The sequence below is a fragment of the Syzygium oleosum genome, unplaced genomic scaffold (assembly GCF_021117445.2).
Source record: "Syzygium oleosum isolate NSW1041296 unplaced genomic scaffold, Sole_v2.1 Sole_v2.02, whole genome shotgun sequence".
NCBI classification, from domain to species: domain Eukaryota; kingdom Viridiplantae; phylum Streptophyta; class Magnoliopsida; order Myrtales; family Myrtaceae; genus Syzygium; species Syzygium oleosum.
Genome location: NW_026607486.1, coordinates 17,664,330 through 17,786,628, shown reverse-complemented (window position 1 = coordinate 17,786,628; position 122,299 = coordinate 17,664,330). Strand labels below are relative to the sequence as shown.

General features: G+C 40.8%; 16 protein-coding genes and 1 pseudogene across 29 annotated transcripts; 8 read left to right on the top strand and 9 right to left on the bottom strand.

Annotated features, from left to right (window-relative positions):
• Positions 1-902: 902 nt before the first annotated feature.
• On the top strand, positions 903-2,842 carry LOC115668166 (uncharacterized; annotated as a pseudogene).
• Positions 2,843-6,990: 4,148 nt separating this feature from the next.
• On the top strand, positions 6,991-9,044 carry LOC115670862 (60S ribosomal protein L44). The gene is made up of 4 exons (XM_030592240.2): positions 6,991-7,154; positions 8,323-8,502; positions 8,670-8,744; positions 8,832-9,044. The coding sequence occupies exons 1-4, from the start codon at positions 7,152-7,154 to the stop codon at positions 8,889-8,891; spliced, it is 318 nt and encodes a 105-aa protein (XP_030448100.1). The 5' UTR covers positions 6,991-7,151; the 3' UTR covers positions 8,892-9,044.
• Positions 9,045-10,786: 1,742 nt separating this feature from the next.
• LOC115672179 (ATP-dependent Clp protease proteolytic subunit 2, mitochondrial) lies at positions 10,787-13,505 on the top strand. The gene is made up of 2 exons (XM_030593958.2): positions 10,787-11,201; positions 12,949-13,505. Exons 1-2 carry the CDS (start codon positions 10,850-10,852, stop codon positions 13,371-13,373), a joined length of 777 nt encoding a protein of 258 aa, XP_030449818.1. The 5' UTR covers positions 10,787-10,849; the 3' UTR covers positions 13,374-13,505.
• Positions 13,506-15,157: 1,652 nt separating this feature from the next.
• Positions 15,158-26,599, bottom strand: LOC115669999 (uncharacterized). 3 transcript variants are annotated; one of them, XM_056304564.1, is made up of 8 exons: positions 26,316-26,599; positions 17,689-17,815; positions 17,535-17,591; positions 17,282-17,374; positions 16,407-16,500; positions 16,102-16,226; positions 15,783-15,926; positions 15,158-15,715 (listed from the first exon to the last, which is right to left on the bottom strand). In XM_056304564.1, the coding sequence occupies exons 2-8, from the start codon at positions 17,812-17,814 to the stop codon at positions 15,479-15,481; spliced, it is 876 nt and encodes a 291-aa protein (XP_056160539.1). In that variant the 5' UTR covers position 17,815; positions 26,316-26,599; the 3' UTR covers positions 15,158-15,478. The 3 variants fall into 3 exon arrangements, with proteins under 3 accessions (XP_056160539.1, XP_030447040.2, XP_056160535.1); XM_030591180.2 differs by lacking the exon at positions 26,316-26,599 and adding an exon at positions 18,291-18,493 and having other exon boundaries at positions 16,407-16,485; XM_056304560.1 differs by lacking the exon at positions 26,316-26,599 and adding an exon at positions 18,050-18,272.
• On the bottom strand, positions 23,459-24,218 carry LOC130137324 (uncharacterized). Its single transcript, XM_056308109.1, has 2 exons — positions 23,727-24,218; positions 23,459-23,626 (listed from the first exon to the last, which is right to left on the bottom strand). Exons 1-2 carry the CDS (start codon positions 24,216-24,218, stop codon positions 23,459-23,461), a joined length of 660 nt encoding a protein of 219 aa, XP_056164084.1.
• A 143-nt stretch (positions 26,600-26,742) lies between the features above and the next one.
• On the bottom strand, positions 26,743-30,965 carry LOC115670006 (protein N-terminal asparagine amidohydrolase). Its single transcript, XM_030591192.2, has 9 exons — positions 30,736-30,965; positions 29,340-29,525; positions 29,161-29,225; positions 28,952-29,051; positions 28,807-28,845; positions 28,512-28,703; positions 27,828-28,006; positions 27,575-27,694; positions 26,743-27,144 (listed from the first exon to the last, which is right to left on the bottom strand). The coding sequence occupies exons 1-9, from the start codon at positions 30,799-30,801 to the stop codon at positions 27,033-27,035; spliced, it is 1,059 nt and encodes a 352-aa protein (XP_030447052.1). The 5' UTR covers positions 30,802-30,965; the 3' UTR covers positions 26,743-27,032.
• Positions 30,966-32,071: 1,106 nt separating this feature from the next.
• Positions 32,072-38,236, bottom strand: LOC115671966 (nucleolin 2-like). The gene is made up of 18 exons (XM_056304544.1): positions 37,982-38,236; positions 37,818-37,863; positions 37,100-37,356; positions 36,906-37,028; positions 36,729-36,821; positions 36,551-36,640; positions 36,351-36,458; positions 35,710-35,787; positions 35,280-35,360; positions 35,048-35,170; positions 34,527-34,589; positions 34,336-34,421; positions 34,151-34,268; positions 33,808-33,896; positions 33,641-33,731; positions 33,466-33,557; positions 32,710-33,035; positions 32,072-32,284 (listed from the first exon to the last, which is right to left on the bottom strand). The coding sequence occupies exons 1-18, from the start codon at positions 38,012-38,014 to the stop codon at positions 32,253-32,255; spliced, it is 1,929 nt and encodes a 642-aa protein (XP_056160519.1). The 5' UTR covers positions 38,015-38,236; the 3' UTR covers positions 32,072-32,252.
• Positions 38,237-41,634: 3,398 nt separating this feature from the next.
• On the top strand, positions 41,635-45,016 carry LOC115671972 (glutamine synthetase cytosolic isozyme-like). Its single transcript, XM_030593703.2, has 13 exons — positions 41,635-41,838; positions 41,969-42,008; positions 42,128-42,231; positions 42,424-42,472; positions 42,574-42,680; positions 43,218-43,305; positions 43,463-43,591; positions 43,692-43,766; positions 43,891-43,944; positions 44,030-44,067; positions 44,186-44,345; positions 44,489-44,549; positions 44,684-45,016. The coding sequence occupies exons 1-13, from the start codon at positions 41,765-41,767 to the stop codon at positions 44,773-44,775; spliced, it is 1,071 nt and encodes a 356-aa protein (XP_030449563.1). The 5' UTR covers positions 41,635-41,764; the 3' UTR covers positions 44,776-45,016.
• A 1,464-nt stretch (positions 45,017-46,480) lies between these two features.
• Positions 46,481-69,206, top strand: LOC115671950 (peroxisomal ATPase pex6). 5 transcript variants are annotated; one of them, XM_056307501.1, is made up of 25 exons: positions 46,481-46,878; positions 47,858-48,484; positions 48,620-48,744; positions 48,853-48,947; positions 49,032-49,262; positions 51,438-51,528; positions 51,655-51,706; positions 54,258-54,323; positions 57,265-57,416; positions 58,470-58,540; positions 59,826-60,020; positions 60,124-60,162; positions 61,365-61,472; positions 62,990-63,079; positions 63,213-63,288; positions 64,597-64,693; positions 64,764-64,833; positions 64,965-65,141; positions 65,242-65,364; positions 65,917-66,000; positions 67,143-67,327; positions 67,735-67,873; positions 67,943-68,002; positions 68,589-68,657; positions 68,814-69,206. In XM_056307501.1, the coding sequence occupies exons 2-25, from the start codon at positions 47,898-47,900 to the stop codon at positions 68,919-68,921; spliced, it is 3,090 nt and encodes a 1,029-aa protein (XP_056163476.1). In that variant the 5' UTR covers positions 46,481-46,878; positions 47,858-47,897; the 3' UTR covers positions 68,922-69,206. The 5 variants fall into 5 exon arrangements, with proteins under 5 accessions (XP_056163476.1, XP_030449529.1, XP_056163481.1 ...); XM_030593669.2 differs by having other exon boundaries at positions 46,481-46,896; positions 47,871-48,484; XM_056307506.1 differs by having other exon boundaries at positions 46,481-46,896; positions 47,862-48,484.
• A 3,155-nt stretch (positions 69,207-72,361) lies between these two features.
• Positions 72,362-76,212, top strand: LOC115668259 (probable metal-nicotianamine transporter YSL7). The gene is made up of 6 exons (XM_030589760.2): positions 72,362-72,978; positions 73,679-73,842; positions 74,037-74,134; positions 74,285-74,419; positions 74,534-74,723; positions 74,964-76,212. Exons 1-6 carry the CDS (start codon positions 72,579-72,581, stop codon positions 76,068-76,070), a joined length of 2,094 nt encoding a protein of 697 aa, XP_030445620.1. The 5' UTR covers positions 72,362-72,578; the 3' UTR covers positions 76,071-76,212.
• A 430-nt stretch (positions 76,213-76,642) lies between these two features.
• Positions 76,643-80,206, bottom strand: LOC115670504 (protein S-acyltransferase 11). The gene is made up of 4 exons (XM_030591824.2): positions 79,908-80,206; positions 78,688-78,910; positions 77,801-78,099; positions 76,643-77,306 (listed from the first exon to the last, which is right to left on the bottom strand). Exons 1-4 carry the CDS (start codon positions 79,923-79,925, stop codon positions 76,824-76,826), a joined length of 1,023 nt encoding a protein of 340 aa, XP_030447684.1. The 5' UTR covers positions 79,926-80,206; the 3' UTR covers positions 76,643-76,823.
• Positions 80,207-80,787: 581 nt separating this feature from the next.
• On the bottom strand, positions 80,788-84,021 carry LOC115670525 (large ribosomal RNA subunit accumulation protein YCED homolog 1, chloroplastic). Its single transcript, XM_030591837.2, has 3 exons — positions 83,844-84,021; positions 82,587-83,287; positions 80,788-81,428 (listed from the first exon to the last, which is right to left on the bottom strand). Exons 2-3 carry the CDS (start codon positions 83,138-83,140, stop codon positions 81,017-81,019), a joined length of 966 nt encoding a protein of 321 aa, XP_030447697.1. The 5' UTR covers positions 83,141-83,287; positions 83,844-84,021; the 3' UTR covers positions 80,788-81,016.
• Positions 84,022-86,222: 2,201 nt separating this feature from the next.
• On the top strand, positions 86,223-98,232 carry LOC115686366 (pre-mRNA-processing protein 40C). 2 transcript variants are annotated; one of them, XM_030611821.2, is made up of 16 exons: positions 86,223-86,391; positions 86,481-86,878; positions 86,958-87,104; positions 87,512-88,145; positions 88,259-88,413; positions 89,190-89,227; positions 89,876-89,954; positions 90,325-90,795; positions 91,734-91,817; positions 92,161-92,301; positions 92,393-92,499; positions 93,890-94,013; positions 94,650-94,793; positions 95,602-95,748; positions 96,682-96,804; positions 97,512-98,232. In XM_030611821.2, the coding sequence occupies exons 2-16, from the start codon at positions 86,645-86,647 to the stop codon at positions 97,827-97,829; spliced, it is 2,946 nt and encodes a 981-aa protein (XP_030467681.1). In that variant the 5' UTR covers positions 86,223-86,391; positions 86,481-86,644; the 3' UTR covers positions 97,830-98,232. The 2 variants fall into 2 exon arrangements, with proteins under 2 accessions (XP_030467681.1, XP_030467528.1); XM_030611668.2 differs by having other exon boundaries at positions 87,506-88,145.
• Positions 98,233-98,907: 675 nt separating this feature from the next.
• LOC115671744 (transcription initiation factor TFIID subunit 15) lies at positions 98,908-103,255 on the bottom strand. 2 transcript variants are annotated; one of them, XM_030593378.2, is made up of 8 exons: positions 103,092-103,255; positions 102,553-102,726; positions 102,026-102,354; positions 101,717-101,911; positions 100,819-100,902; positions 100,036-100,117; positions 99,830-99,956; positions 98,908-99,353 (listed from the first exon to the last, which is right to left on the bottom strand). In XM_030593378.2, the coding sequence occupies exons 2-8, from the start codon at positions 102,673-102,675 to the stop codon at positions 99,118-99,120; spliced, it is 1,176 nt and encodes a 391-aa protein (XP_030449238.1). In that variant the 5' UTR covers positions 102,676-102,726; positions 103,092-103,255; the 3' UTR covers positions 98,908-99,117. The 2 variants fall into 2 exon arrangements, with proteins under 2 accessions (XP_030449238.1, XP_056161894.1); XM_056305919.1 differs by lacking the exon at positions 103,092-103,255 and having other exon boundaries at positions 102,553-103,085.
• A 1,078-nt stretch (positions 103,256-104,333) lies between these two features.
• LOC115668542 (pentatricopeptide repeat-containing protein At5g55840) lies at positions 104,334-109,725 on the top strand. Of its 3 annotated transcripts, none has more exons than XM_056309000.1 (7): positions 104,334-104,480; positions 104,651-104,906; positions 104,990-108,324; positions 108,431-108,486; positions 108,675-108,975; positions 109,067-109,342; positions 109,434-109,725. In XM_056309000.1, exons 2-3 carry the CDS (start codon positions 104,735-104,737, stop codon positions 108,226-108,228), a joined length of 3,411 nt encoding a protein of 1,136 aa, XP_056164975.1. In that variant the 5' UTR covers positions 104,334-104,480; positions 104,651-104,734; the 3' UTR covers positions 108,229-108,324; positions 108,431-108,486; positions 108,675-108,975; positions 109,067-109,342; positions 109,434-109,725. The 3 variants fall into 3 exon arrangements, with proteins under 3 accessions (XP_056164975.1, XP_056164976.1, XP_056164977.1); XM_056309001.1 differs by having other exon boundaries at positions 104,338-104,480; positions 104,551-104,906; XM_056309002.1 differs by lacking the exon at positions 104,334-104,480 and having other exon boundaries at positions 104,709-104,906; positions 105,066-108,324.
• Positions 109,726-109,978: 253 nt separating this feature from the next.
• On the bottom strand, positions 109,979-113,557 carry LOC115668781 (uncharacterized). Of its 4 annotated transcripts, XM_056309003.1 has the most exons (4): positions 113,418-113,557; positions 112,488-112,554; positions 111,301-111,821; positions 109,979-110,639 (listed from the first exon to the last, which is right to left on the bottom strand). In XM_056309003.1, exons 3-4 carry the CDS (start codon positions 111,784-111,786, stop codon positions 110,223-110,225), a joined length of 903 nt encoding a protein of 300 aa, XP_056164978.1. In that variant the 5' UTR covers positions 111,787-111,821; positions 112,488-112,554; positions 113,418-113,557; the 3' UTR covers positions 109,979-110,222. The 4 variants fall into 4 exon arrangements, with proteins under 4 accessions (XP_056164978.1, XP_056164979.1, XP_030446057.1 ...); XM_056309004.1 differs by lacking the exon at positions 112,488-112,554 and having other exon boundaries at positions 113,418-113,549; XM_030590197.2 differs by lacking the exon at positions 113,418-113,557 and having other exon boundaries at positions 112,488-112,691.
• Positions 113,558-113,705: 148 nt separating this feature from the next.
• On the bottom strand, positions 113,706-119,927 carry LOC115670271 (NADPH-dependent aldo-keto reductase, chloroplastic-like). The gene is made up of 3 exons (XM_030591506.2): positions 118,749-119,927; positions 116,801-117,055; positions 113,706-114,119 (listed from the first exon to the last, which is right to left on the bottom strand). The coding sequence occupies exons 1-3, from the start codon at positions 119,316-119,318 to the stop codon at positions 113,859-113,861; spliced, it is 1,086 nt and encodes a 361-aa protein (XP_030447366.1). The 5' UTR covers positions 119,319-119,927; the 3' UTR covers positions 113,706-113,858.
• Positions 119,928-122,299: the final 2,372 nt, after the last annotated feature.

Here is a 122,299-nt window from a genome sequence, read left to right as displayed (position 1 = left end):
GGGAGGAGGTGAAGCGAGACGTGTAATGACGAGACCTCGGCCACGAAAGTCCCAAACGCATCACCATCATCATCATCCCTCCTCCAAGTCCCAACCAAAATCAATTAATTAATACGGATGAGTGAAAGTAACACCTAGTGTTGAAAACACAAAACGGAATTCAAAAAAGAAAAGAAAAGAAAATCCTATTTTTGCTCGCTAATCAGTTCATTTTTCTCATGTGTGAAATTGCACTGTGCTGGTCTTTGTGAACGCTTTAACATGCATGAAAACTGTTCACCCCCATAATTGAAAGCGCTAATGTGAATCCTCCACTTCACTTACTAAATTTTGAGCAATTTGCTTTTAGTGAGGTAAAGAAAAGGGTGAATTTTGCTTGGTCATGCTCTCATTTTTGGGATCGTGCTAAAATTGCTATGCTTTTCTCAATTTCGATACTTTGGTTGTGTATAATATTCGTTACGATTTTAAAACATATTCAATAAGAGAAGGTTTGACAATTTTTTCCATTGGCAAAATATCACGAGAAAGAACATGCGTTTCAAAATAAATTAATACAAAAAGCTCTTCAAAATCGGTTTCTTACCGACTATTTCCGAGAGATTGCTAGACATATATAGCTAAACGGTCCCGTGGAATTTGTCGAACATTCTTAGTAAGTTAACACTCGATTTTCTAAGACAATGATCATTTATATTGCGAGGACAGATGGTATATTGAAAAAATTGCTATATTTCCCCAGCGTGTGTGGGGACGCGGTTACTAACGTCAAACCATGGCCCGAATACTATAGTCATCGTATCAAATAGAAGCTGCTTAGCAAAATCCCTTTGGGTGGGGGTGTATGTATCGTCATGTGATCATACTTAGGAGCTAAACATTAGACTTTTCAATTTCCCAATTCCTAAATGCTAACGATTACATCATTTTCAACCAGCTACATAAATACCAATATTCATTTCCAAAGGGCCTCCCACCGAACCGCTCTCGGGTCTCGCACGAAGAAGAAGAAGATCGCCCCCTCCCCATATGCCGTCCTCTTCCTCTTCCTCTTCTTCGTCTTCCTCCTCTCTCCATCCCTCTCATGGCGCAGGCTCCCCCGAAGAAACCGAGACGGACGAGGACGAGGACCGCCTGCTGCTTCTCGGGCTGCTTCGGGCCGCGCCGCTCCGATGAAGCGACCCAGCTCAAGACCCGGTCCAACGGCGGCGACAAGCTGAGGATCAGCTGGTTCTACTGGTCCCGCATCAAGAACTCCGCCGCCAAGACCGTCCCCGTCGAGACCGGCGCCGCGCTCGTCAGTTCCACGGTCGAGGCCGAGAAGAAGCAGGCCAACGACAGGTTCAACAATCCCCCGTCCAAGCCGAAGCCGAAGCCGAAGCCGGATAGGATCAGCTCCAAGGGCAGGACGGCCAAGCAGGCGGCGGCGGCGACGGCGGACGACGCGGCGCCTCCGGCTCAGCCGCCGGAGGGCGAGGGAGATCGGGAGGTACGTGACGGTCGTGTTCTTGGCACGGGAAACCCCCCCACTTTTCTCACGCGAGTCAACCAAAGGGAATTCACGTGAAAAGGAAAAAGATAAGGCAAAAGATATCGAAAGAACAAGTCTTGATTTGATTCGAGTGCCGTCATGAAAATCTCGGAGCAAAGTGAAGTAATTTTTCGCGGACGTCGAATTCGATTGCGATCGGGCATGAACATGTAAGATCGCAGACGGAATCGTTCTCTTTCTAATTCGCTTTACATCTTGTTTTTCAGACATCCGAGCACGAAGCCGAAGCTCATCGAAACGACGCACGGGAAAACCGTACGGACTCCGCCCGGGGCAACACGTGGCAGAACCAGAAGCGCCTGTCCTTCTGCCGGAAGATCGACGCGATCCGGGCGGGGTCGAGCCGGCCCGGCTCGCCCCCCGACGTCAAGCCGGCGAAGCTCCCCCGCTCCTCCGCCGCCGCCGCGGCGATCCCGCACTCGGCCTCCTCCCGATCCTCGACCCGGAGCCCCGCCCGGCGCTTGCGGCTGCCGCGGCGCCTGCGCCGCCCCACCCGCCCGGCCCAGCCGCCGCAGAAGAACCGCAGGGCCCGACCGGCGGGCGGTGGGCCGTCCGGCGAGGGCGGACGGCTCGACTCGGTGGTGGGGATGTCGATAATCATGGTGACCCTGGTGATCATGATCCTCTGGGGGCGGCTCTGCGCGATCCTGTGCACGGCGGTGTGGTTCTACTTCGTCCCCCTGCTGCGGTCGGCGGCGGGGAGGCCGGTCAACGGCGACGGCCCGGACCCGAACGGGCCGGACCTGAGCTCGGAGGAGTACAAGAAGAGGGTGGTGCTGGAGGGGCTGCTCGAGAGAAACCGCCGGAGTTCACCGTGAGTATTTTTTTCCCTTTCCGCCCGCTCGATACGGGTTTCCATAAATACGCAGCAATAACAACTCGGGGACGCTAGGACCGCGGCGGCGGTGGCCCGTGGCGGCGGCGGCAGCAGCAGATGGCATTTTGTGTAAATTTAACTGTAGATGCAGGGTCATATTTGTGAAAAAAGAAAAGAACGGAAGGAAAGAAAGAAAAGTGGAGGTATCGGATCTTCTAGAAGCTTTTCTTCGCACCCGGCTTTTCTCCTTCTTCGCTTTCTGCTCTCTTTCGTTTTTAATTGGGCGGTTGGGTTGCGGGGGGAGTGACGTGTGACGCTGGTGGGGACGCACGTGCGAGGGGGGGAGGGGCGACGAGATTGAACGCTGGGCCAGTGGGCCTCCCCCTCTCGCTCGCGGTGGTGGCCCGTCGGGTGACGGTCAGTTTTGGCGGTCTACGGGTCGAGGAAGACAAAATTGTAGATTTGTTTCGAAATTTTTACCCCTTCCCTTTTTTTTTTTTAATTATTGGATTTGATTGAATCTTTTGATTTCGGTTTGTTGCTTCGTTTCGCGTCTCCTCTTTCTGTGGCCATCACTGTAACGTAGGCAAAAACATAACCACATCATAGATTGCAATCATCTAATCATCTGGGGATTCAATTTTTTCCCAACATGACCTAATAATGGCTCTCCCGCACGCACGTGTCGTGTGCGCCGCATCGGGATAAAAAGGTCGTGTTGAATTTGTCGTGGTGGTAAAAAGAAAATTTGGGCAGATCTCGTTAAATTTATCGCGGGGTGGAAAGGTGTAAGCACCTGCTTTTACATTAGGCCAAGAAATGCAATCGTGATCTTTAGATGTCATGGCTAAAGACAATCATTTCCTTGTTAATTTCGAATGTTGTGTTCCGAATTTCAATTGTTGAAGACATTTTGGAGGAACTAAGGTATCAAAATCGAAATTCAAGGTACTCGCTCGAGCCGGAGCTGAGGACTCGATGTATAGGGCACGAAGCATATGAGACCCCAGAGCAATAATTAACATGCCTAATAGATGCGTTGTCCAAGTGGAGGAGGCCAAGGGAGCTAACGCCCAATGCGTGTTGCCATGTATTTAGGGTAATTTAATTAGACCGATATATAAAAGCAGTATACTAAGTGATGCGATCAGCCTAGGGCGGTCAAATGAGTGGGTCGGGTCAGGTCGGGTCGAAAATGACCTGATCATTTTGACCTATTTCCATGCAATGTAAGTTTGATGACCCATGATCGACCCGACCCATATTACCAGAACATATTTATAATTAATCCCACCTATGAAAACTCGTACTCATTCATTTGGAGCACATTCAAACTCATATCTACAGTGCATATAGTTTTCAACTACTTCTTTTTTGTCCGATATTTGCTTTACTTTTTCTAACTATATTTTTATTGTCGAAATTAGAAAAAAAAATAAAGCTTAAATAGTCAAAGTAAATATAATTACTATCGTAGCTAACGAGATGATTATTTTTCAAATATATATATATCGTGAGTAATATACACACATTGACAATCTCACCGATGGATCCTCTTTTAGAGGATATGGCTATAATTTCATGAAGCAATATATCAAGGACATAGTTTGCAAGCTTAATTCTCACCGTCTCAACCATCTAATCCACCATTTCCATGAGAAAGCCCTAATTGGCAAATCATCAAACAACTCGCGAGCAAACCAAAAGAATTACAAGAATTTTAATCTCAATATCTCGAAAACGCTCAAAACCAGAGTGCACAGCAAAGAAAAAAAATTGCTTGACCATATACGAACCCGGAAATTGCCCAAAAACGACGCAAACACGCAAAGAAATCGCGCAGATTGTAGAGAAACATGAAAATCGCAAATCTTGAGTAGATTAGTAGAAGCAACCCCAACAAGGACGACAACATACTTAGCGAAATCGGCCAAAACAGTGAAAGCAAACGCCATTAAAATGAGCGAGACGACCTTTGAGCATCGAAAAAACCAGCATTGTATCAGCTTCCCAATGGGACGCAGCTCCCTCTCTGCAGGAACGCGCGGCAACCGGTGGAAGGGGTGGAAGCGGGAGGCGACGCAGCTCACACGCTAGCATAAGGATGCCACTTAGAACGACGATGAAGACGAGGACCCCAACAACCTCGACGACGACCTCCACCACGCTGAGGACAGCTGAGGAGGCCAACCCTAGCGCGAGCAACCTAACCACGCGGCCGCCGATCCCAGCCCAAAGGAGACCGATGTACTCTTAAAAGCCAAGGCCTAATAAGTGGGTTATTAAATGGGTTGAAAGTGGGTCCGTAATAGGCTTATATTGACCTATATTTCGAACTTGAGGCGATCCATATATAACCCCACTTCACTATATGTCGGTTAAGATATGAATTTGTGATCCATTTCGACAGCCCTAGATCAGTCGTCATTCATCATCAAATAGAAACTCCCTTGTTCAGCATCCCTTTACACGCACAGCATCAGTCAATGCACTAATTTTACAAATCATCACGGTCCATCCATAGTCTCTATAAAATAGATTCATGGAGTCGGTGGGCAACATACTGGATAAGACTGTTCAAAAAGGCATGTGGACAACGTTACTCACGGGAAACTCGAATACTTAAGAGTTAGGTGTTGGAGTTGTTAGAAGTCGTACCGCGACAAAAATTCGTGGCATACAATAAGTTGGCAACTAATGACGATCGACTTTTAAGTATTGGGAAGATGTCAGATGGTGACATACGCAAGGATCGTGCGATGTCACGATATTGGCTGAGGATGAATTGGGACGGGGTCTAATTAACAAATCCCACATGCTTTGATTTTGGATCTCGGTTTGCATCATGGCTAAGGGCGGGAGTGGGACCCAGCTCTCGAGCCCACCAAAACGCGGGCGGCGCGTTCTCAACTAATCAAGACGGAAGACAGCGACCCGTCGGGGATTCGTGCGTCTTGAAACGGCCCCCACACGTCGGACGATCTGTGCTGCGGAAACATAGGAAAGAATAGCGATATTGAACGGTGGATGTTTCAGCTGTTGGGTGACTCTTGGACCTATGTTTCTAGTAATAGATGCAATAATAAAAGATTCAATCCACATGATCCTAACCAGTAAACCATCGCCGCATCATCAATCCGATAAGAAAAAACGAAAAAGCACACTTGATCATGCAAGCCAAAAAGGACGAAGGGAAAAGGTGTCAGAAAAGTCATAAACCTTTTGTATTTGTGTCAATTTAGTCATAAATCTCCTTTTAGTACTAATTAAGTTCTGAACCTTTTTTTTTTGTGCCAATTCAGTTCTTCCGGTTAATTTTAGCCGGATATTACTGACGTGGACACCGGCCAACTTATGTGGCATCGCCGGCGTTAATTGTGGATAATTTTTAATAATATTTTAATATTTTTTCAATTTTTTTTCTTTTTTTCCTTCTTTTTTTTTTTTTCCTTTCTTCTACTTTTTTCTAGTCACTTGGGTGAGGCCGCCGTGACCCGCCATAGGTGAGACCCGGCTGACCCTCGCCTGGGCGAGGGTATGCCCCGACGAGGGCTCCCCTCACCAGATCTGGCAAGGCCGGCCCTCGCCTAGGCCATGGCGACCTCGCTGGGCGTCATCCGCGGCACGAAGTTCCCTTTTTATCATTCTTGTGATCCATGGTAGAAGGCTAACGTGTAGTCATTGAATCATATGTTTCATCTTAGTATAAGAGCAAGCAAGGCCGCTAATTGAATTCCTCTAATTAACATAAGATTATCAGGACAAGATCTTTTGAAAAAGGGTATCAGCATAAGATTACTATCTAATCTCCCTAATTACAAGTTTACATAATCTCCATTAATCGCTAACATCAAACAAAGCACGTGCGCGTCGAGTTTCTGAGGAGTGGGTGAAGGCTCTTGCGAAACAGAGCCCGTGGGAAACGAAAGGGCAAAAGGAGAAGAGCACTTTGGAAGATGATCAAGCTAATGGGGGGATAATATCTAATTAATGAGGCTTAATTTAATTTTAGTAATTAAGCGGCATAATCAATAGGGAGGATATTTAGATGGGTTTTTCTTCTTTGATATTAGTTAAATAAATGTTGATTGGATTAGATTTCCTTTCCTGGTATACGCCTAGCTCAGACTAAGGCCTAATAAGAAAAAAATTTATGGAGATAACTATTTCTGCCCTTAGTGTTTCTCTTGTCTAGGCTTTAGGGCTAGCTCGACCGCGACGAACCCGGAAAAGCGATATTTGGCTTTTCGGATTAGGAGGACTAAACTTTCCAATTCGATGTTCGGTCGAACATTGATTGACCGAGAGTGGGTGAAGACTTTCATCGATCTGCCGATTTCCGCCGATAACTTGGCGCCCGCCACCTATGACCGGGTTCCGGCCTAACTAGCCTAGGATTTGTTGGTTTTTTGCTAGCGCACGCTAGAGCCAGGCGTATGTTTCGATGCTTAACAGTCACAAATATTTTGTTCAAGTTGAAAAATAATGCATGCACAATACATTCTTTGTGTTCTCGAGGAAGAATTTGAATACCAAATGTACGAAAGATAGAATGTGGGCCGAATTTAACGTTATTGATCAATTGCGGGCCGAATGGAAATGTATGGCCCGGCCCAGTTTAAAATCTCTATGGTGGGCCGAGCTCAGCTCGTAAACTATAAAATGGCTGGAGAACCCTAACGCGCCGTCTTCTTCTTCTCCGCATAGCTAGGGTTTCTCTGCTCCGCAGCTTAAGCAAGACAGAGCGCGCGAGAGAGGAGAGGAGAGGAGAGATCAGTCATCATGGTAAGTGAATATCTGCTTCTAGCCGTTGTTTCGCAGCTCTGATGCTCGTTCAATCACGCGGTGTGTGTTCTGATCTCCCCGTTCTGGTCGAGAACTGTTATTTCGTCGGTTCAGAAATGGGGATGAAGATGACAGGGACTCGTGATTGTAGCGTTCGGAACTGTCGTGTCGTCGTTTCCATCGCTATGGGCTTGTGGCGATATCGCTGTTGTCCTGGTGCTCTTCGTAACTCCAGTGCTTCGCCTTCAGCGGATGAGTACTGGAAGAGCGAAGGGTGTTTGCATTCGAAGCTTTTACGGGAATTTTGAGGATTTGCGGTGTTAATAGTGCTAGCGAGTTTTGATTGAAGCTAGATGGAAGAGGGCATGATCCAAAATGAGCTATTTTCCAGCTGAACATGACTGCCTAGCGATGATAGCTTTGTTTTAGATATTTGTTGTTGGATTGGCTCTCTCCTATTGGTGTCTCTGCCTGTTTGAATGTCGGTTTTCAATTTTTATTAGATGATGGAATTGCAATGGGAATTTCTACATAGATGAGACTGTGGAAGTAGGGAATTCAAATGAAAAAATTGGACTATATCTGTTGTTTTACCTGCCATCTTCAGAACTGAAGTAAGATCTAGCCTCATGTATCTATCGAAGTGTTCCTTGGTGTTATGACGAGCTTTAATGTAATGCTGGTCCTCGTTAATCAATGAATTGGTAGATTTTTTGTAGCGCTAAAGATATGGTGGTATAGGGTGGAATTTGTTGGTCAGACTAGAAAGATTGAGAAAGTAAACAGTGATTCTGAATTGGTGGTTATCTAAATATTCTTGCGTTGGAAGGAACTTAATCTGCTGACAATTGCATGGGATTAATGCTTAAAGTAAACAACACTCGAGGAGCTATTTGATAGAAATGCTGGGGTCGTATTTATTTTGGCCTCTAGGGACTAGGGAGGATTTTGTATTGACTTAGATGGTATTGTGCAAAGCTCTGGGAGTGCTAATGACTTTGTTGATCACTGATGATCGAGACAAAGTCAGAATGCATATTCGATTGCTGCTTTGGCTTCTTTTTCCACTCGTGACTATGAGTATATATGTAACCCTGTTACACCGGAGTCTTATTTCTGCCATATGTTTAGATAAGTGATTGAGATTATCTTTGACTGGTGAACACAGGTGAACGTTCCTAAGACGAAGAAGACGTACTGCAAGAGCAAGGAGTGCAGGAAGCACACCTTGCATAAGGTTACCCAATACAAGAAAGGGAAGGACAGCCTTGCTGCCCAGGGCAAGCGGCGTTATGATCGCAAACAATCAGGATATGGTGGTCAGACCAAGCCCGTGTTCCACAAAAAGGTGAGGAGTATCATCTTCAGTCATCCTCATGAACGTAACAACCCAACTTTGAAATCGAGTTCGATGAAAAAGAGTTTTATGGGAAAGACCGAGTGATTTTCTTTTCGAAGTTTTTACTGGCATTTCAAGTTGTTGACACTATTATATTGATGCCCCGTTGTCCACAGGCAAAAACTACCAAGAAGATTGTGCTGAGGCTTCAATGCCAGGGTTGCAAACACGTCTCGCAGCACCCAATCAAGGTCGGTCAAGCGATGCTTCTCTATTTCCATGTTCGATTAATTCTTTGCCATATTCTGATTCGGTTTGTTTTATTGGTTTTCGTACAGAGGTGCAAGCATTTTGAGATTGGTGGAGACAAGAAAGGAAAGGGAACTTCTCTGTTTTAAGTCGTTAGAGCTTTTGAGCTGCTTAGCTTATCCTTTGTGTTGGATTATGTTGTCCCATCTTATTTTTGTTATGTATTTCATGGAAAAGACGCTTAAGTGTTACAAATTACCCATGATAATCCATCGGTGGTATGTCTTTTGAGTTTGATGAAATCTTCATTTTCTTTTATTTAGTGTGCTAAGTCATTCGACAATAGAGTATGTTACTCCGGTTAGTAGGAACATTACCTTAGCTTGAGCCAAAACTAGAACTAGGGGTGAGCATGGGAACTAGACTAAACTGATCGGTTCTGGGCCGTTTCTGCCGAAACTGGTTCGGCTCTTGGTTCCTAAAATGTGGAACCGTTGAGAATCGATTTGGTTCCGGATGCGGACTGAACCACACGAACCTCCCTGATGGGATGGATAGGTTTTTTTTTTTTTTATAATTCTTATTATTACAAAACATTCGGGGTTGTATTTGTAATTTCTCACTCTCAAAACCCTAATTGTTTATTCTCATCTTCCCGCTCAAGCCTCACGGTCTGTCTCGATGCGCTCGACGCCATCACAAGTTTACTCTTGCCGCACAACAGAAATAGAGAAAGGAGCATTTGAAGTGGTCCTTGGAGTCCATGTTGCCATGCCATAGTGGCCATACTTCTTGTTTTTCTTGTTCTTACTTTCTATATTGGGTCAATCAAGAAGACCTGGAGATGACTCTTTTTTCCTCTCTCAACTCTCTAAGCGGCAGTCTTGCAGGGAATAGAACAAAATAAAAAAAAGCAATTAAGCACTACCGGTTTCTGGACCCACTCGGGCATTAGGCCGGTTAGTTCGGTCCGGTTCCAAAACCAAGTAGGCCAATTCCTGGTTCCACAAATTGGGAGCTAACCTTACCGTTTCAGGGTGGGAATTAACTCGCATTGGAATCAATCACCCCTAGCCAAAACATGTGGAAGAGGAACTCGAACATTTAATTAAGGTGTATTTATCTGAGCGAAATAATTTTTTGCAAATCAGCTTTCTAGACTTTATGCATTTGGTTTACTGAAATTGATCAGCCAATAGAAAACTATTTACGGTCCAAGAAAATATGCATGTTTAAAGTTAGGAAAATGAATTTCCTAATCTGAAAAGGGGGAAACATTTTCCCAAAAAATGATTTATCGAAAAATATTTTTTTTTATGAATTTTTTCCTCGAAAAAAATGCACCCTCCGTTCTATTTCTTTATGTTTTTGGCACATTATAGTGCTTATCAAAATTTAGTTGTGGACCGGCGAAATGTGGCAGAATCCTGGTACAAATAAGAGTGCAATATTCTAATCTTTACCTTTTGGAATAAACTGCTCAAGAGATGGTAATTTTTCGAAATGGTTTTACCGGGACAGTTTCGTTTGAAATTTTTCCTTTCGCGAGTAATAACACGAGACGTGACCGAGCTCGGCTGTAAGTAGGAGCTCCGAGCAAATTCGAAATGCCCAGCGTCCTTGGTCAAGAGTAAAGTGTCTAATTAAGCAAAACATTTGAAACTTTTTTTTTTTTTGTTTTGGTCGGATGTAAAACATTTGAACTTGAAAGTGCTCAAACTCCGGCTGCCACTCATGAAATTATTTTTTAAAAGTAGATTTATTTAGGTGTCGTTCAATGCACACGACACTTGCTCTTAAAAGGTCGAGATCAAATTGAGTTGAGATCATAAAGTTGTTTACACGACAAATGATCCTACCTAGTCAAGTGTATACATTTACCATAAATTATTATCTAAGTATAGTATAGTATAGTATATTAAATTGAATTTGATTTTAGCCAATGTATTGAGGGACAATTTCTCAATATATGACGCAATAATGACCCATGCCGGGAACATAAAACCCCCCATAACCGAAAACCCCTAAATGCATTGCTCTCTCATTTCTTCTTCCCTTCCATCTTCTTCGCCTCGCGCTCTCGCTCTCGCATCTCCAGACGGAGATCATGGCAATGGCGATGCTGAAGCGGGGCTTGACCTCCACCTCCACCTCGAAGCAGCTACTCTCCGCCGCGAGGGGCGGCGCGGCGGCGTCGGCGTCGTCGGCGGCGGCAACCCTAGGAGCGGCTCGCAGGAGCTACAGCTTGATACCGATGGTGATCGAGCACTCGTCCCGGGGGGAGCGAGCCTACGACATCTTCTCCCGCCTCCTCAAGGAGCGCATCGTCTGCATCAACGGCCCCATCTCCGACGACACCGCCCACGTCGTCGTCGCCCAGCTCCTCTTCCTCGAGTCCGAGAACCCTTCCAAGCCCATCCACATGTACCTCAACTCCCCCGGCGGCGCCGTCACCGCAGGTCACCCTCTTCTTCTTCTTCTTCTTCCTTCTTTCTTTTTGTTTGCCATTTGCTTCGAACTTCTCGATCTCCGATTGGCGAATCCGCTGAAGTCTGCGGGCGAAGGGCCGTCGGGTAGGCCCGATTCGTTTCTCTTGTCGTGGTTGCTCGTTGCTTTGTTTGTGGCATGACGGGTTTTGCAATAGTTAAGAACTGACTCCCTATTGGGCCGACAAGTGAATGCTTGCGGATGCTAAATAGGTTTAACTTGATGCGGCGTGATGATACTTTGTTTAGTGATGTTTGAATCTGCGAATTGACGATGGATTGGCAAATGCATTTGGCACTTGGGGGCTGCTGTTGGATCTATAGGTAGTCAGGGGAAGAATCTTTTTTCTTTGGAGTAATCAGTAGAATGATCTTACTCGATGCTCCTGTGAATTGGAAGAAGAGGGAATTCTGTCATCGAAGGCAAGAGGTTGACATGAGGAGAAGCGAAAGTAATTAGTCATACTTATATTGTTGGACCCTAAAAAAAGAAGGCAAAACCTTAACTTTTATTAATTAATTGGCCAAAAGAAAAAACTTTATTAGTTAAGCGAGCCGTAACTGCAATTCCTGATCAGAGCCCTTAGATTTTGTCCTTGGTGTCTGTAGTCGATAGCCTCGCGAGCCGCCCCTGTTATCAACGTAGCTACAAATTCTAGATAGACCTAACCTATTGATGCACTTTTGGCGAAAGACTTGCGTCTTTCCAGTGTTCGACTTTTTGATGGAAATAATGCCGAATATGTGAACCGATGTAACTCAAGAGATGAGCTGAGTCTCAGAAAAATAGTTTTATGTACGGGTCATCTTGGGTTTCAAGTTCACTGAATCATTTGCTCTTACCTACCTATCTTGTTCTATTGAAGTTTTTTTCCGTAGACGTAGTAGATCACATGTCTGTACTTAGGTTAGCTTCCCCTTGTTGCTTTAAACAGATATCCGTTTTCTTTGAAATTTTTTCTTCCTGCAAAAGTGCATTTTGTGTTAGGATATTATATTGATTTTTCCAGTTGGATTGGATGTATCATCAGAAAGAGAAAGATTAGGGGTATATCTTAGATGTGGCTAAGGTGGACAGGACAAGAAAAAAGGGAAGTTATATGAAAGGATTGGACCATATTTGGTCATTTGTTGCTGTTGCCAGATCATAGACAATAGACACGACCGGATACTGAATATCCAACCAACCACTTATTCTGTTATTCCTCAACAACAGTGTCTACTTTGTACTTTACCCTCTTTGATTTAGGGTTCTAACAGCCAGATGTAATATGAATGAGTCCCTTTGTTCTGTCACAAGGTTCAAGATAAGGTCGTCATACATGCTTTCGGAAAATATTTATCCAAGCTAGAGTTTCTGAAGTTAAGTAGTCTGTACAACTGATCTGTCCGACCTCATTGGAATGTGGGGTTCTTTAAGCTTCTCTATGTGTAAGCGATCTGTTCTAACTTGCATTCACTGAGTCTGTTCGGATAATAAATAAAGTTTGCTTGGGTGAAGTTACTTCGAGTGTAACAGTCAAGATGTTTACACATGTATTTGTATGTGTATGGAACAGCATGTCGAGTGCAATGTAGGGCTGTGTGCTAAATTTTAGGGCAATTAGTGTGGCAGAATGCTTATACTCGTAAATCAACTTGGGAAGCTTGGGTTCTGTGAAACATTTCAATTCCCGTTCTAGATAAATATTTGAATTGTTGATTAGTTGCTTTGTTGCAGGTCTTGCAATTTATGATACCATGCAGTATATTAAATCTCCCATCAATACTATTTGTTTGGGTCAAGCTGCATCCATGGCTTCTCTCCTTCTAGCTGCCGGTGCCAAGGGCGAGAGACGGTCTCTGCCAAATGCGACTATTATGATTCATCAGCCTTCTGGTGGCTATAGTGGCCAGGCTAAGGATATGACAATTCACACTAAACAAATAATTCGGATTTGGGACTCGCTAAATGCGCTGTATGCTACACATACTGGACAATCAGTAGATATTATTCAGAAGAATATGGACAGAGATTATTTTATGACCCCAGAAGAGGCAAAGGAGTTCGGGATCATTGACGAAGTTATTGATCAGAGACCTTTGGCTTTGGTGACTGATGCTGTTGGCCATGAAGGCAAAGACAAAGATAAAGGCTCAAGCTAAGATTCTTGCTTAAGTTGACTCACTTTTTGAACGGTTTTATTATGTTCACAGTAGAATTCTTGTTTTTACTCTAGATGAAATGTATTGTTTTGTTTCTGAGATCTCTAGACAGTGAGTAGGTCAATTGATGCACGAACTCGATCTTTCTCCATACGTGCAAACATCTTTTTACGCCATCTTCCTTGAAGAGAATTTAATAGCCTGAATTGCTTCCCTGGAAGCTATTTCACTTTGAAGCAGTCACGATCGTAATTGAAAGGTATAGGACTTGGGTCGTAGAGATTTCAATGTAGCAGTATATGGTTTTAGGATCACTTGCATTAATAGCTAGCTTTTGAAGCGTGATTATTCCAAGTTTTATATTATGTTCTTTTTCGAGTACATCCTTCTAAACTGTAATATGCTCTGCTAAATATTGACAAGATGGTACCCATCCTAAACATGAAACCAAAGGTTTGGTTTTTGAAACAGGAAGATAAAATTGAACAGCTAGTGTTCATTGATTGATTGGAGGTGGTTTTGCTCAACTTACAATCCTAGTACTTATAGCTATTAACTATGGTTAACAACAGTTACAAAGAAACCAAATAACATTTTACGTGACTTGTAAAAGTTAGCAATATGTATTTATAAACGGTTATCAAAATACCCAAATTGAACTGCATTTTCGGTTCTGGTCGTATTCGGATTTCGGTTCTGTTCGAGTCAAAGCATGCAGACATTCCATATGGTTTAGTTAAGGTATCATGGAAATCCGAACCGAACTGAACCATTGATAGGCCTAGCGAATATAGTGAATGATTAACAACGAAAAGAGAGGGAGGCTTTTTGAAGAAATGTTAGAGTACGAAGTGAAGGCCGATATATTTACATACAACGCATTGATATTATGATCTGCAAGAATGGCAAGACCAAGAAAGCTGCATATCTGGTTAAAGATCTTGATAGCAAGGGTTTAGTTCCGAACAATTCGACCTCTTCCGCCCTCATTAGAGGGCAGTGTGTCAGGAATAACCCCGACGGTGGATTTCAGCTATATAGAAGCATGACAAGGAGCGTGTGCCATCCAAAGAGTGAAACTCTTCTTGCTATGTTGACGTGTACTTTTGTAAAGTGCGATGATCTCGATGGGGCAGTCCAGGTCCTCACGGAAATGGTCGATAGGTTGATGCTTCCCGATTCAGATAGGTTGTCCAAGGTTTGCCACGAACTTCGCCATTGTAGGACAGATCAGTTGGCAATGAAACTGTGCGGAGTGTTGGAAGCTAGAACTCTAATTCCAGCAGGTTTTGGTAAATCCTTTAGGACTGAGTGATGGAAACTTGATAACAGCAGTTGACTTTTGAAGACTCTTTTGATTTGTTCTTGAAATGCACATTCTTTTGATTCTTTTTTCTTGATGACAGCAGGCAAATCAGTCTTCCAGTTTACAAACAAATGATAAGTGTCTTATTTTTGGGGGGGCCAGAGAAAACTTAAGCCCCTTCGCCATGTAAACTTATAGACATGATTCAGCGTTTGTGTTGCATTCACTGCTTCCACTGAGAGCTCATCCTTCTCTGGTCTCCTATTGAAATTTTATTATAGATAATCTGACCCCGCTCATCGGGTTTTATCCACAGCTCTCAGGCTAAGCAATCTAAACGGAGATTAACTTAAGCCAGTTTAACTTAAGCCAGTCTGAGAAGAAATTGTGCATTTTTTATTTAAATATTTTAGTTTTTTTTATTTTTTGGCCGATTAGTTTGGTTGGCAACCTCAAAATTTAAACCAAAGAAAGAGGGTGCACCGAGAGCATTAACTGTTGAACTTAATGGCAAAGAAATAACTTACATGGACAACAATGGGAGAATAAAGTCCCAGAGCATTCCCCAACGGAAATTTTGAATCCTATTACTTGTACACTACCTCATTTTCCCTAAAATTGATAGAATCATATGCCTTCTTCAATCTGAGTAGCCAGTGAGGACAAACAGATTGAAGACATTTCCCATCCACATATGGGTAACTGTGGATTAAAAATTAGCAAAAGAAGAATGTGCAGCACAGCCCGGATATCTTGGAATCTAACCGATACCAAAAGAAGGTAAAGACTTAGACGAGTATCATTCTTCTTCAACAGCTTCAGCGGCAGATATCTCGGAATCTAACCGATCGATTAGCTGTTCACTTACATGCGTAGCCACAGATATCATATTGAGTATGAAACTTGGATCCAAACCAGTGACACCCCGCTTGGTAAGACCACAAATTAACCCTTGCCTGTTGATGGAAACAGAAACAGCAGAGCTCATCTCTGATTCTTCTTCCGAAGTCACATCTACAATATAATGCCTGCCCACCTGGACAAGGAAGAAGATGAGAATTTGAAACAATTCTGTAAGTGGAGATATACTTAAGTCTCTATACCTTCGTTAATGTAACAATGACAGGAACCCTAGACGTGTTGAATTGTAAGAATTCTTCGTCACTGATGTCAAGTTTTGGTTGATCCTCACCGGATGCTTCCGCTGCAACGTGAACTCTGGGGATGCCTGTGTTGCTCAGAGCAGCCTCCACCCCAGAAGGAACAATGCAAGGGATGTCAGAAGAAGTTTAAGAGCATACTAAACAAAGGACCTTGTGATCAGGACACAATTAATTACGGTGTTGAAGGTACCGAATTTATCGAGCAAAAAACCATTTTAAGAATACGTTTGACCAAACAAAATGCTCGAGAAAGGTATACCTTGATGGCAGCACCAAGAGCATCTAGGAGATTCCCATCTGAACTGACAATAAGACCATTGATATACAGATCCCAACAGACTTTTCCTTCAACAACTATCAGAGATGACAAATCAATTCCAGCACCTGTGAAATATAAACAATCACACCATGTGATTTAAATGAGAGGCACTAATACGTATTCGATAGCCTGTGGCCAAAAAAAAAAACAGAAGACTATGTTTTCACTAAGAAAATGCAGAGGGAGAATGTATAGAGGATATCTATGTAGAAACTTGTGGCATTTTAAACTCTGTACCACCAAACCTGCTCCACTTTTCCCACTCAAAAGACATCGCAGGAGAGCAACTGAGAGTTCTGATGACAACTCCTCGGCCCCTCTACCCTGCATAAAATTGCACTGCAGTGTTACATTGATGAAACTAACAGAAGTTAAAAACAATATGGCAAAGGACAGTGACAGTGAAACATCCAATTTGCAACTGATTGTATATAGAGGAAAGATTTAGGTTCTGATGATTTTGCTCAAGGGGGGAAAGTTGAGAATATCCAGAAAATAAATCAGAGACCAGATGCCATCTAGAACATTGAGCCACTCCATAATAACCGAGTCAAATTTCAGTTCGAAGGCAATCAGCTATCAGTCAATTTAAAACTGATGTGTTTATCTATTCTCTAACTGTGTATTGGAAGCATACTGTAGCAAACATAGTGCAATTTATACAGAGTTTCAGAATGTCAGTATTTTTTAGGTTTCTATTTATCTTGCTCAAGGGGAGAAAATTTAAAATATCAAGAAGCTACTTCAGAGACCAGATGCCATATAGAAGCATGAAGCAATCCCATACTAACCGAGTTAATGTTCAGTTTGAGGGCAGCAATCAGCCAGCTATAGGTTAATTTAAAACTGATATACATATCTATTCTCTAATTGTGTACCGGAAGCATACTGTACCAAACATGGTGCAGCTTATACGAACAAAGTTTCAAAATGTCAGTATTTGGCTTCAAACCAACCCTTTCAATCTCAACCAATATCAATCCACTTATTCTGCTTATTCCAAGTCAGGGATATTCAAAAGAAACATGGAAGGGGAGAAAAATTAGAACTAGCAGATCCATGCAAACTAAAATGACTAGAATAGATATGTTGGAAAGCAGCAGAATTAAAAGTATAGGACCTCAAACATTGGAGCGGCAGTTGGGCTGCAATCAACATATATGGAAACCTTCCCTTTGTTGGGTTGTAGTGGACTTGGTCTTCCAATTTCGGCCTGCACTGGAAAACATCAGCAGGGTGTAATGAGAACCACACTATTAACCACAAACACCAGGATCCATCTGCAGATTGAGTAGAAACAGAAAGAAACCACTGCAACAGCAAACTGCCAAGTCCTTCAAAAAGGAAAAAGAAAGAATCATGCTTTAAACTACCTTCACACTGGCAATGACATCAGTTCCACCCATTCTAACTCTGGCCGAGCCATTGGCCTGTCATATGTGCAAAACAAAATTTGCATCGGTCAAATCTCACCATGTAAACTATCAAGCATGGCATTTTTACGTGCTGCCAGCAATTATAGAGTACCTGAGGAATGACCCCATTTTCGACATATATGGGTCGGTAAGTTAGTCGTTTACGGCCATCGGAGCGAAGGTCTTGTGCAGTGCCCCCTTGTATGAATAGCTTTTCTCCAAAAGATAAACCATTCATCCTGCATAAGAAGAAGAAAACTCTGATTATTGTCCTAATACTGGAACAAGGAGCAAGACATACATGATGGTCAAAGAAAACAAGTTTCGCTTCCATGCAGATGATGAAGTCGCGGCAATCAATTCACATATCATGAAAAGAGTCCACAGAAGGTATCGACATCACCACAAGAAGAACAGAGTTGAAAACCGAGCACATCATGCATCAACATTGATGCCAATGAATCTATGCCCACCTCAAAAGCAATTCTCCTAAGGACACTCCTCTCTCGCAGTCGATAGAGAAGCAATTCCCAACAAGATCATGCCAACGTGTTTCCCCGAGCAGTGACCAGTCTTACATAGGTTCTACGCGCTCTCCCAAGTACCAAAATTTGATGGAAAAATTCAGACTTCTTGGAATTTCCAGCCTAATATAAAACCAATGACCGAACTTGAGTGCATGACCAAAAGCGGCCGTGGCGATCACGCGTTCACCTTGATTTCGCCGGCGAAACGGCGAGCCAGGCGTGGACACGGCGGAGACTGGCGGCGACTCGGAATCGGCGAGCTGAAAAAAGAAACGAAGGAGGCGGAGCTGGGTTGCTGTGGGCCGGGTGGCGCGGGCGCGAGCGGGAAGTGGAGACCGAAAAAGGTCCGGCGTCAGCGGCGGCGGCGGCGGCGAGCGTTACGGCGAGGTGGGGAGAGAAAAGAGAGTGAGAAACGGAGAGGGAGGGAGGTCGCGGTCAGAGAGAGATAAAATTATGTTAAGTAACGGCTGCCTTGTTTTTTTTTTTTAGTCCCTGGAAGTTTGTAAAGTTTCAATTAGATCCATCCCTTTTTGATTTGTGCAATCGAATCCTTAAATCATATACTTTTCTGTTCAAAATTGGTCCTTCCGTTGAAATATGTACGGAAATGCATATGTGATTGTTAAATGCTGACGTATTACCTTATGTTGCATCTTACGTGGCAATTACAATACAATTTAAAAAAAAAACATAAAGATCCGCAGAGAAGAAGAATGAGGTAATTAGGATAGATGAGAATAATGCAGAAGAAAGAAATGTGAAATTTCGATATATTTAAATGTATTTATTATGGAGAGTGTATGGGATTATTTATATGCTTTTATTGAATGACTATCTAAGTTAACAAGTTAGTCATATGGATATGTACATTTAATGGAGATATATGTGTAATCTTGAGAGATACGAAGAATTAAGAGATTGTTGTAAAATATTGCGTTGCAAGAATATAATAGAGAGAATAGAGAGAGATTAAGAAGAGAAAGTAGATAAACACCAAAGATGGTAGAGAAAGTCAGAGGAGAAATTTTATTTTCACTGTATAGTTTCCTCTTTCATTCTCTTCTTCTATTCTAATTTCTTGTACACAATGACCAAAACTAAGCTCCTATTTATAAGAAAACAAGGATGCACATATCATTAATGTCAATGTATTGAATATATACATTGAATAGGGAGATGGACATTCATTGGAGATGTATGTAGAATGTAGGTTACAAATGTACCATAATAGGTATATTGAATATTCATTCATGTATGTAGGTTACGAATGTACCATAATAGGTACATTGAATATAATGAATATTCATTCATGTATTTCATAACACTCCCCCTTGAATATTCATTGTATTCATGAATGTGCATTGAATGATACTGCCTCATTAAAAACCTTAAGCCGGAAAAACCCAGTGGGACAAAAACCGGACAAAAGGGAAAAAGAGTACAGAGCACAAATTTTATGATCTCTCCCTTTTATGGATGCATTAATTGCCTCATTAAAAACCTTAAGCCGGAAAAACCCAATGGGACAAAAACCGGACAAAAGGGAAAAAGAGTGCAATGCATAGTTCACAATATCTGACCCTTAATTTGAGCTATATAGCCACTGCCCGGGCTAGTTAATCTTGGATCTTATGAACTCGCCGCATACCAATGCCATATAATAATTTCTCAAAAGTTGACGTTGGCAATGATTTGGTAAAAGGATCTGCAAGATTATTTATGGATTGAATTTGCTTAACATCAATTTGTCGACTTTCTTGGAGTTCGTGAGTATAGAAAAATTTCGGCGAGATATGCTTGGTCCTATCACCTTTGATATATCCTCCCCTAACTTGTGCAACACAAGCAGCATTATCTTCATAAATTATAGTGGGAAAATTTGTAACCAGTGTTAAACAACAAGAATTGTGAATATGTGTTATAACGGATCTTAACCAAACACACTCTCTTCCAGCTTCATATAAAGCAATAATCTCAGAGTGGTTGGAAGATGTAGCTACTAGCGATTGCTTCATAGAACGCCATGAAATGGCGGTGCCATTATAACAAAATAAATAACCGGTTTGAGAGCGATCTTTATGCGGATCATATCTATATCCAGCATCAGAATATCCAACTAAACCAGAGGTAGTGGAATCCTTGGAATAATATAATCCCAAATCTATGGTTCCTTGGAGATAACGAAAAATATGTTTAATTCCATTCTAGTGTCTCCGAGTTGGCTCAGAACTAAAACGTGCCAATAAATTTATCGCAAAAGCGATGTCTGGTCTCGTACATTGTGCCAAGTACATCAAAGCCCCAATTGCATTGAGATATGGTACTTCAGGACCAAGTATCTCTTCATCAGATTCTCTAGGACGAAATTGATCCTTTTGGGGATCTAGAGACCTTACAACCATAGGGGTGCTCAATGGGTGAGCCTTGTCCATGTTGAAGCATTTAAGTAATCTTTCAATGTATGCTGATTGATGGACGATTATTCCATTTGCTTTATGCTCAAGCTCTAGACCAAGACAAAGTTTGGTTTTACCCAAATCTTTAACTTCAAATTCCTTTTTCAAATACTCAGCAGTTTTAGCTAATTCTTTTGGAGTTCCAATTAAATTTATATCGTCGACATAAACTGGTACAATAGCAAATCCGGTTTCTAATTTCTTAATAAACACGCATGGGCAGATAGGATCATTCTTGTACCTTTCCTTAATTAGGTACTCACTTAGGCGTTGATACCACATGCGATCGGATTGCTCTAACCTGTACAAAGATCTTTGCAATTTTATTGAGAATAAGTTGCGGGGAGTGCATGCATCAGGCATTTTGAATCCCTCGGGAATTTTCATATAAATATCCGAGTCTAATGAGCCATATAGATATGCCGTCACAACGTCCATAAGACGCATTTCCAATCTTTCAGAGAGTACCAGACTAATGAGAAAACGAAATGTAATCATATCCATCACAGGTGAATATGTCTCATCATAATCAATCCCAGGTCTCTGGGAGAATCCTTGGGCAACGAGTCGGGCTTTATACCTGATAACCTCGTTTTTCTCATTTCGTTTTCGGACAAATACCCATTTATATCCAACGGGCTTTACATTATCGGGGATGCGAGTTATGGATCCAAAAACCTCTCGTTTAGCTAAGGAAGCTAATTCAGCCTTAATTGCTTCCTCCCACTTAGACCAATCTTGCCTTTGACGGCATTCAATATTAGATTGCGGCTCACAATCATCATCCATAATTTTATGAGCAATTGAAAATGCAAAAACATCATCAATGATGATTTCATTCCAATCCCAAATCTTATTACAATATGTAATTGAATTCTCAGTATTTCTAGGGTTGGTGATCTTTTCATGGGTTTGTGCCTCTTCAGGGGCATTAAGCTCTTTAGGAGTAAGCACAACACCTGGCTCTTCTGGAGCGGATTCCTGATTCTTTCCCCTTCGTTTTCGAGGAACAGTGTCTTTTGATCCTATCGGTCTACCATGCTTCAAATGTGGGGGATTTTGATCCATTTTAGCCTGTACTTCGGGAACAATTATCCTAGCTGGAGCATTTGCAACTGGAATATGAGATTTCGTTACCTTAGAAGCATCATTAAATGCGTCAGGAAGTCTATTGGCGATAGCTTGTAGATGGCTTATGCGCTGCACCTCGTTTTCACACTCAGGAGTTCTTGGGTCTAATTGAGATAATTTTTTCTCATTCCAAGAGAAAACCTTAACTGATTTTTGCTTTGCAGCCATGTCAGTTTTAGGTGTCCCAATTGATGGAAACATAGTCTCATTGAAATGACAATCTGCAAATCTGGCAGTAAAAAGATCACCAGTAGTTGGTTCCAAGAACCTAATGATGGACAGTGGATTAAACCCAACATAAATGCCCAAACGGCGTTGGGGACCCATTTTCGTTCTTTTTGGCGGTGCTACAGGCACCTGTACTGCACAACCAAAGGTGCGTAAATGTGAAATATCAGGTTCATAACCAAGAACCATTTGAAGGGGAGATTGTAAGAGACTAGTAGTGGGGCGCAATCTTATTAGGGCTGCCGCATGCAAAACTGCATGACCCCATGCTGTATCGTTGAGATTCGTTCTCAATAATAGAGTGCAGGCAATGATTTGGATATGTTTAATCAAGGATTCTGCTAATCCATTTTGAGTATAAACATATGCGACCGGGTGCTCAATCTCGATTCCGAGTGAAGCACAATACGTATCAAAACTCTTTGACGTAAATTCACCAGCATTATCCATCCTTATGCTTTTAATTGGATAATCAGGGAATTGTGCCCGGAGCTTTATAATCTGCGCAAGTAAACGTGCAAATGTGACATTGCGCGTAGATAATAGACAAACATGGGACCATCTACAGGATGCGTCCACTAGTACCATAAAATATCGAAATGGTCCATTTGGTGGTTGTATTGGTCCACAAATATCACCCTGAATTCTTTGCAAGAGTAAATGGGATTCAAGATCAACCTTTGTTATAGAAGGTTTGATAATGAGTTTTCCTTGTGAACAAGCTTCACAATTATAATCTTTGGACAACAATACATTTGTATCCTTTAAAGGGTGCCCTTTTGTATTCTGGATTATTCTACGCATCATTGAAGCGCCAGGGTGACCAAGGCGATCATGCCATAATCCAAACTGATCAGGGTTTACCAATCTCCAGGATATGATGGCGCAGGTTTCAATGGCCTTAATCATGACACAATACAAACCCATAGAAGAAGCTTCTATCTTCTCATGGATGGTCTTCAGGCCCATCTTATAAGAGGTAATGCCAATATATTCTTTATTTTGCTCATAAATAGCCTCAATATGGTACCCATTACGGCGTACATCTTTGAAGCTAAGCAGATTCCTTTTTTATCTACTGCTTAGAAATGTATTCTCAATATGCAGGATGGTGCCTTTTGGCAAAACAATTGTGGCATTCCCGAAACCATCAATAATCGGAATAGGACTTGATATTGTATGGACATGTGCCTTACGCAATGTCATACTCGAGAAAAAGTGTCTACTACGAAATATGGTATGTGTTGATGCACTATCAAGCAAACAAACATCTTTCTTTTTCTCGGTATTTTCCATTTGCTTTTATGTTGACAACTTCAGGTGTCAAGTATCATAAAATTTTCATATTAATTATACGATCAAATAAAATTTCAAAATTATAAATATTATATCAAGTTCATAAGCATTTCATTGCATAACCATATTAAATAACAATAAAAGGTAATACATTTAAAGAAAAGCAACTAGAAAAGAACTTATTAGAATCATAAAATTCGAAGTCTAAGTTATCATCCACCAGTGTGATGCCTCATCAAAGTAATCAGAGGTCCTCAAAGAAATCAGAGACATCCAGGGATGCATTTGCTACTTCAGGAGCAAGAGGAGTCCCACCAACAGAGATATTGTTGGCCTCAACAGTGGTTAAGGCAGCAGGATTAATTTCAATGACGTGAGATTCACCACGCTTGCCCGTATTTTTTAAAGATGCCTGGTATAGATCAACAAAGTGCTTTGGTATACGACAAGTACATGACCAGTGACCAGTGCCCAGTCATGCCACAACGATGGCAAATACTTTTATTAGTCACATTCTTTGACTTCTTTTCTTTGTCATGATTCGGGCCAAAGTTAGATTTCCTAGGGCGGTTAAATTTCCTGCCACCCCTTCGAGGATTATATTCTTGTCTGCGCTTGTAGCCCTTAAAATGGCCAGTAATTTTCTCAGAGTTAGCATGTGCTTCAGGCAATGCTTTTGAGCCAGCAGGTCTAAGATCATGATTTTTGAGCAGAAATTCATTAGTTTGCTCAGCAGTGAGGAGCACAGAAATTAATTCAGAGTATGTGGCAAATTGACGCTGCCGGTATTGCTGTTGCAATACAATATTCGAAGCATGGAAGGTGGAGAAAGTTTTCTCTAACAGTTCCGCATCAGTGAGTTTGATACCGCATAACTCAAGCCGAGAAACAATATCAAATAAAGCGGAGTTATAGTCAGACACTGATTTAAAATCTTGTAGTCTGAGATTTTGCCAGTCATATATATTGTGCTTGAGGAAGGATAACAGTCTTGGTATGATCATACTTATCCTTCAACCTCTTCCACAGGGTCTGAGGGTCTCGAACGGATAAATATTGAGTCTGCAGGCTCTCATGCAAATGACGACGAATAAAAATCAGTGCATTTGCTTTATCTTTTGCATTTGAGGTTCCGTCTTATGTAATTGCATTAGCGAGATCTTGCCCTTGGAGGTGCATTTCCATGTCAAGGCACCAGGATAGATAATTATTTCCACTCACTTCCAGGATGTGGAATTTGGGCTTTTCAATATTTGCCATAATTCTTGCAAAAATTATTTACTCAATTGGTAGATCTTCATGCTGATAACGTGTTGTAAAATATTGCGTTGCAAGAATATAATAGAGAGAATAGAGAGAGATTAAGAAGAGAAAGTAGATAAACACCAAAGATGGTAGAGAAAGTCAGAGGAGAAATTTTATTTTCACTGTATAGTTTCCTCTTTCATTCTCTTCTTCTGTTCTAATTTCTTTTACACAATGACCAAAACTAAGCTTCTATTTATAAGAAAACAAGGATGCACATATCATTAATGTCAATGTATTGAATATATACATTGAATAGGGAGATGGGTATTCATTGGAAATGTATGTAGAATGTAGGTTACAAATGTACCATAATAGGTACATTGAATATTCATTCATGTATGTAGGTTACGAATGTGCCATAATAGGTACATTGAATATAATGAATATTCATTCATGTATTTCATAACAGAGATAATCCTACTTATCTCTAACATAGAGAAACTTCCTAATTATATCTAACATTCACTCAATTCAATTAGAAAAAAAAATTGCTTGGTTGGATCACTAAAGTGATATGTTGAAAAGAGAACCGATTGACATTGATGCGGCTGCTTACGTAGATATTATGTGTTGCCGTGGCTACTGCACGGTGTTGAGGATTGTCGTTGCGAGAGAGATATTAATAGTTATTGAAAAAGAAGACAAAACACACAAGATAAGAGGTGCACAATGTGCACCCGATGCACTCGGGATTGTCTAAATCTGATACCAATATAAGATTAATGCGGAAGAGAGAAATGCGATATTTCTTTATTAGATAACTATTTAATGTAACGAAATGTTAAATATGTCTTGAATTTTATGTATTCAGTCCAGTTCATCACCCGACCCGACATATTTTTTGTGCGACCCAAAAGTGAAAAAAAAAATTTGAGATTTAGTTTGTGATGCGGAGGGTTGGGCCGATAAGCCCAACCCGAAGCAAGCGAACAAATCTCTATGGTGGTCCGCCCAAGCTGGAGCAAGCGAACAAATGTCTCGGGGGGTTCAGGGGCGTAGCTCCCGAGGAAATTTTTTTGGGAGCCCTATTTATACTGCGGCTAGGTTTTTTCATTGATTAAGAGAGATTTTTCGTTTTGGGAGAGATTTGTGAGCCGTGATGTTTTGTTAAGTCGTTTTTTTTACTTCTGAAAACTGTACTCTCTTTGATTATAGTGGAATCTTGTTTTGCCTCGCCCGTGGACGTAGATCACCTTGTGATCGAACCACGTAAATCCTTCTATTCTGTATTTGTTTTTCCGCGTTTATTTCGAACACTAAATAATCATGATTTTAATTATAGTCTATCAGGGACATGCACAATCAATGAAGATATATTCGCAATTTTAAAAGATACAGAGAATTGAGAAAAATATCGTAATTATTTTTTACATTGGGAAATATCCTAATTATATGTTACAAGGATCTTGAAAGCCTACGAACGCCTTCTCTGACTATATCAATTACTCTCAACTACCATAGATGTCTAAAAAGAATTTACCCCCAGTCATTATGCTTTTGGCTGAGTTGATGGGTGTTAAAAAGGAACTTGGGTGATAAGATTTCTAACAAATAGTAAGTCCTGTTCCCTTTTGGATAATTGTATAGCATCGACTTCAATAGACCAAGGCTTCAGGAAATATTTTTGTTTATACTCAAGTTACACATGCCCAAGTATATAAGGGTGATATGATTCATTTTCATAGAACTTCTGATCACATAATACCGCGAGAAAGAGAAAGTTCGATTCGGCTTAAATTTGCCATACCTGCAGTTTATGAAACATTAGAAGAAACTACAAGAATGCGTGTTACCCCGCTTCAAAATGCCGACTTGAAATGGAAGTACCGGTATAGCGTCTTGAGAAGATAGATCTCTCGACTTATGCGGTCGATGCCGATCGTCATTTCTACTTATGCAATTCGAGTGCTTCCTTAGAGCTGCAGGGCACCGTGCTCTGAGTAACAAATCCCTCAGAGTGTAGTAAGAATTAAGCCAGGTCGGCCCTGCCCCCGTATACAAGAGGTGCTAGCATGATTCTAATGCATGTACGAGGGCTTAATTCGAGGCAATTGAAGATGCCAATTTTGCTCCAAAAATTCGGGAAACTTCATCTTACGACGTCACTTAAAACAAAATCCCGAACTACTAAATCTACATAGACCAAGTGCGCTCACCGTGCTTGTGGCAGATATATATGATGTGTACGACGCCACGCACTAACATGAGAGTCAGGTTACCTTGAGATCAAATGGGACTACATGAACAATCTAACCAAACATGTTTCTCAAACAGCTCAACGGACTGCTGGCAACTAGGACATTTTCAACGTAAACATCATCCTCATGGCCCAACCCCGTATTACGCTATTTGCTGAGAAAGTGGACACAATTGGGAGAGAGCTAAGCCCAGGTGAAAGTTTCTTGGGTAAACATTTGCAAGTACGTACTCCAAGGGGAACTTCAGGTAGGTAAGTAAATAGTTCCATAGATAGCTTGAGTTTCATTCACGGTTGTCCAGGGGACTTCATGTCAATCACCGCATCTTCTCCAACCTCCTTGACCATTCCTCTCAAATACACGCGGTTGCTCCTTGGGGAAAGTCTCCCTCCAATCTGGGTGTTTAATTATATAATCGAGCTGCCTGATCAATATAAAATGACATAAGCAATCTGTTTGCAAGAACCAAGCAATGTGCGAGTAGACCCTCTCTGAATTCTGGGTAAATTGCAAGAATGATATATGCAGCACATTGAGCACAACAGCAAGCAATCACCTACAACAATCACCCATTTACGCCACCGAGAATTCACCATAATATAAACCACAGGGATTTCAAAGAGTTATATCCCTCCAATGTGGAAGCAACTAGCAAAAAATCTTTACTTCGAATATTTTCTCTGACAATGGAAGTGGCACTTAAGCTAAAGAAGAAGGCTAATCAGCAGAACACCCGTCTAAGTCTGGTTGCAGTCGTATTTAGGCATGAAAAGCATACTGACTAACTCAGAAAGAAGAGGAGAGTCCAGCAGCTATTGCTGAGACAAAACTCAAACTCTTTAGTTTGAACTTACCTCCGTTCATTATCAACAAAATCTGGACCTTCGGCATAAGGTGAAGTCGAACACGTGAGAAGTATTTGGGAGTCAGAAAGGTGCTGCAGTGTCAAAGCAATGTGAAACTGATGCCAAGACCTACATCGTGTCAACAACATACACAAAGCATAACTATAACTTGAATAACTTAAAAGGCAAAAGCAGGACAATGTCTGCGTGTTATGTGCTTGGCAATGCATACTGACTATAAATTTGATAGCAATTTTCTTACCAATAGCAAGGTGCAATTATGAATTTATCATCTTGAGTATGATAGGTTTCCAGCAACTTGCCCCTCCAAGTCGAGTCATCATTGCATGCAGTTATACGAATTCGCCGGACAACTTCATCGGGACATCTGGAAGATCTATCGAAACAGGCAGGAAATACAGACCCATTGGATGTCTCCACCTGACGAACACTCGATGAACAAGAGTTTACATCAAACTTAGACAGACGAAATGCAAAATATTAAACATTTGATGCGCAGCCATAATAATACCATGTTTGTAAATTATTGGAACACAGAAAATTGACATATAAGGAAACTCCAATTGCTGAAATTCAGGAAAATGCGACACATCATGACCTTCAAGAGACAGTCAAGGAATTAATAGAATAGCTTCCTTTATTACAAGTTTGCTTAGATTACATTACCTAGGTCCTGTAATGAGAAGCCAGTGTTGGACTCGAAATAGGCCATCTTGTCACTAGATGTAGTACGTCTCTCAGGTGGTAATGCAGACTACTGCTATTTATCACGAGAGAAGATTCTATCACTTTGATTTACTCCCAGAATGACAAAGAAATTGTCCACATTTCCATTACTCTACTTTTATGTTTCCATTTCTATGTTAAAAAATGATTTAAAACAAGGTACCAATGTAATAAAAGTACATCTGAAACAGACACTAACCAGGAACCCAGTAATAATAGGGTATGCATGTCCATCAGCATCCCATCTGGTATTGTGGCCAAGCACAAAGAATGTCTGGATATGAAATTTCTCTTGTCTCCTCCACAATGTTTCGATCAATTTGATACACAGTGGTAAGGAATAACCATCCACTTTTCCATGGATTTCTGATCCATCACTACGGTTGATTCGCTGCATACAAAGTTCAACTATTAATACAACAAACTCATTTATTTGCCTCTAAGTGGATAGTACATCCGCTGATAATCACAAAGAAGGGGATCTCGGTTCAGACTTTAAGAGAAGCATCCTCAAAACCACCAATAAGATGAACCTGCATTTCAGCATTTAACAAGACTTTGCATAAGAACGTGAAAATAATCAAGAATTGTTAAACCTCACAGCTTTGCTTTTTTTGATAAAAGATACAAAACCAGTACATCCATCTCATCCTGCAAGTCGTGATCAAAAGTTTGTGATAACATCTGAGCAAGACCCATTTCCACAATATCTGGAGAATCCAAATGGGCAATAGAAATCCTGAGATTCAACAGGAAAAAGATGAGCATGCAGACTTAAGGATATATATCTGACGCAACAGGTTTATCATTTCCAAGCCTCTCTTAATTCTGCCACATTTGCTTCGTACTTTCCATTTGACCGATTCCGAATGATAAGCCCCACACATGTAGTTGCTTCATCAGTCCCGGCAACCTGTCATGTAGAATGGAAAACGGTCATTAGTAGTTTCACAAGTAATAAACAAAGTACTCCAAAGATAAGCAAACATTCCAATTATTCTGAAAGACAAAAGGGAAACAACCATACATCCACAAAAGCAGGGTCAACAATCGCATATTCTCTTTGGAATACATAAACACATTTAGGCTGTGTAATGCTCCCCAAACCAGACTCCTCTGAAATGGAAAACCTCCTCTCTGGGGTATTTTTGAATAAATGCAAGGCACATAATAAAGATGGGTGGTCCAGTAAAGCAGCTAAGATTTCCAGAACCTGTTGACAAGTAAGAAAGAAGAAGCCGTCACAAGATAGATATATATGCAGCAGATGAAACGAGCTTAAACTGCAAAAGAGATGAACATGAAGAAGTTTTCACCAGCAAGTTTCTTTACCTAATTCTTATACAACAGAAAGTGATGCCCATACCCACAGCTATCAATTCAATATGTTTAGTACTAATTCTAGTGAGAAGCACAAGTTGGACGCCCACATCATATAATTCTAAGTTCAGAAATGGTATGGTTCTGTCAATTCTAGCTGGGAGCTTCATATGCTTACTTTGTCTTCTGTTACGGAACGAAGTTTTCACTAGTTTGGGCTGCTTTTCAATCTAGTGTCTGCTTGCACGATTATGTCAAAGACCATTGCTAATCTTATGAGCGACGCACTGCTTGATGGATTCTTTTTCCATCGCAAGGTGTTTATCAACTGGACGAAGTATAGTGGAAGAACAAAAAATAAAGTAAAAGGATTCAGACTCGAGGTGTGTGCTCGAATCATGGGCCGCATCAAATGGACCATACCAATAACTATCTTGCACAACTGGGATTCAAACGAACTTTGGCCCAGCTGATCTTCCAACGCATGTCTTCTACAAATTAATCAGATAACAGGACCCCATCAAAGCAATAGGGCATAAGTCAAACCTTGTTCACTTAAAACTCGAAGCGAATCTCTTCGGCGATTGGTTTTGCGGGCCAAACACGAAATTTCTCATCTTATGTTCGCTATCGACTGACTGACGTTTCGTAGATCAAGCACAGGAGAAGTGCCCGAACACGGCAGCGCTTAAAACACTAACTTTTTCTTTTCAACATTCTTCTCTGTCAATCTTTATCCAATCACATTACGGCCAGACAGACTCTCGACGGAGGCCCGAGAGAGCTCCTCGAAACAAAAACCACGTCGCCATCCCATACGCAAAGCTTGAGGTCAAAAGATTCACAAGCACACAGAAAAAGAGAGGGCGAAGTACTCCGATCACTGTCATCGTCACGTCACGATTTTCCCCAACCATTTCTCCACTCCGATCGTCGAGCGAAGCCCGCGAAACCAAGAGGAAACATCGCCCCTGTTTCGCCATCCTCCGCGCACGAGAGGTCAACGACATCGACTTCACTTAGCTTCGTCCGACGACGGCGGCGATCGGACGAAGGCGAACGCCGGAGGGGGGTGGGGGGGGATTTACGGAAGGGAGAAGTACCTGAGACGGCGAAGGCGAGTCGGGATCGGAGACGGGAAGGATCGGGACGCCATCGACGAGGATCATGGCCGGGGATCGCTGATCGAGGGAAGGAGACGGAGAGGCGCTTTTCGCTCTCTCCGCACTGCCCGTTTTCGTTGGCAGTTCGCTTCCCAACAAATTGTACGGTTACGTAGGTGTGTCCCGGTATTTTATCCGAGTGTTGTTGCGGACACTTTTTTTGTTTACGCTTAAGAATACGATCCTTAAGCATTTAATTACGACAAATGCAGATAGAATTATACGGCGGATACGGACATATTATTGAAACTATCCGTTTGGCATCTACTCTTAGTCCATAAGACATGTGACAGAATCAGCGTGTGATGTCAATTATTGTGTTTTGTTAGAGATGGGGTGCGACATGATTTTGAAGTCAAAAGTGCTAGGAAGAATTTTTGTTTTCCCACCTAAGAAAATGTTGAATTAAAAATGGGGTGACATGGATTTTCTTTCTTACATGCTACAGGTTCTATGGTGCGCTCTTTTATCCGATGACTCTCGAATTGGAGCTATCGAGGTGAGCCCCGAGAATGTTCACCAGTTGTGTCATCGAGCTCGAAATTTTCTCCGTGAAATGCCGCTCAAACCGGAGACGATTGAATCAAAATAATTCTCTTCAAAGTTTGGACAATGTGTGGTCGATAGAGGAAAGTCCAAGCTCACATTGGTTATGGATTATTCGGAGACTTTCATCAAGGAAGTTGGTGAAAATGCCACTCAAATCGGACAAGATCGAATCAAAATAACTCCCTTTAGTATTTGTACAGTGTGCGGCTGATAAATAAGGATCTGACTCAGGAAGAAAAGTCCAAGCTCGTATTGGTTACGGACCATTCGAAACCGTGCAAGTGACTTTCATCAAGGAAAGTCGGTGAGGAAAGAGAGAAGCCGTCCAAGATGACTCTTTTGTTCATTTCTTTTCTTTGACAATGAAAAAGGTTGCATGGACTCCCCACAAATTGAATGTTAAGTTTAAGATCCGCGGCAACATCATCCGTTAAGTGAACTCGTCACGCTTAACCCCACTATAATACAAGCCAAGGCCGAGAGTCGAACGAGAATGGACTAGATTCAGAGAACTAAACGCCTTAAAACTACAAACTACAAAGGGCATCGAAGTGGTCAGATCAACCAGTGCGATAGTGATTCATCTTAGGCACAGAGATGCTACCGATATAACTATCTTATCCTTTTATCTTAGAAGCTCTGTCCACGGACCAATGCATGCGCTTAGTTGAGCACCTACCGTGTACCGGGCTATAGATAAAGCAGAACTAACTTTTCACTCGTAAAATATCAAAACATTCAAGATATCAAAATTGCAATCGAAATGGGTACGCTGTCTCCAAAATACAAAATTATGGGTCGGTCTGTGTCTTGCTGCTTCGTTCATAAATATAGCATATCACTAGAAAACCTGTCCAGTACCGCGTCTCACTCTAGTCACAGCGAGTGTCGATACTCCTCCGATGGCCTCACTCGTCGTCATTGAATGTCGTTTTCTTCCCTGCAATGTCCCCAGAAAACAACTCTTAGAAGAAGAAACCGTAAGAGACAACTCCAGGCTTATTACGAAATAACCAACAGAACACATATGTAACGTCGATATTTCTTGTGCTGGAACATTTTGAGTGAAGTTTACCCCGATGCTACAGTGTGGATAAATTAGCGAAAGCACTTCACTTAGGACCTGACATCATCAATGTCAGCAGACTTAAAAAACCCAAAGGGTAAAGGATGGGAGGAGTTGCTGATCAATTGAGCAGGGCACCGAGGAGTAAAACCCTCAAAAGAAAGTCCCGAGGTCACACCAATTACAAGCTCCATTACCAACATTCTTATTTCATGGATCATTTCCCTATGTACCAATGAAAACGGAATATTTTTGACCGGGAAAAACTGATAGTTCTACCAAATAATCATAAGACATACCGGATGCTGACATGCTTTGTCTATTAGGTGTCCCACGCCCTCTACCACCAAAGCGGCCACCTCCTCTGCCACCACCAAAGCGGCCACCTCCACTGCCACCATCAAAACGGCCACCCCCTCTGCCAGAAAAGCGACCTCCACCACCTCTTCCACCACTGCTCCTTCCACCACTCCTTCCACCTCCTCTGCCACCGTCAAAACCACCACCACTGTCACCTCTCGGTCTTGCCTCATCCACCGCGATTGGATAACCACCTAGTTCAGTCCCATTAAGCTCTAAAGCCTTGCTGAAACTGTTGCTATCTGTAAAGTCAATGTAAGCAAACCTGCAAAAGATTATGTAAAAATCAATATTCCCACATTAAAGACAAACCATTGGGTTTTTGAACTTTGATCAAACAAGAATTAAGTTTATAAACTATGGCCCGGTTTGTTTTGCTGAAAATGAATGATTTGAAAAATATATCCCTAAAAATGATCGCTTCTATCGCTTTAAATGATAAGTTAAAGAAAAACATTTTATTTATCGACAACAATTAATGTCTAAAGATTTTCGTGTATGATAAAAATATTTTCCGTTCATTCGTTTTGATAAGCAATACAAGCGATCATTTTTAAGAAAAAGTTTTTCGAATCATTCATTTTCAGGAAAAAGTTTTTCAAATCATTTATTTTCTGCGAAACAAACGCACCCTAAGAATATTTTCCTCTTCCTCATCAATTTAAGGATACAGCTGATGGAAAGAAAGAACATACCCTTTGGGTTCACCGGAGTCATAATCCTTAGGAATTGAGATTCTTGAAATGTCGCCACAGGCCCCAAAATGCTCTGTCAAGCTGCTTCTTAACTGACATTCAGAAGGGATAACATTTTTAGAACCCAGAATCAAACAGTCGCACAATTCACCAGAAGAGAGAACAATTTTAGTACCTGGTCCTCCCCAACAGACTTGTCAAGATTCTTCACAAAAACAGTTTGGGCCTGACCCCTTCCTCCCTTCTGCGATGAGAAGTTACCTTTGCTGCAAATTAAATTATCATTAGACCTAGTGATTTACTGCTACGGGATATTTATTCAAAGTTCAGTTAGAAACTTACCCGCTTTGTGGAGTATACGCTCCCCTTTCGTGCGCCAAACTGATTCTCATCTGGCGATCGTTAAGATACTCTCCATTGTATTCTACAGCCTGCAATGGAAGTCAATTATGCGAATCAATAAAACCCAGGAGTACCAAAATAACCTAGACACACTGGTACACCAATGAAATTCATCATTCATTTCGCCATCCGTGAGTAGCTACAATGATTACAGGAAAACCTTCAACATCTCCTAAGTATATGACAAATGAGTAAAGCACCACCAGATTCGACGAAATATTTAGTCGAAGCCGCAAGCTGGCTGATTTTAAAAGTAATTAGCCCTATCAAAATGACAGTTAACCTTTTGTGCTGCTTCAGCTGTGGTAAATTCAACGTGACAAAACCCCTTGAACCTATCATCAGCATCAACAGCTAAGCGTACATCCTGAACTTCACCAGCAGCTTGGAAAAACTTCTCTCTGCAAAACGAAATTTGTCAGGTGATAATACATGACCACGCTCCATAGTCAAAAAAGCAACACTTACACATCAGCTTTTTCAACTGAGTATGGCAGGTTACCAACGAAGACAGTTTTTGAGCCCGTGATTTGAGATGTAACAGGCGTTTTCGGCTGCATCGAGAATTAACATGAGTTCACAATATCAAAAAGATGATGATAGGTGGTTTGAGGAACAGGAGCTAAGGACAGGACAAGCAACGGCAAAAGGAGTCATACCGCTTTTTTCTCCGACATTTCTTTTGAGGCAGGAGAAGCATCTACCATATCTGCATCAGCATCCTGTAAAAATATATTTGAAGTCCAAAACAAACCACATATTAGAAGACTCCCATTTACACTGAAGTAAGAAAATTTAAATGATACTACTACATTCAAAAATATAACAAAAGGACTAGGTGATCTCTCTCTCTCTCTCTCTCTCTCTCTCTCTCTCTCTCTCTCTCTCTCTCTCTCTCTCTCTCACAGCACAAGGTTGACGTATCCACTTAAACAAACAAGTAATCATTACCCTATGGATGGTCTCAGTGTCCATGCATCCCAGGATGAAAACTCAGGAATAGAAAAACGACAAAAAATTACTGTTCTCAACACCATCCTTTCCTATATGCATTCATCCAGCAAACTGACCGCATATGGGGGGCAAGCAGAAAAGTGGGGGAGTGGCCATTAAAAATACACTTTCCACAGAATCCACAAAGAATCACTGACCATTAAACATGCATGTCCCGTACATTTACCTTCTTTGATGTCTTCTTGGGCTCATCATCTGAGCTGTCATCGGAGTCATCGGTGGTTTCTTCATCACTGCTGCTTTCTTTTTTACTAACTTTCCCGTTCGACTTGTTTACAGGAATCTTGGCCTGAAAAGAAAAGGCAAGAACAAATGGCATTGGGATCCTACCTATAAGATACTGAAAAGGACATTTAAGCAACATACACACAGGAGAAACGGAAATGTTATGTGCCAACCTTTTTCTTTTGTGGCTCTTCATCGCTCTCCTCTGAACTATCATCCTCCTCACTGTCGCTTTCATCAACATCCATCTTTACCTGCAGCACCAAGCACCAACCGCTCAGCCTCAGTGGTAGCGCAGTGACATCAATCAACTCTTCAACAAGACACAATCAGTTCGATGATTGTTTTTTTTTATTCTTGTTGATTCAAGTCATCACAACCCCATTGACAGTAACAATTTTAAACCAGTCCAACCCCCTTCCTTCCCAAACCCATTTATTTCCTTTCAAAAAAAAAAAAAGCAACCCCACAACCGAAACAAAAGAATAATAAACAAAGAAGCACAAATGAAAGACAGAAGAGGGGAAACGATAAAGCAAAACTTTAGGTCTGACTTGGTAACCCAATCGTACACCACGCAATGTAAAGACAAACAAGATAAACCTGCTGGGTCTGCTTTGCTTGAGCTGTCGCACGTGGCCTCTTAGCAGAAACATCCACAGCATTCTTCGTAGGTGGGCCCTGTAAAATACGAAAGAAGAACGAGGAATAAGGACAAAACGAACAAGTTCGAAGAAGGCATCCAATTGCAAAAGACCACACTACAATAGATAGAATTTTCACGATACAAAGTTTGCAAGCATCTACAGAAAACAAACTGATTCAGACTCCATGAGAGAAAAATAGTGGCAACCATTGCTAATCGAACTCAATAGTCTTTTAGTAGATATTTATCACAAGTTCATTATCAGCAAAAGGAAAGAATTAGAAGTAAAATCGTGTGTCCAAAAGGATATTAGAAAGGTGCCAAAAAATGAGCATGAGAAAATATCGACCACAAACTGATGGGATACACTAGGTACAATACAAACCAATACGAAGTCAAATCTGTAAAGCAATGCAATCTGTTGAACATCTACACGTATGCATGCAAAAACCAGTAGTGACAGATGCAGTATCGGTCAACATATATGAAATCTAAAATAGGAGACGTCAAAATGACATTCAAGGTCATTGCACAAACAAAATTTGGGAAAACAAATAAATTCGCAAATTATATGACCGAGTAAATACAAGCCTCTCACATCATCATCTGAACTGCTGTCTGACTCATCTTCAGAACTACTCTCGCTGGATTCCTTCTTTGCTACAGTGTTAGCTGGTTTTTTAACACTGTTCTGAACAATAACTTCCTGCATCAAGCTGCAGGAGTAAGACAATTGCACAAAAATGCCTCAAATACACAACATAAAAAGCAAGTTTGAGATAGGAAAAGAGAACAAACCTCTTCCTCTGATTCACTATCAGAGGAATCATCACTTGATTCGACTTTCTTTTCAGGAACTGCTGAAATTGGTTTCTTAGCACTTTCATCCTGTGTGCAAGGAGCTAATTGTTAAAGCGGGAGAAGAAAGAAAACCCATGTCTTCTGTTCTCAGGAATATAATTATTAGCATACAAACCTCATCAGAATCAGAGTCACTTTCTTCAGATTCGTCGCTAGATTCATCTTTCTTGGTAGCCGTCTTAGTAATCTTGGCTGGTGCCTTTTTGGTCTGCAAAGAGATGGCCCACATTTTTATAAATAGCTGGCTAAAATTCAATACAACAATAAAGTATCTACTATCTAGTATACTTACATTTTCCTCATCTGAATCGCTGCTTTCCTCATCGGAACTATCGGTAGATTCATCCTTCTTGGGAAGAGTGACAGAACCATTCTTTGCAGGCTGCTTCTGCTGGACTTTTCCTTTACTTTTATCCTGAAAAGCATAAACAAAACACATGACAATTTGTCCTATATCAGTAAAACTTAAATACTAGCTGTCCTCACAGCTTCCTCATCTGAAGAGCTATCAGATTCTGATTCATCACTCGATGATTCCTTTGAAACAACTTTCTTCTGTTGTGCAGGGATCTTAATTTCTTCCTCCGAATCCGAAGATGAATCCTCTGAACTACTGTCCACTTTCTTCTTTATAGCTGTTTTGGCTTCAGCTTTCTTCTTCTGAATCGCCTGCTCTATCCCTTCGCTCTTCTGCTTCTTTGCATTCTCCTGCTTCTCCGGTACTTCTTCAACTTCTCTTTTACCTACGCATCAACCGCAAAGTTTGCAAATTTACTCCAACGAGGAGGCACATAAAACCAATCTACTATTTCACGCATATACACAAACAGAGCACGCGAGAACCCCAGCTTGACGCGCGGTCGCACATAGACCAAATTACTACTTCACACATATACACAAACAGAGCACGCGAGAGCCCCAGCTTGACACGCGGACGCACATAAAACCAAGCTACTACTTCACGCATATACACAAACAGAGCACGCGAGAACCCCAGCACAGACGCATATAAAACCAAACTACTACTTCACGCTTATACACAAACAGAGCACGCAAGAACCCAGCTTGAAGCACGAAATCGCACAATCAATAAGCTCAAAACGGGGAAAAAAAAAAGGAAAAAAAGAAACGAAAAGCGACATCACCAAATGCATGTTCCCCAGAATAAACCTGCCAAAGAGGTCGTGGCTAATGAAGCTGTTACCTTTCTTTGCAGACTTCGACGCCGGCACGGCAGCAGGAGCGGCGACCTAGGAACAAACGGACGAAACGACAAAGATTCAGCCCATAAGAACGCCGAAGCGAACTCGACGGACAAAACTTACACCAAAATCAACAGAACGGGAGAGAGAGAGACAGAGAGCGTACCATGGCAGCTGATTTCTTGCTCGACTTGCCCATCGGAGAACGGAAGGACGGAGGACTTCGAGGTCGGAGACTGGCGGAGAGGGGCGGAGGCTAGAGGTTTCGGCAAAAACCCTAGGCGTGGTGGAGAGGAGGAGGAGGGGGGAGGAGGATATTTGGCTAGGGTTTTTGGGAATCACACGGGGGTTGGCTTCTCCTTTTAAACAGATTTCAGTGGCCAAGGCCGCGGTGGGAGGAGAGAGAGAGCTTGCTTAGGGTTTATGCGAGTGCTCGCGCGAGTGTGAGAGCAGCTGTGGCGGAAGCTCGGCGCTGTCCGTCTCCACCGTTCGTTCTTGGGCCTGTGAAAACCGTGTTTCCACGGCCCAAGCCCATTGCCGGGCCCATCCTTCGTTGTGTTGGGTTTTTTTTTTTTTTCCTGCCAATAACAAGTACAAGGGTAAGAAAAATTGGCATGAGATAAAAAAAGAATGGAGAAAAATGAGAAATATAGAGGAAAATGTCGACCAAGAGAAAATAATAGCAAACGGGTGAGAATGAAAAATAAAAATTTCGTGTGCGTAAATTCATTATCTCTTTTTCCTCCAACTTGGCGATCGCATTTGATATGCACGATTACTTTCCTCTTTTTTTGGCTGTACATAATTAATTTCCAAGAAAATTTCAAATGAGAGCATCAAGTTCTATCATTTTCTCGAATAAGGGTCTGAAGTGAACAATGTTTCGTATAAGGACCTGAAGTATCCTCATTTTCTCAAAAAAGGGTTTGTAGTGGATTTTGTTTCAAATAAGGATTCGACGTAGCTATGTCTATTTCAAAAAAGAGCCTGAAGTGATAATGTATATTTTAAATAAGGGCTTGACTTTTCCGCATAATAAAGGCATTTCCGTCCTTTGACTTTTTGTTATTTTTTTCCTTTTTCTGTTTTTTTTTCATTTTTCTTCGCAATGGCGAAGCCCGGAAAGGGTGGGGCAACAATCGCCCTCGCCCAATCTAGCGAGGCCGTCCCTCGCCTGTGGCTTTCGAGGGCAGCCTCGTCGGTAGTTAGCAAGGCGACCATTACCCACATCTAGCAAGGGCGGGCCTTACCCATGGCTAGCGAGGGTTGCCTTGTCCAAACAAGGCCGTCTCTCGCCTGCTGCCGGCTAGGGCCGAGCAAGGGTTGCCCTCGCCCAGCCCTTTCCAAGCTTCACCGATGGTCAATCACTAGCGAAGAACAAAGAGAAAACCAAAAAGAGGAAAAAAGAAAAAAATTAAAATTATCTTTAGACAAAAATGCTCTTGACTAGTTGGAATATTTCGTCAGCTAGCAACTAGGGAGGTCAAGCCCTTATTTGAAACTGTTATGGCCACTTTAAGTCCTTATTTGAAACGAACATGACATTTCAAACTCTTATTTGACACAAAGTCCATGTCGGGCATTTAATTGAAATTTTCCCTTAATTTCTTCCAACAATGTAAATTCATGAATCGAAATTATTCGGAGCAAACAGATGAATTGTACTATTTCGAGGCAATTAAACAATAATTTTTACTTTGCCGGTGAACTTATCTATATCGCATCCTAAACGAAAGTACGGACTTTACATTCTCTCTGTACCACTTTATTCTTTTGAAATATAAGTACAAAATAAGAATTTTCGATTTGACTGAGGTTGTGTTTCCTTCGAGGAAAATCAATTATACAAAAAATTTCAATTGTCTATATCACTTAGAAAAATGCGTTGCAAAAAATGTTTTCATTCTCGAAAAAGTATTTAGAAATATGTTATTGCTATTAATAAATATATTTTTCATTAATTTATTTTCTTATAAGATATAAAAGATTTGAAGCTAGGGAAAAAAAATAAAAAAATCTTGACTTTTTCAAAAACAAACGCAAACTGAATCTCACTGATATACACAAATAATCTCGTTCGTGTGATGGAGGCTAATAGTTTGTTGGACTCACAAGAGCAGCCATGCACGAAACTATTTTACCCAACATATGAAAAAAATGTACCCACTCAGTTAAAGCCCATTAAAATCGATATTTACAATGGATAAACGTACAACTATTTTTTTTTCCCTATATTTGCTTTACTCTTCCTAACTTTTATGCATTTCGATATTTTTTATATTTATACGAGGCAAAGGATGGTGAATCTTGCTTGATGACAAGTAAGGCCTTCAAATGGTAGGTCGGGTCAGGTCGAAAAGGTTCAACCCAAATTAATTCATTTATATGCGATACAAATTTAATGACCACACCTAACCCGACTCATTATTAAAACACACTACTAACTGCGTTTATACATTCTTTACATAAAAGACTTGAAAAAAAAGGGAGCATTTCAAGCGAGCTCGCACTACTGGTTACGTCATTATACTACAAGACTTATTTAAGAACTTGTTTTCACAGAGTTCAAGTGTTGATGACAAAACATGAGAACATGTGGGGTCTAACATATTATCCCAAAGGGCTTTGCTAGATAAGAGTCTTTGGCCACCGTGAGAGTAACAAAATACTATAAGCCACAAATTCGTAAAGGAATGGACCTCATAATAATTTATCATTAATTTTTTTAGTTCATAACGTATTGTTAATCTTGCGAGAGATTAAAGACTGTCATTTAATCATTTGACTATCCGCTGCAACAGAAGAGTGCAGAAAGCGCTCGGTAAATCATTCACTGAAAACAAACCAAGCTGTCCAATCAGATAATTGCAAAGCTAAGTCTATTCACCAACAAGAACAAGATGATTTCTTCTCAAAGCATTCAATGAACTACCACCGATGACGAACAACGATATAAATATACAAATGAAAAAGTTTTCCTAATTAGGAGAAAAGTCGGAATTGAGAACGATTACACATCTCGAGGATTCTTTGGGTGATACGACGGAGGACTTGGAGAGCGGTCGTGAGGTCGAGTTTGAACAGGAAGAGGGAGAACACAGCGAGAGCGGGTGGGATAGAGAGGGAGGCGAAGTTGGGGTGCCAATATGAAGCGAAATGGTCTTGGACGCCATGAAGGAGAAGGAGTGGTGCAAAGAGCAGAAGTTGCAGAAGATGGAAGCTGCAGCTGTCACAACGGCAAAGGTCGCTCTCCAGAAATTCTGTCGATGAGGAGAAGAGACTAGCAAGAATAAAGACAGGCTAGACCTATTTACTTTTCTAGTTATAAGGGCTGAAAGTTGGTTTCTGTTTTTTCTTTTTGGTCGTTGAAAGTTGGTTTCGGAATAGACTCGTTCAGATCCATTTATTTTCAATTTTTCTTTTCAAAGCCCATTATTGTTCGTATGACAAATTTGAACTGACTTGCACTCACTTTAATTAATGTGTGTTAAAACATAGATTGGTATTCCATTTTGACAGCTTTAATTTACACCGGTACGTAAATCCTACCAAATAATGGCAAAATCTTCGTTTTATATCATATATTATTTAGACCTAACCGTCTAAAAATCCATATGACCGCTCTGTTTATGGAAGCTCGCCGACTCTTGCCATAAAGTTTCAATTGTATATGCCGGGGGATACTCCTTCCTTTTTTTCTTTGGCTGGTAATTAGCTTACTAATCTCTTGGAATCGCTCCTATTTAAACTCAAAAGAAGAAACGATTCCCAAGCCTACCAACAAACGCTTCGCCTCTCTATAGCCAAAAAAACACAAACGCTTCGCCTCCCGACTCTCTCTCTCTCTCTCTCTCTCTCCCTGCGCCTCTCTCGGTACTCCTTCCTTTTCTCTCTGTTTTCTCCGTCAACCACGACCTTCGCAACCAATACCAGCTCGCCGTGAATCGCCATGTCTGCTCTCAACGATCTCATCAACCTCAACCTCTCCGACACCACCGACAAGATCATCGCCGAGTACATATGGTCGGTCCCCTCTCCCTCTTTCTCTCTCTCTCTCTCTCTCTCTCTCTCTCTCTCTCTCTCTCTCTCACTGTCTCTCTTTCCTCCGTGAAAAGTCATCCGCGCGATGATGCGTCCTCTCTTCTCTGCGCAGGATCGGCGGTTCGGGCATCGACCTGCGAAGCAAGGCCAGGGCAAGTCTTCTTCGCTCCTCCTCCTCCTCTTAGGCTTGCTCCGACGTCCCCCTGTTTTTCCATCTCCAAGGTCATTTCTTTCTCATTCGCCGGCGAACGTTCTGTGTTTTTTTTTGCAGACGCTGGCGGGTCCGGTGACCGACCCGGCCAAGCTGCCGAAGTGGAACTACGACGGCTCGAGCACGGACCAGGCCCCTGGCGACGACAGTGAAGTCATCCTGTAGTACGTATTTCTCTTTCGGTAACGGAGGATAGGATCTTTCGTTCTCGGCCAAAATCTCCGGCGTTGACCGTCGACTTTGATCCCCCGGATCCTCGGAGTTCCCGAGGATAACGGACGGTGGAGATTCGAGATTCCGGGCATCTCCGGGAATCTTTAATCACTTGTCTTATTTTTCTTTTCTTTTTTGGACAGCCCACAGGCGGTGTTCAAGGATCCCTTCAGAAGAGGAGACAATATCTTGGTAAATTAAAATTTCCGCGATTTTAGTGGAGGGATTAGATTTTTTATTTTTATTTCCGGATGTAAATAAATGGTAATGACGTCATTAATCGATTGTCCTAGGTCATGTGCGATGCCTACACGCCCGCCGGCGAGCCGATCCCGACCAACAAGAGGTTCGACGCCGCCAAGGTCTTCAGTCACCCCGACGTCGTCGCCGAAGAGCCCTGGTAATTCATAGTTTTCAGTTCTATTTTTTTGGAAAAAAGCATGATTAAGGCTGTTTTATCTTATATTTTCCACATTATATTTCGTTTGACGTCCTCATAATTGCAGAGGCCACACTCTACGAGTGGCTTCGTGTTGCAAGGTACCAATTGTATACGACATGAATGAGTGGATGAGGTGCAAGTGCGAGTTTGGCCAGCGAAAGTTACAAAGTAGTTTTATTTATTTCTTATTGTAGGCACATTGTCATCGTCCTCGGAACCATTCAAGTTAATAATTTATTCGACCTATAATATATTGGAAAAGCTAAAATGAAATTTGGGGGTAGGTGGAATCATGTGCCATTGCAGGGTAGTTGGTGTAAATATATATTTTGGAGATTGGTTTTTATTTTTTTTGGAAATTTGGGTACCTTTGAGAATGCAAATGTTAAACATTGGTACGATGAAAATGACTAGAGCGAAACTATAAAAACGTGTGCCTGGAATCAACACTAGAATGTTTACTAGAGACTGATGTTTTGTCGGTGTCGCGATCAGGTACGGCATCGAGCAGGAGTACACGCTCCTTCAGAAGGACGTCCACTGGCCTCTCGGGTGGCCGGTGGGCGGTTTCCCTGGACCTCAGGTAATCGACGCCTAAAATCGAACTTAAAATTCGATGAGCTCTAACTCTTAGGAGCCGTTCGATATTGTCCATTTGGCAAATTCTAGTTGACTCGACCGAACCTTCGAATATATATCATACCTACCTATAAGTGTTGATTCATTAAACATGTCCGCAGGGACCATACTATTGCGGAGTGGGAGCGGACAAGGCGTTTGGCCGGGACATAGTGGACTCTCACTACAAGGCCTGCTTGTATGCCGGAATCAACATCAGCGGGATCAACGGCGAAGTCATGCCGGGTCAAGTACGCCCCAAGTTTCTCAAATCGACTAATTGAATTGTGCACTCACGCGCTTTTATCAATGTTTCTGTCTTGTGCTAATTAATGATTGGGTCGTGAACAGTGGGAGTTCCAAGTGGGCCCTTCGGTCGGCATTTCCGCCGGAGACCAAATATGGGTCGCCCGTTACATTCTCGAGGTCGGACCTAACACTATTTGATCATACATTTTTCTTCTAATTTGTGTTTGCGTGCATGTTTTTCCTACCATGGTGTTTTATGGTCTGTCGTTTGACGATGTCTATTATTTGATCGACCCAACAGAGGATCACAGAAATTGCTGGGGTGGTCCTCACTTTCGACCCGAAACCGATCAAGGTCCGTTCGAAATGGATCGAATTGACTTTACCTTCTGTCTATCAAAATCACGTTTTCTTTCCCTCATCTTTGGTATGGTATGCAGGGTGACTGGAACGGTGCCGGAGCTCACACTAACTACAGGTGATTTTCTAGTTCCGTCTTCGAGAGTGAAAAAGGAGAAGACGATCATATAACATTGAAACTATGGAATGGAGGGTGTTTAGTTGCTTAAAGCACCGTGTCTGATTCTTTTGTTTAGCACCAAGTCGATGAGGGAGGATGGCGGCTTCGACGTGATCAAGAAGGCGATCGAGAAGCTGGGATTGCGCCACAAGCATCACATTGCCGCCTACGGAGAGGGCAACGAGAGGAGGCTGACGGGCCGTCACGAGACGGCGGACATCAACACCTTCTCTTGGGTAAGTTTGGGCCTGTCGGCGAAGGAAAAACCTCATTCTTTCCCTTTCCTTCTCGATTCATGTCATCCCCGTTGCCCCGATCTCTCTCTATGAACAAAGAAAGTAAACAAATTACTTATTTTATTGGCTTGGACGATACTCAGGGTGTTGCGAACCGAGGGGCATCCGTCCGCGTGGGCCGCGATACCGAGAAGGAAGGCAAAGGTGACCGGTTTTCGCGATAGAACCGCCTTTTGCCCTAAGCTCTGTGCTTATTTACTGTTCATTCCTCGAAACATCTACATCGCCATTGTGATTCACTCTTTCTTCCGTTTCTCCTCTCTTTTGGACATGGACAGGCTATTTTGAAGACAGAAGGCCTGCATCAAACATGGACCCGTACGTTGTCACCTCCATGATCGCCGAGACGACCATTCTATGGAAACCTTAGGGTTTCAAAAGCGGCATCGGGAGATCATATATTTTCTTGATTATGTCGTCGTAAATAAAGGAAGGAACTGTCTCTCGCTCTGTCTTTCTGTCTTTGTTTTATGTTGCAGTCAGGTCTGTTTTTATGGCGTCGATTCATGAGACTCCGATGTCTTCTTGGTAGTTGCTTTTTTCTGTTTGATTGAAATCAACTTTGTTGACTATATATTTATATATATAGCCAATGGTGCGTCCATTGTTCATATTTGTTTGTGCTTCTATGAGAAGGTTATTAATATGCATGATAAAATAAAAATGGTTATCCGAGAAAAATATCGACAATTTGTAGACGACAGCATAAAAACAGTTGGTAATTTTCATTTTTTATGTTCTTGCACAAACTATAGTCATTGCACGGTATATGGAAGCTCGCATTGAGAAAGCTTTATACAAGTACCGAATGCACGTCTCGATAATAACATTCTGGCCTCGAATTGAAAAAAAAAAAGTAGAAAGGAAGATTAAAAAGTTAAGATAAAAGAATAACATTTTAAAAAAATAAATCAAAATGACAAAAGAAAAACTATTGATAATCCGTGTAAATGCTTTGGCGTGGGAAATATCTATAGAAATTGAATGTGGAATTTGCTTCAGAATTAAGAAATTAACTGAATTTTGTCATTAAGTCCGCCGTCTTCTAATAGTGCTGCGAACTTGAACTAGAAATGAGCAAAAGGAACCATCTGGATCGAATCGAACCGGCCGATTTTGGGCGGTTCTGAGGGTCAACGGTCTGGTTCCCGGAGTGGAACCACCCACTTGGACCGAACCGATTCTTTTTTCAATTGCTTACAAATTTTAGAAAATCCTAAGTGCTTGAGGTTCAGTTTTTGGCAATTAATCGTGCAATGAATGGATGCCCTCGATTTCCTTCCAGGTGCGTCCACCAAAGTGGCCTAAAGATGGAAGCTTGACAATTTGCTAACCGAGCACGACTCTCACTTTGCATGGCCCGGAGAGTTAACGCATCATCTTATCTGTTGGCTTATATAATACCTCCACTGAACTCTTGCTTAGCGACAGCCAAATTTTTTCCTCATTGATTCGCACTCCTTCGTCTCCTTCTCACGTCTCCAAGGGCCGTAAGAAGAATGATAATCCTACTGGTCAGCTAGTAACTTATAAGATAGCGCCGACAATTGATATGGTGCAGTTTTCTTACAAAAAATAAAAATGCTACCGATTCCATTTACCCATCTAGAAATCGGACCACTCGAAAACTGATCACCCCTACTCCTTAAGAGATAATTACAAATAATGTGCATATGTCAGTTATTCGTGCACCTCCATTGGTCCACCTCCTCGGACAATCTTAACGGCATGTCTTTTCACATCCATCCGGTGCATTTAGAATTTTACTCCGAAGGCTTCGGACAAAAGTCGAGTCCAAAGACCACATGGAATGGAACAAACTCCTCGGCCGTCGAGGTTAACACCTTGTTCATTAGATTTGATAATCAATATTTAACTCAGCGATCAACTAAATAACTAGTTTTTTGCAGAGACGGTGCCGTTCTAGCAAAATATAAAACTGCCAAACCAGGAAAGCAATCGAAAATGGGCCGAAGCCGTTGTTGGGCCGCGACGCGCACCAGTCCCGTCCACCCACTTCTCGTGTTCTTCAGAGACCTCCGACCGGAACCAATGTTATCCTCGGAAGGACTTCCGATGTTAGGCCGATTAGATATTACATTCTTTCGCACGAAGACACGGCGGCAACACCCCCTTTCCCTACCTCAGGCGCAGCGCACGGAGGCGAAGAGCTTTCTTCTGCTCGGGAGACGCACGAGCTCGAGGCGTCAAACCAGCTTTGCCAAAAATAAGGAAACAAAACGAGGGAAGAAAGAGAGAGCAGTGACCCGGGACCAGATCTTGTCTCTCCGAACGTTCTTCTCGCAGCTTCTCCCACTTCCTCTTTTACCGCTCTCTTCCCCCCCGCCACCACCGTTCAGCTCCACCCTCGAAAGTTCCGTCATTTTTTGGAGCTGCCCATTGATTGAAGCGGCTGAGTTTCTCGCGCCTCTCGCCGCGGATCGTCTGTGAAACGGCCATGCGCCGCCCCTAGGTCTCGAGCACGCCGTAGGTACAATCTGATGCTCGTTTTTCTGTCTCTTTGCTGGGTTCTTGTTCATCGTCTCTTGCATTGGCGTGCGTTGTTGTGGTTGCTTGCTGGTGCATTTGGGAATGCAAGGGATGCAATTGCCTCGATTGTTTTCGTGGTGGGAAGATTCGAATTCGGTTCGCCATTTGGTGTTGGAAATGCGGGGAAGTAGCAGGATAAATGTTCAGTGCTTTTCAGTGTAGTGTTTAAGATTAGATAATTTATACGACGGGAAAACTGGGATTCCCTCTTGACACTTAAACAAGTGTATTGGATTGTGTAAGTCAGAGCCTTGTGTAGATTGATATATTGGTTAGAGCTTTCAAGCTTTCGCGTGTGAATAATCCTTTAGCTAGTTTCTAGAGGTTTGTTTGGACTATCTGCTCCCCCTCGTAGAATAGCGATGAGTTTCAACCTTTAATGATTTGTGGGGTGGTGAAATTGCCCCCTTTTCCTTTAAGTATGGTAGCCATTATCACTTATTTCTGTGTGATCAATGGCAGAACCCATTTTGGTTGGTGCAATCTCATTCTTTCTTCTGTGGTAGAACCGACTGCAATAACTTCGGACTCTGTGGAAAGTTTACTTAAAATTTTGTCACGTGAAAAGATGTAAAAGATGTATTGTTCCTTAAGTTCATTTGCACTGACTCTGCTATTGTCAGTTGAACGATATCAGTTGCTAGGCTAGGTTCATGACTTCTAAGTGTTGTGTACAAAAGAGCCCCAAAATCCTAGCCATAATTGAACAAAATCTTTCTGCTGTAGATAATTTGAAACTAAAGTAAGATTAAGTGATTAGAGCCTATGTTGTTTTCACCTTTGCGTTCTTCCTTTTTCCCTCTTAGTTTCAATTTTTCATTACTTCTCATGTGAGTGGAGTTTATATTATTGCTTGGGATGTCTCTGCATATGAACGAAAATTAAATGGTTAACTTATACAGGTAGAATTTGCAGTTGGAAGAAATTGAAAGATTAGTTGCCATGTATGCAAGTAGATTGAAGTGCAAAAAGCAAAGATGGAGTGTTATGGTTCAATCATCCAAATTACTTAGGTCTCACTTTCAAGAGCGTGCTCCTTCTCGGCCTTTGAGCTGCATAGCAGTCTCGGAAATCCACCATCTGCAGTTCAGTTCAATCAGAAGATACCTGTCAGAGTTGCCTTCATCTCGTGGTGCTGCAGCAGGAACTTACGTTAAAGGCTTGTACCCGTGGCATTATTCTAGTTTGAACAGTGGTCAGTTACGTGCGTACAGTTCTGAAGGTGATGGAAGAAATGCAAGTGAGGATAAACAAGAACCCACTAAAGATGGGTCTAGCATCGATAGAGGAAAATCCATGCGGGACAGAGAAACAGCCACTGAAGTTGTCACCGGTCGCGATGCGCATGCGAGACTGGGCGAACAGGATCAAAAGGAATGGCTTCACAATGAGAAACTGGCAATTGAAAGTAAAAAGAAAGACCCGCCTTTCCTTAGTAGGCGTGAAAAATTCAAGAACGAGTTTTTGCGAAGGATTGTTCCTTGGGAGAAAATAAGTGTTTCGTGGGAGACATTTCCTTATTACATTAAGTAATTACTACTCTTTGTATATTCAATACATAATTTCTGTATTTTACTGATAATACAGGTAGTACTCTATAGATCTCCCAGACGAACTGATCTTACTGTTACTAAAGTCGTAATTTTGCATCTTCTTTTATTCAGCGAACACACCAAAAATACTTTGGTAGAATGTGCAGCGTCTCATATGAAACATAAGAAGATCAATTCATCTTATGGTGCTCGTTTAAATTCTTCCAGCGGGAGAATACTGCTTCAGAGTGTTCCAGGTGGACTTTTGAGATTCATTTTTTTTGTTGTTTTTAATGAGGCAAAAATTTCTGTGAATAGATTTCTCTAGAAAAGGGAAGAAGCAACTGATACCCTGACTAATGCAGGTACCGAACTTTTTAGAGAGAGGCTAGTTAGAGCACTTGCTCGGGATCTACAAGTTCCTTTGCTGGTGCTTGACAGCAGCGTACTTGCTCCATATGTAAGATCGGAATGTCCTCAAAAGCTTGAAATGTTTTACCCTCTGTTAAATGATAATGTACATATTCTGGTGACCTCAATGCAGGACTTTGGTGAGGATTGCTCGTCAGAATCAGATGATGACCATGCCGAATCTGCAGAGGATTGTGCTTCCGAGTCAGAGACTGAGGATGAGAATGAAGCAAGTAACGAAGAAGAATGGAACAGCAGCGCTGAAGCAAGATCTGATTGTAGTGACGATGAAGTAGATGTGCAGGCAACTGCAGAAGCGGCCCTTAAGAAGATTGTCCCGTTCAACCTTGACGACTTTGCAAAGGTAATGTCCGTGGATAAGCATGATCATGAAAAGCATGCTTGATGTAATATACTGAATTTCACGTATTCTAACATGCGAGCATATTCAGGATACTATGGCAGTAGTCACCATGATGGATAATCCACGTAAAGTTTAAAGTTGAAAAATTACCAAATCGCTCCTCCAATGAAAATTGCATGGGTTACGTGGATCGTATTTGCGAGATATACCCACTTCATTTATTGTTACCTTGACCTCCCGATTTCCCCTTGTCGGTAGTCTCCGCTTTTGGTCACTTATAACGAGTCAATAGGGTGACCACAGGTTGTCACGTTCAGCTTTTTTTATTTGCCTGTGATTTTAAGAAATTATTTCGCAAGAGCTTGTCCTGGCTCTGATCTCAGAATTGATGAATGGTGATTAAGAAACTTTATTCCCTGTCTGTGAATGCCACATCAAATATGTCCATCCTCTCACGGGAATTGGACTTTGGTATTATATTTCGGCAATGTCTAGGATAGTACATATCTAAGGAATTTGTAGTTGATGGTGCACATGTATCATAGAAGAGATTACTTCACGTACTGCTAAAGCATAAAATGAAATTACCTCATATTTTTCATTTTTTGAGTCACTTAATTAATAAGGGCGTCTATGTAGGTTGCAGAAAAGAGTTTTTCCACTTTAATATATTCAAATTTTTAATTGAAAATCATATGGATAACTTTGAACCAACTGGACATACTTCCGCCCAGTGGCAATACAAAGTAAAAGGTAGATTGCATTTACGTTAACAGTAGAAGGTTCAAAGTCACCCGTGATTCGTCCTTTCTATTTTCTTTCTATTCTCCCTAACAGTGTTACATATAAATCATCATTAGCCCTGCATGAAACCCACATGCAGGCTACTGTTATTTGCCCAATAATCAACGTCCTTGACCTTCCAAAGGTTTTCTTAAACAAAACTATACATCTATAGATTTTCAAAGCAGACAGTATCTCACAGCTTGCCAGGGATTCAAGGAACCACAAAACTATTTATCACATCCTATATGTTAACTTCAGCTCAATCTTGACTCAAAAAATGTAAAATATGATGTGATTTTATTTCACTTTTGCCAAAAAGTAGGTCTCAAAATGTAATGTCCAGAAGAGTTGGCTCCTCGAGTTAGTGGAGAATCTTATAGACGAAGTGCAAGTGAATCGTCAACTTGACCATGTACAATAGTTCCAGTTACAAATTAGTTAATTAGCTGTGAATTCATTTATGCAATGTAAACATTCGATCCATTAAACCCCTTGATTTTGCTTGAGATGGCTGTAAAGTCTGTAATGGCAGCCTCCACCTACAGAACCAACAAAAGCAGCATGGATAAGCTGTGTTGGACATGTTCGTGTTTATGGACTTCACGCATTTGGTCTTAAGTTTGCTAAATATTACTCCCCCAGTCCATGCGTATAAAGTAATAATTGTTTTCTTTATTCTGTTCCGCTCCAATTAAGATTCTTCTACTTGTTATTTGATACCTTTTGTTTTGACATTAGCCGCTTCATGTCATGCTATGGCAATGGAAGTATTAGTGTTGCTAGTTGAACTCTCACTTTTTTTGACGACGAACGTCCCCGATTTTGAATTTGTGAGAGTATCTTTGTGTGAGGAAACAAGCTTCGTTGACCTCTTGAGACAAAATAATCGGTCGCATCTATATGGCCTTTGCTTCTAGGGTTTCGATTTGGAAAATCAATGTTCTTTCTAGAAACAGGAACGTAGGTAGATATACTCCTTTTGGGTCGATGAAATTTTCTGAAATGGTGGCACTAATGAATACTTCTAGGGGATGTTTCCTGCTAGTCCAATGCTTTGCTTTCCAACCTATATGTTTCGACATCATTAAACACATGAGCTCAATGTTGACCTATTTTCGTTGGACAAAGATCACAAAGTCATCATTGAAATTCTTGCCAGTCGAGGGCATGGGAGTTTTTTTTTTTGGACAAAGGGCATGGGAGTTTAAGGGGTAGAATGTCTGCTATCTGACATGGGTGGAATCTGTAATTTAGCAGGGAAAATAAAGTTGGCTACATTATGATTTTAGGTCGGAACTGGATATGTAATGACTATTTGCACAAGCTTGGAGGGTTTCGAGTCATTAATATGTGATTTATTGCCTGATTCTGGATTTGCTCTTCTCTCAGAGGGTTTCAGGAGAATCAGAGAGTTCATCTGAGTCATCAAAGCCTGAAGATGTTGCAAATTCAGAACAATCGAAGCAGCAACTTAAGAGAGGTGACAGATGCATTGATGTGTCGATTTTATTGAGTTAGAAATGGTCTTAAATTTACTATAACTTTTTCGATGTCAGTTTTATTTTTATTTGTTGTGTATTTCACCGTCCGTGCCTCTTCTTTCTAGGGGATCGAGTAAAATACGTTGGACCTTCTCGAAAGATTTCAGCTGCTAATAGGTCATCATCGTTCTTTGTTTTTTCTGCATTTATTGGCTTCGTTTTATTGCTGCCCGCTGACGTTGTAAAGCAGAGAGAAATTTTCAGGAGCTGAATAACTTTCCACAGTATGTTTTGTTGATTATGTTTTGATATGAGATTGGTGATTGGAAAACTTTGATGTCTTTTTTTTACTTAATTGGATGATGCTGCATCAAGGGGTGTTTTGCATTTGAGCTGGAAAGATATCAAAATCTATTTGATCAGGAGAGACAATTTGTAGGTGTAGTTTTTATTGATTTTGATGGTATTCAAGGAAAGAATGATACTTAGGCAGTGACTAACCCTGATGCTGGAACTATTTTCTTGAACTCTAGATGGAGTGTGTTACTACACCGTCAGTTTAGGAGCATTTTCTAATGTGATAGTTTTGCTTATGTGGCTTACGGTGAATTGCTAAATATAAATGCCATTCATCTTTATGGTAATTATTGATCTGCTCCGGCTGACTGTAGGCATGTGTGTGAAAGGAATCAGTACACCATGCTGGGCTCTCTTAGTGTCACTTTAACACGTTTGAATCTTGGACTGAAATTTGGTACTTTGCCCAAACGCTCAACTTCCTTTTTTCAACTTATTCCTTTTCTAAAAGCCATATTCCTGCTTAGGGCCCGTTTGGCAAGTTGCCAAACAGTGATAATTTTTGTTCTTTTGTTCCCAGAATCAGTTTTGGAATAGAAATCCGTTTGGTAAATTTTTTGTTCCCGGGCACAAATTTGCAAAAATTTGTTCCCAGAATCAGTTTTGGAACATAATCAAAAAGCAAAAAAAAGTAGCTTCTTGATTTTGGGAACAATTTTTTCATTTCTGATTCTTCTTTGTTTTCTTCTTCCTTCTTGGTTTGTTGTTGTTGTTGTTCTTCCTGGCCGGCCGCCGGCCACCGGCGATTGGCCATAGGCCAGGGCCGGTGAGGGCGAGGGCTGGACCCTCGCCGCCTGGGCGAGGGCGGCTCGCGGCCGCGACGGCGAGGCCTTGCCCAGCCATGGCAAGGCCGAACTCGCCGTCGCGACCCAGGCGAGGGTCCACCACTCGCCGGCGACCTGGCCATGGGCCAAGAAGGGGAAGAAGAAGAAAAAAAAGAAAAAAAAGGAAAAATAAAAAAATTGAAAATATTATTAATAAAAAGAAATTTTGGGCAGTTACCAAACGCATTTTTGTTCTTTTTCTATTCTAAGAATAGAAATTTTGAGCAGTTTCCAAACGCCTTCAAATGCTTAGAAATTATTCCCGGGCACGGAATAAAAGAGAATCATTTCTGAGCAAAATCAGTTCCCGGGCACAGAATGGTTGCCAAACGCACCCTTACTTGCCTCTTTATTATATTCAATGGCGTCTCTCTTCTCTATTATGATGTCGGATGCTTTTTTCTTTTGATCTTCATTATCTGATAACCTTTTTATGATAAGTTGCTGAGTTGACAGTGACGTTATAAGATTGATCATGGAGAACTTGTAGAGGTGAAAAGATTATAGTGGCTAGCATATGTTGACGAACTATGTTAATAGCTCCTTTTGTAGTTTTTCCATAACAAGAAAGATCTGCGATGGTTCTGGCTTAGCTCATATTCTTTTTAGGAAGACTAATACTTATTGTGGTACTCTTTGTTAGGGAGACAGGAGTTTAGTCTTGTGTAGTGCTGTATCGATTGTCTCATGTGCAATGCATTATTGACCTGCTGTATAGACCTGGAAGCTGGAATCTAGAATGACACAACTCTTATTCATTTCCCCATTTCAAAAGAGTCTTCACGTTGTAATGTCTAGGGGACCCTAATTTGAATTATGAACCTTACTTATTTACTTAACTTTTATGTCAATATTATGCAAAGAAACCTTTTTTTGTTTGGGTGTGGCCACATGATAAAGTTTGCACCCTGCTATAAGAAAGCGGGGCTGTTGGATAGTTATGGCCATGATTCAATACCTTTATCAAACTTATAGGATTGTTTGTGCTTGTGCATGACTTTTTCTCCCCCAAAAGTATCTGCATATTGGATAGCTGTCTCAAGTACTCTTCTTCTCTGAACGCTTGGTTCGGAATTTTCTTGTTTTTGTTAGATCTGGGCCATTTGATTAGAATTTTGTCTGTCTGTTGGGTATTTGTTGTCTAAGTTGTTGGATGAAAATGTCAAGTCTTATTAAGTATGAGAGAATGTAAGTGTTATGGTCATGGATTGATTATTTGTCTGATAATGAATTGAATGTTGATATATGAGAAGTCTCAGCAAGGTGCTTTGCTCTTATGATGCTTAGGCAACACATTCGATCTTGTTCCCTTAGGCTTTCCCTGTTTCCCACATGCATAGCTTTGAATGTGGAGTGTGGACCTGTAATCCATTTCTTGATGGGATGATCTAGTCGCAGGGGAGACTTTTTCCTTGTTCTTTCCCTTTCCGGTGATGTCTCGGGGTGTTTGAGATCTTGGCAAGTGCATTTTATTAGGAGGTTCATATGTTTAGCGTTGCTTCACCTTCTATTGAGCTTTGACTTCATCCTCACATAATGAATCACAGGATTGTATTGGGGAAGATACCGACTTCTGATGGCCCCATAAATGCTTATACAGTAATACGTGGCAGGTGGGTTGGTAAGTCGATTTTGTGATTTCAAATGGGGGAAAAGCAAATGAGTCTCTTCAAGGCCTCAGAAACTAAAGATCTTTAAGATTCACTAGTTTTGCTTTATTTCATTTAAAAGAGACCACTCCCTTCTTCCATCGATTGATCTCCAATCGTTTGCCCATATTTCTCCTCCTCTTCCTCTAGAGATCTGAGGTTTGATAGTATAGGCACTCCATGGCAGTGGCCCTCTCCAGCTACATTTCATATTCGAATAAAATCTGAGATTTGGTTAGGCATTTCGCATTGAACTATTAAATGGTCATCGTAGAGGTTCTAGACTCATAATTTCAGCCTCATTTTTTTTGTCCCCTTTGTGGGGATTGTCACTGATGAGTTAGCTACACAGGTGCCGCCCAGAGCCAAACTTTTCCATAAGATATAAGGCATTGGAATTTTGTTTATATTTATTTACCGTCCTTTCTTTTGATGGTTGCAACTTCCTCACTCATCTCTGGATCTTCATTGCTAATGGACCTTCAAAAGTGTCACTAGTCTCCCCGGTTCTTATTTGTCTGACTCTGAGGAAGTATCCCAACTTTATCATAGGCATATAATTTCGAATTTGTCCTTTAGGCCTTCGTATGATGGGTTATATGCCCCTTTGTTGTCCCTCTGTATAGTAATTTGTGTTATTGAAAACCATCTTCGGGTTGACAGTACCATCTTGATTTCTATCACTTGGAAGTTGGATTGTACCCATCTTCCTACAGCACAGTCAATTTAATTGAGGCGGAAATGGCATAGCACTTGATTGAATGCTTACTTTAGCGATAGAAAATTCCACTTTTTCTGATAGGTAAATGAAAAAATTACTATAAGGCAATAAAATATAAATTACAAGAACACTTTATGGTTCGAAGTAGAAGAATTTTCCCATATGGTGACAAGTTTGAGCATTTGTTGGTAACTTTGGTAGGAGGAGATGGAAAGTCGTAGGTCTATTTTCTAAAGAAGGATTAGCAGCTGGAATATGAGCATCCCAAGTTGTAGGGTCAGATGATAATTAGCACACTCATATCAAAAGAATAAGCAGTGAGATTATCTCTAACAATAGTTAAGAAGCTCTAATTGGTCCATCATGGAGCAGAACCCTTTGCATGGATTTAGAGCGGTTAGGTTAGATTTGGATCACTTTTCAAACTGATATGGAGATTCTCAGTGGCTAATGAGGAGCAGTAGTGTCGATCTTTTCTCTGGAAAATTGAGAAACTTTATCAGCCTCATGGTTAAATTGCTATAGCCGCTTTTGTTTTGTTAGTGAGATTAGTAGATTCATGTCTTATCATGTTTTACTACATTTGGCGTTGGGTTAGCAAATGATGCGACCTTGAGTTTAAGAGTTCTTCCAAAATCAGTTATGTAGACTTTTCCAGAATTAATTTGATGCAACCATGCATTATTCGTTTCCTATAGTAGTAATTATGCAATAATTTAAATTGCTTTAAAGTTTGTCCTTGAAGTTTTGAAATTCTAGTTAAGTGGCCTTTTTTTTTTCTGATAAATAAACAATTTAATTTGAATTAGTGTCCTCAGATTATGCAAGGAAGATGAGTCACTGTAATTAAGTAGATAAGCTAAACTAATCAGGACACCTTTGGAACTGGTCAAAGAGGTCGGCCATGAAATTGTTTCTCTCTGAAAAAGCTAGTTGTCTCCCTCAAACCTTCCCCATTTCTTTCAATCGTTGCCGTAACACAGTGGAAAAGTCCCACAGAATGTGCTGGTGTTGAAAATATTTAGAAGAAAAGCTAAAGTTGATCGTAGGTTGTAGCTTTTGCTTCTAATTTGCTTCAGTTAAAAAAATTAGATCCAGTATTACAAGTTTTGGTTATAAAACCTGGAAAGAATGGTGATACACATGTGTGAAATTGCTTCTGTTCTCTGCTTTTAGGATCTAAAGTGGTGGAGCCAGTGGGGCTGGAGGGTGCTGTCAGCCCCCGGCTGTTAGGTTTTTAGCATGGTGCTATGTAAGCATCAAAATCACTGAACTTTTGGCTTTTGTGCCTCATTTGTATAAGTGTATAGTGAGAAATTTTTTTTAACTTAAGTTTCAAGTTTACTTCCCTTCTCTAAATTGAACACGCATCTATATGCAAATTATTAACCCAAGAAAATGATTAGCCCTTTAGAAGTCCCCAAAATGGAGAGCCAGTTGCTTTATTCTTCTATCATTTTGGAAGCTAAGGGTTAAATTACGGAAAAGAAAATAAAGGATGAGGTGTAGCTGGTTGGTTTTGTCAATCAAAGTACTTTGGAGTAGATTGTTAGGCCTCTATACATAAATAATCTCACAGTACATTGCAACGTACTCCTTTCAGTCTCATGGGAAACAAAGCAAAAGATATACTGGATAAGAATGCTTTTCGTGAACATTGCTTGTCAGTGAAAAGTGAATGCAATTTATCCAACAACCGAGTGGCTTTGAGTGAGTAAAAGAGTTTGCCTAACTCGAAGAATATTTGTATAGTCTCATACTGTGCTTTGTATTTTGTCGTTTTATTGGGTGGGCTCAGCTTTTTAATTAACTCTATCAGTATGCAGTACTTACATGAATGTATCATCTCTTTATGGATGTCCTATATGCAAGTATGAGACCACCACCACTTTTTTAGTCTATTACTCTGTATTGTTGTTGTGCTGACTTGTGGCTGTCAGTAGCAAAATTTCTGCAATCTCCAGTTAATGGAGGAATTGCAATTTTAAAGTGTTTTGGTTATATGAGTAAATTGGAGAGGCCCTGAAAAAATTTGCATGTTGTTTGTGAATTATTGAATTCATTGTATTTTTTTGTTGCTTACATGCTTTTTACAGTATGTAATTCTTGCACAAGATTTTTCTTGCTCATTATTGCTGGCACCTATCTTGTTGCTTGACTTAACTTCGTTTGGGCATCTATCAGGCCTTTATCTAGGGGCCAGCGTGGGGTGGTGTATGAGGTGAATTTAGACAGGGTAGCTGTTATTTTGGATACAAATGAAAATAAAGCTAGTGGAGATGAGGCAGATGAGACATCCACTGAGCAATCTACTCCGCCGATCTGGTGGATAAGTGGTACATCCCTCAGCTGCAGAAGAATTTTTCTCCATTGTTTTTTGTTTTTGAATTAGTGTTAGATCTAAGAAATTAACTTTACAAACTGCCAGAGTGTGATCTGAGCATCTTGATATCTTTGCAGCAGCACCCTTTTTTTCATTAGTTGAGGCTCCGATCACCTTTCACTTGATTGTCCATGTTTGGTAGTCTTAATTCATTTTGCCCGATCCTTCAGAACAAGTTTTTTTGGCTGTAATTTTCCTCTGTCTCTGTGTGTTGGTTGAGCACAGATTTATGTCTCTGGTTGGCTAGGTGTGTTGTGATATGGCTTTTATGCATTTTTTTGCGGTATAGTTTCTAGATCCAAGTGACATGTTTGATACATATAGTTGATGTAACTGGAAAAAAAGTTTTTGCCAAAATACTAAAATAGTACATTTTTTCTTGTCTAGGCAGATCAGGGGTCTTTTTTTAAATTATGGGAAGAAACTAGAATTTTTTACCTATTAGATTAAGGGATATAATATTCAGAACCTAAACCCCAAATTCTGTCTTATCAAAGTAATAGCCTTTCAAAGTGGCTTTTCATCACCTTGGAGTTTTAGATTTTGAGCAAGAATATTTTGTCAGCATATTCATCTAGATCTGAATGGAAGGCTGCAGTTTGCTGCACATCTGCTGCAGCTTGCTGTCTGAGCTTTTACTCATTTTCGCCCTTAGTCCCTTAGCTGAGATAGGGAGATGCGCTAGTGCAGTAAGGTGACAATAGTTTAGGTATTTGGGGAACGCTACCTTTTAAATTGACAGGCACCATATGTCAGCTGCTCCTGTCATGTTGTAGCTTCACTTTTTTCCTGATTTTCACGTTTGCAAGCCAATTTGGACCATTATTTTTGTGTGTAAGGGGAACTGTGTACATTAATTTTTCTTTTTATGGGATTGGAGTTTGGAGTGGTAAAATTATATATCTAAGCATGTTATTTGGCTGTGAAAGTTCTAATTAGCTTCTATTTATAACTCAATCAACTCTGTTTGGTTAAGATAAGCTAATTGATTTTTCTTGAATCATAGTTAACGACATTGAGCCTGATTTGGACAGTCAAGCTGAAGATTGTTACATAGCAATGGAGGCACTTTGCGAGGTATAAGGGATCAAGATCAACAGATCATATCTCTTCTTGTCAAAGTTTTGAATAATAAGCACATGTTAATTTGTTGATTTATGACCAAGAGCATAATCCACCTATCTGGTTATTATTTAATGTCCGATAATAATTTGATGATGTTGATGTTAGATTAGAGCTATTTGCTGTAAGCTTGGGTGTTGTATTTATTGTTTGGCCATGTTGCAGCTAGAATTGTGCTTTCAGGCAATGTACTGTGGATATTGGAAAGTATTGTATGTAGTATTCGTCTGCTAGTGCTTCTTGATGTTATTAGTAGAGATTCTTTAGTTTAATAAATTTAATGGTATTTCTTCTGATGTTTGCGTTTGGTATGAGGGGATGATATTAATGGGGGAATGAAATCAGGGGATGAATGAAACAGAATGAGTAAATCATGAAGACTAACGTGAAAGTTATCTTGAATTAAATAGTTGGAAAGATATAAGTGAAAAAAAAAAAACTTGAAACTATGGAAGTAGAATGGCAAAGGAATGGCAGATGGGCACATGTCTCAAAAGGTATCCCCTAAATGCAAGAGCGGGAGTATCTTGTCAGGCCAAACAGACGATGTAGTAAATTACTCGGTGAAAATGGACTTTTTTTGATAAGGTTGTACATTAAAATTGCTGAGCTCGAAAGAAACCCTTGAATATACAAGCATTGAAGAAGCAGAAAAAGAACTCTTGATTTGCTTTTCATAAAACGGCTTTCAATTAATGCAACTTCCAGATGTTCTATTTAGGTTGGATCAACTATACTGATTCAATGTATAAATTGCTCACTAAAATCACTGCAAAACACCCAGTTAATTTTGCCTTTCTATTTTTGGGTTGTTTTATTGGTAAAATGTTTCTTTTATCTTTAAATTAAGGGCGTCCTCATCTGCATCTTATTCAATGAGCCATGACATGATCGCCATTTTTAACACTGGTTATTGCTATTCTTAGTTATTGCAAAATATAAAGATAACTATTATCGTTAGCATACTTGCCAGGAACAAGCAAGTAGTTATACGTTGTGTGAAAAATTAGTTATCATTATAGCTCTATAGCTCGGTTAGTCTTATCTTCTCTTACAAAGGAGGAAGTAGTACAGGGTATTTATGTGGCTTCCTCCGTTTTACCTCCTTACCGTAGGAAGAGCGCTAAAAACTTCCCTTCCGCTTATTCTGCTTCCTCACTTTTCTAAGTTGACGTAATTGTAACTGACTGAGGTGATTCTTCCTTGGACTTTCTATTTACCTTTTCTTTTCTGGCCTTAGGTCTTGCGCTCCCAGCAGCCTCTTGTTGTGTATTTTCCAGACTCTTCACAATGGTTGTCTAGGGCTGTTACCAAGGCAAACCGCTCAAAGTTTGTTGACAAAGTGCATGAAATGTTCGATCAATTACAAGGCCCTGTTGTTTTAATATGTGGTCAGAACAAAGTTGAAACAGGCTCGAAAGAGAGAGAAAAATTTGTAAGTTTCTGGTGTGCTCGAACTCAATAGTTGTTGATCCCAATACTACTTTGACTCCGTGTCTGGCTTTGGACTAATTTCTGTCTTTCAATTGTGTTGACAGACAATGATACTCCCAAACATTGGTCGCCTTGCCAAGCTGGTAATGTTTTCTCACCTTAGAACACTGATCTTAAGCACTTTCCAGAATTTTTTTTTTCAATTTCGATTTTGCCTTGGCAATTCACCTTAACAGATATTGTTTTAGAATCAGTTCTCGTTATGAAAGCAATAATGTATTTTGCTAAGCCAGGCCTTGGTACTAATAATCTAATAATGCCTGAGAAAATTATACTTTATCTCTGGTTTTGCCTGGTTTCAATCTTGACCAGTAATTAAAGAACATTGTGTTGGATTTTTTTTTTAATAAAAGTTATTTTATGTTGTTAAATGCTTGAGCAAGATAGTTTATATTGAATTGCAATTTGTGTATTAGGCATTATTGTTTGGTTATTACTCTGATACAGAAAAGTGTACTGCTATCAGTACTTTATTTTACCGCTGCACTTGTTGCATCTCTTAGCTGGAGATGCTTGTTATGGTGCTCATTTTGCGGATTTTTTACGAGTCTATTGAATGCTGCGATCTTCATTCTCCATGAGTCTCAATGTCGTTGGGCTCTTTTAAAGGAGATTTTGATTTTCTTGTGGAGAAACTTGTATCTCCATTTTGCCAACTTGTGGAGGTTCATAAGCTGAGAAGTGAGGCCTAGCAACTTCCCTTATTTCCTTTGCGGACATCGGGATATTTGTTTTCTTGCATCGATAGGTTATCATATTAACTGTGTTATGATAATATCATGTTAATTTGGCATGTGATCAGATGGATTGGTTTTCTCATGTAAGTTTGGTGTTGTTCCATGCGCCGTGTGCCATCTCATACCTGAAGCTTGTAGCAAACTTTAAACGATTTCAGTATTGCATGTCAAGTACCCCGGACCTGACAAGGAATTTTGCTACCTTGGACTGTTATGGTTATGGCCGCCAAAGAACCATCTCACAGAAAGGATGATGTAGTGTTCCATTGGGATGAGCAAGTCGTTTGAAATTGTTATATTTTTGATAACCGCTTTCATGTCAAATGTTTTAAGAACGGCCATGTGAAAGGTGGTCTTCATTTGGTCAAGGAATAGGAATAGTGAGCAATGAAAGTGACTGCCTTCCAAAATATTATGTTCTTCAAACTATTTTATTAGTTCTCTGTGATTGTAAGTTCAGTGCCAGTTCCTTAATGGCTTGTTTATGATGACTGCTTCCTTCTACATTGATATGATTCAGCTAACTGAGATTTGTATTGTGCTCACAGCCTCTTTCACTTAAGAGTCTCACAGAAGGTCTTAAGGCAAACCGGAGATCTGATGATGACTCTATATACAAGCTCTTCAATAACATCCTTCGTGTTTATCCTCCCCAGGTAAAAGCTTGTAGTGATGGTTCTACGTTTTTTAACATCTCTCCAGTTGTCAATTTTCACATCCCATTTTCTACCTTGTCTATTGCGTAGTTTCTTAAGATTTGTTGTGAGTTTTAAGAGTTACGATTCTATTCTTCTGGGTTGTGTCTGCAGTTGGATATGTGATGGTGCTTGTGTAGCTGTACTCTATTTGGGATTTTTTCCAGCAGTAACCTTATCTCTTGAATAACCTGCTTGAATTATTGAGCTTACTTTACTTGCGCAAAAGTCTAGTCAAGATGGTGGTTAATGTGCCAAAGAATTTTTTACGCCTGATAAGACTTGTGAATGTCCATGCATGTATGAGTGGCTTTATTATGCCGCAGTTTTCTGGTGCTGGGCTACAAACCATACATATGATGATAGTGCAGTGGGATTTTCTACTCCATCCAGCACTGCCAAGCAAGACAGAAAAATAAACTGCAATATAGAGTAAATATCAGCTAAGGATTAGCACCTAGCCACTGTATAAATTGCTATATCGATTGAAGTACGTACGCGAGCATTGTCTGGTGGTTTATGTTTGTTTCAGATTATGGTCTTAAAAGCGCTGGGCGCTTGGACCCCCTACCCTAATGCATGAAATTCGAGGTGCTTGCCTGAGCAAAGATATGCAGGATTATTTGATTAACAAACAAGTTATTAGGTCTTGAGATGATTTAGCCTAATTGGCTAACACTTACTGTCAACCTATTCATGCGGTTCTCATAAAAGTCCTAGGTATGCTTTTCAAATTTGTTTTTGTTGATGATCAAATAAAGAAATTTTGTCATTTCCATAACACTGATTTCTCGTGTGGTGCACAATCAATGCATTGTAAAAGCAAATTAAATCTTTGTTACGTATGGTTGGGGCACTCGTTAAAAAAAGACCCTTGTTATATCAGCAGTTGTAATAAAATTATTAATGCTTATCAACCTTAGGAAATGAAATAAAGAAAAATTATCCATGCTTATCATGCGAAATCCTGATTTCTGATATAACCTAATGTTCACCAATATCATCCACCTAATTAGAGAATCCAATTAAGCAAACATAAAGAACTAATGATAACTGATAAAAACTTTGAAGTTTAAACCTCGAATAGAGAATGAAAGATAAGTCAAATCCAGATTGATAGTTCAATACTTTTCTTTTGACTAAAGTTGTTGACAGCTAATCACTGTCAAAGTTTGCCTACTAGAGATCTATTTGACATTTGTGGAGAATGTAAACGCAGTATCTATTTTGATATTGCTTGAATGACTACTCTCTTGTAATGAGAATTTGTGTGTTTGACCGGGGATAGTTTTTTATGACACTGGTTATGGTTAATTTCTTTGGTTTGAACCAGGGAAACAATGTTGTGGATGTTGCTTTAGTTACACATTTTCGACGTAGTGGCAACATCTTATGTTGTTCAATGATTCTGTCTTTTTGCATGGATACAATCTTTAGTTTATTTCTCTCCCCCCTCTTGTGATTTGGACTCTTTGCAGGAGGAACATCTCCTCAGAACGTTTGATAAGCAGGTTGAAGAAGATAGGAAGATAATCATATCAAGGAGCAATATAAATGAACTGAGTCAGGTACAACATTTGCCCGGTTGGTTTCATCAAGTGTTAATAGTTCAGGGAGGGAGGAAGGAACTTTGATGGCTGGTTGAGGTCTTGGTGAAATTTTGTTCAGATATTCTTTTCTTATGAGGTAATCCTTTTCCAGGTTCTTGAGGAACATGAACTATCATGTATGGACCTCCTACATGTGAACACTGAAGGCGTGATACTGACAAGACGGAGTAAGCAACTAGAATCAACACTGTCAGCATAGATTTATGTTCTTATCAAGGACTTGTGCACATTTTTGAAACTGAAAAGATCTGGGATGAGTGTTTTGCCGTTGCATGATTCTAGATTTGGATGTGATCTAAAGGACAACGCGTGCATTCTGATTTTGAGAGGGTGTTCGTTTAAGGCATACTTCATTGATCACGGGCCTTGATAATTCAACTAAATAAAAAAAGAGAGTGCCTGATTTGGGGGGTCACAAAATTGATAGCAGCATAATTATTCAAGAGAATGACGGTAACAGACATTAAGTTCTGTTGGCTCAATTTCATGTTTATGCATACTAATAATTCTTCTCCTATTTGGTATTGATGTTGGATGTTATCCTATAATAGTTTGTACACATCAAACCATATTTCCTCTCTAATCTGGTCAAAAGCAGGCCATCCTGGCCGGGTATCTGGCCTGCTATAGGGAATATGCAAGGAAATACCTCATTGTGGTCTGAACTGAAGAGGATCCACACTGCATTGGAAACAAACCTGAAATCTCAAGCTTGTTAGGGTACAAAGTTCTAAATATCACATGGACGCTTGCCCCTCCATAAAACAGTGTACAATATGATTCATCAGCTGTGGAATTCTGTGTGATTATCCATTGTTGCTGTTATTATTACATTTGGCTAAATAAGCAGTGACGGTTCCCCTGTTCCGAATATGTGCTATCGCATAACATACACTCCAATCAGTGATAATGGTGCGACCATCACTCTTCCACTGATCCTTTCCTGGGACAGCTTTTCATGCGTTAATTCCCGAACTCTCTCCTGGAAACGTTTATAGATGAGCCCTGATTATGTGGAATGTATATGGCAGCAAGCGTTATATAGGAAACTGAATTTGTGATTCTTTTCTCTGTCCCCGTGCTTTGAATTTGAAACTGGGTTCTCTCAGTTCATCTACATTAATGTGGAATGCTTCATCTAGTTTTTGGGATCTTCTCGCTAGATGGGGAATAGGAAATTTAATATCAATTGCATTCTATTTTCAAAGTAATGGTCGTCCAGATTCCTCCTTCTACAATTATCACATGATAAAAAGGACCTCACTACCAAGTTATCCAGATTTTTCTCTTTCTAGCAATCTTTTTAGAGGCCTTCTTTGATCTTTTAATTCTAATCCTTTTCTAATTAGGACTTCAGATTGTCTGACGAAGCCTATAAGTAGAATCATTTTCTCTTACAATCTTATCATGACTTGTTTTTCCTGTCTTCAGTTCATCATTAAGTAATTGAACTGTCTCGTTGGTTACCTCTGCAGAAGCTGAGAAAGTTGTTGGCTGGGCTAAAAATCATTATTTATCATCTTGCTTGCATCCTGCCATTAAAGGAGACAGACTTTCCCTGCCACGTGAAAGGTAATTGATGTGTTATCGTGCTAAAGTCCCTCATCTTCTAGTTGATTGACATGCCTCTCTTTTCTTGTAGCCTTGAAGTCGCAATTGTCAGATTGAAAGAGCAGGAGGCTGTATCTCGGGAAACATCCCTAAATTTTAAGGCACGTACTCTCTTATATCTGTATTCTTATGAATATGCTGGAAAGTTTTTTTATTTGTTATTTCTGCCCAGTAGTCCTCAAACTGTTTGGTTGGATATGTCCTCTCTGACTTCTATCAGTTGCTATTGCAGAACCTTGCAAGGGATGACTATGAGAGAAACTTTGTCTCTGCAGTGGTGCCTCCTGGTGAAGTTGGTGTTAGGTTTGATGATGTAGGTGCTCTTGAAGATGTGAAAGATGCACTAAATGAACTTGTTATTCTCCCCATGAGGAGGCCAGAGCTTTTCTCTCGTGGAAATCTGTTGAGGGTAAGCATGTACTGGTGCTGTCATATTGTTGACAGCTTTGAAGTTTTGTCACTTCTTTTTCTTTCTGGGTTTTACTGCAAATGACTGTGATTATTGTCAGCCCTGCAAAGGAATTTTACTTTTTGGGCCTCCTGGAACTGGGAAGACACTTCTTGCCAAGGCACTGGCAACAGAAGCAGGGGCAAATTTTATAAGTATAACAGGTTCAACGATGACATCAAAGGTGTGGAAGCTACAAGTATTGATAAAAATTCTGTTCAGGCTAATTAGTTATTCTTTTTCTTACATTTGTAACTGGAGGTTCACTGTCGGTCTATTACATTGTTCATTTCACTGATGGTTGAGAGTAGAACATTGAGCAGTATTGTACTTTGCATGATTCTCATGTCTTTAGAAATTCTAATTTCCAGTTGAGGTTTATGGTGTTGCCTCATTATTTTCCTCTCTAATAGTTTTTTATAGTGTTCCAACATTTGTCCTATCTCAGATGATTTGCATGTCAATTCTAAATGCCAGTTGACGTTTTTGTTTTTGCCTCATCCAATTATTTCTAATAGTGCTCCCTGCGCAGATGAGGAAAATGTCTTCTGCCTTTCCTCTTATTTCCTTATTGTCTCTCTCCTCCCCCACCCCAATTTTTTCTCAGTCTTAGTAGAATTTGAAAGTTCACGATCCTGCAATTATATTTCTCGTCCTTTTTCAGATCTCCTCCTCCACTTGTAATGTCTTGTGGTCGGTGATTTTCTTTTGGTTAATTGACCTTTTGTTCTTACAGTGGTTCGGAGATGCTGAGAAGCTAACAAAGGCCCTTTTTTCATTTGCTGGTAGGCTTGCACCTGTCATTGTATTTGTTGATGAGGTGAGTCTCTTGTGATTATACTTCAGGCTTGCACCTGAAGTTGTCCTTACTAAACCAAAATTTTCTCTCGTGTTTATCCGGTAATACTTCCTTTCATTCTAATCATAGTTTCATAGCATGGGATTATTGTCCAGTCACAAGGAACCATTTGTTAGTCGTAGATAATCTTACATGCTTGCGACTACTGATGAACTCTAGGGTTTCCCCATAAGAAAATGAAACCATTCAATTTCCGATGCAAGAAGAAAATTACTGTCGATTGTAAGTTTTAGGAGTAAGCTTTCTGTAGCTTAGTAGGTGAGTTTTGGTACATCTCTGAGCTGTATTGTGAACTATGATATAGTCTATTAGTCGGATCTGTTTCTGCACAGCTCTTCATCTCCTTTTGAGGTCAAGTTAAACTGTCATAGTTTGATAGCTCTCTCTGAAGATCAACAAAGTTGTGTCCATTTGCTCTCTTTTGTGACTTGTTTGTATAATGCACATGGAATGATGATATCATTCTCTGAAGCCCTACCTTTGTTCTTTATACAAAGTGATGGATGAAATACAGGATTCAAATTAGCAACTTACATATAGAGTTATGTGGAGTTCGATCTATAATTGCAAAAGTACAAGAAATGAAGTTACTGCTAGTTTACTTTTAGATCATTATTGTTGTGGTCTTATGATATTTCACCATAAGTCAATTTCGATTTTGATACGCATTTTACAATTGAGGCTTTGATGTTCAAGTCAACTGAGTAAAGTTTTCTCACGTTGAAGAATCTTTAAATTATTGTTTTCAGTATTGTTTGCAACTCGCACCTTTTCATATGTGAAGTATAGTTAGCTAATCCTGATTTAAATCCTGTAAGATATAATATCGTGTCAGAAGGAGAAATGAGAGGGCAGTAGGATGTTTAACCTAAGGAAGGACATTATGAATATGGGTGTTATTTAGGATGGGACTAGATAGAATATAATGACATAAAAATGATCTGTCTAGCGAACCTCACTTCGTGGAGAAAAGGCTTAGTTAGTGTTTGCAGCACAATTGTCACCGTATTATGAAACTGATTTCTACTTATGCTTTCAGTAATATATCAATTTCCAATCTGTAGTGGTCTTTCTTCAATTGAATGTGTTATTCTGTCATATAGGTGGACAGCTTGCTTGGTGCTCGTGGTGGTGCTTATGAACACGAAGCTACTAGAAGAATGAGAAATGAATTCATGGCAGCTTGGGATGGATTGAGGTCTAAAGACAGCGAAAGAATCCTCATCCTTGGGGCAACAAATCGGCCATTTGACCTTGACGATGCTGTTATACGGCGTTTACCGAGAAGGTAGATTTACTCACAAAATAGTTGGGGACCATTTATTCAATAGCTTGGTTGTTTGCAAGTCCAATTAATTTCTCCTTTTCACTTCTGAGTTACACATGGCTTACGATTTCACATTTCAAGTTTCCTTCCAGCATAAGCGGAATCTAACCTTGCGCTTTTCTTTTTGCCACATCCTATCATATGCTTTTCATTGGTAAATTATGAAGTTTTCTCTTTGCCATATGTGAGAAGAAGTACCTATTCCATAAATAAGGCCAGAGTGATTATAACACAATGCCGGTTCATGCTCCAATCTTTTCACAGCTGATATTACCTATATCCAAGTATTTGGTGCTTGATGAACTCAGTTAATGCGGTGGAGAAAGTCAAAAGGACATATCTGACAAGTTTATGTTGGTTTCTCTCAGATTATACGTAGATCTACCTGATGCTGAAAACCGTAAGAAGATTTTGAAGATAATTCTTGGGCAAGAGAATCTAGAACCTGCTTTTGAGATTGACAAGCTTGCAAGCATGACTGAGGGTTACTCTGGGAGTGATTTAAAGGTAATGTTCTGTTCTCGCCTTCTAATAGGTTGTTGCATCTCTTACGCATCTAATACATCTACTTTGCAGAACCTTTGTATCGCTGCTGCCTATAGGCCCGTTCAAGAACTTCTAGAGGAAGAAAAGAAGGTAATACTGCTCTGTTGTTTTACAACCTACATTCTCTACCTTTGGATGGTTCATGTGCATTATGTTGTTTTTGCAACACTTTAAATGAGTGCATCATGTTTCTGCAACCTTGAACTCTGCCCGATGGCTGAGGTTGTGTGCAGATGCTCTAAGTTTGTCATTCTTGCAAGTATATCTCTTTCTTTCTTTCTCTCTCACACACACATGCAATATCATAGTGCCCGTGCCCTGATCTACAGAGGGAAGAGAAACTGGCCTTTTATTGGAGTGATTATATGATATACTCTTTTTTTGCATATGGCTTCATGGTAGATTGGAATTTACGAATAACACAACTTGTGAAAGAGTTATTGTAAAGCAGGAACTACATAATTATTAGTAATTCACCTGTATCAGTGTCTATTTAGTAATGGAGAGAATGGTGAGTTTTAATATTTGTTCATGATCAATGTGTCTACTTGTCATTTCTCTTGTTGGAGCACCTGAAACTTTATCATATGGTCCATATGCATACTTCATTGCTTTAGCACTCTGTAATTTCCATTTGTCTCTGCTTCTCTATTTAACCTCACATATTTTTCACCAGGGAAGCAAAAATTCATCTCCAACCCCAAGGCCACTTAATTTGGATGATTTCCTACAGTCAAAAAGCAAGGTAGCTAATCTTATCTCGCTATTTCCCATCCCATTTTTAGTTACACTCGGTAATCAAAGTACGCATGTATAGTATTTGCATGCCTTTTTTTTTCCTGCAGAATGAGCTTTTTCTTTATTCTGATCTAAAAAAGTTGAAATCTTGCTGGATATGCAGGTGGCTCCATCGGTTGCTTATGATGCTGCGAGCATGAACGAGCTCAGAAAGTGGAACGAACAGTATGGAGAAGGAGGAAGCCGGAGAAAATCACCATTTGGTTTCTAGGAAGAACAACATAACAGGTTACTAATGCAATTTTTCTGATTTTTTGCCCTTTTTCATTGGAAGTGTCCTCCCAGTTACAGTGTTGCTTCCAGTCTCAAGAGACCTCAGAATTAAATCCCTTCTGAGATGGTGAGCGGAGAAGCTTTTGTGTCATGTAGTTATAGCTGTTTTTCTTTGTTAGCACTGAAATTAGGGCATGTACATTAAATCATTTCTACTTTTTAGTTGTTAGCAATCTTAATTCTTCACCGATATAGATAATAAGAGGACAGATTTCGAAGAGTATTTTGATGCACGAATCGTTTCAGAAAGGAATTGTCGTCTAAAATGGTTTCCATTCTTCATCCTTTTCTTGCGGCCTCGATATGATATTGCCTTTTCCATGTGTTCATCTCTTTGGATCGATGCAGCTTGGCCGGGCCATTGAAACATATCTCTTGTCGTCCGTTGATGCATAAGATACCTTGGGTGTGGGTGTCATGTTGTGTATTCGGAGTCTTAGAAGGATCCAAGACAACAGTTGATTCGGACAGATGATGAACAGCATTGTATCTCGGTATCTCGGATTCAAATGGGCAACTCCAAAGATTGAAAAAAGCAATGGTTTCATCGAAGTCATCATCGCACTAAGAATTACGGCAGAGCAGTTGATGAATGTCTTCGTGGTGGACTTGTGCTGCTACTATTTGCTTACTTGCAATAACATATGTCGTCTACACCCTATCGGGCTAGAGCAATCGCACGATGAGCCAAGAAGTCTTTAGGACTAGTAGTTAAGAATAGTGAATTGCTATTCTCGTCAATAGCATTTAAGCAGCCGGGCCAACCATATGCTTTGACCTACATTAAATGCCATTGAAGTAGCCGGGCCAACCGTATGCTTCGACCTTACATTAATTGCCTATCAAACCACCGATCACTAGTGCCAAAATCTGTTTATACCGATAGGATGAACTAGAACGTGAAAGTTTGAAAAAAAAAATGAAATGGTGATGCAGAATTAGTGTCTCTATAAGAAGCAATAAACAAGGCACGGTTGGTAGTCCAAAAAAAAAGAAAACAATATCTTACATTACAAGTTTTTGAAACAATTTATAAGGCCCAAATCCAAAAAGATGCTCCAGCTTTGCTTTGAGTGATAATTCTAATCCGAAATTATTTTTCTCCCATAAAAAATTATCAACTTTTACTTAAATTCCAAATTTGACCCGAACAATTTGAAAATTTCACATCATGGGGGCTAGATTTGGGATTCGAATAAAAGTTCGTGCTTTTTATTGAGACAAAAAAAAGTTCGGGCCAAAATTATCGATTAAAGTAAAGTTGGTGCTTTTTTTTTTTTTGAATTAGCCTCAATTTATAAGGATCGGTGAAGGGAAAAACGTTTATGTGGTCAATGCAAAGCTGAACATAAATATTTGGTGAGACCATTAATTACTTTTAGGTCACTTCCCCTCTACTGTCTTAAGTTGTCACGAGTTTACGGGCGTTTAAAACGAACCGTGAGCTTGAAAATTGGACCGGCCTGATCGAACCCTCGGAAGGAACGGAAAAGACAAATCTTTATGAACCATTTTTTCGCGGGATAAAAAATTTTGCTTTTCGTAAATGCATATATTTTTATCCAAAATAACCTTAACCCAAACAAATTGATCGAAAAAGCATTGAGAAAAAGATGGCGAAGTATATTTAACAACCGTCGATGCTGGCATCCACTCCTCAATGAACTCCTTTGAGAATCGACTTACCAAAAATTGCAATTACATACAAAATCATGACCCTAATGAATTCCTTGCCTTGATTAGCAACCAATACCATCTTCAAAGGTCAGAGGCTTTCAATGCAATCGCATGCGTAGGGAAACACGAGCAGCATATCAAAGTGTGTATGCCCCTAATTAAAATGGGTAAAAATGGGGTGCTAGTTGTCAAAGCATACGACAAACAATCTTTGGCCATGTCTTGGAGACCATCCACGTATGACGAGATAATTACAAAAAAAAAACGTAGTATGGATACCAAATTAGTCCTAAACTTTTTAATTTGGCCAATTTAGTCATGAACCTTTTTGACTATTTGTTAATGTAGTCATTCTGTCCAATTTTGATTGGAAATTTGCAGACGTGGACGATTTTTGAAAAAAAATTTAAAATTTTCTGAGTTTTCTTGATTTTCCTTTTTTTTTATTTTGGATTTGCTGAACGAAAATCCACATTAAAAAAATAAAAGAAAGAAAGAAAGAAAAGGGAAAAATTCAGAAAATTTTCAAAAAAAATTTGCAAAAATCATTCACATTAGCATTGGGCATGTCACGTAAGACGGCCGACATCCAAGTCAGTAATTTTCAAATTAATTGGAAGTACTACGATGACAAATCGTCAAAAAGGTTTAAGACAAAATTGAAAAGTTTAGGACTGAATTGGCAGCTGCACAATAGACTTAGGACTTTTTTAGTAATTTTATGACCACACTTAGAATTGATATATGATCACCATGAAGTCTAGTAGGAATGATTTCCACCAATAATATTACTATATATTTGTTTCAGCCAAAATTACATGTGAAGCGCAGATCATGCTTCTCAGCGGCATTTTTTCCAAAGAAACAATGGCGACAAAGAAGGGTCATTTGACAACTCAGGCTCGACGCAGTTGATTCGAGGTGTCGGGAGATTTCTAGGGAATATTAGCAAAAAAGTCATAAACTTATTACACATGAACGCTGACTGTCCTACATGGTCTTACGTTACGCGAGCGTGGGCACAATTACAATAGATTTAGGACTATTTTGGTAATTTTTTTGAGATTTCTAATTCAAGAATTGGAGATCATCCATTGAATAACATCAACCATGTACGAACTGCTCTGCGTCGGAAGGGATTTACCCATGCAATCAAGAGAACTCTGAGTTAAATCCCTGGATTATCAAACAAAAGAAAGTTATTCGACATACATTGTGATCGCCTTAAATTACCCATGCAATCAAAGTTGTTGGTGTAAAAGGAAATAACTCTCCGGCACAACAAGAGGAACTATAATACTCGCTTCTCATCGTAAAATGACAATGTAAAGTAAAGAAAAATTATTATTAAATATTTTTTGGTTGAGCAATGCATATTTGTACAACCATAATGGACCGATCCTCGATTCTGTTAGATGCATGCGATGATACCGTACTTCCGAGCCAAGATGAAGCGTAGATTCTATCTCTCAGGCACGCCGGTCCGACCTAGCAGGATCTCCGACGTCGATTATGTGACGACGTGTTCGACATTGATTGGCGGATGGCCTCCTGGGCCATCGTTGCGGTTAGCCCTAGAAACACTCTCGTCCATGAATCCTCGTTGGCTCCGTCTCTCTTTCTCGTACCTGGTTTCATTGGCTGGCTAGGATTGAATCTCAACCTTGTTTCCAGCACCGATTCTCATTCGAATTCCAATGCCAACTCAATCTCGCTCACCTTCTAATTCTAGGGTTTCTCTCTCTCTCTCTCTGGGCAATGTCTGTTGTGCCATAGAAGTCTATAAAAACTAGACCACCCACTGCAACAAAGAGATTCTCACGCCCAGGTATATAGAAAGAGAGGGAGAGAGGGAGGGAGGAGGGGAGCTAGGGTTAGGGTTTTCTGGAGGAGCTTTGCTTGCTTTCTTTGGGTCATCATGGAGAGGAGGCCGGGGCGACATGCGGAGGAGAGCGGCGGCGAACAACGGGACTGGGAGGCGCTGGAGACGATGGCGGAGAGAGCCGACGAGAAGGTCGTGGTGGAGGAGGCTTTCAAGAACACGGAGGTGCCGCCGTGGAGGCAGCAGCTGACGGTGAGGGCCTTGGTCACGGGGCTCCTCCTCAGCCTCGTCTTCAACTTCATCGTGTGCAAGCTCAACCTCACCACCGGCGTCATCCCGTCGCTGAACGTCGCCGCGGGACTGCTCGGGTTCGCGATGGTCAAGTCCTGGACGAGCCTCCTCGAGCAGTGCGGGCTCCTGAAGCAGCCCTTCACGCGGCAGGAGAACACCGTGATCCAGACGTGCGTCGTGGCCTCCTCGGGGATCGCATTTAGCAGTACGTTTCGTTCATTCATTCCCTACGCTAGACGTGCATATTCGCAGATTCATGCCAACGCATGCGCATCTCGATCTTTGACTTGTTTTCTCATGCACTACGTCGTGGTCAGTATCGTCGTTTCAATGATCTTGCAAATAGTTTCTCAAATACTATATTTTCCTTTTATTGTATTAAAAAATTAGACTTTTTCAACTACAACCTTCACATTCAAATAGTTTCCATGTGGGTCCTTTTCGCATGCGATTTCAATTTACCTTTTACGTAATCGATTTTTGCTGATGATGTTAATTAGTCAACTACAGAATTGAATCTCCCATATTGTTTATAACTCTTTCCTTTGCGATTTTTCATCCAAGCGTTTCCTGTATTGAAGTTCTGATGCCCAAGTGAAAAAATAAACGTGTTTTGAGAGATCATCTGCGCACCAGATGAATTAAATATCGATAGTGTTCTAGAGTAATTTTGGAAGGGTAATTACGTTGTTCATTTATTGCTGATCTTATACAAGCAACGTTGTGAACCTAAAACCGATCTAGAAATTTGTTTTCCCAAGTGATCGTGTGGCGAACCGAATATTTACCAAACCCGATTTCGCAAACTTTGGTCTTCTTAACATCTGTAGCATTGCCCATCGCATATGATCTCGCAGGAGACGCTTTCTAACAAGACATATACATGCTAAAAATGCCAATAACAGGTGGGACGGCGAGCTATCTGTTGGGAATGAGCGCGCACATAGCGGCGCAAGCAGATGGAGGGAACACGCCAGCCAACGTGAAGAACCTCTCGCTCGGTTGGATGATAGGCTTCCTCTTCACTGTCAGCTTCGTCGGCTTGTTCTCCATCCTTGCCCTAAGAAAGGTATTGTTGTTGCCGTTGTCACATCGGGAGATTTGTCTATCATCATGTGTGATTATCTAAAAGGGAAATGCTAACGAGCGTCCCATGACACGCTTATAATCTCGAGTTGTCACTTTAACCCTTGTGGATGATGTAAATGGGTGTTCATTCGCTGTCTCTCTTTGAGATTCATGGATTCGTTTTGCCACAAACAGGTGATGATCATGAAGTACAGACTTACGTACCCCAGCGGAACTGCCACTGCTTTCCTCATAAACAGCTTTCACACCCCTAAAGGGGCCAAGTTGGCCAAGTACTTCTCTTTCAACTTGAACTTTTTCTATCAGCATGTTTAGCCAATGCACGAATATGCACAGCATTAGCAAAAAAAAAAAGAATTCACCCCTTCCTAATTCTAAGTGAAATTGTAATTTAATTTGGTTCATGCTGCTCTGAAACACAGGAAGCAAGTAGTTATGCTCTTCAAGACCTTCTGTCTGAGCTTTTTCTGGGCATTCTTCCAGTGGTTCTTCGCCGTTGCTGACGGATGCGGATTCAGCAGCTTTCCGACCTTCGGTCTCCAAGCTTATAAGCAAAGGTCTCTAACATCATAATTCATCCTAACGTCCTATTAATACGCAAAGAGACTAATTTTCCTTCAATGAATAATTTTCGTGAGACTCGGGCTTTACCCGTAACTTTCTCTCCGTAGGTTTTACTTTGATTTTTCGGCGACCTATGTCGGCGTGGGAATGATATGCCCGTACATGGTAAACATATCTTTGCTCATTGGCGCTGTCCTATCATGGGGAATCATGTGGCCTCTCATCGAGACAAAGAAAGGCGATTGGTACAGCGCCGATCTCTCCGCGAGCAGCCTCCATGGCATTCAGGGATATAGGGTAACTTTCACTACCCTCCATTACACATTTGAATTTCCTAAAAACATCTGAACCTCTAAATTAAGCTTGATTAGATGTTGTACAGACCACTCATGAAACTTCGTTTTTGATTTTGTCCACCTAAAATAAACCAAACAGCTAGGGATGGTTTCATATGAAATATATGAACTTTCACCATCACTGAGTTCTTAACCAAACTTACTGGAAATTCTCTTACTGTATATGGATTGATCTTCACAGGTTTTTCTCGCCATCGCGATGATGCTTGGGGATGGCCTCTTCCATGTGGTGCTCATGCTGATCAAAACCACAGGCAGTCTCATTGCAAAATCTAAGAAGGAATCATCCTCCATCACCCCTGATGACATCGACCTGTCAACTGCCGACTACAATGATGAACGGCGAACTCTATACTTCCTGAAGGACCAGATCCCGAGCTGGGTTGCCTTTGGCGGATACGTTGGCCTCGCGGTCATATCCACCATAGTCCTTCCCTTCATCTTCCCCCAGCTAAAGTTCTACCATCTTCTGGTTGCCTATGCCATTGCACCCGTCCTCGCCTTCTGCAACGCCTACGGTTGTGGCCTCACTGACTGGTCCCTTGCCTCGAACTATGGCAAGTTCGCAATCATCATCTTCAGCGCGTGGGTCGGCATGGATCACGGGGGCGTGATCGCAGGCCTCGCATCATGTGGCGTCATGATGAACATTGTTTCCACAGCTTCCGATCTCATGCAAGACTTCAAGACCGGGTACCTGACCCTGTCGTCGCCGCGCTCGATGTTCTTCAGTCAGGTGTATGGGACCGCAATCGGCTGCGTGATGACACCCCTGGTGTTCTGGTTCTTCTACAAGGCCTATCCGATTGGCGATCCCTCAGGCTCGTTCCCCGCGCCATATGCCCTAATGTACAGAGGCATTGCCCTCTTAGGCGTGCAGGGTGTATCTTCCCTCCCCAAAAACTGCCTCAACCTCGCCATACTCTGCTTCGTCGTCGCAATCGTCCTGAACCTGATTAAAGAGCTCTTGCAACATTTCGAGACGAAGCACCGGATCTACAGATTCATCCCGAGCGCCATGTGCATGGCGATTCCATTCTACCTTGGCAGTTACTTCGCGATCGACATGTGCGTGGGTAGCTTGATACTCTACCTCTGGGAGAGGAGCAACAAGCAGAAGGCCAAGGACTTTGGGCCTGCGGTTGCGTCTGGCTTGATTTGTGGTGATTCATTGTGGGGGGTTCCGGCCGCCATCCTCTCCCTTGCCGGAGTGCAAGCCCCTATCTGCATGAAGTTCCTGTCCGCGGCCGTCAACCAGAAAGTTGACAACTTCTTGGACGGGTCTTAATTATTCACTCTCGCTCAATTACAAGTCTGTAAATACCTTTGATCTTTCCGCCCATTTTAATTAGACTTGTATGCAAGAATCCTTTTAGATGCTTTGTGACAATTTAAACTACATTATCGACGGGCCTTGGTGGTTTTAGGAACGTGTTTGTGTCAATGGTGCTTTTGGGTTCTGCTTTTGCCTCCTGATTGTTCTCCATCCGGACGGATATCCTTACGTTCGTGTACTTTTGCGTATGTGGATATTGAATTTACGTGTGCCATTATTAGACATATAAATATCAATTCATTATTAAAAAAACTACCAGCTAAAAATGATTTACCACAAGTGCACCAGTGAGGAATGGGCTTTTGGAAAGTGTGAACTGATACCATTAACTTAGAAAAGGCCAATAGTTCGTTTCAGTGCAAAGCTAAGGAAACTCGTAGGAAAACAATTGCAAACCATTCGCCGAATCTTATAGTCGAATCGAACCATGGCCGCTTAGGATAGGTACTTGGGACAAATATAAGTCATTCAGTCTTCGTATGTTCCATTTCAGCTCTGAAGAACAATGAAATAGACATAGCAGCTGACAAACAGCATCACTGGTTATAAATCTAAAATTAATGGTAACTGAAAGGAGAGATAGGACGACAAAGGCATTCATTGCAAGATGATTCCTAAATAGACATCTTCAGCAGTGGAATATGGGAGAAAAACACTCTTCATCGAGAAACGAGAGAGTTTTTTTTTTTTTTTTCACATCCTATCTCATATTCTATGTCTCTTCCGAGAACTCCGGAAAATCGGCAAATATCTCGAGAAAGAGTAGGGACAACCGAAAAAACGCACGAGGTTTCGACAATCTCTCTCCCCAGACCCACCACCTGCCCCTGAACTTAGATGGCTTAAATACGTTTGCCCTTCATAGATATAACATAGTTGTTGCCATAAAAGGACAGTGAGGCCTATCTGAACAGAGACACTAGAAACAATTAAGTACACAAGAATAATGCCCCTGGTTGACAATAGCATAGCAGAACCTAACAAAGCAAGAGATAGTTCTCTGACCACTCTTGAAGCAGAACCGCTGCCAAATGTGTGTGGACGAGCAAGAGATGTAAACCTCGGTGGTGGCCAGATATGCCGCCCTGCATAAGAACACATAATCGCGACGTACATGGTGCTGATTAGAGTCAAGATGAGGAAGATAATAAAGTGCCGATGGTTTGTTGCTCCGACACAGTTCCCTATCTGCAAGACACGGTAAATAAAAGCATCAGCTACAAATACAATAAAAAAAAAGGAAAAAAGAAAAGGGAAGGAAAATCATACTATAACTAGTTTTTATCTACTTAAAGAAATAAGTGATTGACATCACAGACTCACAGGATATGCTACAGAAGAAATTCTTGCTGCAGGCAAGTCAAGGTCCCCCAATTAACAAAGAAAGCAACAACAATCAACAATTCGAAAGTGAGCTAATTTAATTTGGTATCAAGTCGATGGGGTTTTACAAGAAGGTATAATCACAAAGCGAAAATTACCAATTCTTCCCCCACCTGAAGTACAGAAAAGAAGAAAAGAAATAAAGAAAACCAATAGTTCTTTTTTGGTGAGGCTATAGGGGCTGCTTCAGGCTAGTTAAATTTATGTCACTGATCTGCAGTGCACTTTAATCAAATTAAAAGACAGATATGGGGTATTCAAAGGAGTAATTTCAAGAAAAGAAGATGCCGGAAACTTACAAACGGGCAGTGATGATCCATGTCCTCTATACACATTCCGCATGAACGACAATGATGAGTTCTTGGTGACTTTGGCTTACAACAATAAAGACAGAAGGTATAGTCCTGAAGGTGCCCCTTCCCCACCAGTGGATAGCTGCCCCACTGTATATTTGGAGGCCTGCCCGCACAGCGAAATGCAGCAAGGCCGAAGGTTGTAAAGGTACTTACTGCCAATACTGCAGTTACAAGGGAGTGGAAGATGCCACAGAAATTGCTGATGGAGAAAACAACAGGGTAAACTGCCCAAACTCCACCGCCTGAAAAACAAGTGACATAAAACAAGTACCAACACTTATCAGACTATGTATGGTCATGTTCAACAATAGAGCTAAAAATACCTAAATGTCTTTTACAAGAGTAACAAAGACAAAAAAATAAATACATTTCAATGAACACCATTTGAGATAACATGCTGGAAGCATATCTAATGTCATTCTATTATTATGGCCACAATGAAAAGCTCAGATACTGATTGTTCTGCTCTGTCTATCTATGCACTGCAAACAAAGCTGAACATGGTCCACTAAGCCTAACTAATTATAGTCTGTCAAGATACAGAATCCGCCTCTAAGAACAAATTTCTAGCAACAAGAATTCAATCACCATCTTGCTTTCTCTTCAAATTTCCGAGTCCTAAAAGGATCATTAGCTACTGATGAGGCATTCTTTGTATATCAAATAGAGTCTCAACACTTTTCATCCTTCTACCAGAAAAATAGTCCTAGGAGTTTAAGTGCATACTTGCATTTTGCAGACAAAAGTGAAGCATGACTACTAGTAGTATAAAGCAACACAAGAAGGAAAGACTACTCTACTAGAAAGAGAAAGCTGGTTCAGCAACTTACACAATATGAAGAGCATAAACAATGACACAACACTAACAAAGCACCGGTCACGCCAGCGTCTCCACCACAGGGACTTATCTTTTCGTTTCTGTGCGTGGTCATTTGTTATGGCTCCACACCAACCACACTTAAAAACAGGTGCGTTGGATGGTAAAAGAAGGCGAAGTCCACAACCCCAACATGTTCTCTCATTTTCCTCCCTGACTGTGGCTTCAACATGCTCCTTTACGAAAAAGCAGGACATGAATCCAATGTGTGCATATAACCACTTTAAGGTGAAGATCAAAACACAAGGGAACGTGATCATTGACAACACCAATGGATTTCTTGCTTCACAGACGAGAACAAAATCTTAAATGGCTCATGATATTCTTATTGTGTCATCCTAAAACATCAGAAAAACTACTTAAATGATTAAACTGACAAGTCTACTCGCTGAGTGATACATTGATTTTTGTATCAAATACAGGTCTCCTTTAAATCTTCCATTAAATGGGGAAAAAATGTCTGTGACTTGAATCTTGTCTGATCCCAATAAAACAATCTCATTTGTAGATTCACAAAAAAAAAAAAAAATAAGGCATCGATGTCCTGATTTCATGCAAATCGCATTCATCTGCAATCAACAAATGGCATTAGTAACTAGAGCAAGCTGAAAAACCATAAAGCTCTGAGTTGAGCCTCCAACTTCTTTCTGAGCCACTTCCTCAATGGCTTCTCTCTCCACCAAAACTTAAAGTCAATGCACCCGAAACATGATCATCCTACATAGTTCGATCCTAAAGCATCGCGACCAAGAATCTTTTGTCAAGCGCCGCTACGAAGTCTCCACGGAATTCACTACCGGAATCGATCTTCAAGAAACGCCTACCGACGGCACTCAAATCGCAGATCAACATCACAAAAAGAATTTCCTCTTCATGAACGCTCAAAAACAAACCCCGAACAAAACTACGGCAAGTAGATTACGGCTAAAATGAGCCTCATCAAGCTCGCTCCTCACCATCGCATAATCCTCGCACGAGCGATGAGCAACAATGAAGCAACGAAAACGAACGCGCAACCAAAGAATCCACGGCCAAACCTCCTATAAACCACGGGATCAAAAAAACTGAAAAAACCACAACCGGAGGAGCTATTGCAAGCGCGGAACAAAAACCGAGCGACGACGACGACGAAGAAGAAAGCGAAACAGGAGCCGAAGCGGAGGATGCACGCACCACAGCCAAGTCAATCATGCTGCGCAACCGCCTCGCGGAACGAAAGGACGGAGCAGGAGCCTCGCTCGCGTTTCCCGACGTCGCGGTCCGGATGGCGACGGCCGTCGGGGAATCAGCCTCGACGAGTCCGTCTTCCGCTTTCTCCTCCGCCGCAGCGCCTCCGCGAGCGAGGGAGAGAGAGAGAGAGAGGAAGTTGATGATGGTGCGACGGCGAGTCTGCGAAAGCCTGCGACGAATTTGGGTGGTGGTGCCCGGTCGAACCGGACTCGGGCCTCAGATATCCGGAAAATTCTCTCTCTTCAACGGCGCTATTTTCCAAGCTATTTCCACTAGACCCACGCTTTATTTTATTTTATTTTATTTTATTTGTCACGTCGACGGATCAAAATTACGCTTTAACCACAAAATTCGATTCCACATCGATTGTCAACAGTCAACGTTATACCTCTCTCTTTGATCAACTCTCACCGTATCTCCCCTTCCATTACCGTGTCTTTGTCAAGTTTCGTGAAGGAAAAGTCAACTTCGTGCAGGTCCGTCGACCTCTCGTTGCGATTACATCGGGCCTCGGGCAAACGCGGATTGACTCCCAGTTTCCTGCTTCGTTTTGCATCCTCTTTTCCCTTCCTACAGTGGCCCACGAGTGCTGCCGATATGTTTATGGCAGGCGCGCCGAAGCCAGTCAAAGGATGCGCGTCGCGCTGTTATCGACCCGAGTTCGTTGGCAGTGCGGTTCTCAATCTAATTGCCACAGTACATGCCCTTTCTAGTTCAGGTCGTTTTACGGTGCTGCTGCAGGGGATGGATCGAAGAATGCTCGTGACGATTCGGTTTTTTTCGTCCGCGAATGATATGAAGTGACGAGTGAAATGCTGACAAGTTTTAAGCTTGTCGAGAGTAATGCCGTCGCATTGCAATGGTCAATTTGGTGCAATGAGCTTGATGACTTACACTGGTGTCACCAATTGGCACTTCATATTCTTTAACCTTAAGCCAGCTTGGACAGTCTTAATGCTTCATTTTGTAGCACTTGCATAAACGACAGCAAAAATGTCAATCAATTGACAAAAATGTATCGAACAAAAAGTTACGATTACACCGGTTCAATATCAATTTGGCTGCATTTGCTTTCTAAGGTTTCCGAGAGGGCCCCGAACTTTCTTTTCCGCCTGCTCTTCCCCGCAACTGCAACTGCCGGTGTTCAGATTCGTACCGCATTGGAGGCACAGGCCCTTGCAATTAGGATCGCACACGGCACTTATGGTGATCTCCAGGTGCACCAAGTCCCTCACGTGCTTCGAGATGTCGATTTCCTTCTCTTCGGGAGGAAAATACAGCCGATCCTCCAGGTCGATAGAAGCCTCGTCCTCGTCGTCTCCTTCCTCACCAGTTGGGAATGGTTTGGACTTGTCTTCTCCAAAGATGACCCCCATGTCGATAAGTTCAGGCTCTTCAATGGGATCTTTAGTCAACAAAAGTGAGAAATTGGTGTATATGCAGTCAGCGGCAGGCTCGCCGCACCTATAGAGCCCAATGAAAAAAACATAATTAGGCTCTGCAGTAACCAACACAAGTGAAAGCACACCATTCATCGTTTTTTTTCTTTTTGACTAAAATCACTTTACAGAATCTGCAATATTACATGGAACACAATGTCGATTACATTTCACATGGTCTTCTCTATAGCCAATATGACACTAAAATATACAAAGAAAAGAAAAATTGCAAGGTGAAACTGCTTCAAGAGCATCTGTACACGAACTCATGAACAGCTGTGATATTTTTGCATTCTCCTATCCATTTTTTTCACATTGATTGTATGTACTCAATGACCCAGGTTATTTGGTTTATAAAATGCTCCCACTGAGCACTAAAGTTATTCATGTCATCAATAGGATTATTATCTTCTATAAAGCTAGTTGAATATGAGTGTCAGCAGCTAAGGACAACAGGCACATCTTCAAATGAACATGACTCTTCAACAGTTCCATATAACCTCAAAAGTTCCCAAGCAAACTGAGAAATGCTTAACAAGACTGACTAATATTTCTTCCCGGCAAATAAAATCTATGTACTTATCCAGTCCCAGGAAGTCAGCCAAATCTGGGATGTATTTCCAAAATTTTAATCCCAAGATTACCACAGACACACAAAATAAGGAAATTGAAAGGAGAATCAAGCAAAACTTGATTTAAATCTAATGTTACTGGCAATGGAGGAAATCACTTTTCTGGACTAAGGATGCTCAAGAAAAGAGATTCAAGAGCCTCATTGAAGCTTCCTCCATCCACAAGACAGAAGCTCAGAGCAAGTGGCAAAGGGTCATGTTTGAAGAAAAATAATAAACAAAGGCCGTATGCAAGGCCACAAAGCTTCCAGTATGGAATGAAAATAGGAAGAGCACGGTACAGATAGACTTACTTAACTTGATAAAAGATCAAGTGTTTATTTAGCTATTTTCTCCACCAAATACATCTTAAGATAATGGACTGACTGGGATAGGATTATGACAAATGCTAGATTGTACTGTCTCAATCCTTGGATTTACTCCCAAAAAAACAATCATTCCAATGAATAATTGGACTCAGGATGTGAATTGCTTGAAGAAATGATGATATTGCATAGGAAATGCAAGAGAGGACTTAGAATGGTCAAGTAAGAAAATAAAAACAAAAGTACCTGTTACAACCAAGAGTGATGACAGTTCTTATTATCCCGTCGAGCCTCAACTTTTGCTTCTTCCTACTGACATCAATTGATATCTGTACCGGTGTTCCGTGAGGATAATCCTTCACGGCCTTGGTCACACGAATTCCCATCGCTGAGGCCCTAGATTTGGATAACTCTGTCGAAAGCTTCTCTAACCCAAGCCTCTCTAGGGTGGTACAGTATTCTACATGTGAAACTGAAGAATTTCTCTTATAAACAACAGCACCTTCCCATGGAGAGTCCACATCCTCATTGCCATCCAGGTCTTGATCCCCCCAATCAAAAAATAAAGTATCATCACTAGTGAAGGACTGAGAACTGCAATCTCTCGGAGCACCCTTTGAACTGTCTGAAGGTGGGCGTATGAAAACTGTGTGCATACGCCCGGTAACACCGGATGAAGCTTTGCGACAAGCAGGAACTCTTATGACGGAAGAAGCATTCTTATGTGGTTTCAAACTATATGATTTATATACGCAAGAACAGGACGGAGCTGTTACCGATGATGAGGTCAAAGGAGACATTTTAGAAGTCCCAAAATTGGCGAAGACAGAGAAGAACTAGTTCAGAATTGGACGAAAAGCCTAGAATTATGAACTCGCAGCAGACAACATTCCAGACCGCCAAATTAGATTGCACGCGTGCAACTAACTATATCATGAGGGGTGGTTCTGCAAAGAGAAAAAACGAGCCTTCAGACGGCAGTAAATGACATACGCAAACGAAGTAAAGGCAAGTAACTGCAAGAAACGAAATTTCAAAGTCCCAGATAATGCCACCTCATTTTATTGACACGCGCTCCTGATATCGACTGCACATGATGCCGATTTACGCCTAATTACACGAATACAAGGTCCAACGCTGTCTGATTTGAACATCTTCACAAACACTTGGCATGGTAAACTCGGCTTCACCCAAAACGCTTTTTTCGCAATGAAATCCGATTCAACTAGGAAGGCAATAACGAAGAACATCCGAGTCGATTTCACATTCCAGCTGAGAGAACATCATCACGCAAAGAACAGAGTATTTTCCATCGAAACTTTCAGTGACTATCAATACAAGAGAAACTGGACCTACACGGTACCAATGAAGCCCATAGGCATCTTTCGGTAGAGTGAACCACGCGAAAGAGTGACGAGCTCTTGATTTCCAGGTCAGTGGGGTACAAGAGAAGCTAATGAAGCTGCGCGAAAAGGATTGTATGATTTGGCAGCAGCAGAGTACCTGAAATACTTTGGAAGAGGCCAGGCTGCGTTAGGAACCTAGACGCGGCGGCGCACGCTCGGCGGCGGCGGCGGAAATGGCCGCCCGGAGCGGAGGCGACGGACGGCGGGAGGGTCGAGCAGACAGCAAGGCGGAAAACCGTGAGCCTCGGACCTTAGCCACTCCTGTTGGAAGAAAATCACAAATGTACGAAATGAAGTTTAGTAAATTGCCCTCATGCCCCCGGGTTTTGAGACAATTATGATAAGAGCTCTAAAACTTATCATCATAAATACATAAATTCTACTAATTTTCATTTTGTGCATTTAAATCTTAATTTCTTTCGCGATAGTCCACCTAGAAAAGCTCTGTGGTATTTTCCATACACTTAAAATCGATGAGGAAAGGAATTATATGCATTGGAGTTATAAGTTTTAAGATTTCAATATATGATAGGATCGCGCTTTTTCCACTTCTCGTTTGGCTTAGACACTCATTTTCTTTGTGTTTTGACCATACTATCTCTTGTGTCGCTCACCACTTCTCTTATAACTCTACAAAACTAATTCCTTTTTATTTTGTTTCTTCTTTTTTTTTTTCTTGCGGATCCCACTTTCCTTCTTTTTTCTTTTCATGCCTAAATTGTCTTTTCGTTTTTTCTCCCATTCTCTTTTTTCTACGCCTCCATGTGGTGCAAACCACGATGTTTTCCACACTTTCCCAGGCACCGGCATTGGGATCATCATACAATTTTAATCTCACAAATGCAATGGGGATTGGAGAGGCCACGGTAATGCTTCCTCCGCATCTTGTGAGAACACACAAAACCCCTATCCACACTAAAGCGAATGGACGCTCCCTTTGCCGATTATGCCTGTTCATGTAACTTCTCAGCTGCATTTTGCCGAGAGTATTTTCAGGTCTTTTCTTGAAAACTCACATGTAAATGATTTCCATGTTGTGCTTAACCAAAAAAGTATTGAACGACGAGTTTGATTTCTCAAAGCTGGACACACCGTTATGGTCCTGAACTATTTTGGACTTTGATTTTTCATTCAAAATAGGCCTAAAGTAGAAACTAAAGAAAAACCGGGCGCTCCACGTACTATCAAGGCGCTTGTTATTCTTATGCCCCACTTTTAGGATATTAACATTCATCTCTATTTGGTAAAGTTGGGGTCCTAACAACATTTTAAATATCACAAGGGTCGTAAGTAGAGAGGGTGGACTAGGCCTTGATGACAAAGGGAGATTGATATCAAGTGGTCCTCCATGGATGATCGAGCCATCTATCTCTCTCTCCAATTCATCATGAGACAAAAAACCAGAGTCCATGGACAACAATGACGATGGATGATGACTCTCCATTGACAGTACTGCCAAAAGAGCTTCTCAGACAATTTTCGCTTTATATTTTCCTTCCAGCTTGTGCTTCTAAATCAATAATTAGAGCAAAGATCTCCCTAACATGCTCATGAAACAAATCAAAAGCAAATAAGGAATTATTTAAGCAGCAATCCGTTAGTCCACAAAACTTCAAAGACCCCTCACAAGTACGGAATTATTCAGGCTACGTGTGGTGGAGAAAAGGGCCTCCTTGGGTTGAGCCCGGTTCAACAAAAGTGTGGTGCGAGCGAAAGTGTGGAGGAGGGGCTGGCATGATAGATATTTGAGTAGGGATGCATAGAAAGAAGAGAATGGGAGAGAAAACAGAGTGACGATTTAGACTTGATAAGAAAAAGAGAGAAGGAAAGTGGGATCCACAAGGACAAAAAAGAAGAAACAAAATAAAAAGGGACAACTTTTGTAGAGTTATAAGAGAAGTAGTTGGTCATACAAGGGATAATATGACCAAAATACACAAAAAAGGAGTGTTTAAGCCAAATGAGGAGTGGAAAAAACGCGATCTTATACAAAATTAACAAATGGGAAATTGTCCTTGGATTTTCTATATACAAAAGAAGGTACACACTTCTCGAGATAAATTATTTCTACCGATAGTATTAAGTTTTATTTAATACAGAAAGGGTGTGTTCGATTGTCTAGATAGAAGGTCCGATATGATAAAAGTTACCTTATCTAACGTATAGAAACGCACCTGAAAGTTATCAATGGTAGAGCTCCAAGCTCATAGACATGCGTGCGGATCTAAGAGCTGGGGAGGGGGGTAAGAGCATCAACGACGGGGGTTGCCTAGCGAGCAGCTGACGCCGGACAGGTTGGCCGGTAGATAAACTTAGGCCCGTTTGGTAGAAAATCAGTAATCAAATCACGAACGCAGGCAGAACCGGGCTGATTTTTTCTGTCCGGTCAATTTAACGCGGAGCAAGACAAAACGTGTGCATGGCCCGTTTTATGTCGGGTCGGGTCATAGCTGCAAAAGAGCAAGTAGCCATTCCCCCTCCGACCAAAACGGGCTGCGCCCTCGTTTCATCGTCTTCCTGGTTCCTGGGTTTATCGTTCTTGTCCGGGCGTTAGGGTTCTGTCGCTCGAGACCACACGTCGGACCGACAAGAGGCGAACAGCGGCTTCTTCAACCCGATTGCCGTCGCCATTGACGGAAAACCAGGTACGTCGAAGCTTTCGGCCGTCGCTTTCTCTCTGTCTAGCTCCCCCGACTTCTCTCCGGAATCACGGACGATCGATGTTGAATCGCAGCGGAAGGACCTGAGATGGTGGATGCTCGGCCGGGCATTCCTCCGATTGCTGGACTGTGCTTTTGGGGAATAGTGGAATTTCCGCATTGAAGCTCCGAAGTACGCGCGAATCGGTCTCTTTTCATTGAGCAGCTCGGAGATTGTGTTGTTTGGGTTCGGTCTTCAATGGCCACCCCGGCGTGGTTGCAGCAGGAGGTGCAACCCGCCGCGCCTCCTGCCGCAGTGTCCCCGGGCGCTCCTCCGCCAGCAGCCATGGATGTGAGTGCTTGCGCGAACGATTCGAAGCCCGAACCCGCCCAGGCAAAATTTGCCAACGCGCCGGGCTTTGTGGTTCCGGCACCTTCGTTCTCCTATACGGTGCTGTCCAACGCGAGCGCGGCACCTGCTGCACCTAATCAGGCATGGACGACGTCTCTTTATGGAGTGTTTCTCTCCTCTGTGTTTTCAGTGCGTATTTATTGTCGTTTATTCGCTGCAGGTTATGAACCTGAATCCACCAAACTTTTCCTCTGTCGTCCAACCTCCGGTTCCTGGGATATCGCCTCCTGCCGGCCCCTCCTTTTCATACAATGTTTCCCAAAATGCTGCCAGCATTCATGGCAAACATGTGCAGCAAACTAGCACAGTAAGGGTCCTTTTTTAATCTCCAGTATCAACAAGTTTTCCTTGCATTTTAGACTGCTTAGAAAGGCACGGTTGGCTTTTATCAACTTTAATTATTAATCGACTCTGAGGGAAAAGACAGAAAGCATAGAGCACACAACCTATAGACACTGTGCAAATGCCGAGGAAGCCCTGTGTTTATGATGATACACAAAAGGATTTACTTTTTGAAGGAGGGTTGGTAGTCCAGAAATTTTAAATGATCTCGAGATAAGATGATATCTCTTTGGGGCAAAGATTAGATTCAACTTCAGAATATGCCAAGTTGTGTGCTTCTTGAGTCTTGTGTAATTGGTCTGTGCTCTATTTTCCAATTAGGATAAATTAGTGTGCCTCTGACCTGAGTACATAACCTTAAACTAGATGCAGAATACGTCAGGAAATGTTGCACCGCATGCAGGTGTCTCGTCATCCGCTTCTACTACTTCTCAGCTAGATCGATTGCCTGGTCAGCCACCTCAAAAGGATGTGGTGTCTAACATCAGTCCTGCAACTGCATGGGCATCATCTCCGAGGCCATTTTCTCTTTCTACTGGAGTACCAGGAACACCTGGTTTACCTGGTCCGCCGGGATTAACCCCGCCTGCACCGGTATCCTCCAATTCCATGATTCCATCCCTCACATCTGATCCTTCCCCCTCTTCCCTGAGACCGAATATTGTCGGTGGCCCTGTAGCCACCAATCCAGGAGTTCAGCCGCAAGTATACTCTGCCTATCCATCTATGCCTCCTATGGCTGCAAATCCTCAGGCACTCTGGTTACAACCTCCACAGATGAGTGGCATGGCTCGACCCCCGTTTGTGCCATATCCTGCTGTACTGCCTGGCCCCTTTCCTTTTCCAGCAACTGGTGGTCCTATTTCATCTATGCCATCACCAGACCCTCAACCTCCTGGTGTTACTCCTTCAGGATCTGCAGGGGGGATGTCGTCGTCCTCTGTGCCTGGCCAGCAGATGGCTGGCAATTCAGCTACACAAACAGAAGTACAGCCTCTTGCAGACGGTGAGTCCTAGAATCTACTCCTTGTTGCAAAGATTGTTGACAAAAGCATAATGCTAGAGATGGTTTTTGCAATAAGGACAGCTGCATCAACATTGCACATTTACTTTCTGCAGATACTAGTAAACATGTTAATGGGATGAATGAAGCTGCAGCAAATGAACAATTGGATACTTGGACTGCCCACAAAGCGGACTCTGGAGTGGTTTACTACTATAATGCTTTGACTGGAGAATCTACTTATGAAAAACCTGCTTGCTTTAAGGGGGAGGTAGTCACCATTTGCATATTTTTATTTCTCTATAAGTTTAATATGTTATTGCACTTCAGAGATCATGCATTTACAGATTTTCAAGGTAACTGCAATATGTCCTTTAGACGCACGTACGTCTGCCTTTATGTGAACCGCTACCATATCAAGTAAATTTGGAAGCTCGAATATGAAACTTTCGAACTTTATATTTCAAATCATACTTTGTTGTCTGGTTAAGTCTTCTCCTTCATAACAAAGTTTTGTTTTTGGGAAAAATCAATAGAACATCAAGCCTACCGACTTGGATAGTATCTAAACTATATATTGCATTGCACATTGATGCACATAAATTGTATCGGACTTGTTATATCTTTTTCACCACGAAGATCATGATAACAAATCGGAGATGGTGGAGGTGTTATTTTATGCTGACAAGTGTACAGTAAATGCTAAATAGTATAATTCTAATTGAACTGATACAAGATGTGTCGATAGAGAATATTGATCTTTTTTCTTTCCACTTTTCTTGAGACAACACCTTTCAACTTGACATTTTTACTAGTGGTCATATGCAGGTTTCTTCGTCCATTTGCATGTCCCATTTTGCTTGCTTTACCCATTTTCTCACTATTTGGTTTGGTCTGATCTTGATTTTACTCGGTTTAAGCCACTTTACCGGATCTTTCATCTAATCTGGGTTTCAATTTGTGATCTAGTTTTGATTTCACCATTGCTTACCTTTAAACCTTTTCACTTGTTGTTATTTAACTTTCTTTCTTGTATTGTCAATGCAGCTTGATAATGTCGCCTCGAAAGCCGCTCCAATATCAATGTAAGTCTTATGTGCTAGAGAGGCTTTTGTTTCACTGATATCATCTTTTCTATGGAAACCATGAATTTTCTTTTAGAAAAAAAAATGTTAGTTTAGCCTTTTTTACAATGTGTTAATAGTTTCTTAAGTTGTAACTTATATCTTGCTGTCATTTGATGTTGTCTGGTAATGGAAATTAAGTATAATCTGCTCTTCAGAAGGTATTTCTTCTTAACGAAGATTTACTGCCAAATGCCTCGTGGAGGTATTATATGTTGAATATTTTCCTGTCATTTGAGCTGTCAAAAACTCAAAATTGTTTAGAGTCGAGAATGCACTCCAGATTGAGTTTCTTGGCTGCTTTAAGGACGTCAGACTCATCAACATAAATGGCATGTATATTGTTTCAAACAACGTGGAGCAATAGTTGTGTACTGTCAATAATTGACAGAAGGTAATTAATGTTGCCTGAGATTTTGGCGTTATCTGGATATCTTTCCTATCGTTATCCAGCCATCATTGCCTATAATTTGGTTGAGTAGGGCTATAGTTGTGGACATCAGACGCACTAATAAAAGAGTAGGAATATAGTTTAGTTGAGTAAGGGGAGCAACTCTCTCTGCTTTGGCTCTTTCAATGACTTTGCTATTATGTTTTAATTGCATTTAGGGAGAAATTGGCTGGCACAGATTGGGAGATTGTTACCATGAATGATGGAAGGAAATATTATTACAATCACCAAACCAAGGTAATTATATCTAAGTGGTCTTCTATTTCTTCCTAATGCATTTTGGAATTTGCTGTAAGTTTGTCCTGTCAATGATACGACTAAATAGGCTTGGTCTTTATACCGTCTATTGTGTTTGGTATAAGAGGCTGTTGCTTGTTTCCTAAAGGGTTTCTTGAATTAGAATGTTTGCTGGTGCACATAATTGTAGCAAAGATATTCTGCATCTTGAGAGATATGGTTAGTCATCTCTGGATGTGTATTGAAATGGATTATCGTGATTGTAGAAGTTTATAGTCGCTTCTCATCTTGATGTCCTTGTTAGCATTGGTTGTTGAATTTGTGAATTTTTTTTTTAACTTTTTAATTAGTTTTATGTTTGCTTTATCAGTTGAGCAGCTGGCAAATCCCGATCGAGGTTAGCGAATTAAGGAAGAAGCAGGATGATAACTCATCAAAAGAAAATCTGATATCAATGGCAAGTGCTAATCCAAATGAAAAAGGATCTGCTCCTATTAGTTTGAGTGCTCCTTCTATTAACACAGGTGGCCGTGACGCCACAGCCCTTAGGACCTCTGGTGTACTGGGGTCCTCCTCGTCATCAGCGCTGGATTTGATTAAGAAAAAGTTGCAAGAATCTGGAACTCCTAGTAATTCTTTGCCAGTTCCAGCTGCATCTGGAGCAGCAATATCAGAACTCAATGGGTCAAAATCAGCAGAGGGAACAAGCAAGGTCCTCCAAAGTGATGGCAGCAAAGACAAAGTAAAAGATAATGGAGATGGTAATATGTCTGATTCTTCTTCTGATTCAGAGGATGCAGACAGTGGACCAACGAAGGAGGAGCGTATTCGGCAATTTAAGGTATATTCACTGCTGGTCCTTTAGATTAACGAGTTGGACTTTGCAATACTTTTGGTTTTCATATTCACAACAGGAACTCAAATTCGCGTCTCTAGAAAGCCCATTTCATGAATTCTCTGAGATATCAAAATTAAAAAATAAAATGCACAGATGCTTTATTTATCACCAAGTAGAGATGAATACTATATGGTAGCGGCAGGAAATTCTTTAGCGCTGAATCAGGGTATTCAAGAAGAGCAGGGTGTTCCAGCCTGATTCTGTCAAGTTTTCCTAACTACTGCTTGTCTTCTATATAAGTTGGTAAAGCCTTTGAAATGTTTATATGAAGTCTAGTTAGTTTTTCATTAATGATGACACAAGGTAGCATCTTGAGTGTTAGGAAACTGCTTTCCAAATCTTTGTATTGTAGAAGAATAAGGGCTGCATAATTTGGACTTTTTTTGTGCTTTCATTGTTTGATTTAGATGAGCATTCTTTGGTTTGATCTGGAAGGAGGATAGACCAACTTTAATGTACATGTTCTTCAAGATGATGTACTGTAATCTTGTATGTCATGTATAATACCTATTTATGGGAAGATGGTGAGGGGGTGCTATCCCAAACAAGATCATGTACAACTGACATCTATCAGATCTTTGGCAAATTGTCACAATTACGTTTCTCAATGGAACAAAGAGTCTTCATTACTGCATTTTATATTCTAAGGGTGATTTGGAATTTTATTATGAAGCATAGATGATGGAAAGGCAGCTGGCTTCAGGCTTTTGCTTGGCTTGAGCTTTTAATGGCCAATGTTGATTCCAATTAAAGGCAGAAGCCACATATAATTCTTGCAGTTTCGCTGCTTGCTTGCTTGCATGAAGTGCACAATTTCATTATTTATGAAGTAATCTAAACATATCTATAAGAGATATTAATTTGGGCTTGGTAATTTGCAGGAGATGCTTAAGGAACGAGGTGTAGCTCCATTCTCAAAGTGGGAGAAGGAACTTCCAAAGATCGTATTTGATCAACGTTTCAAGGTTTGTTGTCGTGATTATGATTAATTTCCAAGTAAAATCGAGGGGTTTTTTACAACCTCATCAATGCAATTATATTTATCTAGAAAAGTAAGTATCCTAGTGGGGCTTTTATCATTTCACATGATTATTAGCCATCTTGTTATGTTAAATAATCTGACGCATCAACTGGCTGATTGTTAGCCATCATGTTTTGTTTATGCTTAAAGAATCTGACGCATCAACTGGTAATATGGCATGCTCAATATTTATTGGCATATCCACCTCTTTATCTTTTCGAAAAGGCTCATTATTGTACTCCCTCATTCACTTCTCACTTTAATTGTTGAGGGAATTCACGTTGCAGGCTATACCAAGTTACTCTGCTAGAAGATCATTATTCGAACACTATGTTAAGACACGTGCTGAGGAGGAGCGCAAGGAAAAGCGAGCAGCACAGAAGGCTGCTATAGAAGGATTTAAACAGTTACTGGAGGAGGCATCGCAGGTTCCATATATACCCTCTATAAGTGGGTTATTCATCATTTAGGTTCTGTGGGTTGTGTTAACTGCTTATCAAATACCTTTTTGTCGTGCAGGATATTGATCACACAACTGATTATTACACTTTTAGAAAGAAATGGGGCAACGATCCACGGTTTGAGGCCTTGGAACGGAAGGATCGAGAGAATTTATTGAATGAAAGGTACCTCTTGTGCAGAGAAATTGCTTGAGGTTCTCATCAATGCGACCATATTCTTTTTTTTTGCAAGTCTCTATTTTTTTGGACGCTGGTCACTCAATCTCTATTTTATCTTGTTATGAACCATCTACTTATGTCATGGTCATCGATTCAGTTAAAAGTTGGCCTTGTCTCGTTGATGATACTGCAAAATTAACTTGGCCTTGCTGCAGGTAGAAGTTGCTTAGTGATGAATATTCTGATTAGTGTTCAAAATGTTCTTGCAGTTGATGTGTTGTCTGGTCTGCATGATTATCTATGCTCTTGCTTGAATAACTTCAAACCCTTTATAGTTCAGTTGGTAACTGTATTCTGCGGGAGGTGCCAATTCAGTCTGTCACATGGCACAAGTCAGTGTGATATTTCATCTTCAACACACTGAACATGTAGAGAATGTAGGGCCAACCAGAAGCAGTTATCATTCTTAATCTTTTATGCTCATGTAGAGAAATTTAACATGGTTACTGATAATTTGTCCAAGCTATAGTTTCTTGTTCTAGATGTTTCACTCTGGAAGATGCCTCTTCCAAGAGTAAGTAACTACATTAGGGGTCCCATGTTAATCAATTTTAGAAGTCAATTTATTGGCAAAGCCAAATGAATGGAGAATAGAATGAGCCTGGAAGTAGAAAACCATTTTCTTTTAGTGAACTGTAGTCTTTGTTTGGGTCTTTTCCTTCTCTGAACTATTTTATTAACTTGATATTTTGTTCAACGGTTGTTGTTTTCGTTTTTTTGGTCTCTTCTCGATAAGTTGGGTGGGAGGGCACTAGTAATCTAAGATTGATTGCTTGTGTCCCTGGGTCATGAGAAAGTAGCTTGTTGGTATCAGTCAGTCGTCAAATACACCTGGTTGAGGTCATTACAGACACTTTTGGGCTATGGATACTCATAAGAGGAAAGATTATTACGGTTCTTCTTTTGTCTTCTTTGCAATTTTGTCCTTCGTTGTAGTCAAAGAATATGCTTTATCCCTCTCATAACAAAACTAAGGTAATGGTGGCTACCGATGCATTCGTGCGAATGTTGTCTGTTTTGTCTGTCCGGATGTTTGAGAGATTAAGTTGTAGTTTTTAACATTGACTCTGTGAGATATTGGATTAACATATAATTTCCTTTGACGATTATTCTTATGCAAATTCATGTTGTACTGTTTTTTAGAGAGCAAGTCAATTTTATGATAAGCATTGAAAGCCAAATGAGTCAGCAAGTAGTAGGCTAGTGACCAGATTCTCAGATTCCTTTGGTGTGTTCTTTAGCTCTCCAAGCTTTCTGGTTTGCAAAATAAATGTTCCTTATTTCTTGTCTCATATATATGATATCTGATTGCAAAAAGTTTCTGTTTGACTTGTAGGGTCCTCCCTTTAAAAAAGGCTGCTGAAGAAAAGGCTCAGGCAATGCGTGCTGCTGCCACTTCTAGTTTTAAATCCTTGCTTCGAGATAAAGGAGATATAACTGTCAATTCCCGTTGGTCCAGGGTAGAGGCAACACTAAACTTTACATCTTTCCAGTTGAAGATTCTTCCTGAACTAACTTAGACTTGCAGTCTCGAGATAAATGAGTTCTAATCATTCTGTGGAGTTATCAGTGGCTACATGCCTGTTATTTTTCCTTTATGTTTTATATAGGGATGGAACAAACATATAAAGATGCCCATCCTGCGTAAATGATGTATCTTACTACTAACAGTAATCCACATCACATGATTTCTGTCTCTTCTGGGTGGCCCTTGACTAAGCTCTGTCAGATTTCTGAAAATGCTTTTGCACCTTGCATTATATTTATTTCTTCACTATTCTGAAGAAAAAGTTGAAAAGGAAATTATTCAGCGGGCTATTTGAATGTATTTTAATCTTTAATTTTCTTTTCATTTTTTCTTTTACTTCTTTTTTTATTCTTAGCTGAAGTTAGAACTGGACAATATCTGAGGTAATACTGTAGCTGCATAATCAATGAGCTTCTCTTCATGGTTTGAAAAATGTCAAGAACGTTACAGTAGTTGGTGTAATGATGTGACTGCATCATTCATAATCTTGCAGCTTCTTTAATAATTTGTCATAATTCTATTTTATGCATAAGCTTAAAATTTGTATGTACTTTTCTTCTTGTTGAAGGTAAAGGATAGTCTCAGGGATGACCCAAGATACAAGTCAGTGAAGCATGAGGACAGGGAGGCCTTGTTCAATGAGTATATAACTGAATTGAAGGCTGTGGAAGACAGAGAAGAAAACGAGGCAAAAGCCAAGAGGGAAGAGCAGGTATATATTCTAATGTTATTTTAGAAGGACCTCTCTCTCTCTCTCTCTCTCTCTCTCTCTCTCTCTCTCTCTCTCTCTCTCTCTCTCTCTCTCTCTCTCTCTCTCCGAATGCAAATTTTTTTTTTTTTTCAGGATATACACTCAAAATCCTGCATTGCTAGATGTTCACTTTTCTTTTTTAAGAATTCAGGGGATTTCCGATTGATTTCCCAGGTGTAGATAACATTTAGCATTATGGACTACCTGTTTCGCTTATATCATCGACTGTTGTGAATTCTTAACTGAGGCGAAAATCCTGGAAAATAGACTTTGCTAAAATAGGAATGGCAGTTGATATCATAAATGCTCAGAGTATGTCATATTTGTAAAGTAGAAAAATTGATGAAATCCTATTTCAGCAGATTGTAACTAAAACAAAAAAGAAACCATTATGCTATTCTCCCGGGTGGTTGATCTGCAAATGATCAATAATCACTGTAGTTGCTTCTTCTTCTTCTTCTTCTTAGAAATGCTTGTTAACATAATAGAATTAATATCATGTATTTGGGCTTATGTTTTTAGCTTGTTTTATACACAGGGTGGCAACTCCTTGGTGCCGCTCTTATTTAATTGATTTAATTTGTAAAAAAGAGAGATTGCAATTTCAGAGTTCTTGTAGGGAGAAAATTTAGATGCTAGTAATCTTTTAACAGTTCCCCGCCACCCCCCCGAATTGCGTGCATGCTTCTACTCATGTTTGCTCGAGACATTGGTGCCTCAAATATTTGTACATCAAGGTTTAAGCTTTTCCGTTTATACTTCTTTGCAGGAGAGACTGAAGGAAAGGGAAAGAGAATTGCGAAAACGGAAGGAAAGAGAAGAACAAGAAATGGAGAGGGTACGGTTAAAAATACGCAGGAAAGAGGCAATTGCTTCTTTTCAAGCATTGCTTGTTGAAACAATCAAGGACTCTCAGGTTGGTAATTACTATCAGTTCCCTTCAATAGTGTTGACTGGATGTCTTGACAATCTACACATCTAAGCGTTGAGAAAAGTCAACTTGAAATAGGATAAGGCCTTTCTTTTTCTTAAGAGAAATTGATGACACCTTTTCATGGGTATACTGGAGTTCGACAGATGTAGGGCCTGAACCCGTGGTTGTGAACACTTTGGAGCATCAGTCGTTCCCTTTAGTTATTAAGTAGAAATTTTGTTAGACCTTCATATGTGCTTGGTGGGTTAACTTTAACCATGAATGGAGGAAAGCTCTGTTAATATCGGATGTTCACATAATTTTTGTTGTATTATCCTAAGACTTGATGCATCTTGCTGAGAAAGTCTTAGTTATTTGATCTGCCATATTTGTTTGCATGACCTCACACTTAACATTTAATAATATGATTAATGATTATTTACAATGGCAAACTTTATAAATAACTGATTTATGAGCGAAATAGTATTTCTTCCTTTGAGGAATTGCAAAAGTACAATTCGGTCCTAGACTTATTTGCCTAGTCTGTGGATGTAATTCTACTTAATGCAGTGAACTTCAACTCTTCAATCGAATTCCTTAGCCTTTATATATTTATAAATGGCAATCTCGCATAGTGCATGGTGGCAGCTACCTAAAACAACTGCATGCATAGTTATGGAGGGGGGGGCGGGTGGGGGAGGGGAGGGAGAGAGTCGACGGCAGGTTTCCATGCTTGCCCAACTCAAGCTAGCAGTTAGGCAGCTATGCTTGTTACTTGCATCTGGAATTCGTGCCTCTTTCTTCCTGTTTGATTGTTATTAACAAGGGGTATTACACATCTCCCTCTTCCTGTTAAAATTAAGACGTAGCTGTGTCTAGGAAAACTACATAATTTTGTGATTTGTTATTGACTTCATGTATTGATAATGTAAATAGGCTTCCTGGACGGAGTCAAAAGTTAAAATTGAAAAAGATCCTCAAGGACGTGCCAGTAATCCTGATTTGGATCCAGCTGACACAGAGAAACTCTTCAGGGAGCACATCAAGCTTCTGCACGAGGTAATTTTGCAATCCTCTTGGGTATAATTTTTAGGAACAATTGAGTTTGACTCTCCATCCTATATCTTTCGATGGCTAACAACATGATGCATCTTTTCTCCTACCCTACATCATGACCCTATAGGTAGCCACCATACCCCAAGTCCAACTTCCTGTTCCAGGGGCAGGGTTCTGAACTTGAAGAGTCAGACTTGATGCAGACATGATACATTTGAGAACCTTGATAGCTACTAACTGGAAATATGTTGGCTAGTGTCTGTCAATGATCGTTCAGAAATCTTATGTGCATTGTTGGAGTTTGCTAGAAGTATTTTCAGTACTTATCAAGAGGCGACAAAAACTAATGTCCGAAGGGGCAGAAATATTACCTCCACGAAACAATACTGGAACGAACTTACGAAGAAAGGCAGGTGCAATTAGATGGTTAGTTATGGAGATTTTTGACAATTGGTAGGAGGAAAAACTTCTTGATATTCTAGCTTGTTTACACACTAAAATCAAATTGCTGAACTCCCTTGGGACCTGCATTGATGAGATTAGTCACCAATTACGATTTGGCGTTGGTCGATATCAAGGCTGCTATTGGTAGGTCTGGCCACTAGAAATGTTTCTTGGTCATACTGCAGTTATTCGACCAGGAAGTCCTTTGATACTTGATATGCATGAACTGATTTTCATTTCCTTCGGCAATTTTGATTTTTTCGCAGCGATGTTCCAACGAGTTCAGAGCTCTCCTCTCGGAATTTATTACTTTGGAGGCAGCTTCACGGGAAATGGAAGATGGGAAAACATTGCTTAACTCGTGGTCAACAGCTAAGCGGCTTCTAAAGCCCGACCCAAGGTACAACAAGATGCCAAGAAAAGAGAGAGAAACATTGTGGCGACGGTATGTGGAGGAGATGCAGCGAAAGCAGAAGTCAGGCGACGATGACAGAGAAGAGAAAAACGTGGATGCAAAAGGTCGAAGTGCTGCTAATTCTGGAAGGTTACCAACTGGATCGAGGAGAGCTCATGATCAGAGATAGCTTATCGGAGAGAGCTTCTCTATGGTGAGAGATCAACTGTGCTTTAACGAAATTTTCCGTTTCCATTGGAGAGTGAACCTCCTAATTTTTGTACACATTGGAGTTCCCCCTCCCCTTAGTTTATAGCTTATAATCTAACTACTCCTGGGATTAGTCAACACCCCGCTTTTAGGTGTTTTGACCCCTAATGTTTATTAGTAGGCTATGTGGGTTAAAAAAAAGTTTAGCGAGTCAAGAACCAGAGCTTTATATTGTTCTTTCTCTAGCATCACATATCATCGAATTATAGAAACGTGCTCTGGGGGACAGAGTAGGCATTGTAGATCTACAGTGGTATGACCTGACAAATCTTCTTCATCTGTGTATGAATAAGCAATTGTGCAATTTCAAAGAGAATTTTTTCTGCTTTGGATTCCAATTGGTTCCTTCTCGGTAAATGCATGCGTGACTCGAGTGAGGCCACAAGAAAGATCCCTACATTAAACTAAACTTTCAAGAGACTTGCTAAACTTTCAGATAAAAATTTCAGCATTTATGCATGATAGAAACTTTTTTCACAATGGAAAGTCAATATCGATATATCTGTGGTTAGTCATTTCATTTCCCAAATGTGCGGTAACGTTCTTCTTTAGCTAGTGACGCCAGCTATAACTTAGTAGTTCAACCCTCAAACTGCAGATCATACTGAACTTATTTTCCTTCATTATCATTTCCGTTCTATGAATGTTCATTGCATAACCAAACAAATGACAGAAATTGCAATTTCCTTTCATTTACTCTTCCCTCCATAAGTTGCCAAAACATGAAGCCCAAGTTTCTTGGATGGGTCAGGTGATTGTACACATGATTCACAAACATCAAAGTGCCGAGGCAACACGACGTGGATTACAAAGCTGCGCATTGCGAGATGAATGGAGATTAAGGGATTGACAGAGGAATGACAAACATACTAGGAGTTAAACAAAGAATTGACATAAAGAAGGCAAACCAAGGCGCCCTGGTTTGCCGTTAAAAACAAAGCGACCAAAGTTTCATGAGATCACCGAACAAGTGAATATCTGACTTGGAGAAGAACGAATTGTAGAATAGTTTACGAACTGAATTCCTCCCTGGTGGTGGAGCAGTAAGAGTCGCATCTTCCTATAAAAAGACCCTTTCGAAATTAAATGAAGAGGAAAGGAAAAGGAACGATCCAACTAATAGTAGGTTTTAAGTTTGAAATAAGCCCCCAGTCAAGACAATTAATTCTCTAGCAAAAAAAAAATGCCCAGAAACTTCGCTTCCGCACTCAGTGGCGGTATCTGCTTCGATCCCTGTCACGATCCCGGTCACGATCCCTGTCTCGCCCATATTCTCTCTCTCTATCGTAGGGATCATAGTCTCTATCTCTTGCACGATCCCTCTCTCTACTACGGCTACGCGGTCTGTCCCTATGATCACGTGTTCTGTTCTTGCCACTGTCCCGGTCATCCCGTTCCCTTCCTCTATCTCTGCTCCTCTCTCTTCCATCTCTATCAGCCACAACTGCAACATAACATTTCACATTTAACTTTAAAGAAGAGAGAGAATACGCCCAAATAACAAATAAACAAGGGACTCAGATGTTTTAATGATTTGATCCTCATAAATTAACCTAGCATCTCAACATTTCAGGGAGCTATGTGGTGATTACAAAAGACAAATGGGCTGCTAAAGCTCCTCTGCAAACGATTAAAAACACCCAAATCACAATTTATATATATAGCCCGAACCAGGAAAGGAAAGAGTAAGGGGAGGATAAGAAGGAACTGGTTCCACGATGGGGACCATACAAATCAGTCACAAGAAAAGACGAAAATGACCGGTGAACAATTAAAAGAAGGGTAGTTCATTTGGTTACAGGGAGTCTTGATCTACCTGTAACATGCGTATATAAGGTACTCTATTACAGAAAACAGCAGAACAGATGCACATTAGGCATTCCTAAAGTTAAAGACCTTTCAAGTTAAGAATCACAATACCTAGCTCTTCGACCTCCCATCCTGCACGCCCAGCACCAGGAATCCCTCGTGCAGCTTCAGCTTGTTGTGTTTTAGCACGAAACTTCTTCTTGAGATTGCCAAACTCATCATACATCTCACCATCATCCTGACATTATTTTAAACAGAGACCTTTTTCAGCACTGTTCTATGCAATTTCTACTAAAGAGACTTGAAATGAGCATCACCTCTTCGGCCTCCTTTCGCCTTCGCTTTGTTTCCTCGAGTTCCTCTTCATCAAGTTCCTTGTAACCTCCCCCACGTCCACCTCTATATAAAATACCAGAAAACAACAGAATTGTAAAAGCAATACTAAGAGAAAAACCAAGAATGACTTTCCAAGTTTCAAATTCTACAAACGATTCAATGCACTTGCATCACCCTGAGAGAAAGAGGGAGGGAGGGACGGAAGGGAGAGTTGACAACAAAAGCTAACATTAAAAGAATGGTTTCTCTATCCAATGGTGTTCATAGGCCTAATATTAGAAGTACGGTTTCTCTATATAATGCTGTTCATAGGCCTTTTTCCCCAATCAAAAGCCATCTGGATAATTAATTTTCCGAGAATATTTGTTAAAAATACAAGCGTTTTGACATTTTTATTGCAAAACATATAATTGAGACAAAATTTGAAATATCCTCTCCGTTGTGCTCTCTCATATTCTGCGAGAGTTCATCATCATGCTTATTAGTCCTGGTTCATGTAATGGATACACATGGTAAGCACTCCAGTATAAATGTACACATCCAGCCAAATGGCAACACAAGAAAACTCCTCCTTCATAAAAGCTCTCAAACATTTATTTAAACAAAGGGGCATCTGTCATTGCACAAGCAGCTCTCTAGAATGCACAAAGGATCACTCAGGAAAAATTATAGCCCTTATATGAATCCTCTGGCGTCAAAAAACCTAATCTATCAGTAGAGTTATAGATAGTTTTGCAAATCCAAAAAGATCAATTCTCAGGTACCTTACACCGCCCTCGTTATGACCAGGTTTATTGGTGTTGCAAATGTTGCATTTTGTACGCTTTGCCCAGTTTATATTGCCACACCTGGAAAGAGAAAAAGAAGGGAGAAATATAAAACAGTGAGGGACATGCCCCTGCATATTGTATCCAACCAGTTATCTTAATATTCCAGAAGTGAAATAAAATGCAGCAGCAACCTTATCGGCTCATTAGATCTGAAAACAGAAATCAGTATGCATCAAATTAAGTTGTTTTACATATTACTGCAGGACTCTAAGAGCACATTTTGGCAAAGGCATAATGTGACAAATGAACTAATGAAGAAGCTGGATGTGAGCTTTGCCACATATTATTACAATTATTTACAGGTGAAATAAAGAGAAATATCATCCATGTTTATTATAGCATAGCATTATTTCGATAAAAAAAATTTCAACTGTCAAATCCACAACTGATAAAAATTACAGACATCCAGTACCAGTAAAAGCCATGTTATACTCCAATGTTACGCATGATCGACTGCCATTAGAAATCCAGCCAATGCCTATTGATCTAGCTGACCTTAGAGAATCACACCTGTTTTTTAGATGTGCTGGTGACTAATAGTAAACTCTAGATAGCTCCGAGGGACCAATCTATACTAACATGGCTGGGCCAAACCAAAAACTTTTCCAGCTTCCTTCCTATCAACCCAAAAGTACTACTAACCACCAGGTTCATTCTCTTTCCACCTAGTCTGTCACTCAGAGAACTTTTCTGGTTAGAATGAGAAAAGAATTCAAGGATAGTACTAAGATGCGAGACAAAGCTTATGTCCTCTGGCAGATTTAAAAAAAGCTCACTGAATATAAGAACTGAAATTAAGTGGAAACTTACGCATATGATGTTATGATCTTACATTGGACAGGGCCAATCATTTGGACCAAAAAGTCCAGTGGGACCACCAGCTGGACGGCCAGTGCCCGCAGAGTCATTGCCACCACGACCTTTTCCACGACCTGCACCCCGTGAAGCACCACCTGAGGCACCAGCAGGCCGAGCACTTCCGCATCGGTTGCAGACACCACGAAATGCAAAATTTACATTGGAACAGCTGCTAGCAGAACTAAATATTAGGAGCTTTTCCATTCCAACCTGATCATACCAGCAAAAGAACAGCAAAACGGTCCAAAAAGCAAGGGTTGCTCACCAATGTCACATCACAGACCTTGTATTCGGGCACAACCAATCTCCCTCTTGTTTCCATGCCTTCCCCGGAACATCTTCCCGACCTCTACCTGCTCCCACACCGCCATTTGCATCCGTGGGGATCTCCTCCGCGTCAACAAAATTACCAGCATCATTACTATCTTTGCTTTTACTATCCGCTATATGAACTCCGATAATACTTCCATGGAACTCCTTGTTGTTGAACCATTCAACAGCAGCGGACGCGGCATGAGGATCCTCGTATGTAACAGTAGCATCTCCCTTTGGCTCATTCGTCTCCTTGTCTCTGTAGAGCCAAATCTTCGGACGACCTGTGCGCTTGTCTTTCTACGAAGCACCGGGGGGGGGGGGGGGGGCGGACAAAGGCAAACAGGAATATGAGCAACAGCGATAAATATAAGCCATCTGGTCTGCTAAATAATGCGATGGGTACAAACCCTAAAATTCACAGTATATTCTAGCCACCGAACGAGAGACGCATCGCATTTATATTCAGATGATACAGCAGCCCATAAGCCTCCATACCTTGAGCAACCCAATGGTTCCAAAGTGTTCAGCCAGCATGTTCTCATCGGTTCCCTCCGGCAAATTACACACGTACACAGTCCCGTTCAAAGGAGCACCTTTCCCTAGATAGGTACCCGTCATCGTGCTCCACTTCCCCCGGGCAGATTCAACAGCCGCAAGACGACCCAAGACCTGAAAAAAAAAAAACATCGAGAGAAACACCCCACGATCAAATCAGCACGCGTTCACCCGGCCCTCCGGCGTTCACCCGGAAGCGGCCGAAATTATCTCTCGCTCAAGCACACAATTTGGAACCGCGTTCGAGAAAACAAGACAAGCCCATCTAGAATCGATCTCGGCCGATCTCAAACAACGACAGCAAGCACGAAAATGGAGGCGACGACGCGAATTGGAACGAGAAACTTCTCGCCCGGTGGAACTTAGATCAGCCGCAAACCCTAACATCGACGCGCAGGCGAGTTCTGGACCGCCGAAGACCCACCCCGCGATCAGGAGGAGGAAGAAGAAGAAGGGGGGGGGAGGAGAGAGATGCGTACCGAATGTAAGCCTGCACAGTGCGATTCGAGATTCGAGATTCGAGGCTGAAGCAACGAGAGCTCCAGAAAATATCTCTGTCTGAGCTCTGAGCTATTGAGCTCTCGTCTCTGGCTTATGTTCTTGTAAGACACGCACCCGTTTTCACCATTTTGGCGAAGTACCACGAATTTGGCCAAACTTTACTCCCTCTTATTTTTCATCTTGCCTGCCCTTTGTTTCCCTATTTTGTGACTTTGTAAATCTATATCACTCCCCCTTTTTAGAGTATTTGGATCGTTTTTGGAAATCCTAAGGTACTTTAGTGTATCGATTGGTTACCCGATTTTGTACCGATGTGATAAGTAGATTGTACGGCATATTGCGATTACGGCAAGTGATGTTACTGCACGTTTCACTAGAAGTACTACAGAAGTGTCCATTCTTCACCACTCCCTATCAGGAGGAAAAGAGAGAAAAGAAGGAACGGGGACAATAGATTTGAACATAGCTAATAGTGACAGAATCGAGAATGAGGTCACGAATGTATCTTTGGTGTTCTTGTTGGATTTCAAGTTGAGCCTGAATTAAAACAAATGAACGAGGTTATTAAGTTTGAATGGATTGGAGAAATGATGCATCGGACATTGGTTGATGGGTCCAAGTACCCCGAATCTCACAATGATTCTTGTGCTCAGGAAATATCAAATCGATCAGGCTTAGATATAAGTTTGTCGTTTATCGAATGTGTAGTCTTCATCTATCGAACTAAACGATTAAGTCATCTTCTAATTCATGATGCAATTCGAAATTCATGTAGAGGTCAATTCATTTCATTGTGAGTCTAGATTTCAAATATACAATCTTTATAATTATCGTCAATAGGCATGCAACCCAGCTGATAAAAGGATTCAGAAGTGTGGACGCTAGTATCACAGATGTGGAGCTTGACTCTCGTCCTCTACAATATACAGAGTAAAAGTTAGAGAGTGGATTAAAACAATTCAGTTCTTGTTATTATTTATTCTACTACTTGGATTTCGTTTGTTTTGTAGAAAATGAATAATTTATAAAATATTTTTCCTAAAAATTATTATTTATATCTCTTAAAAAATTAAAAAAAAAATTTCATGATTCATGAAAATGGTTAGATATAAATTATTATCAATAATAATTTTTTTTATTGATTAATTATTTTGAGCTATATAAGTAATATTTTAAAAAATATTTTTTTAAACCATTCATTATTTAATCAGAGAGCTGAATGGAAAAATTTTGGTGACTTCGACAAAGTTCTTCGCTGTTACGAACTCGCTCGCTCGCTACTGCGACCAAAATCGATTCATCAATCCTGACGAAACAGCAAGACCAAGCTTTCACCTCCTACGCTGCATCATGATCCATGGCACACAGTGAGCTAGCTCTCTCTCTCTCTCTCTCTCTCTCTCTCTCTACCTGTGCTGTAGTTGGTGCATCGCGCAGGTCTGGAGTGCCGACCGCGTGTTTGACGAAATGCCTCTGCAAGGTTTTCACGCATCAGCCTCCCGGGTGCTTCCGGGTTGTTGTCTTTTGTGTGTTGCAGGGTTCCTGTGCTAGTCTGTTGTGGGGACAGTATAGAATCTTGTCCCGAAAATGGTAGTGTTTGTGCTCCAGTCTTAGCTTACTGATGCCATCATTGCCTCCGAGCCTGCGCTGTTCGACTGCCAAAAGGTTCTCTGGGTCACTCACTAACGGAGCGACGTCCAGAGCATATTCTTTTCAGGATGTCTCCGGGTGTGTCCCAAAGAGATGGGCTCACTATGGCAAGAACGGGGACCTGAGCAAAAGATCGGCTTTCGGTGAGTGCACTGGTTTGCTGTCATTTTGTGCATGGACTCATGGTGCATGACTAATTGTTTTCTTACTGAAAATGAAAAATCAGGAAGAGATATGGAGAAGAGTATATACACTTTCCTAACTATAGATCGTTGGGAATCGTTGAACTACATGGGATATAGGTTGGCCGCGCTAAGACCGGTTCATGGAAGGCTGGCTCTGAGGTTCCTCGACTGGGTCATCAGACAACCTGGCCTGGAGTTAGGCCATCTCACCCATATTTTGTCTGTTACGGCTCATATACTTGTCAGGGCTAGGATGCATGACTCTGCAAAATCGATTTTGAGACAGTTAACGCGGATGGGTGAGGGTCCAAGCTCGGTATTTATTACCTTAATGGACACATATCCTCTTTGTAATTCTAATCCTTCAGTTTTTGACATTCTCATGAGGGTTTATCTTGGAGAAGGAATGATTGGAGATGCTCTGCAGGTCTTCTATTTGATTATTTATAGGGGATTTAAACCTTCAGTCGGTACTTGTAATAAGGTCTTGGCTGCAATGGCAAAGGACAAAGCCGCTGGGTCAATATGGTCATTCTTCAGTGATATTCTTGAGAATGAAATTCGTCCTGATGTTGCAACTTTTAATGTCTTGATCAATGAGCTGTGTGCAGAGGGCAAGCTAAAGAAAGCTGGTTTTCTATTGAGAAAGATGGAAGAAAGTGGTTGTCACCCTACCATTGTTACTTACAACACTCTACTCAATTGGTATTGCAAAAAGGGAATGTATAGGTTGGCTCTTCAGCTTATTGAAAATATGGATGGCAAGGGTATTAAAGCAGATGTCTTCACATTCAACATACTTATCGATGGTTTGTGTAGGAAAAATATGAGTTCAAAGGGCTATTTACTATTGAAAAAGATGAGGAAGATGTTGATAGACCCTAATGCAGTCACTTACAATACTCTTATCCGTGGGTTTATCAGGGAGGGGAAGACTGCAATTGCTACTCGTGTTCTGGATGAAATGTCTAGTTCTAAACTTTCTCCTAATTGTATTACTTACACTGCTTTGATTGATGGGCTTTGCCAAGAAGAAAAGTTTCACGAAGCAATGAATGTTTTGATGAAGATGGAAAAAGAAGGGTTGACACCTAATGAAACTTGTTATGGGGCTCTTTTGAATGGTTTATGCAAGCACGCACAATTCAGTATGGCAAGAAGTTGTCTTGATCAGATGAGGAGGAATGGTATTACTGTTGGTCAGATTCCATATACCATGTTGATTGATGGATTTTGCAGGAAAGCGTTGCTTGCTGAAGCTATTGAATTGTTTGAGGAGATGCTAAAAGATGGTTTAACCCCTGATTTACTTACATATTCAGTGCTCGTGAGTGGATTATGTCGGGTTGGGAAGATAAAGGTTACGAAGGAGGTCATCTCTAAGATGTATAGATCAAAGGTTCTACCGAATAGTGTCATTTTACAAACACTTATCCACTATTTTTGCAAACAAGGAAATGTCATGGAGGCATTGAGACTGTATGCAGTAATGAACTGTTGTGGCTACGAAGCAGACCATTTAACATGTACTGCCTTAATTGCTTCTCTTTGCAGAAGTGGAAAAATGGAAGAGGCAGAGTGCTTCACGCAGCATATGTGTCGCATCGGTCTAGATCCTGATTCCGTGTCGTTCGATTGTCTGATCAATGGACATGCAAATAAGGGACATTGGATGAAAGCGTTTTCACTTTGTGATGAAATGATCAAATCAGGATATCCTCCAAGCCCCTTTACTTATGCGAGTCTCCTCAAAGGACTGTGCAAAGCAGGACATGCGGAAGAAGCGAAGAAACTCCTTATTAAAGTCGGACTTATACTATCTTCTGCGGATACTCTAGTCTACAACTCATTGATACAAGAGTTGAGTGAACGTGGAAATCTTCAGGAAGCATTAGCTCTTTATCATGGAATGGTGAAGAATGGTGTGCTGCCTGACAATCACACATATTCAAGTCTTATTGCTGGTTTTTGCAGGAAGCGCAGGATAGTTGCTGCCATTATTCTACTTCAGTCAGCTGTTAGACTGGGAATTCCTATCCCAAACATGGTCTTGTATACGTGCCTGATTGATGCTCTTTTCAAGGAAGGGCAAGGAAAAACGGCTTCCTATTACTATGAAGAGATAGTAAAAAGTGGTTTCCACCCTGACACAATTGTTTTCAATGTGATGTTAGATGGATATTCAAGGATGGGAAAAATGGGGAGGGCAATTGCTTGTGTTTCAATGATGAGGAGAAACAATCTGTATCCAAATTTGGCCACGTACAATATTCTCTTGCATGGGTACTCAAAGAAAAGGGAACTGGGGATGTGCTTTAGAATACACAAATTAATCACCAATAAAGGTTTTAAGCCTGACAAATGGACATGGCATTCTCTGATTCTTGGTCTTTGCAAGTCAGGTCTGCTGGAAATTGGAATTAAAGTTTTGAAAAAGATGTTTGTCGAGGGCATCATACCTGATCGACTTACGTTCAATATGCTTATAAGCAAGTGCTGTGAACGTGGTCGGATGGGAATGGCACTTGATATGGTTGATGTGATGATTATTCTTGGGTATGATGACCTTGATACTTACCAATCCATTATCGATGGTCTGCACAAGAAGTCAGATTTTAATACTTCCTACACTATTATGCATGAAATGCTGAAAAAAGGGTATGCTCCTTCTTACAAGCAATATATACGTTTAGTTAGTTGCATGTGTAAAGCAGGGAATGTACGAGCAGCATTCAAGTTAAAGGATGAGATGAAGGAACTTGGTGTTGTTCCTCCTGTTGTTGCCGAAAGTGCAATAGTTAGAGGACTTGCACACTGTGGGAAGATTGAGGAAGCAAAGTTAGTCCTTCATCACATGATTAGGATGCGTCTCATCCCTACTCCTGCTACCTTCACTACTCTGATGCATATGTCGTGTGCAAATTTTGATATTGAAGGGGCCTTGGAGTTAAGGAGTATCATGGAACACTCTGGCATAAGGCTTGATGTTGTCACCTACAATGTTCTTATTAAAGGCCTCTGTGCTGGTGGTCATGTGATTTCTGCAGTTGAGTTATACAAGGAGATGAAAAATCAGGGTCTCCTTCCAAACTGTACAACATACACAAGTCTAATAAATGCCATTTCTACCAAGGGTAGTGCAATTAATGCTGAAACACTTTTGGCTGATCTAAAAACGAGGGGTTTTTCATCTTGGGATGGAAATGCAAACCATTGGCGAGAGGATTTGGTGATTGCCATGAGAAAGATAAAATATACGAGTTGTCGGAGCAGGAAATGATACCTAATTGAAGATAATTTGACCTTGATGTTGTCAACATGGGGCGAATTTATTTAACCTGTTCTTGTGGAAGCATGGCTTCATTGTAGAGTACAAGTAAGTTTCTCTTCCAGTTATGTAAGACATGTCCCATGTTTACTTCCTGCAGATGATGGCTTGAATCTCCCTTGTTTGTTAACGCTTACTACCTCACTACTTTCAGAGAGAAGATTGTGCTCCAGCGGCTATCACAAAATGCTATCCAACTTGGCATGACAGGTAGCTAATTTCATTTTTATATCTCGATATATGTTTTCCTACCACACCAGGTCTCGACCACATTTTTCTCGAATTCCGATGACCTATATTTAGTATCATGTATCCCTGTTTTGTTTTTGACTAGACAATGTATTGACCAGTGTTGATGGGATTACTATTCTTGTGAATTGCATGTATATTGAATGCAGATCTTGTTACTCTGATGCCAATGATGCTAGGTATTTTCAGTTTCAGCTACTGTCGTCTTGCCATGACTGACGCCGACTTTGATGAAGGAACTACATCAGATACATCTCTCTCTCCAATTTCTCTCTCCGGGAATTGCGGAACCCCTAGAACACATGGACTGAGGATTCTACATCTGCATCCTATTCAATGATCAAATCGCTCATTCACACCGATTCTTTCTCTTCCCCTACTCTAGACAAATATAGACGGAACAGCCTTGGAATAGTTGGCGACTTCGGTACGACATTCTTCGTTTCCAAGGTTGGTTGATATACAAGTCGTTCAAGTATTTTTTAACATATTGTTGGTACAAGGACAGGAATCCAACAGGATGTTGCTTTTGCAATTGCAGACCGAGCAAGCATGCGTCACATGCCAATGATGCTAGCACAAAGAATCAAGCTTCTACTTTGGGCAGTTGGAGTTAGGGAGATGCCGAGGCAGAATTTGAAGTGGATTATTGTTGCGATGCCTTGACCAGAGAAATAGCCTATGAGCATGTGGGACAGTGATTATGCATCCATGTGTCAGTCACATCGATTCTCTCTCTTATCCTACTTTAGACAAATATAAAAGGAACAGCCTCGGAGTAGCTGGCGACTTCAGTACGACATTCTTCTTATCCAAGGTTGGTTGATAAACAAGTCGTTCAAGTAGTTTTTGACATGTTGTTGATACATGGACAGGATTCTAACACGATATTGCTTTTGCATCTGCAGACCGACCAAACATGCGTCGCATGCCAATGATGTTAGGACAAAGAATGAAGCTTCTACTTTGGGCAGTTGGATTTAGGGCGCCCAAGACAGACTTTGAAGTTGATTATTGTTATTATGCTTTGGCTGGAGATATAGCCTATGAGCACGTGGGACAGCAATTATGCATGCATGTGTGCAATTTTGTTTATCTGCGCACGTTCCATTGTCTTCTTCACTACGTGTGCAGGACTTGGGGAACGCTTGTGCAGTCAAATTTTGTCGTGAATAATGAGATCGCAGTGGTTAAGCATTACTTGATTTTTTTGAAGTGACATAACACGATCACCCCCTCGCTCCTTGATAAAGGTTCAAGTGTTTGCCTACTTTAGTGTCGGTCTTGTTGTAATCTTCCTCAATTGCCGACACATACAAGTAAACAAGCTGTATGGTTCCATAAATTGTTCTTCCAGCTATCATATTTTATAACTCAAATGGGTCAATCCATCATCCATTGCAAGTCTTTGTTTTACTCAAAGTGATGCTTCTGGCGAAAAGTCTACCGTGTATGCTCTTTAAACATGTCTCGTAACAATAAATTAAGTCAATTACATTCTTGTGTGATGCTTTCATTCCATTTACGGAGCTCACAATGCTAGTACATACACATTTTCTGCAAAAGCAGTATATGCTTGAACATGGGATACACATTACTGTACAAATAACATGAGATCTTTGCAATTGCAACCCAAGAGCTGAGGGGTTGGATTTACAAAACCCAGTCCTTCAGTATAGCCTCAGAGCTCGTCTTCATTAAAAGAACATTGCCACTTTGTCCTTGAGACTGCTCTTCTTTTTCAATGGGGATACAGCTTCTACGATAACAACGCTGTGGCTTTGCTTCTCTTGATCCTGCATCGGAATCACTTCATCCGCAACAAATTGACTCATTTTCTCTTCCTCTACGGGCTTCCTCAGCCAGGGACCCAGAAAGAGATCTAACATATCCTGAGCAGGATCACCTGTTCTCTTGATACCGACAACAATGTCTTCACCGGTCGGAACTCCAGCTGAATTGTTCTTAGTGTGCTTTGCATCATCAAGAATTTCATTAGGATCAGCAACGGCATCAACAGAATATTGTTGAACATTGCCTGAGGCTCTCATTGGTGTCTCTGATCTTCCAAGGTGTTGTTTTTGCTGCTCAACATCCTTATTAGATGCAATGATCTGCAAAAAGGCATTCATTCATTAACCTTCCAAATTTCATTCATTCAATTACGTGACATTTTTTGACCAAAAAAAAATACGCATTGTTTAAAATTCTTCTGTTTCATGATGTATTGCAGTTAATGCTGTTGGAATGCAGTGAGAGAGGCTGTGATTCATTGGTCCTGCGAAGGTGATCAAGATGTTTTAGCGAACCCTGAAGATGAGGAGAACTACAGCGAATTTAAATTTGAGTTTGTGCCCTCACTCGTCAAGGAGACATCACTCGAAAAGCCAACGTTGAAAGGATTGCGAGAGGCCCAGGACCCACGGATAAAGACCCTAAAGAAGAACACTGGCATTATTGAACTACCCAAGTATACAGAGCTAATTAGGCACAACACTAAAGAAGGGTCTCATCTTCTGATGGTAATAGCTTGGATGCTCTCAATTATTTTTTATGCATTAAGACACACAAAAAAGTATTGAGCCTTGAATGACTCCTTTGCAAGAAAATATGCTTGATTCTGCAGCCTGTATTCTGCATGTATGACAGTCTGGAATGCAATTCCTTGCAATAATAGCATGGAAAGAAAAAGCATGAGCAACTTCCTACAAAGTAAAAAATCCTAGACCATGGGAAAAGAGAGTTTTTCTCAGGGGAAGGAACAAAGAAAATTACCTCTTCAGCAATGCTCATAAGATCTTCAACAGTAAGTTCAACATCATCATCACTAGCAAAGGTAGCATGTTCCTCAACACCTTCAGCAACAAGACTTTTTGTTTTCCTTCTTTTTTCAAAAACTGAATCTTGAGCTTTCCTCCTTCCCCTTCTGCGCTCCTTTTTATCCTCAACAATTTCATGCGTACTGACATCAGAACCGTCTTCTTGTTCGCTCGCCCTTCTTTTCCTTCTCTTCCTTCCGCATTCCACGAGACCAAATCCACCGACTTTTGACAAATTCTTTTCCTGAAGCGAGGATGCCCTTTTAGGCTGTTTTGTCAAACTCTTTGAATTAGTCCGTTGAGGTGAAACTACCCCTTCGTTTATTTTATCAGTGTTACCGTCCTTACAACTAGACTCCCTTGCTTGGTCATTCGCAGGTGGCGCCACCATCCACCTCGGCAACCGCCTCCTAGTTCCCTCATTTGGAGCAGCTCCAGCCATCTTCACTCTTCACCGGGATAATTCTCGCAAGACTCCTATCAAGAATAAAAGGACCTCTCAATCTTATGCTTAACCCAATGGTGAACTAACTTCGCGCAAGAAAGACGCATTTCAGTTTAAAATGCCACGGCACAGCGACTAAAACCCTATGGAAAACCAATAGTTGCGACACAAAGTTGCAGGGAAGCGACATTTCTAAAAACCCGACAAACTTATAAATCATAGCAGCAAAATGGGCAGAATTGATTTCCTGAGCTGCATAAATTCTGGTCAGGAAAGACAGAGTGCCACACCCTCTATAAGAGAAGAGGAAGTGAGTTGGACTTGGTTGTCTCAAGTTACTAAAAACATCTCGAACAGGTTGGCCTCTGGGGGATATCTACAAAGCAAATCTCAAACATTTTCTTCAAGAAAATCAAAGGATTTCATGGCATCGCGGAAAATGCTTTAGATGCTCTACCGCCATCCTGCATGTATATCGGCCTCACCACGGCCAGTGAAGCTCACCGAACGATGCAGCTGGTTGCCTTCATTGAAACTCAAAGAGGGAAAAACAAGAAACGAAGAAAGGAGACGTTTTTTCCTTCCGCGGCTATCCGAAACACTGATCCCAACAGCCCAAAAGTTTAAAGAAATCAAAGAATGAAAAGCACATGGAATCGACACTATTTGAAGCCCCGGAAGGAGAAATTCAAACTCACCCAGCAACCAATCATCCGAAACCGCAAGACGATGATGAATCATCGAATCGCCTGCCAATCCAAAAACCTGAGGAGAGATCCAAACAGAGATCGACGAGCGTTGTCGGAGACGAAGAGAGGGAAATCAGTAAACATGGGATTGTTCGAAAACAATCGTCGTCATATCTCGAAGTTGCCAAGTTATGATGATGATACGAGGAAGAAGAAGGTGACTTTTTTTTTTTTTAAAGAAGAAGTATTAGAATATATATATAAGATAATCTATTTTACTCCATTCTTTTTTTTTTACTTTCTCAAAATATTGGCTATTTTACAAAGATTTTGTCAATGGCAAATTCTTAAAATAATAACTCTATTTTCTCTCATATATTTTAATTATAAAAAATTAATCATTTCTATTTTATAAACAACATGATGGATGAAATTCGATCTCTGAAATATTTTTCTCTTACCATGCACATACATATAAACAATCAAATTGCAAATTTTTCAAATGTCGATTTTTCACTTTCAAGAAACCCTCTCCGCATTTGCTAGTAGTGCATAATATAAGCATATGAATCACGAGTTGCTTTTGAAAATACTGAACTGGTCCATGAATTGAAGCGAAAAAATTTAATTTGATAGTTGGTCGAGAAAAAGTTTTTATATTCAAGACGATGGAATATAATCTCACAAAATCATGTAGGATCATTCTATCTCCAAATTTCATTGCAAAACTTTAGGTGTGAGATTGCTCATATGAATGTTGTCATATCATCTTAAGCAATAAAAAATATCAAACTTTTGCTTGTATGATCTCCTTGCATTATTAGTATTCAAAATTTCTTAAGTCAAATATCATAACACTGTCATTTTACCCTCCTTCCTATATTTTATCAATTTATAATTTGCAAAAATACATTTCCGGAACTTGTTTGCTTATATCACCTTCATTTGATGATTATCTTTCTGAATGTCGCAAGCCTGAATTTCCGCTTGTGTTTTCAACAGTTTTCCAGTTTGGATTTGCCACACCCCACTCATTAAATGGCATCACAACTGTTCCGTTCTTCAGCCATGCTACAAATCCTGACTCACTGCAGATTCTGGTATTTGCACCATACAAGCAAATCCCCCAACCATAAATTGCAGAGATTTCAGAAGGTTAAAAAATAAGAGTTCATAGATTGTCCTACCATCACATGCTTCCATCATGTCTCCCAGATGCTCCATGAGTAGATGAAGATTCTTCCTGTATTACACCATTTTCGGAAAAATCTCAGTCTGTAACATTTGTCCACCAGCATCTAATTCAGCAGAATAAGAAAACAACATTCTTTCGCTTTTACATGACATAAACAAGTTGAATGGTGAGAACCACCGATTACATCAAACATTCGATTCCACGTCATCTTCCATCTCCCGCACCGACTGAAGAGGAACACTCCCAGGAAGAAAGCTGCTGTCTAAGAGGTGGTTCGTGAGTCCGTTCCCGAATAAGCACACCTGCGGTTGGATTTGATTCAGGCGATTCCACTCGCTATCGGAAAGTGACCAATTGAAGATGTCGATGTTCTTCCTTATCCGGTCGGCATTCAAGCTACATGGCAGGACACTAGTTCCTCTTTGCAGTCCCCATCGCAAAATTACCTGAATCAGTGATTGGACGAAAGAATCGAGGTTAGATAGCGATTCAGATGAAAGTAAATGGATTAAAACCTTTCACTTCATTTGTTGAGGTGCAGTCAACACGTGTCAGTCACTCTATAGTGACAAGTCGAAAATTTAAACAATTATCTGCGAAGAACTCGAAGCAAGTGTTCATAAGCATACTGTGCACTGTTTTGACAAAATTTCTAAGTCTTGTGCAACAATAGAGATTATGACTAGCTAGTTACTTCAAATATCTGAATATCGCAATGACCTGTTAACTAAGTCATTTTTTGCTATCGATTCCATATTATCGAAAAGCAACAAGAAGCTACTAAACGTTAGACAGAAAAAACTTCGAGAACTCCTTGAGGATTAATATAACCAATATCACAAGTTTAGCATCTAACTCAGGCCAAGTCCATGTGAACGTTTTCCACACAAGAATAACTGAGCCGGGTCACGTCACTCTTAATTTAGAGAGGGACTTCTCATAAAAGTAAGGGCGACCATATATTGCAATTGGCCAGTTCCGCAAAATGTCGACAAGAAAATTTATGCAAGTCAGTAACCAAGGGAATGATGAAAGACATTGCCTAACTCTAGCACAAGTCTTTAAAACCCTTTTAGAGAAGCAAATCAATATCAGAATGCACCAAAACTTCTCAGTGAGGAATAATAACATAGGTAGTACTCATTCGATGGACAATGTCTTGGCAACAATAATAGTATTCAACCAACTTAAACATCCCCCATATAAATATGTTTCGTATTGGCTTCTGAACTACAAGCCTTGGGCTACAGGTATAAGGTTGTAGGATGTTCCACTAGTAAAAGGTAGTGGAAAACGTCTCTAGGGAGGCAGCACACAACATTCTTCTGTTTCTTATTGATTCTGCTTAATCAAAGATCACAATGTCATTATGTCTAAGTAAGGAGTAAACTGATACAGCAACAACCTTAGCTTCCAATTAATCATCCACTTCAGCACTCAGGACTTGATAGAAGATGGGAATAAAGCGAGCAAAACATTTCCTCGATGGTCAAAGGAGATTCCTTTCACAACATCAAAAATGAAGCTTATTTTCCAATCTATTAGCAAGAGAACACCAACGAAATTGCAGAAACCTAACACTAATCACACACCCAGATTCCATCTTCTACGTGGTCTGCCCTCCATTTTTCAGTTAAGAGCCTCAAGGGGTGCTCGGGCTTTTTTTTCTTACAAAGTGCTTCGTCACAAAACCATGACAATTATCTTTACTTCAGTCCATCCTGTCTCCCAAAAAACATTTAACTTTCCGCACTAAATGAAATGTTAGAATCTCAAACTGCATATGATACAATGCCCCACTTAATGTCCACAGGATTAAAAGTTTTAGTTAAATAAACAACGGGGGAAGAACAGCATAAGTGCCAAAAGTTATGTACGGAGCTCACTTTGGTGCCAAAAGTTCCATTTGGATCACTTAAGTGCCAAATCGGAGGAAAAATGATCACTTTGGTGCCAAAAGTTCCATTTGGATCACTTAAGTGCCAAATCGGAGAAAAAATGATCACTTTGGTGCTAACGGCGAGAGATTCCGACCAAATTAATACATGGCATTTATAATTAAATTTTTAATCTTAGTTGGATTTTTTTAAAAAAAAATTAGTCTACGTGGCATTTCCACGTATATATTTCGATTTTTTAAATACTTTTCTTTTTTTTTCTTTTTTTTTTTCTTTTCTTTTTTTCTTTTCTTTCTTCTCCCTTTGGTCACCGCCGGTGACCGGAGGCCGGCCACCGGCCGCCTGGCCTCGTCCGGACAAGGCCCGGCCGACCCTCGCCCGGGCGAGGCGGGCAAGCCCCGACGAGGTCGGCCTCGCCTCGCATGGGTGAGGGCGAGCCCCGACGAGGGCTCCCCTCGCCAGATCCGGCGAGGCCGGCCTTCGCCCAGGCCATAGCGGCCCCGCCGGCGCGTCGCCTGGGGGCTTGCCCGCCGTCGCCCAGGTGAGGGGTCGGCCGGGCCTCGCCTGTGGCGGGCGGCGGCAGCCTCGTCCGGGCGAGGCCAGGCGGCCGGTGGCTGGCCTCCGGTCACCGGCGGTGACCAAAGGGAGAAGAAAAAAAAGAAAAAAAGAAAAGAAGGAAAAAAGAAAGAAAAGAAAAAAAAAGGAAAAAAGAAAAAAATTATTTAAAATAAAAAATGCTGACTGTACGTGCTGACTGTATCTCCGGCGAGCCACATCGGCTTCAGAAATTAATAAAAAAATGCCACGTCGGATTTCCAGCCAAACTGACCGGAGTTGGCACTTAAGTGATCGTTTTTCAAAAATTTTGGCACTTAAATGATCCAAATGAAACTTTTGGTACCAAAATGAGCTCCGTACACAACTTTTGGCACTTCTGCTGTTCTTCCTCCAATAAACAACTAAGGAGGAGATAGTAGCCAAAATCTTTTCAGGTTAGATCTGGGTAAAAAGGTTTGACCAAAATGACGAGGTTAGAGTAAGAAATAGTTGATGGGTATCAGAAGTAAATTGAAGGCCACAGAAAGCTGCCCACCGTGAAAAGGTAAGTTGACCCAAATTATGCATTGAGCAAATGGTTTAACTACAGTGCAGCCAAGCAAACAGGATGATTTACATGATCTAATCATAGAATAAAAATAAAGAACAAAGAAAGAGTACATAAGAAAAACCTGCTCGGGAGTCTTTTTGTGTCTATTTGCTATTTCTGCTACAACAGACAGCTTGAGCATAGGCCCATGTACCGATCTTGACCTCCTAAAACATATGCGGGGAGTTCCAGGTTCATCTTCCCCGCCTGATCCGCTATCTGATGGTGCAGGACTTGAACTAGGTACACCAAGAGGTGTGTGAGCAGACACATGGATGCCTTTTAACTGACAAAATTTTACAAGTTCATCTTGCCTCCAGAATGGATGCAGCTCCATCTAACAAAACGCAATCTTACATCAGAACAAACTTCATTATCATGGCTACTATGACTGATGCATAGCCAAATAACATTCAATGTTTCAAATGAATACAGAAAATACATATCATATTTATGTGTTAGACATGAGTGAAAACGTAAAACAAGGCACAGGTGGATAAATAACCACATCTTAGATACAGAATTTTGTTCAACCCATATTTCTGTCTTTTAAATTATTTCCAAGAAATTATTCATAAAACTTCAGATTTGTCGGCAATGGTTTCTGGAATTAATTTTCAGTTTTGAAAAGCATGAAGGGAGAACTTATTTTTGTTAGATTGAGAAATGATTCACCAAATTCAACTCTGGAATTATTCTCCTGGGAAACATCAATTTAAACTTTTAGCTTTTGTGAACTCATTCATGCATTAAAGTCGGTAAAGCCCGCGGTAGAGTGGTGTATGGAATAGAATAACCATTCTAACTCGTGAAGGGACTAAACAATTTTTCACTTAAAATCCATTTTGAGACCACGATTTGAAACCACAAGTCAGTCAGGTTTTTGCCTCAAATCAAGCCGCAAGAGATCTCTTAGAACAATCTTGAGAGAACGATGCCAATCGACCACACTGTTTTTGTTCATAGCCATAAATACCCGCTAAATCAGCTCTTTAAAAGATATACAGTTCTAAGTCCATGCCAAGGGGCCTCCCAAATTCCACTTTAAAAGATATACAGTTCTAAGTCCATGCCAAGGGGCCTTAGAACTGTATATTTTGTTCATGGCCTCAAAGTGGAATTTGGGAGGCTTGAGGATACAGAAAGCTGCGTCCTCTGTCCAGGCCCAGTTATTAAACTCAAAGATAAGTACACTTTAGTGCCCTATGGCAGTGATTAGATGTAAACTTGGCAGTTAATGCGCTAGAGGAAATAAAAAATTGAAGAAGACTTTTGAGGACATTGAATCTAAAAGAAATGAGGCCAGCCATCAGTAAGAGCAGAAATCAGAGATCGCAGCAATCTTGCCAACATTCTGAGGCTTCTATGGGACAAGGACTGCCAGGATGCCTACCATCAAACAGGCTACCAAACAGAAAGTTGCCACCTTGTTGTCTGTAGTCTCATTTTAACTCATACAGAGCACCACTTGAAATAAAGAAAATTCACCAAACTTGACACCAAACATGTCCTTAGATGCTAAATACATCTACGACTCTAGATCATTCGACTTGGCGCAGAATATGTACCCCCTATACAAGTGCGGTTTTTGTACAAAACCATGATGTATTTCCCAACATTCAAAACTTTGCAGAAGACTAAATGAGTACTTAAAGTGACAAGAGCTTGAAACAGTATATATCATGCAAATGGACAACTTATAGCATGATGTGAAGAATAGAAATGAATTTGACATATTCTTTCATCCTACGACTGCCAAATAATGCCGTATGTCTATGTAGTTTCAATGGCTTTTAAGCCCATGCTATCATAAACCATCCCAATTGGTAGTATATTGTCCGTGACACCTTGACAATGATCATGGACCTTCTATGCATCATAGTTCTGTTTTTGCGCATCATCAGATAAATTTGCGGATAACATGAAATCTTAGCGGACTGCATCACACCACAAAGAATTATTTTGTGAAGCAAGATCACTACAAGTTATGCACAATAAGTCTTCAAAGATATGAGATCAAGGAGGCCAACCTGATTGACTGCAGGAACTATTTTGGCAAACTTGAGCAGTTCTTTGATCTGTTGAACGTTAAAGTTGCTGATACCGATGGCCCTAACAAGACCTAACTCAACCAGACCTTCCATGGCTTTCCACGATTTCTTCAACCTACTGAGAAACTGCTTATACTCACTTCCCAACTTCTGAGGCGGATCGGTTGCATCACCGAATGCTGAGATTTCTGGCCAGTGCATAAGATATAGATCTAAGTACGAAACTCCTAAATTCTTGAGAGACACTCTAACATAATTCTCAATCTTATTGATGGAATTCATGCTACAGTAGAGCTTGGAGGTCAAGAAAAGATCCTCTCTCTTCAGTGATGAGCTTTTAAAAGCTTCAGCCAACGCATCTCCAACTTCAATCTCATTACCATAAAGATGAGCGCAATCGATGTGCCGGTACCCCACCGACAATGCCGTCTTTACGGCCTCGATGCAAAGATCACCGCCACTCTGCCATGTACCCAATCCAATCGCCGGAATTTTCGCTCCGGTGTTCAACACGAACGAGCGCGCCATCAAATCGCTTTTCCCTTTCATACCTCAAAGCTTTCAGATAGAAACACAAAAAAAAAAAAAAGACAGATTCCGAAACTCCGAATATCCCCCAGAACCAGATATATCACATCGACCGACAAAATCAAAACACGCAAACTAAGATCGCGTATGAAACCAAAGGGCGATACGATAGAAGACGAGATCTTTCCGGCAGTAACTCGCAACCAGGAAGAGGGAAATGACCCCCCCAATTCAAGAGAAGATAAAGATGCGCCGGTCAGCGACAGGAAAGACGCCGCAGTGAAATGAATTTCACCAACGAAAGCGAACCAACCCACCACCTGTTTGACTTTTTAACCGAAACAAGAACGAATGAGGGGCAGCCGCTTCGACAGAGGGAAGAGAACAACCCACGATGCAGATTTTATATTGAGCACCGAACAGCAAGACGAATCGGGTTTCCCTTGAAACTACCAAAAAAAAACACCAAGAACTTGCCAAGTTGCTTCCGTTTACGTTTGCACACGTACGTAAATGGGAAGACCGTAACATGAAAGGAGACTCTGGGTCAACACAACACAACAACGAAGAGGGGAAGGAAATAGGAATCAACCCCAGACCTTAAAAACGGGTGCGTAGCTGTAAAAAGAAGCCCCCTCGCCCCTCGTTTCTTTCCTTCCCTTCCTTTCCTTTCTATCTTCGCGAACAGAGAGGATCGACGAAGAAGAGGACAGAGATCTCTTTTTTAATATGTTTTTAACGTTTCAAGTGGGGATCAAAATCATGGGCGAGACGATGGAACAAGAAGGACAAGACCCCCCAAAAAAATTAATGATTTTTTCCCTCTCTTTTGTCAATCTCATACACCTAACAGGTGAGGAAAGACTGCGAAAAATCCACAACCACCACCTACCCAACTTGCAACTACGTCCATTGACGATCTCTCCCTCCCCGTTGGATGGTTCCGCTGACAATTTGAGATTGGAACAGTGGGACTTAGCTGCCTCCTCTCCGGAGGAGGAGATGGACAAGGAAGACACGCAGTTGAAAAACGAGGATGTCAGATGGGCCAAAGAACACAAACGGAGAAACGACGGACGAGAAAAAAGAGGGACGGAGGACTGCAAAAAAAGACAGGACTCTGCTTTCGTAACGTGTGTTGATGCTTTTAATTTATTTTTTTAGTCAAGTCCTTTTTTTATTTTTTTATGACCTTTTTTTTTAAAAGTAGATCCTTCCGATATCAAGTCCGGCTAAATCCAAGTAACGTGGCCTTCGACCGTGACATCGTGGGTGAATTTTGACATCCACGGGGGCGGGGCGTCCATATTGGCTTCATTACATGCATATCAGATTCCGATGCATTATTTATATTTACTAAACTTTTTGACGATGGCGTTTGCGTCGGCATCCACATTTGCTACATATTATGCGCATCACGTTTCAAACCTATCTATGCCCGCTTTAGTTGGATCTACTGCCAGAGGGACTTGATTAGAAAAATTGAAAAAAATTATTTAGAGAAATTAAAAATACAAGGGCTTGATTAATAAAAAAGGTGAAAGTAAATAGATGAAAAGTAGTATTTTTCCATTATAAAAAGAAAAGCGTGTTTCTAATAAAAACACACGGCACCAAAAATTTGCATAAATATATATGGTGTTGGAAACAGATTCCTAAACAAAATGCGGAAAAACGGAAACAAATTCCTAAACGACGAAATTCTCAAACTAACGAGTAACACTATAAACATATGCGGAAACATACCCAGTTGAAACTTGAATCACCGATCGTTTAAAAGTACATCATCAAGAAGGACGTACCTTGTTTTCCACGGATTAAATGCTCCGATTGCAATCCAAGAGAGTACAATTCTTCAATCGTCGAGTGAGAGCCCTATTTCTTTTTGAGTGAGAGGTTTTTTTTCTTTGTTGTGAGAATGAATGTCAAATTTTCAGAACGTACTTCACCTTCTACCTCATTCTTTTGTTCTTGTTGCAGTTTTCACAAATAACTGCCTCGACGGTTATCTCTCTCCCATGGGCTCTTTCATGTCTAATGGACTGGGTTAGCCCAACATGGGCGGCCCAAAATTATAAAACCCATCATATGGAAAGGGAGAAATATTTCAAGATTTCAAATCTTTTTATGGAGAAAATGTTTGTAAAATATATATTGAAGGATGTTTTGAGGCTAAATAAAATGATTGGGGTGCCTTAAAAGTATTAGGTTCTATTTACTTAACATAATAGTATAGATTAAGATCCATTCAAGTGGCAGTTTTAATGATCCATCATCATTTTATAAAATTGATCGAACTAGTGGTATATCATATTATAGATGAAAAGATGGATATTAGATCTTTGCAATTCCATTGCACTAGATCGAACTTATTTTACTCAAAATAAGCGGCGTCTAGGGTTGGGAGATTTTCTTTTTCTTTTTTGATATTAATGGCATGTTCGAAGCTATTTGAACACCCGAATAATCCCAGCGGGTGTGAAAGTTCTCCTCCTTAATTGAAGATACTTTCTTTTCCAAGTGTAGTTGTATTCTCATGAAATTATTTGTCGAAAATCACTTCATTTGCTTCATCATGTATTAATATAATCATATCTGAACTTGACATTTCGAGAAGGGGGTAAAGCACCATGAATCAATCTCCACACTACATAGTAAACATTTGGATGACAATTTTAGGCAAACACCAGTTAGGTATAAGTACCTCCAATATGAATATAAGGAAGTGACTCCACAAATACTTTGACAAAAAGAAAAGATGGACTCTTAATTGTAGTGTTAGTCAACAATATCCGCAGGAGAAATTTTCAGAATGGTAGCATTATCTTTACATGAAATTAATGGGTTTTGAGCAAGAATAGCTTTACAATCACCACATTAAGCAACTAATCGACCGACAAAAAATGTATGCCCTAAAGTTACTATGTAATAGTTACATGTTATGGATTTAAGTTGTACTATCAATTTCATTATTTACTTAATGGCAATGACGTATTCATTCA

What these genes read in the sequence shown, in the direction of transcription:
- LOC115670862 (XM_030592240.2), top strand. An exon ending in AGCCCGTGTTCCACAAAAAG is followed by an intron (nt 8,503 to 8,669) that starts GTGAGGAGTATC and finishes CGTTGTCCACAG; the next exon opens with GCAAAAACTACCAAGAAGAT. An exon ending in TCTCGCAGCACCCAATCAAG is followed by an intron (nt 8,745 to 8,831) that starts GTCGGTCAAGCG and finishes GTTTTCGTACAG; the next exon opens with AGGTGCAAGCATTTTGAGAT.
- LOC115672179 (XM_030593958.2), top strand. Translation starts at nt 10,850, where the DNA reads ATGGCAATGGCGATGCTGAAGCGGGGCTTGACCTCCACCTCCACCTCG. An exon ending in CGGCGGCGCCGTCACCGCAG is followed by an intron (nt 11,202 to 12,948) that starts GTCACCCTCTTC and finishes GCTTTGTTGCAG; the next exon opens with GTCTTGCAATTTATGATACC.
- LOC115669999 (XM_056304564.1), bottom strand. Translation starts at nt 17,814, where the DNA reads ATGAATGGTTTATCTTTTGGAGAAAAGCTATTCATACAAGGGGGCACT. An exon ending in CTGCCGCTCCAATGTTTGAG is followed by an intron (nt 16,501 to 17,281) that starts GTCCTATACTTT and finishes GTAACACTGCAG; the next exon opens with TGCAATTTTATGCAGGGTAG. An exon ending in GAGTGGGAAAAGTGGAGCAG is followed by an intron (nt 16,227 to 16,406) that starts GTTTGGTGGTAC and finishes TATATTTCACAG; the next exon opens with GTGCTGGAATTGATTTGTCA.
- LOC130137324 (XM_056308109.1), bottom strand. Translation starts at nt 24,218, where the DNA reads ATGATCATACCAAGACTGTTATCCTTCCTCAAGCACAATATATATGAC. An exon ending in AAGAAAAGAAGTCAAAGAAT is followed by an intron (nt 23,627 to 23,726) that starts GTGACTAATAAA and finishes GATCTATACCAG; the next exon opens with GCATCTTTAAAAAATACGGG.
- LOC115670006 (XM_030591192.2), bottom strand. Translation starts at nt 30,801, where the DNA reads ATGATCCTCGTCGATGGCGTCCCGATCCTTCCCGTCTCCGATCCCGAC. An exon ending in ACTCGCCTTCGCCGTCTCAG is followed by an intron (nt 29,526 to 30,735) that starts GTACTTCTCCCT and finishes ACTTGTCAACAG; the next exon opens with GTTCTGGAAATCTTAGCTGC. An exon ending in CGGAATCGGTCAAATGGAAA is followed by an intron (nt 29,052 to 29,160) that starts GTACGAAGCAAA and finishes GTTGAATCTCAG; the next exon opens with GATTTCTATTGCCCATTTGG.
- LOC115671966 (XM_056304544.1), bottom strand. Translation starts at nt 38,014, where the DNA reads ATGGGCAAGTCGAGCAAGAAATCAGCTGCCATG. An exon ending in GTCGAAGTCTGCAAAGAAAG is followed by an intron (nt 37,357 to 37,817) that starts GTAACAGCTTCA and finishes GTTGATGCGTAG; the next exon opens with GTAAAAGAGAAGTTGAAGAA. An exon ending in AAGCAAAGCAGACCCAGCAG is followed by an intron (nt 35,361 to 35,709) that starts GTTTATCTTGTT and finishes TTGGTGCTGCAG; the next exon opens with GTAAAGATGGATGTTGATGA.
- LOC115671972 (XM_030593703.2), top strand. Translation starts at nt 41,765, where the DNA reads ATGTCTGCTCTCAACGATCTCATCAACCTCAACCTCTCCGACACCACC. An exon ending in TCGCCCGTTACATTCTCGAG is followed by an intron (nt 43,767 to 43,890) that starts GTCGGACCTAAC and finishes TCGACCCAACAG; the next exon opens with AGGATCACAGAAATTGCTGG. An exon ending in TACCGAGAAGGAAGGCAAAG is followed by an intron (nt 44,550 to 44,683) that starts GTGACCGGTTTT and finishes GGACATGGACAG; the next exon opens with GCTATTTTGAAGACAGAAGG.
- LOC115671950 (XM_056307501.1), top strand. Translation starts at nt 47,898, where the DNA reads ATGTATGCAAGTAGATTGAAGTGCAAAAAGCAAAGATGGAGTGTTATG. An exon ending in CTTTCCCTGCCACGTGAAAG is followed by an intron (nt 64,694 to 64,763) that starts GTAATTGATGTG and finishes CTTTTCTTGTAG; the next exon opens with CCTTGAAGTCGCAATTGTCA. An exon ending in ACTCTGGGAGTGATTTAAAG is followed by an intron (nt 67,874 to 67,942) that starts GTAATGTTCTGT and finishes TCTACTTTGCAG; the next exon opens with AACCTTTGTATCGCTGCTGC.
- LOC115668259 (XM_030589760.2), top strand. Translation starts at nt 72,579, where the DNA reads ATGGAGAGGAGGCCGGGGCGACATGCGGAGGAGAGCGGCGGCGAACAA. An exon ending in CTCGGGGATCGCATTTAGCA is followed by an intron (nt 72,979 to 73,678) that starts GTACGTTTCGTT and finishes TGCCAATAACAG; the next exon opens with GTGGGACGGCGAGCTATCTG. An exon ending in AAAGGGGCCAAGTTGGCCAA is followed by an intron (nt 74,135 to 74,284) that starts GTACTTCTCTTT and finishes TCTGAAACACAG; the next exon opens with GAAGCAAGTAGTTATGCTCT.
- LOC115670504 (XM_030591824.2), bottom strand. An exon ending in GTTTATGCTCTTCATATTGT is followed by an intron (nt 78,100 to 78,687) that starts GTAAGTTGCTGA and finishes CTTGTTTTTCAG; the next exon opens with GCGGTGGAGTTTGGGCAGTT. An exon ending in TGGATCATCACTGCCCGTTT is followed by an intron (nt 77,307 to 77,800) that starts GTAAGTTTCCGG and finishes CGTGTCTTGCAG; the next exon opens with ATAGGGAACTGTGTCGGAGC.
- LOC115670525 (XM_030591837.2), bottom strand. Translation starts at nt 83,140, where the DNA reads ATGTCTCCTTTGACCTCATCATCGGTAACAGCTCCGTCCTGTTCTTGC. An exon ending in ATCACTCTTGGTTGTAACAG is followed by an intron (nt 81,429 to 82,586) that starts GTACTTTTGTTT and finishes TGGGCTCTATAG; the next exon opens with GTGCGGCGAGCCTGCCGCTG.
- LOC115686366 (XM_030611668.2), top strand. Translation starts at nt 86,645, where the DNA reads ATGGCCACCCCGGCGTGGTTGCAGCAGGAGGTGCAACCCGCCGCGCCT. An exon ending in AGCGTATTCGGCAATTTAAG is followed by an intron (nt 90,796 to 91,733) that starts GTATATTCACTG and finishes GGTAATTTGCAG; the next exon opens with GAGATGCTTAAGGAACGAGG. An exon ending in AAGCCAAGAGGGAAGAGCAG is followed by an intron (nt 94,794 to 95,601) that starts GTATATATTCTA and finishes ACTTCTTTGCAG; the next exon opens with GAGAGACTGAAGGAAAGGGA.
- LOC115671744 (XM_056305919.1), bottom strand. Translation starts at nt 102,744, where the DNA reads ATGTTTTTTTTTTTTCAGGTCTTGGGTCGTCTTGCGGCTGTTGAATCT. An exon ending in TGGTTGTGCCCGAATACAAG is followed by an intron (nt 101,912 to 102,025) that starts GTCTGTGATGTG and finishes TTCTGCTAGCAG; the next exon opens with CTGTTCCAATGTAAATTTTG. An exon ending in ATGGGAGGTCGAAGAGCTAG is followed by an intron (nt 99,354 to 99,829) that starts GTATTGTGATTC and finishes GTTATGTTGCAG; the next exon opens with TTGTGGCTGATAGAGATGGA.
- LOC115668542 (XM_056309000.1), top strand. Translation starts at nt 104,735, where the DNA reads ATGCCATCATTGCCTCCGAGCCTGCGCTGTTCGACTGCCAAAAGGTTC. An exon ending in GAGCAAAAGATCGGCTTTCG is followed by an intron (nt 104,907 to 104,989) that starts GTGAGTGCACTG and finishes ATGAAAAATCAG; the next exon opens with GAAGAGATATGGAGAAGAGT.
- LOC115668781 (XM_056309003.1), bottom strand. Translation starts at nt 111,786, where the DNA reads ATGGCTGGAGCTGCTCCAAATGAGGGAACTAGGAGGCGGTTGCCGAGG. An exon ending in TTATGAGCATTGCTGAAGAG is followed by an intron (nt 110,640 to 111,300) that starts GTAATTTTCTTT and finishes GCCTTTTTGCAG; the next exon opens with ATCATTGCATCTAATAAGGA.
- LOC115670271 (XM_030591506.2), bottom strand. Translation starts at nt 119,318, where the DNA reads ATGAAAGGGAAAAGCGATTTGATGGCGCGCTCGTTCGTGTTGAACACC. An exon ending in TAGTTCCTGCAGTCAATCAG is followed by an intron (nt 117,056 to 118,748) that starts GTTGGCCTCCTT and finishes GCGTTTTGTTAG; the next exon opens with ATGGAGCTGCATCCATTCTG. An exon ending in ACAAAAAGACTCCCGAGCAG is followed by an intron (nt 114,120 to 116,800) that starts GTTTTTCTTATG and finishes TCACTGATTCAG; the next exon opens with GTAATTTTGCGATGGGGACT.